The 120,988-nt window shown below is 35.0% G+C and overlaps 6 protein-coding genes and 1 long non-coding RNA gene across 12 annotated transcripts in view; 4 read left to right on the top strand and 3 right to left on the bottom strand.

The window, feature by feature from the left end:
- Positions 1 to 2,811: 2,811 nt before the first annotated feature.
- LOC136815500 (calumenin-A-like) lies at positions 2,812 to 6,375 on the top strand. The gene is made up of 4 exons (XM_067071955.1): positions 2,812 to 3,122; positions 4,020 to 4,220; positions 5,092 to 5,273; positions 5,539 to 6,375. Exons 1-4 carry the CDS (start codon positions 2,898 to 2,900, stop codon positions 5,852 to 5,854), a joined length of 924 nt encoding a protein of 307 aa, XP_066928056.1. The 5' UTR covers positions 2,812 to 2,897; the 3' UTR covers positions 5,855 to 6,375.
- A 184-nt stretch (positions 6,376 to 6,559) lies between these two features.
- LOC136815499 (glutamine--fructose-6-phosphate aminotransferase [isomerizing] 2-like) lies at positions 6,560 to 8,936 on the bottom strand. Its single transcript, XM_067071954.1, has 2 exons — positions 8,693 to 8,936; positions 6,560 to 8,253 (listed from the first exon to the last, which is right to left on the bottom strand). The coding sequence occupies exons 1-2, from the start codon at positions 8,880 to 8,882 to the stop codon at positions 7,136 to 7,138; spliced, it is 1,308 nt and encodes a 435-aa protein (XP_066928055.1). The 5' UTR covers positions 8,883 to 8,936; the 3' UTR covers positions 6,560 to 7,135.
- Positions 8,937 to 21,338: 12,402 nt separating this feature from the next.
- LOC136815495 (probable 3',5'-cyclic phosphodiesterase pde-5) lies at positions 21,339 to 74,914 on the top strand. Of its 5 annotated transcripts, XM_067071948.1 has the most exons (28): positions 21,339 to 21,439; positions 30,322 to 30,434; positions 31,769 to 31,855; positions 32,352 to 32,672; positions 32,899 to 33,066; positions 33,722 to 33,753; positions 55,094 to 55,211; positions 55,618 to 55,667; positions 55,856 to 55,978; positions 57,895 to 57,928; positions 63,067 to 63,185; positions 63,793 to 63,843; positions 64,324 to 64,382; positions 64,919 to 64,970; positions 65,379 to 65,509; positions 66,303 to 66,395; positions 66,527 to 66,595; positions 67,085 to 67,199; positions 67,716 to 67,754; positions 68,280 to 68,380; positions 69,202 to 69,288; positions 70,417 to 70,570; positions 71,111 to 71,266; positions 71,886 to 72,058; positions 73,145 to 73,256; positions 73,623 to 73,703; positions 74,251 to 74,339; positions 74,702 to 74,914. In XM_067071948.1, the coding sequence occupies exons 4-28, from the start codon at positions 32,354 to 32,356 to the stop codon at positions 74,820 to 74,822; spliced, it is 2,646 nt and encodes an 881-aa protein (XP_066928049.1). In that variant the 5' UTR covers positions 21,339 to 21,439; positions 30,322 to 30,434; positions 31,769 to 31,855; positions 32,352 to 32,353; the 3' UTR covers positions 74,823 to 74,914. The 5 variants fall into 5 exon arrangements, with proteins under 5 accessions (XP_066928049.1, XP_066928048.1, XP_066928052.1 ...); XM_067071947.1 differs by lacking the exon at positions 21,339 to 21,439 and having other exon boundaries at positions 32,326 to 32,672; XM_067071951.1 differs by lacking the exons at positions 21,339 to 21,439; positions 30,322 to 30,434; positions 31,769 to 31,855; ... (1 more) ...; positions 32,899 to 33,066; positions 33,722 to 33,753 and adding an exon at positions 35,331 to 35,438.
- On the top strand, positions 27,799 to 28,851 carry LOC136815497 (large ribosomal subunit protein mL55-like). The gene is made up of 3 exons (XM_067071953.1): positions 27,799 to 27,886; positions 28,219 to 28,271; positions 28,492 to 28,851. Exons 1-3 carry the CDS (start codon positions 27,830 to 27,832, stop codon positions 28,754 to 28,756), a joined length of 375 nt encoding a protein of 124 aa, XP_066928054.1. The 5' UTR covers positions 27,799 to 27,829; the 3' UTR covers positions 28,757 to 28,851.
- LOC136815498 (uncharacterized) lies at positions 37,489 to 37,910 on the bottom strand. The gene is made up of 2 exons (XR_010847725.1): positions 37,833 to 37,910; positions 37,489 to 37,545 (listed from the first exon to the last, which is right to left on the bottom strand). It is a non-coding gene; the product is annotated as an uncharacterized lncRNA (long non-coding RNA).
- A 3,520-nt stretch (positions 74,915 to 78,434) lies between the features above and the next one.
- LOC136815494 (protein zer-1 homolog) lies at positions 78,435 to 86,243 on the bottom strand. The gene is made up of 11 exons (XM_067071946.1): positions 85,511 to 86,243; positions 82,882 to 83,105; positions 82,600 to 82,718; positions 81,198 to 81,400; positions 80,814 to 80,985; positions 80,532 to 80,642; positions 80,154 to 80,292; positions 79,666 to 79,852; positions 79,362 to 79,497; positions 78,949 to 79,099; positions 78,435 to 78,625 (listed from the first exon to the last, which is right to left on the bottom strand). Exons 1-11 carry the CDS (start codon positions 86,194 to 86,196, stop codon positions 78,468 to 78,470), a joined length of 2,286 nt encoding a protein of 761 aa, XP_066928047.1. The 5' UTR covers positions 86,197 to 86,243; the 3' UTR covers positions 78,435 to 78,467.
- Positions 86,244 to 114,880: 28,637 nt separating this feature from the next.
- Positions 114,881 to 120,988, top strand: part of LOC136815491 (outer dense fiber protein 2-like) — a 52,192-nt gene continuing 46,084 nt past the window's right edge. For both annotated transcript variants that reach the window (XM_067071936.1, XM_067071937.1), the window contains exon 1: positions 114,881 to 114,970. The gene's annotated coding sequence lies outside the window, so the exon portion shown is untranslated. The remainder of the gene's footprint in view (positions 114,971 to 120,988) is intronic.

Genomic DNA, 120,988 nt, shown 5'->3' with positions numbered 1-120,988 from the left:
AAGAAGAGGAGAGGAAAAGAAATATCATATTTCATGGACTCCCTGAAAAAAATGAAGAAACGAAAGAAAAAGATCAAGAAGAGGACAAAAAGGAAATTGAGGACCTGCTCAAAGATATCGGCATCCGCGACATCAAACCAACGCATCAACATCGTATTGGGTTCGAACATGAAAATGGGCCGATGAAAAAGCGTCCGATAAAGGTGACCTTGCAAAGTGAAGAAGAAAAAGAAAGAATCATGGGCAACCTAAACAAGTTGAAGTGGCTTGGATATCATCTAAAGCATCACCGATGATTTCACCATCAATGAAAGGAGAAAAATAAAAGAGATGTGCGAAAAAGCTAAGAAATGGAACTCCGAATGTGATGGTAATTTCACTTGGCGTGTAAGAGGAAGTCCCAGAACAGATAATCTTCGCTTGATAAAAACAAACAAAAACTTTGCCAAACAAAAGCTGTCAATATCTAGCCTCAGTAGCAGCGACAATGAGCTGCCAACAAAACATTTTTTAATTGCAAAGTAGCGTTGACTTTTATTGGCCTTTGTCGCTACATACCTTTTCGTCAACATATACTTTGATTTCACATCTCATTTTGCTAAAGCAACCTGAAAATGAACCAGATATGTTGACACAATGTGAAAAACAAATCAAAATGGGCGCGAGTCAGAACTATGAAGATACATGTCGTGGGTCGAACCATACGAGTGCCCCCCCCCCCCAGGATAGAAAACTGATTTTGCTGAAAAGATCATCCTTAGATAAATTTGTTCTTAAAAATTTATTTATGTTTTCAAGAAATTTCTTCAACATTTTGAAGTAAAATCCTACTTTTTTGAATTTTGCAATTGTTCGACTTGCTAATGTGAAAAAAACCCAATCCTCAGAGAGATTGTTTTATAACTTTTGTTGTTTTAGGTAACCCTTTGGAGAAACTAAAAAAACGTTTAAGAGTTAAGACTCGCATATATCTAGCACTCATTTTTGCCTAATTACTCCGTCTCATAGGTTTTTGAGTTTTTTTACCTTTATTCTCATGGTGATATTTGTTCCAAAGCAACTTAAGCCACGGGGATACATATAACACCCCCTTCTCACAGACCCAATAGGAACCCTTCCCACTGGAAAAATTGTCCAAAATATCGTCCCCAGTGGGAAATTATCCTCCAATTACTGTCCCCACTGATAGTAATCAAATAAACCAATCCTCACTGTAAAATATTATGCTATTTTCCCATCCCCACTGAATTTCCTGACTTGAAAACAAAAGAATCGAAATCCCCAGCCATAAAAAATAAAGGTATAACAATCCCCATCGAGTTTCAGTCCGTTATTTTCATCCCCTCTGGCTGAAAAAATCCTACCGGGTCTGTTAGAAAGGGGGTACTTATATCTCAACAACACCCAATCATCATCATATGTGCATCCGCCACGTACCCCTAGAACAATCTCTTCTCAGGCGTGATAACTGAAATAAGTCAAAGGAAGAATAAAAAACTACACGGCTTTTTTATAAGAATATACTTTATAAGAATATTTATGATAAAATTGGCCAAAAAATTAAGAACACGGCAAGAATACCACCATTATTGAATTTGGCAACTGAACCTAAGAATACCATTTTTAGAAAATTTCATTAACTTACAAGCGTTCTTCTAAAAGTTCGTGATCCGATCGTGATCCATTAATTTTTTGATAAATCTTCTTCAGCATAAGGTACAATGAATTTGTTGGAATGATACAAGGTTATCTTTTAATTTTTCTTAGTTAACTAAAAAGAAATAGGAAAAAATAAGACGTCTTCAAAATACAAAACTACAACCCTGTCTCAACCTGGCATCCGGAGAGACTTCAATAAAGTTTGCAGTAGGAATGAAACTTTAGGATATTGTTTTCACTAGGGGACGCTTTTCTGGTCGATTATTCCCATGGGTTGGGAGTTTCCTTATGTCTTTAAAATAATAAAAAGTAATCTTTTTTCTTTTTTATAAAATCTGTTACGTTAGGGGTTTTCTTTCACTTGTGTATTTCATTTTGACCTTTGGGAGTCTTATATGCCTTATATCGAAACTTTGAATTTTCCTAGGAAAGAGCGAGAATTTATTCCTTCTGAGCAAATTCCCTCTTATGCATAAGTTTTGACGCTAGGTTAACAATTGCAACGTGGATTTAGGGATGTGTAATTAATGAGTTGGGCTTGAGTTAAAAACAAGAGGGAAAATTCATAATGTGTGATAAAATCACCAGCTGTAAGGTTATGGTATAGATGTGGAAAATATGATGAAATTTTTAATCCGCTTTTTCTAAGAAAATATACTAAATTAAATTTAAAGGCTAAGGTTTGAAACCAAATTTAAGTTACATTTATAAATGGAAGATTCCTAATGGCAAGGAGCATGTATAATAAAGCTTGAATGACACATATGGCGGCAACCACTACTGCTGGCGATCTTTGTTAAAATGGGTGAAGGATTATTTAGAGATTATTTAAGAGTTTCTTAGAAATAAAAGAGAGTATTAGAAAAAAATGAATTTTGTTATTTGCCACAAGATTGTGATACCAACAGTTGTACAAACAAATCGAAATCTTCTATAAAAGTATGTATTGCTTCTTATCAACCAATCACGATTCAAAACGCGGCATATTTATACACTTGTTCAAATCCAAATTCTTTGATACCCTGCACTCCTCCACAACGAATCGGAAGTTTTTAGGCTAGATGATATCTTTATACACTGAAAAATGGAATCTCTGCAAAGGAGAGTTTAAATGATACTTTAGATATAAGTTTTCAGTTTGTATGATTATTTAAAGAACTTTTATATGAATAGCAAACTGCATTGGAAAAGCAGTATAGATATTAGGGGACATAAAAAGGTCTAGAAATAAAGTAAAAATGAATATTCAACTTGTGTATAATTTGATCATTTTGATGGTTCTGAGGAACACCAGAGCTAAAGTAGAAGAACACAAGATTTCAGATGAAGAACATTTTCACAAGGATGGGAAGCATGACACATCATATGACCATGATGCGTTCTTAGGGAAAGGGCATGGACACGACTTTGATGGTCTAGAACCGCAAGAAGCCAAACGAAGATTGAGAGAAATGCTTAAAAAGGTAAGGAGAGTATAGAGATTACATAGATCAGCAAAATTTCATAGTGATAATCCAAAGAAGTGACAAGCTGGCTGACAACGTTCTTTGAACGTCGATTTAACGTTATATAGATGTTATGAATGTTAAATTGCTGAAACTCTACACATGAGTGTATCACACTTAAAACAGGTCTAAAAATCAGTTCTGAAGCAGATTTTAACCTTTCAAATTTAGTGAAATAGTCATCAGGTGTATTACTTTTCTGGCTAAACAAAGCCCTAATGCCAAAACATATTCGACTAACAAAGCATTTACGAACTTTCCAACAGTTACCAAAAAATGATTTTGTCCGTCTTTGAAGTTATTAAAATGCAGGAGAACGACGTCAACAGAGATCGTCTTGACCTTGAAATGAATGAAAATGGCTGAAATCTAACACAAGTTTAACATAAGTTCATTATGGGTCTTAGATTTACCAGAAAAAAGCGCACATAACCACAAAGGGGGGGGGTTTCACGGGGTACCCGATTCCGTAATTCCGCCAATTTTTTCTCCAATTTCCGTCACACCGTCTTAAATTGAACCAAAATCCCGTCACCGAAAATTCCTTTGAAATTCAATATTTTTGTCGAAAATTCCGCAAATTTTGAAAATCTTTTCCCAATTCCGAAATTCCGCAAATTTTTTTTGCTAAATTCCGTTTTTCCGCACTAAAATTTCCTAATTTTCCGTCTCCGTCAGAGAACCCAATTTCCGTAATTCCGTCTAAATTTTCGCCAAATTCCGCCACTCCGTCCGAAAAAAGGGCCGATTCCGCTCCTCCGCCAACCATGAACCCCCCCCCACAAATGATTTTGTTAGAAGTTGATTGAATAAGAGTGGTGAATTGATAAAAAGTTACCATTTCTTATCTGACAGGTTGACACGGACAAAGATGGATTCATTTCATTCGAAGAGCTTCGTGATTGGGTTGATAAACAAAGGATATCATACATGTGGGAGACACTGGACACAAACATTCGACAAAACGATGATGATCATGATGGCTTGATCACGTGGATCGAATATAAACATTCTCAATTTGGGAAATGGGAAGACGCAGAGACGGAGATAGATGCTGTAAGTAACACTGCTGGATCCCAACACTGTTTAGTCTCCCGAAACTTTCTACAGTCCATTCTCTCTAGTTCGAATCTCTATATTTTGAATAAAATCAAATTAGAAAGAATAAACTGTAACTTGAATGTCTTGTCAGCTCAAAACAGGTTGTCTGGTTGCAGGTTATCAGACATCAAATCTCCATAACTTGAAACTCTATTATAAGTCGAATTCCTCTAAGCCCGAAAAATGTTATCTGGACCCTTCAGACATCAAATCTCCATAATTTGAACAAATTCGCGTTTCTTTAGCCAGTGGCGTGGTGGCAGGGGGGGCCAGGCCCCCCCCCCATCGGAGCCCTTTTGAGAAGGGGCGCCAAAAAATAAGGGACGCCAAGAAGGATTTTTCAGGCGCCCATATCGAAAGATTGACAAATGAAAAAACAAAAATGGCGCTCCTCATCACCTCAAAAACTCAAAATTTTCTAGCTCGCTTCGCTCGCACACTCCCTTTTTTGTGTTCATAATGAGCGTATAGAGAGGGGCGCCAAAAACAAAAAATCTTTAAAAAGGGCGCCGTATTTGCCTTGGCCACCCCAGAGAAATTTTCCCACCACGCCACTGTCTTTAGCCGTTCAAACGTATTTAATGATTCTTTTATAAGACGGCTCATGACTGAAACGTGAATGCAACAGAACAGGCCCGTATCTCACTTCAACAAGACAAAAAGATCAGCTTTCAGTCTTTCAAAGAAATTAGAAGAGATCAGTTCATAGTGAAAGAACTTTTTCGATACGGCACAAAAGCACCGACTCTGAGCCTTAGTATCAACGCCAACCAACTAAGTATTGCATTCAACATTTTCACACATTTGTACCATATTTTTTCCATAGAAATTACAAGCACGTATTAACAAATCAGAGAAGAAATTCAAGCTCGCTGATACAAATGGTGACGGCAAATTAAGTCGCGACGAATTCGCATTTTTCCGACATCCTGAAGAGAGTCGAGATGAGAAATTACAAGACATTGCTGTCGATGAGGTCATTGATGATATGGACCAAAATGGTGACCGGTAGGTGGTTTTTAAACATTGTTTTAAGTGCTCTCAGTGTTGCCAAACAGTGATAATGCATACTTTTTGCTTTTGTGCTTCTAATATAATATAATATAATATATAATAAAAATTTTGGCTGTGAATAAGGTCCTATATATGTTTGGCTCAAATTGTCTCGACCATATATCATAAAAGGGGCAGCCAAGGAATTGCTTCATATATAAGAGCGAGAATAGAGCAAGTTGAATGGAGCACAACATTTGACTTTATTTTTATTTTTCAGGAAAATTGATCAAGAAGAATTTTTGGGTCAATACGTGGACGATGCAAATAATCCCCCTGATTGGGTCCTCGAAGATAGAAAACATTTCCGTGACAAGCTAGACAAAAACAAGAACGGAATGTTGGAGCGAGAAGAAATGAAAGCCTGGGTACTACCCAATCGTGATGACACATTGAAAGAAACAAAACATTTGATTGCAGATGCAGATGATAATGAAGATGGTAGACTGAGCTTCGATGAAGTTGTCGATCATTTTCAAACTTTTGTTGGTAGTACAGCTACTGATCATGGACAGGCTTTAAGAGATGAATTATAGAAATTTTAAACATTAAATTCTACCCTAGAAGTATGATATTTGGTTTCAAGCTTACACATGGGAATCATCTAAGTGTATTCAGCTACACGTTTTTTTTTAATATAAGGAATACGTTTATAAGGAACTCGAGGCTGAAAATGGTCCGAAAACTAAGGAATTGTTAAGGAACTGGTCAGGCTGAGAATAAGAAAACAAGTTCAGGAACAGAGAGTTAAATTTGAACTTGTACACATATTGACGAAACAACATTCAATAAACGTCTTTTTCTGTACTGTAGTTACATCCAATATTAGCAATCAAGTCAATAAGGAACTCGATAAAGAACTTTGAAGCTGAAATTCTCTGGAAAAATAAGGAACTCCAGGCTCGGGACCAAGTTAAGGTTCCTTATTAAAAAAACGTGTATTACGAGTCGTGCTATTACAGAAGAAAAGTATCATACTTCTGGGATATAGACGATAGATAGTTATGTAAAAATGTTAAAATTAATTAATCATGTTATAGAATAATTTTACTCAATGAAAACCTCCTGTAAGGATAGGCATATTTTATTTTTCATTTTCCAAAGTCAGTGTATGCATGATTTCAAAAGAAAGGACTTTTTATAAATATAGTCTGAAAAAATAAAAGTGTTTTGTAAATATCACCACCGGCTTATACCTAAAATTCTGGAAAAAGTTCACTAAGGTTATGAGAATAGTACAATTTTGAACATTCACACATTTGCGTGTGTTGTGATTATATCTTACACATTACAAAATAAATAAAGTATTGTCAAAAAAAATTAAATTGTTTGTTGAGCACTAATAAAAAATATAACTGAAAAAATAATTGTTACCTTATATTGTATGAAGTAAAGCACTACGAAGAAAATTGAATAAATTGAATTAAAAAAACCATATTTGCATCATCCTACCTAACCTAACATTCGACAGCAGACTTAGCCACTGTAAATGAAGAATAGTTTCAATTTTGTTTACTTTTATGCGCTTAATGGCGATCTTAGTTCATAGAGAAAAGTCGATATCCCTATTTTCGTAATCAGATATAGTGAACCTCCGATGAGCATATTGACCATAAGGTAGTCTTAAAAACGACGAAATTTCATTCTTTTCTTATAATTAGCTACACGGAAAGGATAGAAAGTTTCCTTCAGGAAAACAATTTGTTGAATGGATTCCTATGGAATATATTGAAAAAACATTACATGAAAAATATCATTTTTCTAAACAGCTAACACTTGAAAAATTATCAAAAATTCACTAAAAACATGAAGCCAAATTAAGCTTCGGTTAAATTCTTATAAACATTATGCTCGATTACAGTTTTTTGTATACCACCTGGTGAATCTACACTTTTGCCGTGTAACAGGGCTAAATGTAAAGATAACAGTTGAAGAGGGATGACAGCCAGGATACCGGATAAACAATCTACAGTTTTGGGGATGGCGATGGTTACACCGGCGAATTTCTTGATATCTTCATCACCTTCTTCACAAATGACCAATGGTTTACCACCACGTGCTCTCACTTGCTGCACTGCATTCATACATTTATCATAGATGCTATCCCTCATCACAATCATAATAATAGGTTGCTCCTCGTCAATTAAAGCTAACGGACCATGTTTCAATTCACCAGAATGGATTCCTTCAGAATGCATGTTAGCAATCTCGATCAACTTCAAGGAACCTTCAAAACTGGTCGCCTGGTGATAACCACGACCTAACAGAATCAATGAACGCTTATTGGTGACATCTTCAGCAAGCTTTTTGATGTCATCATTCAGCTGTAAGACTTTGGAAATCTTCTCCGGTAAAATTTGCATCTCATCGATAATGCTACAGATGCGATCGTGTTTCGAACGCTTGTCACCTGCCATGAAAATAGCGAACATGACGAGCGAGATGAATTGACATGTGTATGTCTTGGTGCTGGTCACTCCAACTTCAACACCAGCATTGATATTGATCCCACAATGTGTTTCCTCGGACAATCGAGAATTCTCTTCATTGGTAATCCCCACAACCAAGGCATCCCGTTGTTTGCAATACATCAATGCAGACAAAACAGAGGAAGTTTCACCAGACTGACTGATAAAAATACAAACATCATCCCTAAAAACGGGGACCTCTCGATCCAGAAAGTCACTAGCCAACTCCACAAAGACTGGAATCTCCAACAACTCTTCCATAGTTTGACGTGTGCCAACAGCTACATGGTAACTGGAAGCAGCACCGACGCAAATGATTCGCCGGCATCTGTTGATTTCATCTCTGTATCGTTCGATTCCACCTAAATTGACTCGGTGATTCTTGAAATCGACACGTCCACTCATGGCTTGTTTGATGGCCACTGGTTGGTCCATGATCTCTTTCTCCATATACGTACTGTATCTCCCTATGGGTATAAAGAGAAATCAATGAAATACCATTTCAATAAAGTTATAGTGAATATCTATTTGTCGTTACTTGATACTAGCCAATATCATCAGTGTTGCAACCGTCTTGGTAAAACTGGATGGAATGTCTAAAACCCGACCAAGGCTAAGCGGAAATCCATGTTAAAAAGACGGGACAGTTGCAAGATTATATGATACACTGCGAGCCTTACACAGGTGAAGGGCATCTTTCCACTTTAGCGAATGGTTCACTCCATCTTCAAAGCAAAAAAAAAGCAGACCGGAATTTCCTGGGTTCGGGGGCATTTCCCAGGGCAATTTTCCTGTCACCCTTCTTGCCATATCAAATAATAATTGCACCAGATAAAACAGGGATGTAAACGATATATATCCATTCTTAACGATGAAATAGAAATGTCATTATAATAAATAAATCACCTTTTCCAGAGCCATCAGTCGAATCAACACTGGATGTTGAAAGCGAGTTCCTCGTTCGATCGTGGAGACGACTTTTGGATTTGGAATGTGTACCAATGACCTCTAATCCATCGTAGATAGGGCTTGTGACGTCTTTCCACGTGTGCGACACTGATCTAAATTTTGGTGATTCGCTACCGTCTTCAGCCATTTTTTATGTGTTTGTTTATATTTATGTTTGTATATATTGACTGAAAAGACATGATTTGAAATGAATAATAGATCACAACCCTTGCCCTGGTTCTTAGCCTTGTCCGTCGTCCCCTATCCTGCATAAAAACACTGTATAAATCATCTACGGACATCAATATCACTCGAGTTTTTTATCTACAGTACTTCAACTGGTAAAATAGAAAACTAGAAAAATGATAGGATATCAATTTGTTATCTACAGTTTGTTCTACACACCTTTAACACACCTATATACCTGGTACGTGGTAGAAATCGCACCAGCTCGCTTATACCTTTGACTATACGTGTGAGAGGGGTTGGTCAAATTAAAAAATAAGCTTAAAAAAACTGAACAAAACCTGTAAACGTTCAGAAGGAATTTATTAAAAAATACTTATTCAAGAAATAACCCCTAAAAATCATAATTTTATACCTTTATTATACGTTATACCTTTTCGATTCAAAACCTAAAAAATACTATCACTTTCAAGTACTAAAGCAATAAAACAAACTCGTTTTCTAGACTTTAGGGTCAAAAGGTTTCTATCAAAAGCTATGGTAAAAACTATATTGGTTTAGCAGATCGTCTTTCTTATACAAATTTGGATCATAACTTTATACTATCACCTATTTATTTATTTAACTTTGACAATCAGCTAAACTCTAATACATCTTTTCGACCGTAGCCGCTAATTGCCACGCGGGCGGGCACTGTTTTGTCTGTTTATCACCCTAAACTCGTAGCAGTCTTTTTTCCCACATAAATGCAAAAAGGTATAAAAAAAATCGGATATAGTTTAGGGGGATATTTAAGTAATCAAATGGCACGCACCTGAAGTGTTCGTGCGACTTTGTTCGAAAAGGTGTTGTATACGATGCACAAAAAACTAATTCAGATAAAGTAGAAATAAAGCAAAATGGAAGGAACAAATTTTAGTTCATACAAACTAAATCCCGTAACAATAATGGTATTATCATATAACGCATATACTACTGATAACACGCATTATAAACGACTAAAGTCTACATAAATGCAAAAAAGTCCGCGCGACTTTGGTCGAAGATGTGTTATATACGATGCACAAAAAAGCAGAACCAAACAACTATCTCACTGCATAAAAATACGTTGTTTACAGGTCATCAGACATTAGACCATCACTTAGATTTCTTACTGGCGGAAACATTACCGTTAAACAATAAACTGTAAATATTATGTGTATGCAATAGGGTGAGGTGATAACCATAACGATGTTTTGATGCGGAAATGAAAGTTGAACCTACTTGAAGTATCGTCAAAGTTTATCTTAAAATATAACAAAATAACTATAATGTATCTCTACAAGTTTTTTAAATAAGAACAAAGTATATAAAAAACAAGGCTTCGAAGCCAAAAACGTTAGAACAATTTTAGGAATGCAGACTCAAGAAGACGTGCAATTTCAATATCAAGATTTTCAGGCTTTAAACTTAAATCCAAAAAGTTAAGAATAACCAATGGCTCAAAAAAACTTCTAAAAAACAAACGATGAAAAATAAACGACGAGAAATAACGACGATGAGTTTGATGAAACTGACTGAAGCACAAACAGTCATATCAAACTAGTTTTTGAAAATTGATAACCACAAGTCCACAAGAGTAACGAGGAAATAAAAGTAAAACCTACTTGAAAAACCTCTTGTTAAAGTACTGTTAATAATATTAAAACAATCACAGCGTATTAAACCTTGCATAATACCGTGATAAGATGTTTAATAAACTAACACATTATCATCGATTTGCTGTTCTTAAAAAATACTATGATAGAAAGCAAATCAGAGAGGCAGATAAAACCAAACAAAAGATGTGACGAGATAATGATTTGTAAAAGTTTCAATTGTATGGTGTTATACGAGCTATAACTTCAATCTGGTACCAGACGGGAAAATTTTAAATGTTAACAATTGACATCCCTTGAATGGTAGGGGTCTTATTAAGGCCCGGGCAAAAGGCACGATCCAAGGCACGAAAAAAATACTATTCGCCGGTCTAAAAGTTTGGTCCGCCACCACAAGTAAATATTCAAAGTGGCAAAGAAATTTTCATTCGCCAGCCTATCAAAAACAAAGCAAAATCCCTGGGTAGCATCAGATATATTCATCACATTTCCCGCATATTAAACGTTGTCTCATTTGTTGATGCGAAGATATTGAGCTAATCAGGTGTTTACTTTATTTTGAATGGAACGTCATAATTACAATGTGCGACAATCTCTCCCTCTGATAATTAATTGGCCTGCTTTTTTGGAATCTAACGAGGGTGGCCGCCAATCCGCCATCGGAAGAGATGTGAGATGGATGAAAACCTATAATCCTACCTATAATCATACCTGGAAAAAACTTCAGATTGCTCAAAACGAAAGAATCATTGGTCTACAAAAAAACAAACAAACAAACTAACAGATATAGCATCTCCACTTCATAAATAAGAATGACAAAATAAGAATGACAAAACAAATCTATCCACTCCTCGAGCGAGAAAATTTAATGTGGACCTAACAAAGTGCAACGACACATAACACGATGCAAAAGAAAGATGGTACCAGAGAAAAAACCTTGTTACAATTTTCTATACCGACCTTTATATACACCACAACAAAAAGGAAACAATTTCCGGTCAATCGTTTTAACAAACAAAACAAAAAAAGTATTTCCTTTCTCCAATATAATCACTATTCCCTTAACTACTTAAAAGACAACAATTTGAGGGACGGAAAACTAAGAAACAGTAGCTAGTCTACTTATTTTAATTCCATAAAAGACACTAAATATCACTACAGAAAATTTTAAATTTGATGTGAATATTATTTGCAATGGGTTACTGCTTGAGCTAATTTTAGCTGCCAAACTACATGTGTTGTCCCAAACGCAGTGTATTTTATAAAACGTATTTTTGTTCCTTTCTAATTAATTGTAGAAGAAATTACAATAATAGAGAGCAATTAGAAACTTTGCTTGTAATACTTGGCCACGTATGAAATTATTTCAATTTACCAAACTATTCCACTGCAATTTAACAAAAGCTTAATTGCCTCTCAATAATTCGATTTCCAAGGGGCTAAGGCTTTTTTTCAAATTTGAGAAAGATTCGAATTACAGAAATATTTGGATGACAGAGTTTTGATTTAGAGAGGGTTGACTGTATATTGCAAAAGTCTACAAAATATTAAGTCAGAATCCCTACCAGGTCGGGCTTCTTTACTTTTATTGTCATTATGGTCATAAAACCCAGCAAAAATTGTGTGAAATCACATAATATATAAGAACTTGTAACTTTTAAACAACTTATCCAAAATATACCTCAAATTTTCATAGGTTTTATTTTGAAAATTAGCAAAATTGATGACGACAACACAAAATTTAGTCGATTTTACTCATCTTCAGCATAAAGTTAAGATTTAAAATTTATAATATGATTAAAACAGACAAAGATTTTTATTACCATTGCGACAAACAAAACAGAATTGAATAATCTTTTCCAGCTCACTTTCAATTAATATATTTTTCTGAAGTGCCGTTTTTCACTGGTTAGCTGAGAGGTGTCATTTTTATTTAAAGAGTTCATAATCATGGTTGGGAACTGTCCTAAATTTAGTACAAAAAGCACTACTTCATTTTTTATTGCTATGGTACAATTACACATTATGCATGTTTTTTGAGATTTGGGAGATTAGAAGGCTTTAAAATTTTACAAAGTGTAGCTCAGCAAATGCTTTGGCAAATGCTTTGGCAATGCTTCAGTTTTTTCAAGATATGAGCCTGGAAAAAGCTTATAAATGGTAAATGGTAAAACAACTCTAAGTTTGGGATACTGCAGAGAGTCTGCAGGTTTGGAATATAACAAAGCTAAAAGTCTCAGCTATACAGGCATAAAACTCTTAATGCTTATTGATGATGATTGATATTCTAATTGGAAGAAAGGTCCCCAAGGTTGTGGTTATAGGAATTCTGAGCAAAGTAATATAGGTATCTTTAGGTCTGAGCGATCCCAGAAATAAGCCCCTAAAGTTTACGCAAAATTAGACTCAAAACAAAAGAATTTTGTCACATTACGCTTATCATACAGATTTTTTGATAACAACAAAAGCAATCCATTAACCGAAACAAAAACCTGTATTCCCATTGTTTTCAAAAAGCTGTTTTTTTATCTCATTTCTGATGATAGGTAAAGAAAGTTATAATTTGAAAAATTATGTTAAATTATTACTTCATCTTCATCATGTAAGACATCATCAATTTTTGGCAATTTTTCTAAAGAGTTGTCTCCAATCTTTCAAGATTTACAAATAGAATCTAATTATCTCTAGGTTCAACTCTATAAATAATATAATTTCGCTACCTTATTTTTAAAGAAGCCTTAGTCATGTGGATTTTTAAGGGGCCAAAGTCCATGTTTTTGTGATTTTGAGAGAATTAAAACTTTTTCTTTCATTTGAAAGGCATTTTTGATTGCTAAGTCTCAAAGTAAATATTTTCTAAAAGCCAAAGCTACAACTTGATAATTCAATAGAAAAATACAAAAGAAATTAGATAATTTTCACCATTTTACAACTCATTTTAATTTACCTTTTTAAAGTTCGTGTTGGTTTTTATCAAACCTTCAAAACTGAGATTTTGAGTCTTTTGACCTCAAAACCTTTGTGTCAGATATCAATGAGCCAGAAACTCAGGAATTTTCATAAAAATGGACTTTAGAATTGGAGGGGATACCTGGGTTTAAAATTAGGTAGTGCTAGTGGTTTTAGCTTTTTTTAATTTCCAAGCAGATTCTGATTACTCCATGCTGACACGTATTCACTCTAAAGGCCATGGCTCAGTAAGAGAGTCTGCCCAGGTTGGCACACCCCTTTGATATTCTTCATCAAGATTTGGCATGAAAATTAAATGATCTCTTAAAGCACAATGATTGGCTAAAGCAAAACAATCACACTAAAATCCTAAGCCAATCACAAACAAAAACTTTACAACCCAGTCACTTCCCCTTTTTCAAGTGGAAAGTAACACGGTTTTGATTATTTTTGCTGAACAACTAGGTTTAGATTGTCACCACATTTGCCATCCCTTTCAAACAGAGTCTGGTATGTCAAGAATGGATGGTCTGCTATATAAAATGCTTTTTATAGCCACGGATCATCAGTGAACAGTATTCAATTATCATTATTCCTTTATTTTATTTTCTGGAACTTGCAAAATAATGGAAAAATAGAATTAAGTTGTATTTTTTTACTGCTCTATTCACATGCTGAATTTGAAAGATCTTCTATGGAGCTCTTTTTTTGCAAACTTCAAAAAACTGAATTTTGTCCTGCATTTGCTGGAACTTTAGCTAAAGTGCTTACATGCAGCATCCGGCACAAAGTCCAAATAGCTATGTGTTTTCTGTAAATTTTGTTTCAATAATCAGACGCTCTTCCAACGTGGACCTTTTGCTAGCCTTGATGCCATTTTGCCATGAATCAATGATAAATTTGCATGGGAAACATTACGTAATGACTCCAAAAACATTACATAATGTTGGCCATGAAATAACCTAATAGCTGATCTTTATCTTTTTTTGAGGGCTTAAAATATTTATCTTTATTGAACTAACTGTTAACATTGTTCTTCTAGTCGAATAATTAAATAAAGAAGTGATCCTGTTGGTTGATGTCCAACTATTGAGTGAGTAACAACCAATTTACATGGTAGCAGCATTCGGTGGTTTTGCAGTAAAGATATTATTGGTTGGTTACTAAAGTGTGATAAAGTTTATGAACTTTGGTTGTTATAAAAGTATAAACTAAAGTGGTTAATTGTTGAAAATGGCAGGTGTTGTTTCGATAGGGCAAAAGTATGGATTGCCCCCGTTCTCCGAAGATGGAGACTTTGAACATTGGTTACATGAAATTGAAATGTGGCAGTTAGTAACCGATTTAGCTAAAACAAAACAAGGACCTGTGTTGTATCTCAGTTTATCCCCGAAGGTTCGCCAAGCATGTGCAACATTAACGAAAGAACAGCTAAACGTCGTAGAGGGTTTAGATGTGCTTATAACCAAATTGAGAGAACTCTAGATCAGGCAATGTTTACTACATACGAACAATTCGAAACGTTTCAAAGCGATACGAGTATGAATATCACAGAATATATCAATCAGTTTGAACAACTCAATCATAAACTGAAAACTTATAAGATTGAGTTACCATCGCCAGTACTAGCTTATCAATTGTTGAAAAGTGCTTATTTACCAAAAAGTAAACGTGATTTAGCCAGAGCATCTATTGCAAAACTGAAGTATGATGACATGAAACGGCAGATTAAAGCTATTTACGATTCGTGTACGACATATGTATAAAGTCACTTCAGATTGTTTCATGTTTGATGATAAAACGACTGAAGATACATCAGATATTTTAGTGGAAAATGAACAAGCATATTATTCTCGTAAAAATTATTCTGCTAATCGAGGACGAAATTTTCGAGTTAATCGATATCGTGGACGTGGAGGAGCTAACTATCGAGGATCCCGTCAAGAGGACATCGCGCTCCTCAAGCACAGTCATCAACTCGTTATAGAAACTGTCCAGATGAAAATGGTAACCATACTCGTTGTAAAATTTGTGGTTCAATCTATCATTACTACCGTGACTGTCCGGATACAGATAAAAAGGACCTATCATTACAACATTTGAAAATCCAGTTACTTACGCAAGAAAGTGGAGTCGAGTTATGTTTTCTTGAGCAGATGGTATCAGAAACATTAAGTTGTGCAGTTATTGATCCAGGGTGCCCTTCAAATGTATGCGGAAAGAATTGGTTAAATTGCCATCTCGATTCGTTACCAAATCGCGAAGACGTAACAGAAACAAAAAGTAAGAAGTCGTATCAATTCAGTCCTAGTCAAGTTTATCAACCATTGAAGAAAGTAAACATTCCTATTAACATCGGTGGAAAACCAGGGCATATCCTTACAGATGTAGTCGACTGTGAGGTACCTCTCTTACTTTCCAAGCATAGTATAAAGGAAGCCGGTGGACAACTTGATTTTGTTAAAGAGACGATAACTCTTTTCGGTACAGAGATAAAACTTCAACACACTTCAAGCGGACATTGTATTCCTATTTCGCCAAAGCAGATTCTTGTCAATCGTAATATCGCACCTGAAGCACCAATTGAGTTATATCTTACAATAAATGATTTAAAAACACAAAGTCGAAAGAGGAGAAAAAGTCTATTGCTGTTAAGCTGCATAAACAGTTTGGACATCCTGTTGATTCCGCAAAACTGAAAACTATTACAAAAGATGCAGAAGTCAAAGATGACGAGTTATTGGGACTTATCGATCAAGTTACAGAGGATTGTGACGTTTGTACCCGTTACCGAAAAGCCAGAGCCAGACCTGTTGTATCGTGATCGCTTTCCAAAGAATTTAATGGTTGCCTTGCAATGGATTTAAAGTTCATCACAATTAACGATAAAAAGTACATTGTTTTTCATATTATCGATTTGTTTACTCGCTACTCTGTGGCGTCCATCATCAAATCTAAACACAAGGAGGTGATAGTTGACGAAATCTTGAAACACTGGGGTGCTATTTTCGGTTCACCACAATCAATCTTTGCTGACAATGATGGAGGAGAGTTTAACAATGAACTGCTTCGTGGCGTAGCAGAACTTTTAGATGTATCGATAGTTTCAACAGCTGCTGAATCACCATGGTCAAATGGGGTAGTCAAAAGACATAATGCCACTCTAGGAAACATGATCCACTGATCCACAAAATTGTTGCTGATACTCAGTGCTCCATACAGAATGCACTTGTTTGGGCTGTAAGTGCGAAAAATGCTTTTACCAACAACTTGGGATACAGTCCTAATCAACTAGTCTTCGGCCGTAACCCAAATCTTCCATCCACGTTAACATCCCAGTTATATACCAGCCCTTCGAACGAAAACGTCAAGTGAATTTGTTGCTGAACATTTGAATGCTCTTCACTCTGCTAGAAGGGCATTTACCCAAGCTGAATCCAGTAAAAGAATCAAGACAGCATTATCACGTCAAACACGAACAATCAACGAGCAAAGAGTTAATAATGGAGATACAGTCTATTACAAACGAAATTCAGACAAGGACTGGCATGGTCCAGGTACCATTATCAGAATTGACGGAAAAGTTGTTGTTGTGCGTCACGGAGGAAGTGTTCTAAGAGTAAGTCCATGCCATTTGACGAAAGCAAATAAGGAAAAGTCGGGATCATTACCAAAGGAGATACTTATCGTACCAGATGAAGATGAACAACCACAAGTACCCATTCCAGAGCTATTAGACATCGATATTGTTAGTAATGAAACAGTTATGATTTTAGTTGAAAACCCGATCGCAGAACCTAAGCTTACTAAACCCGAAAAAAAGATACCAGAGATCCAAACAGTTGAAACGACGCATCCGGTGGGAGATAAGAAAAAGACTGATCGTAGAAATAAAAGTAACACTCAACAAATTCCAATAATGAAGAAAAGTTTATCGCTGTTAATCGTGCTAGAAAAGCTAATGGCAAGAATAAACATTGGTTTAATGTTAAAAATTTAGTGTCGGGTGTTATTAAGTGCGTTGATTTTGAAAATATTCAATGGCAGCCAGTTGAAGAAGAAGTCCTTTACACAACCCTCAAGTATTAGCAGCTAAACAAAAAGAACTAGAGAAATGGACCGAGTACAATGTCTATGAAGAGGTTGACAATGAAGATGGGTTATTACCGAGAAATCTGACAAGGACACCAACACCATGAAAGCAAGGTTAGTCGCTCGTGGTTTTGAGGAAATCAATACTGAAGTTTGTACTGATTCCCCAACTATCTGTAAGGAAAACCTTTGTCTCGTATCAACAATTGCCGTGAGCAATTCGTGGCAAATACATTCTATGGACATTAAAGCTGCTTTTCTGCAAGGGTGTCCAATTAATCGCGAAGTATTCATTCAACCGCCAAGAGAGGCGGATACCTCAAAACTTTGGAAATTGAAACGTACTGTTTACGGTTTAAATGATGCCCCTCGCTCATGGTATCTTAAAGCTGCTGAGGAACTAGTTAAAGCTGGTGCCACAAGAAGCAAATATGACCAAGCGTTATTCTTTTGGAGAAACAAAGGAAAGCTTCAAGGTGTTTTATGTTGTCATGTCGACGATTTCTTCTATGCTGGAACACGCCTATTCCATGAGAAAATTGTATCACATGTACAGAAATCATTTGATTTAAGCAAAGAAACGTTTTCAACTTTCCAGTACCTAGGATTGGATATCAACCAGACAGGAGAACTTGTAGCAATGCATCAAAATGACTACATTAAAGACACTTCAACCTATTGAATTGAAAGATACATCAAAACATAATCTTTCTCAAGAGGAAAAGTTACAACTGAAAGCTTTAATTGGACAAATACAATGAGTGTCAAAACAAACACGCCCTGATTTAGCTTTTGCGTCGTGTGTTTTTAAGTAATCGTGTTAAAGATGGTACAACAGATGTCATACGGTTAGCGAACAAGTATCTTTGAAAGCTTCAAAATTCAACTGCTCAGATCCACTTACCTAATATTGGTGATGTTAAAAAGTCAAGGTTGTATGCTTATAGTGACGCATCAAACGCCAATCTTCCAGGATTTAAGTCTCAAGGAGGTTTCATTATCCTGATTAAAGGTGAAAATGGAAACTCTGCGCCAATTGTCTGGACTTCAAAGAAAGTAAAACGTGTTGTGAAAAGTCCACTTGCTGCCGAGACTCTTGCACTACAGGAGGCAGTAGAACATGCAGCATTAATTAAAGCACTACTCTGTGAGATTTATGATTCAGAAGAATCAACATTTCCGACTGTTTGTATAACAGACAGTAAATCATTGAGAGACACTACTCACACATCTACAGTTGTTGAAGATAAAGGTCTTATGATTGACCTTTGCTGTTTACGAGAAATGATTCAAGGCAAACTCATTACGATTGAATGGGTTCCTGCCTCAAAACAACTGGCAGATTGCTTAACAAAATCTACAGTATCTGCTTCCTTATCGATGAAGGTTTTGGCTGGTGAAGCTGGCCTTCGCAAGTCAATAAGAAGACCCACCAAATGTACTTAGTGTAAATATTGTTGGTATTGAACATTAAACTTCTGTTGACATTATGTTTTTGATAAAGAAACACTTCTGAGATTTCTATTTCTATTTGGTTGAGTTGCAGGAGGCTTTAGAGGCCTATTCTCGCAACTGTCAGCACCTTGAACTGACTACCCAATTCCCCTCACATGGCATGGGTTGACCCGGGCGAAGGAACGTTCACTTGCCAAGTGAACTGCCGTGAGTGGGAATCAGTTGACGTCAAATACAAAACTGGACGGTTGTCGTCTGAAAAATGCACAAAGATGGCGGAAAAAATTCAAGAAAATAATCAAAAATCACCATCAATAAACGACTTTTGCAGCCCGTCAAAGTGCATCATAAATGAAGGAAACGCACTAAAAGATACCCTACAATGCAGGAAGTGCCACCGTTTAGTCCATTATCTTTGTACAGAACTGCCACTTTACCAGATCCAGATATGCTTGTCATACAAATCAAGAAGTTTCCAGTGTCAAAACTGTACCAAAATCGCACCACAGGTAATGGAAAGGTATAATTCAAATGAAACATCAAAAATTGAAGGATTCAAAAACGAAATCAAAGCTTGTGCGAATATAATGAAAAGGCAGGATGAAGAAATAAACCATTTGAAAGCACAAGACGTCAATGTTATGGTCAACAAAATGAAAGAAACTATCGACACCAGAATAACCACGCTTGAAAAGAAGATTGAAAGCATCATCGAAAAGAAAGAAGAGAAAAGACCACCAATGAGCTACGCTAAAATCACATCCAAACACATCGAGAAAAACATTGGAGATGCGATTCGAAAAGAAAAACAGGAGGAGCAGCTGATTCGATCTACAGCATGCAACCTAATTTTTCATGGGATACTGAAGAAGAAACAAAAATCGAGGACGAAGAATTTATCCATGACAAAATTATTGGTCAGCGGCTCCATCTGAGGAATATAAAGATTACTGAGACGCAGCGGATCGGGAAATTTACGAAAGAAAGAGAAGATAAAGCGAGATACCGACCAATTAAAGTCACATTTACGAACGAACGAAGAGGACAAGAACAAAGTGTTGCAAGCAATAACAAAAGAAAAAGGCTTTCCTTACCGAGTGACAGAGGATTTGACCAAAAATGAAAGAAAGATAATTAAAGAATGGTGTAAGGAAGTCATGAAAAAAAATGAATGCTAAAATCAAGGAAGACAACACAAAATGGAAAGTCCGGGGGAGCCCGCGAAAAAAACTCTATTTCAAAAAGATCATTGTAAAAAGTACGAGCAGTTTATAGAGGCCCATGTGTCTTCAGGGTGGCCTGCAAACCTGTAAAGCTTTATTATTAGAACCCTGGCCCCTGCACAGAAGCCAAGGTCGACTACCACTATACCACGGCACGATTGATTTGGTCTCAGATTCAAGACACACACACTTATGTTATGTTGTATATTACGTTATGTTACAACACGATGTAGGGGGGGTTTCAGGGGGTACCCGATTCAACCCCAGACGGTGTCAATCGAACAACTTCGAAAAAAAATTGCAATCGAACCAATCGAACGTAATCGAACGCGATAGAATAATTGCGATTCGATTGTTGAACGTAATTGAATCTCAATCGAACGGCTGATTCCTGGGTAGTATTCGATTGTGTTTGATTGCGTTTGAGTAAGATTAGATTGGTTCAATTAATAGTTGACTACCTATGTTCCATTGCCATTGGTCTCCATTGTTAGTTTTCGATTACGATTATGTTCGATGAGTGAAATCTAAATCAATCGAACGTACTCGAACATAATCGAGTACAATCAAACGTAATTGAAGCAATCGAACTGCTAATTCAGGGTAATATTTGATTGCGTTTGACAATCGAATCGCAATTATTTGATTGTGTTCAATATAGCGTTCAATTTGATTCGGCATTCACATCAATTCGTTCAATTGACACCGTCTGGTCAGCCTGAAAAATCAATCTAAATTTATGAAGACGGCCCAATCTCTAGCTCAAGGTACCAGAAAACAAAAGTGCTTAGAAAAATTTCCAAGCGAAAACGCATCACCTGCATAATTTTCATACAGACGTTGGATTGCACAGACCTTCAGTGTCAGTCTGCAGTCTTTAAAACTCCAGTCCGTCCTCGATAGTCTCGCTTTGAGTAGTTTTGGACAATTATTTCAAGTTTCGCAAGAATACAAATACGATTTAATTTGAATGCGTTCTAAAATGCCAATCAAAATAAATCTTCTTTGGTTTATTTTGGTCGAAATTCTAATAGCTATACACTCAAACCTCATAACAATTTTACACGCGGAAGAAGCATGATCAAATTTTCTTCGAAAGAAGTTTTGTTATTTTGGTTCAAAGCTTTGCTGTCAATCTGCCTGTTAAACGTAATACGTATAAGGTATATATTACAAATTATTACTTTCATAAAGCAATGAGTAACTTGCTGGCTGTAGTACCTAGGATATAGCATGGAAACAAGTCATATATATAGGCGCTATGGTCAGACCTTGGTTGCTTACTACACAGGAAACAATGGGCCATTCCAAAAAAAAAAAATTACCCCCTAATGGATGACATCAATTTTTGAAATAAATTTTGGCACGGAATTTCAGGCAAACTTTAAAGAGAAGGTATCGGAATTCCATGAATTTTACTTAATTTTGCATTACAGTATTGGAATTCCATGATTTTTTTAGGTTACAGTAACGGAATTCCACTGTTTTGATAGGTATAGTCAGGCAGCTGAGGTCACATAAAAAAGTGCAGTAGCTACAAAGTTTGCGAACAAACTTTAAACAGTTGTTTTCAATAGATACGACCTTTCTGAACACAAAATCATCAACCGGACAGTTTGAAAATAATTACCGGACGCGTCCGAAAATATTTTTGTATTTGATGACGTCACAAGCAAAATGAAAATTTTTATGAAAAAAGGCATAGACATATTATATACCAATCGACGCGTTTTTTGACGTAGATTAAGAAAAAGGTCAGTAACTATGTCTGAAAATTTGATAATAAAAAGTTACAAGCTTCCGAAGTTTTGATGACGTCATATTTACACTTTCTTTAGGATCGATTTTCTCGAGTTAGGTTGAGAAATCATATATATCCACTTAAAAGTCTTCTATATCGATTTTTGAGAGCTTTCGAATGGCGGTCTTAGATTTCAATTTTGACAAGTTTGAATTTTTGATTTTTTTTTCGTCTCGGACAGGTAAAATTGACGTTACGGACATAAAGGAAAAGCGTTCTAACTTTTTATAGCAAAATTTTCAGATATGGTTACTGACCATTTTCTTAATCTACGTTAAAAAACGCTTCGATCGGTATATAATATGTCTATGTTGGTTCTCAAAATTTTTTCAGTTAGCCTATGGGCACGCATGACGTCATCAGGTACTAAAATATTACCGGACACGTCCGGTAAGTAATTTCAACAACTCCGGTTGATGGTTTCTAGATATTTAGGTTGTATATTTTCAATTAAAAGTGGTTTGGGATTGTTCGCACCCCGTCCAATTTTTTTGTGACCTCAGCTGCCTGTCTAGTATTTTGTAAATTTGTTACGGAAATTCCGGACTTTCTTGAAAGCAATTTGCTATGGAAATTCCATGTCGTCCGTTGGGGGTAACGAATAAAAACTGGAATGGCCCAATAATTACAAGGTCTCAAAAGAAGGTTGTCTAATGCTCATTCCGACATTTTAAATTTTCCGGGGGTTTTGTTGTTTGGAATTGCTTAGGTCAGGATTGCTAGTAACGGCTTGTCACTAGCTTGTTTCTAGATAATATTTGTGAGAATAGGTTTTGTAACCTCCTGTAAATTATCGAATAGAAACACTGTGCCGGGTGCATACTCGGCGCCTTGGGCCCCGCAGGGTTGCTAGTAACGGCTCGAATTTCAGTCAGGTTAAAAAAGGGGTACTGCTACCCATATTATAATAACATTACCCCCGTCTTTTTTGTCATTCTATAAGTATTTCCAAATTTTGTGTTCTGCTGTCCGAGTGTGGCTCAACGCAACGGATAGCGCACTGGGTTTCTGATCAGAAACTCTTTCATTTGGTGGGTTCGAACCCCGGTCGGGTCGATATTTCAAGGTAAGCTAAAACACTTTAGAATAGTCAGAAAACATAATAAATAAGCTAGAAAAGTATTTAATTAGAAATTACATTCCAAAGCAACATCCTTCATATTCACTTACAATGTCTGAAATTATTGTCCTTCCGTGACACTTTCACCTTGTCGTTCCGTGACGGATTAAAAATATCTTGTTATTTTTAAAAATCTTGGACTTCAATGGGTCTAATCCATTGCAGGAGAGTGTCCTACGAGGTTTAGAACCATTGGGAACCAGCTCAACCCTGTATGGAGCTCAGAATAAGCTTAACTAAGGCTAAAGTACAGCGTTGTAAGCTTACAGCGTAAGCCAAGGCGGCTCTGGAGGCCTAAAAACCGGTTTTCTGGAAAAACTACTGTTCCCAGCCGGTTCTAAACCCTCAAAATCGCTTCAGCACCATGGGAATATGCTAATTAGAGCCTTTGGAAGTAGCTCACTCGCTTGCAAGGTCGCGTTTTTATGTTTTTTGCTTAAAAAATATAATCTTTCCTGTAAAATTTCCTACCATTATGGTTGAACAATAAAAATACAGTTCCAAGGTTTTGAAATGAACTGAATAGTAAAAATGGCTATGATTCATGATATGATGTGTCACTCCACTAGTTTCAGTCAACATTTCTTACGCTACTGCTGATTTTGAAAAATAGGAATTTTTTCCTTCCTTGACGGTGTCCTTTCGTGACACTGACCTTTCTCAGTTGCAAAGGCCTGTAGCCATTGAAATTAATTTTTTTGACTCAGTTCTTTTTTCAATAACAAGCAGATAGACATAAGTTTCTTCTGGTGGTATTTTGGTTTTAAAATTATCTTTAAATTCACAGGAATCTGAATCAGCATACTTTTGTCTTTTTTAATGTCTTTGCTGCGTTCCTTCCGTGACAGAACCTTCAAAGTTCAATTATTCAACGAGGAAAAACTTTTATGAAATTTATTTTGGTTTGGAAGTAGTAGTACTATGAAGGCTTTAATTCAGGACTAATACTATTTTCATTAAGTTTACCATTTTTCAAAAATAGACCAAAAAAGGCTCTGATTTCCTTCCGTGACAGAAAGGGGACTTTTCAATTTGGCCCACTAGAGGGTATAGTACCAAATTTCAGACACACTGAAGGAGACGGCACTGTAAAAGGCGGTGTCTCGTCTTCAACTACAAGCCGTCATGGTCGAAAATGCCAACTAAGAACAATCGAATGAAGTAGCTTTCGCAAATTTATTTGTGAGAGCTTAGCTGTACAAGGTCCAAAACTCTTCAACAATATTCCCTCTGACATACGAAATATCACTGGCTGTTCAAAAGATTCATCTGTGCTCTATACCCGACGCATCTCACACTACGTCGCGACAAACAAGAGATTGGCTGAATCAAATGCTCTTTTCGATCAAATTATGTTCAAATTTACGTGTTGGGCTCAACGAGCTGGACAGATGAATATCATCAAATCAAACTGAAATATAATATAAATATAAATATAATATAAGCATTACACGAAGTTACAGTAGGTATGTTGGCAATGAAAATCTTAAAACGCCGGATTGAAAGTAAAATCTATCGCTATTTAAAAAAATGTATATAGTCCTCCAAAACAAAGGAACCGCTAGATGCAATCCGTTGTAATGATAACAGCATGTTCTTTGCGGGTTTTGGATGGGAAATAAATAGCTTCAATTTCTCTTGCCTGAGGAAGGTTAAAGTTTTGCCTCTAGCCCTTCGGGCTTGAAACTCACAATGGTTATACCATAGTATTGCATAGCTGTCAACTCTCCGAAATTCCCCCTATTTCTTGGATTATCAGGGAAGATTTTTCCAACTTGGAGCTCTCCTGCATTTTTGTGAGGCGAAGCTGACAGCTATGGTATTGTTATGGTATCAATCAGCCATAGAGTGCAGAGGGGTTGAAGCCCCCCCCTGAAGGTTCAGCCCCCCCCAGAGATTTAGCCCCCACCAAAATACGAAATAGACAGCCCCCCTACCAAAATACACAAAAAACAAAAATGTTAGAATGGAAAAAATTTCAAACAATGCAAGGTCTTCATTTTGCATGTCCACACAAGAGAAAGAGATACCAAATGTATAATGTCTTCTTTGAAATTCTAATCAACAAACGTCAATAGTACGACTTCATTATTAAACCGGGGGGGGGGGGGCACTTAAGGTTTAAATGCCTACCAGACGTTCGGCCCTTAAGGGTAGGTTTTTCATAGTTCAGCTAGTGCACTGTAAGGATAGGAAATTACAAAACTGCATTGAACTGCACTGTAAGGGTGGGAAATTGTGATAAAAGGCCGATTTTTTGGTAAAATTGGCACAAAATTGGTCAATTTTAGAGGAAAAATTCCACATTTTCTTGGAAAATTTTGAAAAAGTGCACTGTAAGGGTATCAAAAATAAGAAGTAAGAAAAATTTCTTAGTTCTTGGAAAAGTTGTTAGGTTAGCCCCCAGTCAACAGACCTAAACAAATAGCCCCCCCCCCCTGAGTAAGTAGCCCCCCCCTGATCTTAGGGAAAAAGAGCCCCCAACCAGAACTTTAGGCTCTAGCCCCCCCCTAAGAGCCAGGGGGGTTGCATTCTATGTCAGCTCAAATATTAAGAATTTTCCACAAAATGATGATGACGAACCAGAACCTTGCTCCAAGATGGAATTGAATGAAAGGAGCTGAAAAATTATTTGAATCAAATTGACTGGAATGACAAACTAAGCAGTGATGATCAACAAGATATCCTAGAAATAATATCAACCAAATCTGGCTGGATAAATTAAAAAGCCATATTCCAGCAGAAAAAGTCTAAAGTCTTTTGCAAAAGTCTTTCAATGATTCCAAGTGTTACATTGAAGCTAAAGCGATTAACTCAATAAAGAAAAAGAATGCAATGGCATTTTGCAGTTTTCTTTTACATTCGCAGCAGTCTTTCTAAATATCCTGTCTTAGCGAATCTTTTATAGTCCCTCTTTTCTCAAAAGGATATCTGTAGATTATCTTTAATGAATGAGGAATGAAGCGTGAACCATCCTATTTTCACTTAAAAAAATAAACAGCAAACATGAAACCATTAACAATCTCACAGGATTTTGAATTTGGCAAATAAAAATAGACTGTATAATTATACCCTTATTAAAATCATAAAGGCTGGTGAGTCCAGTCAAAACACAGATTTGATCTGTAGCGTCACGCTTCACCTTTATTGTAAGTTTTTCTCCCCGAACGACACGTTGAGACTCACGGCTCGAAAGCCTATTCGTATTCGCCTAACAAAAAGGGGAAAATTTGACAATAAAGCATGGGAAATTTTGTAATTTCAAAAAACAGATGAAATATTTTGCATACTGTGTATATGTGTATATATTATGTGTATATACAAAATATTGGAAAAAAGGACGAAAAAGATATTATTATTATTTTTTTTTTGAAAAATGCCAAAAAGGAAAAAAAACTTTCAAACCAGGGAAACAATTCCATAATTTCCCACAGAATGCGAAAAATAGAAAAAATCTTATACTGGGAAACATTTTTATAATCTGAAAGATGTTCATTAGATAAAAATTTTGAAGGAAAATCCCATAGATTTCCAATCTTTTGGAAATTTTTTTCCGGTTTCTATAGGCACATGGAAAAATGGAAAATTTTTTTTAGTTTTAACGCCAAAAATTTTCCACACTTTTAAAAACTCACAGAAGAAAGTTTCCAGTTGATGATTAAAAGTCTTTAATGTGGGTTATTTTCAATTGTACACACCTATATTCTATGCGATAAATATTATAGTTATCATTCTTCATAGAGCGAGCTGTCAGCTTAAAGTTGTTTTGATGGAAATTCAAAATAGGCACTGATAGAGGCCTTCTAAGGGGTTTCACTGACCGGTTAAGTCATTGTTATAGGAGAGCAGATGTAAATATACAGGCAAGATTAAAGTTTTTTATTTGTGAAAGTTGACAAAAACGCCCTGTCGGTTTTTCAAGAAATTAGATCTCTCTTTCATCCAAACCAACAAAATGGGAACAAAACATCAGAATCCCGGAACATAATAATAAAAACACTTCATCATCAAAACTCATCAAAGTATAAAACCAAAGACAAAAAAGTAAAAGAGTAGTAGACAAAGACCTAGCAACAGTGCTATTTATTTTTGCAACCATATTGTTTTGACAGTAGAGATCAGTATGGCCTGATTACCAATACACTTCTGATACGGCCGATGCTTTCCTATGGCAAGGAGAATTGAACGATGTACGCGTTATTTCCTCAACATTTTTCCAATAAACAATGTTATTTACCTGGGAAAAGAATGTTCTACTGTTTCCAAAAGGATTACTACATATAAAAAAAACTCAAATTGGGTATGTAAGTTCGTATACATCAAATTAAATCTAACGGAGTTAATTTGTCCTATCATTTCCCGGGATATCTTTCATATATTTATTATCTCCCAAATATTAGCGTCACAGGTTACGGAGGGTTTACTCATTCATGGTTAGCAAGATGGCACATTTTGGGTCAGTGCAATCTTTCTTTAAAAGGTTGGCACTTCTAAGAGGGCTGTGCTGATATATAGGAAATACTGTTTACTTAAACATACTGCAATGATGCAGTTTGTATATAATGTTACACTCTTTTTCTGTTTTTCTTTTTTCCTAGATTCATTTTCTTAAATTTAAAAGTAAATTAAAAGATGATAAATACATTTAGAACCATCGAGAGATTTGCTGGTTTGCAAAATATCAACAAGGTAAGAGCTCTTTCTCACGGCAGCTGGTAACTAGATCTGTCATTATTTGAAATTGCTGTAGCTACAGTAAAAATAATATTTAATTTTATTTATTAATGTTATTGTGGAAAATCTTTTTCAGAATTTCCCTTCTTACTACTTGCGGATACTTTCCATCTGGTCTGCAAAATCTTAAAAAAAACCTACTCAGACTTTGATAACTTTGATTTGTTATCTTCACTTGATGTGTAACTAGAAGTATGAAAAAGTAATTCGAACCAATAAGTTGCTATTTAGTTTTCATAAATTTATCATTTTATTCTTTAATCAGATTTTTTGATATTTTATTTTAGGTCTGCTTGTGTCAGCATTTGCAAACAAGACAGTCCAGCTCAAGTGGTGTAAGGTAAGTTCTCTGAAAGAAAACTATATTCAGAAATAAAGAATCCTCTGTACCATTGTATTTATTCTTTTGAAAATATTCTTGTTTTCAAAATTGTTTCTTGTTCTAAACACCCACAGTGACTCATTGACACATTGTAATCAATTACTGCTAGCGCTGAGAAGAAATAGAAACATAATTTGGTGAATTTTATGTTATTTCTTTTACCGATTATATTTTTTAGCTTGGTGAAACCAAAGAGAGAAAAATATCCTTTACAATACAAAGTACGCGTTATAAACCAAGATGGATCTTCATACTTTACCAGATATCACAAACCTATAGGAGTAATTCAACTACCGCTTGACCCAAAAACTCTAACAGAAGAACAATTGAAAGCACGTCATCGTAAACAACAAAGTGAAAAGAAAATCAAGATTAAAGAATATAAGGAAAATGTCAAATTTGACCGTAGAGCCATGGCTAACATAATGAGGAAGAAAAAATAATACATATTAAACTTGATAAATTTGAATTCTATAAGGATGTTATTTTATTGTCTATATCTAGAGTATTGAATGGAAATATTTTGTTATCTGGAGAATCCATGGCAGTTTTATTTAGCAGGTTGCTGATATCCGTCTAATGAACCCTAATTCCTATCAAGAAGGAATTTTGTTGGAATTTTTTCAGGCAATTTATTAATTTATTTGAACTTCTTTCAATCAAAATTTTTCCAAATTGGGCTAGGATATGATTTCTGAGAAAATTACCAGGACTTTTCAATGTACTTTTTTTGAAACATTTCAAAATTTTAAACCCTCTCCCCTTCCCCCAGGTTTATCTATTTAATGATTTTGAATAAGATGGATGTAATTTGTCAATTCAATGATATACTTTAGGCGTACAAACTTTCGTGAGCAGAAACTTTCGCGAGGACGAAAAATCGCGCAATTCACGACATTTACTTTCGCGAATTTAACGGAAAAATATTTTTTGCGAGCATAAACTTTCGCGAATCAAGACGTAAAATTGAGAATTTTCACATGAAAAATGGCTCAGAGGGACAAATACTTCTTGGATTGGTTGAAACATTTGGCTGTTGTCTTATTAGTCTTTTAGCAGGCTAAAAAGTGCCATAAAAGTTAAGTTTTACAGATTTTCTATTTTGTCAAGAATTTTTCGCGAGCATAAACTTTTGCGAATGGCCCTTCCTAGAATTTTTAAAGACATTTACTTTCGCGAAAAGGGCCAAAATTCGCGAAAATTGCGAAAGTTTCTGCTCGCGAAAGTTTGTACGCGTAAAGTACTGCCTCAGCTAATAATTTGTTGATACTTTTTTTGTTTTCATGACGAGGTAAAGACCCAGTTTAATTTTGGTAGGTCTGTAAAAGGGCAATTTTACAATCTATGGTGGACTGAAAAACACTTCGAAAAATACTTCACTTATACACGTATTCAAGTAATGTTACATTTGTCACGAATGATGACATGTGGCTTTCCCTATCTACTTCGTGCTATACAAAGCGTAACAAGCGACGATTTACACATTTCATACTACACTTCCATGACTATTTGAAACATAACCTCACTTTATTATGAATGCGTGTCATACTATCATACTAAACTTACACATCACCCTCTACCATGATAACACAATACAAAGTGTTTTTCAGTCCACCATAGATTGCAGACTTCCCTGTAAAAGTTCATTAAGTTTTTTAATGTGTGATCTGTATATCTTGTTTTTTTGTGTCTGGATAATCTCTATGGTAGCAAAAGTAAACAGTATCTCAAACCAAAGTTAAAGAATTATTACAAAGGCCTATTAGATACATAATTGAAGAAAAAACAAAAACTTCTTCGTTATATTAATATCAATTTTATCAAATTTACCACCTGCTAGAAAAACTCTTTTGGTCTGGTTTTTGTGTCTATCACTTTTTTCCCCTTTTTTCAGCAATTTAAGATTAGAACTAATATTTCATTCTTTTTTTTCTTTCCTTACAATATATAATTTTCATATTCATTTTTCCCTTCTTTTCTTTTCCTCTCTTCTTTTTTTTCAATTCAGGAGAGATGGATATGGGTCACAAACAGAAAGTTGTACTTCGGTTATTTTCTTCCTGATTTTGGATGCAATGTGAAATTTAGTGATTAAAACAAGTGTTGTTTTTTCATTCAAAAGTAAGTTGTTATCTAGAGTATATTATGTTTATTCTTGGAAAAATATTTCTTAGTTACCATTGATGAGTTCCAGGAATCTGATTTATATAGTACAGTGTGTCCAGAAAAACTTTTATATAAAATAAAATTCTCAAAACTGATTAGCTCACTAGAGTTTAAAAGAATATATGTACTCTCAGGTTCCAAATAAACGGGGGGGACCTAATTGCCAGGGGGTTGGAAATTGTAATTACGAAAACCCCAAAATAAGGTAAATATAGGCTAAAATCAGGCTATTTAGAGCAGAATAAGGGACCTTCTCTTTGAAAATTTTCGAAAAATTAACAAGCGGGGGGCCGTTTATTTGGAACCATGGGTTTTTGAAAAATGATTTGAGAAATTACATCACAAATATCCGGACAAACTGTATAGGTTTCCCAAATTGACTGAATTCTTTTTCTCAATTTGCCAAGTTTGCATGTTTAGGTTGGTCTTCGCCGAAATTGTATGGTCAAAAATAATCTCTATGATAAAAACATTTTTTATATGGGTAAACTATATAACATCATAAGGCCTCCATGGCCAAAATATTAAGAACAAGTAAAGAACGTTTTAAGGCTTTATGGACTCTAGAACACCTAATTTCCCAAGAAATTACACAAAAAGACTCACAAAATTTTGCAATTTTTAAGAACATTTTGATAACAAGTTAAGACAAATTTTTATGAAATATTCTTATAAAAGAAACATGTCCTTTTTTTATAAATCTAAATCATTGGGTTAAAACTATTTTTACTAAATCTGACTAGATTTTAGAATATTCAGAAAATATATGGAGTGTGGTATGGGTTGATCAGCTACACGTTTTTTTATAAGAACATCCAGAATTTTTGAAGCCTTCGAATGTTCTTAATTTTTTGGGCTTTAAGCCTAAAACTGTTCTTAGAATGTTCTTAATTTAAGTTTTAGAGTCTGCAAAGCCTTAAAATGTTCTTTACTTGCTCTTAACATTTTGGTCATTGTTCTTATATAGTTTTTTTCTTATAAAAAAACGTGTATGAGTGGAGTGGAGTGAGACAATTTGACTTGCAGGTTTGTTGTTAAAGCAATCCTGATAGTGTGCTTGAGTGTTTTAAAAAGGAAATTTTTACGTTTTTTATGTAATATTAGATGGACTAAAAAAGGACTGCCCATAATTTTCTCCTTGTTTTACTACCTTCCAATAAAAACATATTGTCTTTGCCTTTTCCTTAATTACTTATCTGTGAATTTTGGCACATTAACTACAGTTATTTCTTGCTTGTGAAACAAATATCATTGTTTCTTTTCTTCATTTTCTCTCTTTTTTCTAAAAGGTCGTGAAAGTTCGGTTCATGTTCAAAGTAGAAGCAAGAAAAATGTGGTTTCATGAAGCGTTTCTTTGAAATTCTCTAACCCCAAAGGTAAGGAATATTTCTTCTTGAACTGTTGTAATAAAAGTGTGAAAGAAACAATTTATTTTTATGTGCTTAAAATCTCTGTTTTTACACAACAGAATGAAATACTTTTGGGGTTTTCACAAAATGTTAAATGCATTTTATCTTTATCAAAGTAAATTGTGAAAGTCTACACAAAATTCTTCAAACTTATACGAACACAATATAGATAATCTGATATGTCGGTAAGCCCCTTAGTCTGTTTTAAAAAAAACACTGCTCTTTTTGCCTATGGTTGTAATTTTTTGCTAGCTTCTTTCCTTGCTAATATTGAACAATAGGTAAAATCGATTTGCTCAGGTTTTGATTCTGTTAGCAAACACACCTCTTGGGATTTTTTTCACTCTTGGGACTGATTTCATGACGCAAGTGTTCATACTAGAAACAATACCAAAAGAAACTAATCATCGACAATACTTTGATCATTTTATTTTTAGGTTTTTTTCTTCCACTGCTCTTTAAGATATGTCAAGCCCTTTAAAACAAGTGGGTAGCCGCCGTTTACCACCCATCAAGGGTGGAAGCAATCCTGGATCCGCCTCTGCATCGCCTCACAATAGTCGGAAGAAAATAAGCAAGTCAGCGGGTGGTGGATCATCACCAATCATATTCAAAGATAATGAAAATCGAAAATCACCAAGAAGTCACCATATTGATATAGAGAGTGCTTTCCAACAAGGTCCTTTTAGATCGCCGTTGCTCGATTTCAAACAAACTTTAACAGCAGGGCTATCACCACCTTTGAAGCAAACTAAATCTACAGACCCAACTATATTTTTACACGGTAAATCTTGATTTTCTAAAGCTTGAGTGTTTTTTTTTCGACATTTTTATTTGGAGAAGGCTGCAATTTTGTTGGGGATTTCTTTGCTCCAGTATGTCAAAATACGTGAGAATGCTTTTTTAATTACAATTTTTGTTTTGTTAGTTTACTGTAATTTCATTATTTATTTTACATGGTTGGTTTTAGATTTACCATTTTCAATCAAATTTTCGTTTTACTTTTTCAGATTTAAGTTTGATAGACCCAGAAATCATTTTTGTGTTTTTGAAAAACCATCCTTCGCTGATTCAGCAATACGTCAGTGATTACGTCACACGAGAAGATATAGAAGAGTGGTTGGACATCAAAACATTGGAAAAATACCATGAACGACTTTCTATCACCAGTTTTGATGGTATAAACTTTTGAATTTGAAGTCCCGAAAGGGTTATGATTAGTTTCCTTTGATGGAAATGGGCTTTCCCAGATTTATTTAAAACTTAGAGAATTCCAGTTATTTTAGACTGATTTTTCTATAGTCTTACGAAATTTACTCCTTACCCCCTCGGAATAAAAATGAATCTCGACAAGGGGGTATGCGTTTTTTTCTAGAAAAGGCCAACAAACAAACCCACTTATTATTTTCTATTCATGACGCAATGCTCGATGAAAAACAATGTATTGTCGTAGCTTTAGTGCGTAATTTAAGGCTTCTTTCTTTTTTTCTTGCTCATGACAGTTTCAAAATTCGAATCTAGCTCTTCCAGGACGTTGTTGTAATTTATGCGCATCATGAATCGTGAATCACTCAAACCCTCAATCATTTAAACTATGAAAGATTGTAGATGCAAAAACTGTCTTAACAACAATTATATTCTCATTGGACTATATAAATCTCTCGAGTTGTGAAGGTCTTCGAGTTATCGGGGTTCGACTTATGATACTCTGAGTCCACATTTCGACCTGTGTGGATGTCTGGGGAGTCCTAGGGATTTCGCAATAAAAGGGATTTCTATATGCCCTTTAACGTAGATTTCTAAATGTTCATTATTTCCATTACTTCTTTTTAGGTTGTGGCATCCCACCTGCTGCCAGCTGGAGGGTGAGTCTTCTGTTATTACTTTATCTTTAAAAAGGGATAATCAGATGTATGAGATATTTGGCCTGTAGAAACCTTCTATTCAAACTCGAACCCAGACCCTTAGCCCGTTTTTTATGATTCTAATAGTCCATCACTAAAGTCAAAAAGTGGTGCAAGGGCTCTGGATACAAGATTGATCCATCGTGTTCCTGAAGTAAAACCTCCAAGTTTTTTGTCTTTAACTATTTTCCAAAACCGAGATAGCACAAATTGAAAATTTCTAAAAATGGGCTCTTACATGGTTCGTAAGTTGAAATTCTATTGTTTTCTTGCTAAAGGTCCAGAATGATAACTTTGCTTATGCAAAAATAGGCAGATTTTGCTCATTATCTAATTACCCTTTCCAATCTTTATCTTCAGTAAGTGTGACCTGAGGACTAAACGAACAACTATTCTCATCGTAATCAATATTGCTGCTCCGTTTTCAAAATCAAATTTTTTTTTTAAATTGTGTTCAGGATTAATTCTTCAAACTAATTATGTTAATGGGCTTTTCCAGGAAAAAAAATCTTTGTAGAGCGTGTTAATGTTTTCCTGAAAAATCTAAGGGGGGGGGGGCAGTAAAACTTCTTGAAAATTCCAGGAGGGCCTCCTAAATGAAAGCAAAAATCTATGTGAGGTTCCTGAAAATTATTCGAAAATTATAAGAAATTATTTTGCCTAAAAATTCAGATCCAGGGGGTTGCCTTTATGAAAATCTCGAGAAAATATACAATAACCGCGAGTTTCAGCCTAAAATTTGCTTGTTTTCATTGAAAAAAGCGTTTTAAAAAACTTAAAATGGCGCAAATGGACGAACAGATTACAAGGGAAAGTTCAATACCACCTGCTGGTCGACTAAAGCGAATGAGAGAGATCTGAAAATAAAAATTGGTACAACTACTTCACTTTTTCATTGCAAAAATGATTCCTTTTTTCCTCTTTCTCAGAGTACTGTAACATTTTAGATCTTCAATGTATTTCTTTTTCTTTTGGGAACCCTTGCTTTTTTTATCCAATATATTGAAACTTTTGATTATTTTTTCTTTATTTTTAATATTTTCTTTTCCTAGATCTTCTTTATTTTAACCGTCTGAACTTTTTTGATCAATTTCATTTTTACTTCTTTATTTCTTTTCATTTTGATATTTTCTTTGCTATTTTTAGTAGTTTAAGGGCCCTTTTGACACCGTGATAAAAGTTACAATATTTTGTAGTAGCTACACTTCTATATATATTTTCTTTGGACGCGGTTTTTTGGTTTTCATTATTTTTTTAGTTAAAGAATACATTAACAAGTAGAAAGACTATTCCAATCTTTGTGTTTTAAATCGATCAAAACGATCAAAAACACCAATATTTATTTTAGTTCCTCTTCAAAAAAAGCTTTAATATTTTACAATATATTATTCCTCATTTTTCTATTTCTTTTTCTCTCATCACTTCTTATGATATTTTTTTTATATAATTCATCACCCAAAAGTATGAAGTACGTGTTGAAATTCCATTGAAGAGATTGATGGAATTTTTTTTGTTTTTTTGGGATCGATTTGTATAGAAGTTTCAAATTTGTGTATTATTTAGCTTAGTAATTATAAATTTCCTTGATCATGACGTCAACTTCGAACTCTGGACACAAACAATATTTTCTACCATTTGATTTCAAGGTGAGAGCTTTTACAGTGCTTTGGATATTCATTTGAAGTTGTTTTTTTTCAATTTCTTAGTTTTCTCTAGGTTAAGTTTGGTTAAGTCAAACGGATATTTCTACTTTCTTAAGAATCAGATTGGGCTAAGGAATTGGTACACGTTTTTTTATAAGAACATCCAAAAATTCTGAAACCTTCGGGTGCTCTTAACTTTTTGAGTTTTAAGCCTGCAAATGTTCTTAACATGTTTTTATTTTCCCCATTTTTTTGAGTATTTTTGTCCATTTTCTTAAAAAATCGGGTGTTTTAGAGTCCGAGAAGCTTTAAAATGTTCTTTTAACATGTTCTTAACATTTTGGCCATCGAAGCCTTATGTTTTTATATAGTTTGTTCTTATAAAAAAAAACGTGTATGCTAAGATTATACATTTCACATGGCTTACATGCTTTATAGTTTGATTGTTACAGAAAATCTGTTATGCCTTATCGGTTGAAGATTCCTCCGTAAAAATTGAAATTCTTTACCAATGATTTTTTTTAAGCTGGCGATTATTTTTTGACCGATGATTAAAATTTTTCCCGACGAATACGTTGTTACTTTGAACATTTTTTGTAGAAAATTTAATATGATATTTTAGCCCAAAGATTTTCAGTTTATGTGTATAATGTGTTTTAAAAGAAGTTCACTCAATCAAATCCTGTTCTTGGTCTCATTGCAACTTATTAAATTCTGCTGTTGCATCATGTTTCAAATTTTTTCCTTAATCTAGCAGCCTTAACCTGTCCACTTTTAGTCAAACGCAAATACATTATGACAAATGAAAAGAATCTGCAATTAAACGAAAGTTGTGTGTAGGAGAGCTAAAAACTAGCCCTTACTACACCCCTGTCTCACAGCTTCGGTGGATTTTTTTCCGTCAGTGGGGACATCGAAATCTCAATGGGGATAGAAATTCCATTGTTCCAAGCTTTAAAAATCGAGTGTGGATGGTTTTGGAATACATTGAATTTTGAATGGGGAAGACATCAAGATCAGTTTCCCACTGGAGACGAAATTGTGGCCAAATTTTCCAGTTAGGCTTATGGGTCCAAGCAGGTCTGTGACACAGGGGCGTGTTACTGTACTAGCAGAACTATCCGCTTTACTGTTAGTTCTAAATGATACATTTTCAATTACAATGACAGGCCTCCCATTTGTCATAAATTCCTAAATTTTTACAAATTTTCACCAATTTGGTAAAAATGTCATAAATTGTCATGAATTTTGAAGATTTGTCATAAATTTCATAAATTTCTTACAAACTTTCCCATCAATCACTCTAGTTTAATTAAGTCATTCTTTAGAAAAGATCAACTTTTTATCGATCTTCAGCCAGCTCTAACCACGATTATAGAATTTTTACATAGATTTCACAACACTTTAACCCATCTATATATTAATAGCCGTAGTCTGTATGTGTGTTTTTTGTGTGTCACTTTCGTTTTCGCAAGCAATGTTTTGTTCTTTTAAAAGATGACTTTTGCTTCTTGCTCCACAAATGTGTTAAATCAGATTCGCGCCGTTTTATAAAGACTTTGATTGAGTTGTTCGATAAGTTTGTTTTGATTGATAGATTAGACTTTTTCTTTTTTTTCTCTCTTTTCTTTTGTTTTATGTTTTCGAATGTAATTTATAACGACCTTATTTGATTTGAGACATTCGAATTCTTTTCAAAACAAAAGAAAATCTTTTAAACAGAATCTGTTAAAGAAAAGAACAAATATAAAATAAAACATAAGAATCATAAGACAAGTTTGTTAGAACAACAGCAACATTAAAAATACATTCAAAAGGCGGTAAAAACTAGAGTTCTTTCTTCGTAAAAAGGGACCTTTAAACATCTATGTCGATAATTATTTTGCTGTAAATCTAAGTAAATCATTGTTGAATTTGAAAAAATATGACGAAGTTATTTTATAAGAACCAACATAAAATTGCGCTATCACGCTATGGCTGCAAGCTGACTTTCGGCCCTGTTGCGGTGTCAGACTACACACAAGTAGGGGATGTTTGTAACTTTGCAAAATGATTTAGATCAGCATGTCAGCTATCTTTCTTTCATTCATGTGATTACAAGAGGTTCAAACTGTAAATAGAAATTAAGACAAACATAAGTAACTAGAAACAAATAAATAAAAAAGAACTAAATTCTAAGACTAGAATGTGAAAAATGGCTAAGTCCAGATCCTGTAAGAAAGGCATCTGGGAAAATGTATAGCTATCAAGATATCAAAATATATTGTAAAGAAAACTAAGAAAAACTTAACCTAACTTAACCTGTGCCTCAACACTGGACTGATGAGCTGATGAGGCAAACAAAACAAAATGTGGCCATGCAAACAGAAAAGCAAAAGGAGTGGCTGAAAAACTTACCAAATTGGCCACATGTGTGAGCTGGTGAAAAGTAAAGCCAATGTGTACACAAACCAACATATAGACAAGTCAGTCAATGTAACAGAAAATGGTGCAAGTGTAAATGTAAACAAATTCTAAGTCTCAAAATTTGTTTCTTCTTCTCATGTTTGACATGTTGACACTTTCATGTCTAACACAAGAGTGTCACAAAAAGTGAAATCAGCTCAATTTATAGTGTGTCAGAAAAAAGGAGAGAAACTAATTAAATGGTAATTAAAAAATATAAACGTTTTTCCTATAAGCATAACACTATGTTAAGAACATCATTTTATAAGAAAAAATGTGCTTATAAATAAAATAAAGTGTTTTGTGTGATTTTTCATAGATTTTCTATAAGAAGTAACTAGGAACAAGTGAAATTTTCTATAAATAAAATTTTAACAAAATAAATTATTTTCTCTTTTTCAAACCAGAAATAGGAGTTAATTTTATCATTAACTCAGTTCATTTTACACTCCCCCCAAAAGGGAAAATCATTTATCTCAAATTTAAATCAATATCTTTAGCCACTTTGCCAAGCCCAGTCATTACATCCGAATCGTCTGCTCGATGGATAATGATTAAGCCACGCACGGCCCGATGTGTCGTCCGAAATACGTTTTCGTTTGGGTTTTGATACCTGATTGTTGCTTTCCTCGGCATACCGTCAGTTGAGTTGTCAAGTTCAACAACTTGACCATACGTGTAAGTTTTGCAGATTACAGAATCTACCTTTTGAAAGATGATGATGTCACCAACGTTGATTGAATCGCTTTTAAACCATTTCGTTTGGTGCATGAGTTTAGGGACATGGACCATAAGCCATGCTTCAAACCATGCTTCGTATATCTTCTCATTTTCCTTCATGACTTTTGAAGGATTTTGAGTTGTGATCATGATGCCATCAGGGTTGCGATCGTTATTCCGTCCAAGCAGCAATCGGTTTGGCGTAATCAAATCCATCACTTCAAAGTCTCCGGTGATATTACCGACTGCCAATGGAAGGTTGTTGATTGTGTTTGCAATTTTTGCTGATAGGGTCTCCCATTGCATAAGTGATAATCTTTCATTGTGGGCGTTCTTTTGGATGGAGATGTCCACTTGTGATCATGATGCCATCAGGGTTGCGATCGTTATTCCGTCCAAGCAGCAATCGGTTTGGCGTAATCAAATCCATCACTTCAAAGTCTCCGGTGATATTACCGACTGCCAATGGAAGGTTGTTGATTGTGTTTGCAATTTTTGCTGATAGGGTCTCCCATTGCATAAGTGATAATCTTTCATTGTGGGCGTTCTTTTGGATGGAGATGTCCACTTCTTTGATTTTGCGTTCCACCTTTCCATGCATGTTGTGGCCTTGTACAGGGCACAATTCAAAGTCAACGTTTCTTTTCTCCTTCAGTTGGAATTTGATGTCACAGAAGTTCAGTTTCATGTCTTTACATCCTTTGACTAGTTGAGTACCCTCGTCACAAAGAAGTTTGGCAGGGAACCCATGGTCGCAAGCAAATCGAGTAAAGGCAAGAATAAACGCTGGTGCTGAATAGTTGTCCATTAGTTTGATTGAGATGGCAGATGTTGAGCAGCAGCATAGAACCAATAACCATACTTTGACTGTTGTACGTTTGTGATGTGGATGATACGCTTGATATGGACCAGACAAGTCAATCTGTGTATGATAGAATGCTGGTGCTATCGTCAGGTTGTAGATGGAGACAGGGCCCATTGCCATGTCAACTGTACGTTTCATGAGGTAACGACACCTCTCACAAGATTCGCGTACTTGCTTCACCAGTTGTCTTCCTTCAATGATGTAGGCTTTCATCATGACAAAGCGATGTGTTGTCTCAATGCCAGAATGTTTTGCTGTGGGGTGATTCCAATGAACATCCATGACGATTGATAATGCAATTGGTGAATTTTTCTCCAAGATGGGAACACAAAACAAAGTTTGACTCAAGTCTTTCATGGCATTTGTGTATTTTCCGACAATCGTCACTTCTTGCTGTGGAAGGATACGACCAGTGTAGATGAGGATGCCATTCTTTTCCTTTGATATCTTGTGATATTTGGGTGCTTTGAGAAACTTCTTGACTTCCAGAGTACCTTTACGAAAGAAGTACTCCTCTGCATCTGTTTCTTTGTGAGTTTTTGATTTCCATATCTTCATGCAGATGAACTTCAGGACAATGTTGAGGACACGGATCACTCTTTGAAAGCTGTGTCTGTTTGGGTCGATGATGTATTTGGAAGATTGGTATCTCTTCTTGAGTTCGGATAACCACTCAGATGTTGTTACGTGAACATCAAACTGGTTGATGGATAGTTCTTTCTTGGCTTCGACTATCTCCTGATTGTCCAATTTTATCTCATTTGCACGTTTTGCTGGAAATTCAGAGATAGGTAGTTGCATCCAAGGTTGACCGTTTATCCATTGCGAGTGTTGATCAACGTCACTGATTGTTGCACCCTTTCTGGTGCCAACATCAGCAATCATCTGTTTCGATCCAACATGGAGCCACTGATTCTTGTGCGTGAAACGATGAATCTCAATGACTCTGCTTCTAACCCATTGTTTCAACATCTTTTGCTCGTTTGAAATCCAATGAAGAGATATCTGGCTATCTGTGAACTTTAAGGATGATTTGAAGAAGGATCGGAATGAGCGGCGAACAATCTCTCCTGTGTGAGCATTGATTAGTGATGCAAGTAGTTCTGCACGTGGAAGAGTCAGATCCTTTGGAACCATCCTTGATTTGGCAAAAACCAATTGAGAAGAGTATGATCCATCTTTACGAAGAAAACGACCATAGATGCAGATGCACATTGTTGTCTTGCTAGCATCACCAAAGTCCAAGGTCTCCACATCGAGTGAAACAGCATCAGCAGGTACAACAAGTCGTTGGAATCTTAACTGGTCGATTTTTGTGATTGTGTCAAAATGAGACAGCCAGATTGGTCTTAGCTCATCTGGTATTGGGTCATCCCAGTCAAGCTGTCTGTCGCACAAGTCTCGTAGATCGATCTTCATGGCGGCCACCAATGGTGCGATTTTACCAAGAATGTCGAAAACTTCGGCAACTTTAGATGAGCAATGTCGTCGAGTTAGCACGTTAGGGATTACATTCGAAGTCTGTGTATTCTTCTTGCCTCTGCGTTTTGGCGCAAAGTTCAAATCTTGAATTGACAATGATAACTCGTCAGTTTTGGAGAACCACTTCATTCCTCCGACACCAACAAAAACACCGTCTTCTGTTAGATGTGATGGTGGATCTTCTCCAGATATGGTGATGCCTTTCAGATTGAAAGCACCTTTTGATGTCACAATTTGTAACTCATCAGCTCGTTTGTGAGCTGCTTCAATGGTGTGATCGCCAGTGATACAATCGTCCACATAAACGTCATGTTGGATGATTTCATTGACTTCTGGATATTCCTCTTTGTTCATCTCAGCAATGCGTCTGAGGGCGAATTCTGATTGATTCCCACTTGATTTGATCCCATAAATCAAAGTCTTGATGACTTTTTCCTTTGGAATCTTGATTGGATCTAATTCTTCCTGCCAAAGGTAACGTTGAAGTGTCCAATGGTCTTGATGCAATTTGACTGTGTTGTACATCTTGCTTACATCACTGTGTATTCCTACTGGACGAATTTGAAATCTGATCATGATCTCTTGAAGCTTGTTGAGGTTGTTACTTCCCTTTGCCAGAATGTCGTTCAGACTCAGTCCTGATGCTGTTGCTTGGGAAGCGTCAAAGACGATGCGGCATGGAGTGCTGATAGAAGAAGGCTTCCAAACGGCTCGCCAAGGTATGAAATTTTGTATGCTACTTGATTGCAGCATTTCCTGTTGGGATGATGGGAGATCTTGAACGTAACCAACGTATCCCAGTGAATGTAGTTTTTTCTCAGATGCAAGTATGTCGAGCTTGTCCTGTTTGTTCTCAGGTTTTCCAAGTTTCCTGAGCTGTTGATTGTAGACTTTCATGGCAATGTCCTTGTTTGGAGCCAGTCTTGATGGATCTTTGATGAGCGGAAGCATGGCAGTTACAGTTTGAGTGTTGGAATCGATTGTAATCGATGAATTGATGAGTTCTTGCTCAGCTTCCTCTTTGATGCTTATCATCTCAATACGTTCTGATTCTTTACATGATTTGCAATTCCTACACTTCATACAACGATAAGTGATTGTGCCTGATGATTCAACTTCGTCAAAGCGTTTGAGTTTGTTGGTGAAGGATAATCTCTTGATGTCTGGATTTGTCTGGATACCCCATCTGTAGAGTTTGAGTTGATCAGTGAAGAAATTGAAGGTTTTTTCCTCAGTGAAGTATGTTTGATGAATTGCAGTGAAGATTTCATGTGGTCCTCCGATCACACCTCTTCCACCGTCAAAGTTGTTGAATACAGATTCGTAAATTCCCAGACCAGATGGTAGTTGGAAGATAAGCTTAGGATGATAGCGAATGAATTTCATACCCACCATCAGGTGTACATCCCCACCAACTGTGGCTGCTGGCTTTGGAAGCATTGATGTAGATCCACTTGCGGTGTATGCCTGCTGGATATCTTTCATGACGTCTGTCAGTGGATATTGTGGGAATGTTTCTGTGATGGATTCCATACAGATTCCTGAGACGAGGGCTTCTTCTCCATTGAACATTGGTAGTCGAACACTGTATTCACCATGTGTCGTCATTGTTGATGTGCAGCCAACTCCTCCAATGCGTTTTGGTTGTGCTGAGAGTTGAGTTGCGTTGCCACCAAGAAGTGGGATTGCTGACTTCTTGACGATAAAGTCAGAACATCCATTGTCGAAGAATAGTGTCAAACGATTGTTGTTGATGTTGATTGATTGAAGAAGATAGATTCCTCTCTCATCCTTGTCTTCTGGAGTTGACTTCGTTGGGAAGGCTGAATAGTAGATGCTGATGTCCTTGGCAAATGTTGGAAGGTTGGCGTTCTTCATGTACCTGTCTTTGAAGCGTTGAAGGACTTCTTGATTTGCTGGTAGGCTTTTGTGTTCCTCACAGACAAGAACATGCTTGCGGATGGGATACTTCGCATGGGATTCATGTGGGCAGATGAACGTATCTTGACATTTCCCATCTCGATGTCGTCCAGTTGAACTGCTGGCACCAGGAAACAAGCATTGATGACAAAATGCCTTCTTTCGGAGGAAGGAATATCGGTTTGCAGGTGTCATCTCAGCAAATTGCTTGCAGGTGAAGTATTGAATGAGTTGCATCTTGTTAGGTCCAATGGTTGCCACGTGATCATTGCTGCCAATGGAACTGTCGCATACAGAACATGTTGGATCTTGAGGTGGGCCATTCTGATAGGTGTTGCCTGATGATGAACCTTTGTTGCCACGGTTACCTTTTTGATCTTGTCGAGGTGGCTGTCGTTTCTTCTCAGGTGCTGAGCTGTAGATAAGAACTTTCTGCTGTTCAAGCTGCAATTCCTTTTCGAGGAATTGGATGAATCGTAACCAGGTGGTCTTTGGTGAAAGCGTGTCGTTGGAGATTGAAGTCAGCCATCTTGTCAATCTAGTGGAGCCAATGGTACGATAGATTTGATTCAGACCATCACCGTAGAAAAGATGTTCTTCGATTTGGTGCTGTTCAGCTAGTGAAATCAATTCCTTTAGTGTATTGATAAGGTTGTTCAGAGTGTCGATTAGATGTTCTGAGTCTTGTCTTCGACCAAGAGATTCATTTTCGATGATCGTTTTCAGCTTCTTTGCAAGTAACAGTTTGGTGTCTCCGTAGGCAGACTTCAGCCGGGCCCAGATGACGTTGATGTCTTCGAGGGTCTTGACAAGAGATAAAGCACCTCCTTTTAGCAGATTGTTCTTTAGCAGATCAGGTAGCATATGATGTGGAGTTGTTCGTTTGTATATCTTCTCGAAGGCTGTCTGAAATGTGTAGATGTCCATTGAACTTTCATACCCCGAGAATTTGTCCAGTTTGATGTTGAGCTTGGATTCATCAAATGTCCGTTGTTTGTAGACGTCTCTGGAAATGATTTCCTTGTCAAGGTCTCCTTGATATTTGGTCTCAGATTCGCAAAGCTTTTTCTGGGCTATGCCGATTTTATCAAGTTCAGTGAGAAGCGTTGGATCAGTGATATCTTGTTGAAGTAAACGTTCATACCTCTCTGAAATAGTGATGACAGTGTTGTTGATAGATGTTGATGCCTCCTTGAGTTGAATGAGATTTGCGTCACTCAAATCCTTGAAGTCAGATATCAGGGATGGCTTGATGTTGTCAATCGTTTGCTTGATTGACCCAATGCTCAGCTTGGCGCGTTTTGCTTTGGCATCATCGGATATCTTTGTTGAATCCTGTTCATTTTGATTGAGTTGTCGTTTGTACGCGTGGGAAGTAGTCACAAACATCTTGATTGAATCGAGGGTTGTTTTGATGAATGATAAGAGTTTGGTTTCCTCTGGAGTGGGCTCTTCAGATGTCATATTGTTGATAACATCCAAACGATGCTGACGCAATAAAGCACGTATCTCTTCCAATCTTTGAAGAATATTGTTCAGTTCTGTTAGCGGACAGCCAACTACTTCTACTTCATCGACAATGTCGCCTACTTCTTCTGACATGAGGATAACTTTGTTCATGACAGATGCCATTGTGAATAAGGGATTTGACGTTTCCGCTCTGATAGAGTCGATTGAAGAAATCAATTGTTCAAGTGATGAAGAATGAGTGTCGAGTGATTGTAAAGTAGTTTCAAGCGTAAGTTTATTTACCTCAATTGATTTGATAATGGGTCGTAGAGTGATGTCGTCAAAGTTTAAGTCAGACGGCAAGTTATTTGAGTCAGTATATTGTTGATGAGATGAATCAAATACAGATTGTTGATGTGGGGGTTGATCGACTACGGATCGGAGTTGTGAAGATTGATCAGCTACGGATCGGAGTTGTGAAGATTGATCAGCTACGGATCGGAGTTGTGAAGATTGATCGGCTACGGATCGGAGTTGTGAAGATTGATCGGCTACGGATCGGTTTTGTGAAGGTTGATCGGCTACGGATCTGTGTTGTGGAGATTGATCGGCTACGGATCGGTCTTGTGAAGGTTGATCGGCTACGGATCGGTTTTGTGAAGGTTGATCAGCTAGGGATCGTTGGTGTTTGGGAGGAACCTTCTTCCCAGTAGTACCATAAACTGCAAAGTCGTATGGTTCGATGTGTCGGCGTGGTCTACCAGACATACAGGTTGCACTTTGTTTGAATGTTGCGGTGTCAGACTACACACAAGTAGGGGATGTTTGTAACTTTGCAAAATGATTTAGATCAGCATGTCAGCTATCTTTCTTTCATTCATGTGATTACAAGAGGTTCAAACTGTAAATAGAAATTAAGACAAACATAAGTAACTAGAAACAAATAAATAAAAAAGAACTAAATTCTAAGACTAGAATGTGAAAAATGACTAAGTCTAGAACATGACAAAATGGCTAAGTCCAGATCCTGTAAGAAAGGCATCTGGGAAAATGTATAGCTATCAAGATATCAAAATATATTGTAAAGAAAACTAAGAAAAACTTAACCTAACTTAACCTGTGCCTCAACACTGGACTGATGAGCTGATGAGGCAAACAAAACAAAATGTGGCCATGCAAACAGAAAAGCAAAAGGAGTGGCTGAAAAACTTACCAAATTGGCCACATGTGTGAGCTGGTGAAAAGTAAAGCCAATGTGTACACAAACCAACATATAGACAAGTCAGTCAATGTAATAGAAAGTGGTGCAAGTGTAAATGTAAACAAATTCTAAGTCTCAAAATTTGTTTCTTCTTCTCATGCTTGACATGTTGACACTTTCATGTCTAACACAAGAGTGTCACAAAAAGAGAAATCAGCTCAATTTATAGTGTGTCAGAAAAAAGGAGAGAAACTAATTAAATGGTAATTAAAAAATATAAACGTTTTTCCTATAAGCATAACACTATGTTAAGAACATCATTTTATAAGAAAAAATGTGCTTATAAATAAAATAAAGTGTTTTGTGTGATTTTTCATAGATTTTCTATAAGAAGTAACTAGGAACAAGTGAAATTTTCTATAAATTAAATTCTAACAAAATAAATTATTTTCTCTTTTTCAAACCAGAAATAGGAGTTAATTTTATCATTAACTCAGTTCATTTTACAGGCCCTGCCCCTCGGACCCTTAGCAGAATAAAGAGGAGAAGAAACAAGGGAAATTGTGTGAATTTTAATTCACTTTTTGGGACTAATTTGACCAAATTTCTATCTTTCTGGGGGCAAACAGTTGAAATTTTCCTACTTTTCCGATACTTAGTGCGACTGAAGTTTGACTTTCCGATTTTTCAAACTGCCATGTTTCAAAGAAGGCACCCTTAAGGCCGGCACATACCCATAGCCTTCTCTTGCCTAAGTACCCCCCCCCGGGCTGCCTTTTTTCGACGAATCTCGTGTCGTGGTTATTATTTCACTCCGCTTATCTTGGCATCAAAGTTTTCCTAAACATCAAGAACTACGGCAAATGTAACGCGAGCGAAGCGAGAAAAAAGATCTAATTGCAGAGCCGTCTCGGACGTCGCTGGTCGCCGGTATGGTGTAATTTGGGAATGACGCCCTTTCTGGCATTTTTGCCAGAAAAATCTTTTTCAAAATATGGTTAAAAGATACGTCACCCGGGAGGAATAGAGTCAAACTTTGAAGAGAATTCTTCCCTTTAATTTTGATTTCATCGTGTTTAAGCCATCTTCCCAACATCCAAAGGACTTTAAATGCGTCCAACAAACAGCTCGGGTACCAGCTAGTATCTTTATATTGTAACTTTTGGTCAACCAACATGATGTTAGATTTGTTGTTAATCCTGGAAAGCGGCTGAGGCTGAGAATGCTAGACTGAAAAAAAGTTGTTGTTGTTTAAAGTTTAAAGGCTGAAGTGTTTGTGTTTTTCTGAACCAGAGGATGTCAGTGGAACCATCGAACAGTCGAACCATCGAACAATCGAACTAATCGAACTAAACGAACAATAGCTGTTCGATTACCGAACCTCATCAAACAGTTATTGAACCGAGAAATCCTCATAAAGTTCAATTGTGTTCGATAACTGTTCGATGTGTTCGTTTTCAATTCCATAGACATCAACCTCTCGTTCTCAGGGGCTGCCATAAATGCACCATCAGGATGGGGCAGAAGTAGTTGGCGCCCACCCCGTAAAACAAACAGCATTATTTAAGATCTACAAACTAATAGAACTCTATTTAAACTCTAAACGAACTTAAACAAACAATATATTATTATCGAACTATAATCGACAGTAATTTCAGGTAAAGTTCGATTACTGTTCGAATTGGTTTGGTAATCGAACAGTTATCGTTCAATTAGTTTGATGAAATTCGATTGTTCGATTACAAAAATTGGTTCGATAACGTTCAGTTGACATCGTCTGGTCTGAACCCAAGTTTTGCATTTTATGCTTCCTTTTATGTTATTGTTCATTAAGTTATTTTGATTAAACAGATAATGAATACAGTGTCACAATCTGCTTTTACTGGACTTGAATTCATAGGGCTTAAAACCTGTTAAACAATAATTTGAAAGAGGGCAAGAATTTTTTGTCATAAAAATGTCCTAACTTTTGTTGAATAAATAAATAAATTTTACACCCAAAAATGTCATAAAATGTCCTAAAAAAGCATTAAAAACTGTCATAAATTCATAAAAAAATTAGCTAAATCAAAAGTGGGAGACCTGCAATGAAATTCCACGTTTTTTTATAAGAACAACCAAAATTTTTGAAGCCTTTGGATGTTCTTAACTTTTCGAGTTTTTAAGCCTAAATGTTCTTAACATGTTCTTATTTTCACCTTTTTTTATCATTTTTACCTATTTTCCTAAGAAATCGGGTGTTTTTGAGTCCGCAAATCGTTTAAATGTTCTTAACTTCTTCTTAGCATTTCAGCGATCGAAGCCTTATGTTCTTATATAGTTTGTTCTTATAAAAAGTTTCGTGTTTCAAAGAGAAACATCTTTTCACAAAATGTGTCGTGAGAGGAAAATCGATTAGCACTTGATCGAATTGCCATTTTTTTAGACCCTGTATATTATAAGAACTTGCCCTTTTAGTCTCTCTCCTTCTATTCATTCTAACTTTCTAACTAGACGATGCTATCGTCCGTATAATATATTATTATGATATAACATAGTTTGTATATTGTAAAACGTAATATGTTTCGCGGCGGATAGAGTCTGTGTTTAAGACAACAGACTACCCCCGAAAAAAATCCTGTCTTCATGTTTGTTCCTCTTTGATGAAACTCGTCTTAGACTATAGCATAGTCTACTTTCTAACTCGATACAGTAATGCCAAAATGTTTCAATAATCTAATCTTCGTTCTCCTCCTGGGTATTTTGAAATATATTTCCCAACGATGTTTCACTGCATGTCTTTACAGTTTGGCAAAATTTATCTTATGTAATTGGTATTTTTGTCTCGATACTCCGTCCAATACACGTTTTTTTAAGAAACTAGTTTTACCAAGCAGCCTCAATGTTTTTTAAGATATCGGCCTTTTTAGCCTTATATGTTTCTTACATGTTTCTAAATTTTTCTGACATAATCAGCCTCATGGAAAGCTCGATTGGAAGGTTCTTAAAAGAAACCGAATTTAAAAAATGTTATTTTCTCATTCTCAGCCTCAGCATGTTTCTTAGATATTTCTTAGTTTTTAGGCATTCTGAGCCTCATGCATGTATCTTAAAAGTGTGTTTCTTAAAAAAAAAACGTGTATATCTTATGTAATTGATACACGCAACAGTTAAATTCAATTCACACTTTCTTACTCCATCCATCTCAAAACACTTTAAAGGCTTGCAACAATTTTCTGTGATATTACTTAAAATTAATGTAGTGGTTACAGAGGATTTCATTTTTGGCTTAAATTTTATGTTCATATTTAGCCTGCTAAAAAGCTATTGCAATTAATGCTACATTATGGTCTTTGTGACGTTAAGTTTTTTTCTCACTACACTATGAGATGCGTTGGTATAAAACTAGCTCTTTACGATTTTTATTTATTGATGGTTTTGCGTGGGTTTTGTTTTTTATCAGAATTAAAGTGATTTAGATAAGTTAATCAGATAGTTTTTGTTGATTTGGCTCACAATATCTACTTTGATTCTACGAAAAAACCTCCAAATTCATTTAATCAATTCTTTGCCAAAGTTGAGATATGTGACTGAAAAATTTTCAACTTGAAATTAATTTGAAAGTAAATAAAAATTCAAAGCAAAGATTGTGTGCAGATAATGTTTGCAGATATGTTTTTAGAAATTTCAACATCAAGTGTCTTAACTCAAAATTTGACCATGAAAAAGCTACTTGTGGCCTAAATAGCAAAAACTATCTAACTGTCCCTTTATCAAATCGTGAAGAATTTTATAGATTTTTGAACTTGCACGAATATTTTCTTTGATACATGTCAAAATTATGTGGTTGAACGATAATCTATATTTCAAGCGTCCAAAGACCAATAGTTTCTCCTATACCTTGGTGATTTTCAATAATAATTTACTTATTTTTTAACTGTAATTCATTCCCTTTTTCAACCCTTTCCGTACCGATGTCGGCATATGCCATCAAGAACCCTTTTCATTTATTTGCCAATGACGGTATTTGCCGACATGACCACTTTCCATTTATTTGCCAATGACGGTATTTGCCGACATGACAACTTTGCACTTATTTGCTGTGGCTTTTTTAGAAGTTTGTTGAAAGTTCGATTTTGAACTAGATTTCATTAAATGACTCACTTGAATAATTAGAATATATTTGAAAGATGTTTTTCATAATTATACAATTTCAATTCATATGTTGACAGCAAACAGGTCAAACCTTCTTTTTTTTCCGTGGCAAATTGCTTGAGCACATTCAACCTGAAATTTTGAGTAGAAATTAGCTATCTACTAAGCTTACTTCCAAACTGAAGTAAGAACTGGTAATGAGAATCCAAAATATTTAAGGATTGGCTCATTATTTTTTTCTGATTTTTTGCACAATGATGCAAAATCGCAATGCCGAAAATGTGACGGAGCCCGATATTTGTTGGGCAAATTTGGGCCAAAAACTGCCTAAAAATAGGTTTTTTTGGACTGCAATGTTGCTTCATTGGTTTTCTCTGATTTTTGGCAGAAAGATAGAGGGCAAGGTTCTATAAAAGATGGCAAAAGTGATTTTTCCCGGAAAATGTTTGTTTGCCGTAAAATACGGATTTTCGTATTTGGGGAAATTCCCTTTTACCATTTGCAAGGAAATTAAGCTTTCTCGGGATCAGCTGATTAGTTTTTTCTGATTTTTGGCACATTTATGCAAAATGACAATACCTGAAATGTGACGGAGCCTGATTTTCAAAAAAAAAAAATTATTTTCGCTCGAAAATGCCGGAATATGCCGGAAAAACTGGTTTTCTGACATTTTCTCGAATTTTCATCCTAGTCTTTTCTGATTTTTTTTGCAGAAAGATGCGTCTTCGCAATGCTCAAAACATGGCCGAGTTCGATTTTTGAGAAAAAAAATTTTCCGGTTGAAAATATGTTTTTCAAACAAAAACATTATTAATAACAATGCTCACCGTCAAGCATGATTCAATTGTCAATAAAACTGATTTTTGCGACCAGAACTTTCTATTTATTTTTTCCCTGCAGCCCTTCCCTCTCCCCCATCAATAATCAATGATGAATTTATTGCGTGATTTATACATTTTCGCTAAACGCTATATTTTCTGACAGATTTTTTTCATTTTTCTCCTCGCATTGCTTTATCTAACTTTCATCATCAGGTAGGTCCATTCAGCATCTAGCTTTTTGGTTTTTAAAATCTTTCAGCGAACTGACTCATTATTTCAATTCTCTGGACTCATTAAATGTTATAAGAAGTTTTGTTATAAGCAAATTTTGAATAAGATGTAGATTTAAGTAGTATAGTTATTATGTATATAAAGAAGTTTTCTTCTTGAATTTTTTGTAATTTTAAGAATAATCGATTATACTAATAGTCTGGTAAGAATTTCAATTTTCCCCTCGGGTCGTAGAACCACCAGAAACAAAACGCAATATGGATTGTTCCTGCAGTTTGATTACAAATTTCAAAACTACTCTAATGCCTCTTAAAAAAACTTATACTTAACTTATAAATCAGTGTCAGGCATGAATTTTCTCTTTAATTGAAGCCCTCAAGAATACTTGCTCCCTGTAATTTAATGTATTTAGTTCCTTACGTATCACTTAGGACAAGGGATTCCGAAAAAATACCTTCTTAAGAACTGGATTTTGGACCCACCCTGAAAGTGGTTGAAACGATCAAAAGTCTACATTAATATAATACTGTATCACTTCCTTCCTTTAACCTCCTCTTCCTAAAGGAAGAATTTTCAATAAACGCTCCCTCAAATATAAACGCTCCCTTTGAATAAACGCCTCACCTTCATGAGGGGCGTTTATTTGAAATTAGTGGCTGTACGGGAAAATCATACAGAGGAAAACTGAAATATCTGTTAATAATTTGTTTCCTTTCATTATTCTAATTTTGACCCATTTTTACATCCCTAACATGACATATTTGAACTGAAAGAAAACGGAAGGCAAAAAAAGGTTCCTATTCACTTTATTAAATAGAACTTGGTTAAAGACAACTTTGGACTTCTAATATCCCAAAATTTTAATAAACGCCCGGGGCGTTTATTCGAAGTAATACAGTATGAAATTCTAAAATTTAACGAATTTTCGATCCTTTCAGTTATTTTCGGAGCTCAAAAAAGGGACCTTGACGAACGGTAAGTCCTTAGGTTGTTTGTACCACAAATAACTCGCAAGTGTTATATTATTATAGTCGTAGCTTATAAGGCTCTACATCATTCTATGATCCTACAGTTTGATTGACATGCAATATTCTCGTATTTTGTTGGTACAATGTTAGACTATGCTATAGTCTAAGACGAGTTTCATCTAAGAGGAAAAAACGTGAAGACGGGAGTTCTTTTCGGGGGTAGCTGTTGTCGTAAACACAGACTCTATCCGCCGCACAACATATTACGTTTTATAATATACAAACTATGTTATATCAGAATAATATATTATACGGACGATAGCATAGTCTAGTACAATGTCAGTGTTACATCTAATGAGTTGGTTTTTCAGTGTAAACGTTTGATTTTTATCATTGTGTGTTTGGTGTAAAAAATAATAATAGAACAAAAAGATGGAGTGCCAAAAAACGCAGCTGATTTTTCTCTTTGTTCAAAAACACTATATTTTTCTGAAAAAAAACTGCGGTTTCTCGAATCCTTTCTTCCATAGTTCCCACTAAACAATCAGATACAATCTTCTAACTTTCCTCAAACCTGTATAGTTTATATCCAACGTATTGCCACCCTCTCCCCTTTCCCTTCTTCTTGTAACTTTTCTTCGTTTTCTTCTTTATTATTTTGACTGTCAAATTTTCGTTAAAATCTTTTAAAATATCTTCCAGGAGTATACTCTTATCTTTTTATCTCTCTATCTTTCGCCATCCTTTCCCCCTGATTTTTCTCTCTTCTCTCACTTTAGTAATAAATATTTCAGGATTTTTTGTAACGAAAAAGAGAAGATTGAGCGTAGTAGAGGGGTAAAGATAATTTGGATTTCAAAGAAAAAGTTTAAACACGGCGAATTTTTCGAGCTTTTTTGGTATTTTTCAAAGGATGGCTTTGTATAATTGTTTATTTGTGAATGTTCCAAGTTTTCAAGTAAAAAGTAAATCGGTTAGTGCATTATTTTAACGGCTTTTTAGTAGGTTTATCCGGGTGTCTGAAATAGGTACTTTTTTTGCATTCCAAAGCTAAATACAGGAAGCTAAGATTATACCTAGGAGTCAATGTTGCGAGTTTAGTTTCGCTTTGGGTATCATTTATAAAACAGTGAACCTCAAGGTTTTGTTTTGAGCTAAGTTAATATCGTTTGTTTATTCGTCAATTTTAATTTACAAGCTTAAGCGTACAAGCTTTTCACATTGAATTGACGCAGATGTGAAGCAATCAATTGTTACAATTGGTTAGAAAAAAGGAAAACTTTTTTTTGTTTAGTCAGCACAAAATCGAACACAATATAACAATAGGAAACACCGGCCCGACACAAAACATGTGTCTGATATAAAACGGGTTTTGTTTTTAAACTAGCCATAGCTTTCACTAAATGCCCACGCAGAAGATCATGTCATGCACTTATAAAGCTTTTAATGCTTTAAAGATTAAAGCATTAAAAAAATCAGGAATAATTGATTGATTTAATTATTGAATGATTGATTAATTGATTGAGGCATATGCTTGAAAAAAAAAAATATTCCATTAACACAATACTTGAAGAATTCGTGCAGCTTGATAATTTGATAAAATTTAAGGAAAAGCTTCAAAAATATATTTAAAAAATTATGGTACATCAGCTCACTGGTTTTCACATCTCCTGTTTGTTTTTTTCTCCCAGTTTCTTTCTTACAACAATATTTGTCATTATTCACAATAGACCTTTTCTGATAATGCCGCAGACATCTTAGATTGTAGGCAAAATATATAGCGGTGAATAAATCAAGAAGGCAACCAATCAGAAATAGCTTGCTTTTTTCATTGGCTGCTATATTTCAACAATTCTCTATTGCTACTTTGCCTAATAAACAATAGTCAAGAAAATACTACGTATAAAATTTATCAAAAAGTTCTGCGCCATCTTAAATTGGGTGAAATGAAACCAATCCTAGTTAAGGCCCGACGGGCTCCTCTTGTGTGCGCTGTGATTGCACTTCTCAAGCTAAATTTTCTATGTTGTTGGTCAAAAGAAAAATAAAGGAATGCCATTGTGGTCTATTCAGACTTACAGTCGAGAAAAGTTGAAATGCGCTTTAATTTTTTTTCAAGTGCATAGTACTTTTTCATGATGCAATCTTTTCTCCAAGCTGAAAGGATCGAAGCCATTAAGATGATCGCAGTGCAGACAATGAAGAGACATGCCTCCAGGAAGCTAGACTTTTTAAGTTTATAGCTATATACTTTCACTTTATTGTGTTTCCGTATGAATGTCTGTGTATCTAGTCTAACCACCGTTAATTTCCTTCGAGAAGGTCCCTCCTAACTTGGAAAGCCAGAATTGGAGCTATTTCACCAAACCACTGGAGCATAAGTTATTTAGAAAAATAGGAATATGCGCATGTAAAGTTAAACGAATGTTAAAACAGTGAATACACTCTAAGTGAGGTAAATCTATTTTGAAGACCAAAAGAAAGTTTGTTTACATTGATTGACATTCAACATTCATTCAACCACTTTATTTACATATGGCCATATTTGCATACATTCAACATTTTTGAGCTTTGTCGGTACTGTATCTTGTTTTACCAAGTTAAGAAGGACTTTCCCAAAGATAAATTACAGTTTGAACAAAAATATCAAATGTACGTACATTAAAAACTTGAGCAAATTTCTTTAAAGATTCCAGAAAAAGAATTGAAATCATTGCTGAAATTAACTTCTGACTAAATTACAGTTTTTAGTATTCAGTTTCAAAGACAAGAAACAAAATTTGACATACAAAAACACTTTTTCCAGTCAATGAATCAGCTCATCATCATAACCAGTCTGCCATTTTGTTTGTTTTGATTTGCACAAGTAATATTGTAATTCGTGTTATATCATACACTGTTATAATTTGCATTTATAACACTCGCTTCAGCTTTTCAAAGCTAAATCAAAACTAATAAATTGTAATACGTAATAATGGTAATAGCATATAACGTAATATGAAAATACGCATACTACTGTGTCCCGGAAAAAAAACCGAGCATTTATACGGAAGCGACTAACTACGGGGATGCTTGCGCGACAAAACACAAAAAAACAACAAAATTTCGAGATTCCAGTCCAATATCTATGCGTGAAACTATGAGTGCCTCCTCGTCGCTGCGCTCCTGCGGGGGCAATAAGAGTGATATCATTTGCTTACTCATCAATTTTGATTTAAAAGCTTTTTCACATGAGATTGACCCGTGTCAAGATTGTGAAGAAAGATTGGTCAGAAAAAGGAAAAGAAAAACATTTTTTGCTTATATCAGCATAATATAACAATAGGCAGACACTGAGTTTATTCTCGTATAGAGAAACGAGATTATTTATGTAAAACTATAAAAACTTTAATATGAATTTTTTTCCAATTTCTCTCCTTCAGAACACGTCATGTTTGGAACGACAGCAGTTCATGGAGAAATTCATTGCAGAAGTACAACAAGTGCATGGAGATGTCCGTGGTGGAATACTCAACCAACTGGTTGATTGTTGTGCTTCAGGTATAAGAACATCAAAAAATTTTGAAGCCTTCAGATGTTCTTAATTTTTAAGTTTCAAGCCTAAAAATGTTCTTAACATGTTCTTATTTTCCCCATTTTTTATGTATTTTTGTCCATTTTCCTAAGAAATTGGCTGTTTTGTTATGTTCTCATATAGTTTGTTCTTATATATAAAAAACCTTGTATGTTCTCAAATTATTTCTCTCTGTTTGTTATGATTAGTTTACCGCCTGAGAACAAGCTGGTCAGGGTAAATTTTTCAAGCTCCAAAATCTTCTTCAGGTTGGATTTACTTTAGAAATTTTCCTGGAATTTTGGGACCTAGAAAAGAGACAATTTTTGAGACAAAGTTTAGTAAAAATCTTTAATTAAATTTAAAGCTTTTTCCAATTCCATATATTTTCAGGTGTGAATGCAACAGGACACAATCTCTACTTGGCTGATGGCGAGGGAAAGGTTTGTTTGCTGTTCACCATAACTTTCTTGAGATGCTATCAAGGCTGAATCATAGTCGATCATCTTCCTTATGGAGAGACAGGCTTTGAAAAAGTTAAACTTTGTTGTACTTTTTTATAGACGAACTAGCAAATCAATCGGATATCGTCTGGGCACAAATTACAATAATTTTTCATTATAAATTTTAGCGTATTTGGAAATTTCTTCCTGAATCAACGAAACCGGTCAACCTACAAATTGTACGCGAAGGATCCACCATAGCATGTTATGTAGCTGCCACCAAAGAAACTATATGTACTTCTGACATCAAGGTATAGCGATGCGGTGTTTGACACTACAAAATTTTTGATGAAATCGCTCATTAAATCAGGCCAAGCAGATCCTTCAATGCTTCATGCTTGTTATATTCCTTCTTATTTCTTTACGAAAATGCTTTTCTTTCGGCAAGATTTGATTACCGTATACCGTATATATACCGTATTACTTCGAATAAACGCCCCGGACGTTTATTAAATTTTTAGAATTTTAGGAGGGGTTTTCATTCGAGGGGGCGTTTAAAAGAAGGGGGTGTTTATTGAATAATCTTCAACTAAGGTGCACTTTAAGAAAATTATTGGGAACCTTTTTTTGCCTTTTCCTTTTCTTTCAGTTTCAAATATGTCATTTTAGAGAAAATATGAGTCAAAAATTAGCTTGAATACTGAAAGACTACAATTACTAACATATTTTCCTCCTATTTGATTCTCCCTTGCAGTTACCTGTTTCAAATAAACGCCCCTCCTAGAGGAGAGGCGTTTATTCGAAGGGGTATCTATTTCAGGGGGGCGTTCATTAAAACTTTTTCTTTAGGGAGTGGCGTTTATTCGAGGGGTGGTTTCAAAGAAAGGGGCGTTTATTCGAAGTAATACGGTATCGTTTCATATTCTTTTACTTTCTGTTCGCTCATTTTTTAATATGAATGTGGAAACCACATCAGTGAAATAAGACTTATTCCCAAGAGAGTGGTTTTCACCCTTAACCTTTACCACGCCTTCTCTTTGGGAACTTCACCTCGTGCACGCCTTGAAAAATGACAGTTTTACGCTTTCCGTCATAACTTTTGATCTACTAAACCGATTCAAAAAAATAAGCCTATTCTGGAAAGCCCAACTATCCTGCTTTCTAAAAATGTTAAAATAAAGGATTTTCCTCTATCAATGGTGACACAGTAGTCTTCTGCCTTAGAGTTGAAAAAAATTCAAAACGCAATTTGTCATATTTTTCAAAATTTTAAGTTCCGGTTAAAAAAAAAGTGGGGAGAACATTTGCGATACCATAATTTTCTGGCTCATTGTTTCCACCATTATAACTACAACTTCTAGCCAAAAAATCACAATCATACCTTTACTAGAAAAGGCAGAGTTCATTTTTAGAAAACCTTGGTTTTCGAGAAAATTTCCACGTAAATCAGAGGCACGTAAGGCAGAGGCCCCTTGAGGTAATTTTTATGGGAAATATCACTAAAAACAGCTAAAAATGACTTTCCTATCATCAACCAGCATGAAAGCAATAGAAATAACATAGTATATACACTTTGAAACTCTTTGCAGCCTTATCAGAAGCCCTAACTTGGGTTTCGGTGACGGTCGATGACGGCCGACAAGCCTCCAGTCCTCACCCTTAATGTACCGTCATACTAAAGAATAAGGAGGCAGAAACTTACCTCAAACACTGACTAAACTACAAACAAGCAATACATAACATTTTGAACCAATAAAACAAACCATTTTCCACTAAATAAACATAAAAAGTTAGTTACAGCAGTCAATGAGCTCATAATTTCCAAAAGAATATTTTGCCTGATTTTCCAGTTTGTTTTGACAGTTAAAATCGAAAGTAGGTGGTTTCAAACTATTGAAAATAGTTTGTTTACATTTTCTCTCCGTCATATAAGACATTTCCCGGGATTTAAAGGCGTCTTTAAGGCGGTAGGGCGGCTTTTCTTAACACCCCATGAAAAACGTATATTTACGGCCTCGGCTATATATTAGAACGTAAATTTACGGCCTCGGCGTGGTAAAGGTTAACAAGCGAATATGGCTTTTAAAATTTTTCTAAAGTTGAAGAATCTGCACGCTAAATTGTTTTGCCATTGGTTATTTTCCCCTTTAAATTCCGCCAAACATTATCGAATTTTTCACTTGTCAGCATTACCAACCAACCAATTAATCAATCAATTTTCTTTCAGGACGAACGTTATCCAGAAGGTGTCGGTGTCAAAGGTGTGTTATCTTTTAACTTGACCGTCTGGTTTCCAAAATCATAGTAGCTATACGAGGGGGTTTATCTAAAAAATCCTGCCTAATACTAAAAATAAACAAAAATAACAACAAATTTCATAAAGAACAACATATTTCACCGTGCACAACCTGACCGAAAATGACTGTACCACCCCTACGTATTCATTCCTCTTTGTTTATCACGGGAATTAACTGCATATGGTTTAAAAGAATGATAAATTACGCATGCGTGTTACAATGCAGGATTCTCGAGAGGAACAGACTGGACCAACCAAATCCAACCAAGGTTCTAAACTGCTTACGATTTTTCTTCAACAGTACTCAACAGTACTGTAAGTACATCAAAAATTATTTAATAGACCTTTTTAATAAAGACCAAGGATGGTATGTCGAATACCTGAATACCCAACATCAAAACAACTAGTCTGAATCGCAGACCTCTATAGATATCTTACTATACTAAATGAGTTTATGAAAAATGTCTGTAACGCTAGCCCAGTAACATATGTTAAGGTTTCTAAAATTTGAACGCCGCGGCTGGAAAACCTATCCACCTTTGATACAAAAAGTCTCGCGCTAAGTTTGACAAGCGTAGAAAACTCGGATTAGAGAAAACTGGAAGACCGTGGAAGGAGGATCGTTCACACCGCTGGTCTTCACCTGTTTCGGAGGAATGAGTCGTGAATGCGATCGTTTCTTTTCACACGCGGCGACCCGAATCTCGGAGAAGCGCAACATTCCAAAGTCTATGGTAATAAACTCCATACGCGCAAAGTTAAACTTCTCCTTATTACGATCCTGCTTGCTTTGCATACGAGGAACACGAAGGAATCAACACTCCATCGAGATGGCTGATGTTGATTTCGCCGAAATGGCAAATAACTTAAACCAGAACATTTAATGCAAATCAAATTTCTAAAATTTTTTATACTTTTTATCATTTATCGCATGAGTATTCCGTGTGTTTTCTTTCAGCCCGGCGTGACCGCAAGGTTATGCTAAAGTCTCTGGGTCGTTTTCTTTGTATGGTTTTGTTTTGTTTTGTTTTTCCTGTCTTACCTGTCATTCCTTTTTTGCAGTCACTTTATAGTTTATTGCATATTTGTTTTATTCTTCATTTTAATCAATGAGTTATATATATAATTTCATTATGATGAGCAGATATACTATTATAAATATTAAAAAAAAAAAAAAAAAAAAAAATTAGAGAAGACTCTACACTGCTATTTGTAAACGAAAAAAGTTCTGACGTCAATTTCATGAAAAAGTACTGCGACGTCACAAAGTTTCAAATAAAAAGGTGTGGCATTTTTGTTGCACGATTTCGAATTATTTTATATCAACACACGCAACAAAATCCAACATTGTTGTTTGATGATTAAACTTCGTCTAACATTATTTAAAAAGGTTTCAATGTTGGTTGCATTGCATATGCGCCGGTCTTAAGCTGTCCGCATGCGAAGCAAACAAACGGGAAAACCTTCAGTGCTCAATCGCAAAGCGCGAGCCTCTCCTTCACAACTAAGGCTTTTTCTTTCCTAGAAGCAACCCTCTCACCACCTCAGACACCTTTGGGCGTCTGCAACGACGGGTACCCTCGATAATTTTGACAGGGTCACTATGGCATTTCATTGAACACAAACTTCCGTTATCTTAAAAAGACATACCATCGAGGCTTACAGAAACAAAATTTTGACTAATGTAGAAAGTTTAGAAGTATATTTTTTATTATGTATTTGGCATTTTAAGCCAAAACGATGTCAGGAATTAACCCACGTTATAGTATTTTTTGATGCGCAAGCAAAACCGTTAACCGGCGTTTACGACGACGGGAACCGTCTAGTACTTCCTATATAGGTTTACTTAATAGTGTACGGCGTGCCTTCCTGCTATGGTGGCTCTTATGGTGGCCGATTTTACCTTTTCTGGCGAGTTACGAAGTTCTCGTAACCGACAAAAAATATGAGAAATATTTCAAAACAAACATAAAATCTTAATTTGAATCATTATTTCATACAACTGAGACACAACTTTTCCTTGATGCATTCCATAGATACAACTTAACATAAATTACATATATAAAGGTTTTGGACCTACCCCGGTGGGGTGGAGGTCCTATAAATTCACCTCTGTCCGTCCGTCCGTTCGTTACCAGCTTTTCTCGAGATTGAATCATAGGAATCATTTGATTTTTGGTACAAAGGTGCAAAATGGTGGTGGCCAAAATGTGACGGAGCCCAATTTTCGAAAAAAAAAATTGGGGGGCAAATTTGGGCCAAAAAACGGCTAAAATACGGGTTTTTTGGACTTTATGAAAAATTGGATCATTAATTTTTTTCTGATTTTTTGCATGAAAGTAGGGTACCATCATGTTAATGTTAATGTTAATGTGTATATTCTTTAAAGTCGAAAAAAGTGTACAAATATGTACTAGCTTTAAAGCTAATAGAGTTCGACTGCCTATTTACAAAATGATTCATTCATCATCATCTGTAGACGAATAGTCTACATCATCTGTTGATGCCCAATCGCTGACGATTTCTTCTGTAGTGTATTTTTGTTCATTATAATTTGAAGATATATTTGTTTGATTTTGTAATTTTTTAACGATTCGTAGTTTTGTTCTTGGGCTCCCTCTAACGCGCCAGTTGAAGTCTTTATTCTTATTGTCTTTGTTAAGTTTCTTTGCTTGTTCGTGCATCTCCTTTATCTTTTTCCGTTCGTTAATTGTGAAATCTTCCGTGATACTTACCTGAAAGAAACAAGTTTCTTTCAGCATGTGTAAATTCTTCATGATAAGATCTTTGTCATGCTGACTTTGTAGGGTGACTTTAAGGGGACGGCCGTTTTTTGTTTTTCTGTTTCCTAATCTGTGGTGAGTAACATTTATTTCTGGAACATTGATGTCCTCCAGGAGTTCTCGGAACCGAAATATGTCATATTTTTCCCCGTTTTCTTCTTTTTCCTTATCTGGGCCTGAATATTCGAGAAACCCGTGAACGATGATATTCAGTTTTCTAGAGTCTATGTCTTTCTTTTCACTTTCTTCCTTCCGTTTTTTGTTGTTCGGCAGATCTTAAGTCTTCTTTGTGCTTCTTAGTAATTTCGGCGTATGTTTTCTTTGATGTCTCCGTCATTATTTCTGTTGTGTGCTTGATTTCTTCCTTTATCATGTTTCTTGTCTTTTCTTCCATTTCTTGTAGTTTTCCTGCCAGAAAAATTTTGAGATCATTTTTGATGGAATCACGGGTTTTGGTGTTTGTGTTGACCTCGTTGTTCAGTTTTTGTATGACGTCGTCTTTCTTTTTAAGTTCATTTTGCATCATATGTTGAGTGTTTTTTCCCACTTTATTTCTTAGGTTCTTCGTTATTCGGACGCAGTTTGAACATAAGTAATGATCGTTATAGGATGTCACGAATATTTGTAGTTGATACAAAGGTAGCTGTGTGCACTCATAATGAACTGATCTTTTACATTTTTTGCATTCCAAGCGATCCAGGTCTTCATCATTGGTACATCTTGACGGCGTGCAAGCTTGAGGTGGTGAGGCTGCTTCGAAAGGCTGATCTTTATCCATTTTGATGTTATTTTCATGAATTTTGATGTTTTTGTTTGTTTTCAGCCATGTTTCCGAAGAGCGTTGCAAAAGCGTCTTGATCATAGGTAAAAGATGGCTCAAGCAGATTTTTGCAAAAAAATTTATGTAGCTTAAAAAACGCATGTTTATCTATAAGAATCACTATTATTAAGCATACATCAATGTTCTTAGTCAAATTTATACTCAATTTATTTATGAGATAGAAGTTTTTTTTTTCTCATGAGGGCTTACTTTTGAAGAATATGTGTGTTTAGACATGAAATTTTGGTTGCTTGGCGTGTTTTTATAGAAAAACTGGCCAAATTTAATATTTTTTTTATAAGCACATTATCAATTACTTAGGTATTAGCTTTTCTCGAGATTGGCTCTTTCATTCTTTAAGACTTTTTGCACAAAGATGCATAACTATAAACCCTCGAATGTGACTGAGCCTGATTTTCGAAAAAAAAATGTTTTTGGGCAAATTTGGGCCAAAAAACGGCTAAAAAAAGTTGTTTTTTTCTGATTTTTTGCATGAAAGTAGGTAAAAATGGGTCAAGCAGATTTTTGTAAAAAAATTTTCAGCTCAAAAAACGCATCTTTATCTACAAGAATCACTATTAATATGCATACATCAATGTTCTTAGCCAAATTACTCAATTTTTTGATGAGATTGATGTCTTTTTATGCTCACGAAGTCTTGAGTATGAAAGAATATTTCAAGAGCATGAAATTTTGGTTTCTAAACGTTTTTTTATAAGAAACAAACGACTAATTTTAATAAATCGTCACTATTTGTGTTCTGAATGATTGTTTAACGTTCATGCTCACGTAGATGTAAATTATATATGTGTTAAATGCATAACCAGGTGGGTCCATAAAAGTATCACTTGTTAACTCTGAAATTATAACTTCCATAAACCAAAATAAACTCCAAAAAAGAGAAAATCTCTTCTTCGCTTCGGCAGCCATATTGGATTCAAAATATGAACGATTAAGCTAGCCTGTATCAAACTAATACGTGACTTTTTAATTTCGGTAAAATAATGAAAATATTTGTTATTAGTTTGTTACAGGCTATGAAAAATCTAAATCATAACGGGGAGAGTTCCTTCAGAAATTAATCATCATAAGCTGAAGCACTCGCCAGAGTATTAAAGCAGCCTCTATAAGAAACTTTTTTTCGCTAGAGGATGAGCAGAAGCGTACAAAGCAACTGGCACATACTGCATAATTAGTAGAAAGGTGTTTGTTCTTGTAATTGTTTTTATGCCTGAGGTATGTAGTTTTTCAACATGGCGTTGTCTTTGGCGAACCGTAGTGTAAATATAGAACAATTGGTTGCGAAACATATGTTCCATGGGTTTAATCCAATGGGTCATACCAATGAATCCAAAATCTTACTTGATTCCTCTCTACCCAATGCTCCGTTATGATAAAGATTAGGGTCTGGAGCTATCGAGTTAGGGAGCTATCGAGTAAAGAGTCTCCAGATCACCTCTAACTTCCATTGCAAGACTTGTCTCTTTATCTTCGTTTTAGACTTTCAATCTGGCTCAGTGCTATGTCAACCAATTATTTCACCGAACGGAGATTTGATGGGAGTAATGGAGTTGACAAGACTTGCTTCCATGACATCCTTTAGTGATACTGATAACCAGGTAGGAAATCATTTTGAAATTCTTTCATTTTTTGACAGATACAGCCTCTTTAACTCAAACCTCGAACAAATTTTCTCATCCCTTTAGTTGATAATGCCTTAAAAACTTTACTACATAACTCAAACTGATTTTTGTTCCCCGTACGTGTTTGAGTTATAGAGACTCAACTGTAACAGATCACTCAAAGAGACAAAGATAGGTGGTGAATTCCGGTTTTTGGAGATGTGTCATATGCATTGATTATAATGAAGATTATTTTATGCTATTCTTTGTAAACGTAGCGGTCATTTCGGAAACTAATCTAAAGTTAAAGGTTTTATTTTTTACACAAGTGTCCCCGTTTCATATTAGACAGGTATTTCATACCAGGACAGTGTCTACCTATTGTTATATTGTTCTGATATAGGCAAAAAAAAAATTTTCTTTTTCTGACTAATCTTGCTCCACATCCGTGTCAATCTAATTCTTATTTAAAAACTAAATCTTTCAGCTTCCAAATGACGACAAAATAACGACTTGCTTTTCCAGAAATTATAACCGCAGATATTCAGGCACTTTGGTATTCCTTTCAAAACATTACTTCGTTAATTCTCTTCTTTTTTTTTAGATTGTAAATGGTTATTTAACGTGGGGAAGTATCGTTTTATATTATGCAGAGGTGAGAATTGCTACATAGTTTAAAGGAAGAAAATTCGACGGATATATCCAAAATTCGCCAAATTAATTATCTGCCAAAACTCTTCTCCATCCATGCCTTTTTTATTTTATTTCCTTTATCTTTCGAATACGTGCTATAATCCAGGCTTCAAATCGGGTTTTTCGCTCATTTAATAATGATTTTCGGTGATGTGTCCAAGTCTGTCGAAATCGAAAGTATATAGAACTTGGTTAAAGCCGATCTCATTTTGGGCACTCAGTGTCCACAAATGCACGCTTGTTTTATAAGAACAATTTTATAAGAAGACAAGGCTGAAAATTTGCCGAAACCTTAGAACAAATTAAGAATAATCTGAGCCTCAGATTTCAAAATTACTAAGAAAGTACTGATTTGAACAGATTTTAACGGATTTCAAACCCTTTTAAGAACATCGTGAGTTGGTGTTCTCTTTCGCAAAGAACAAAACTTGTTTCTTTTTAGATGTATCATTCCATGCACAAACAAAGACGTTTGAACGAATTCTTACTTAATGTTACTAAGTATGTATTTATTATTCAAACATTCACCAAACTAACCTGATAACAGCTGGTCATAATTTTCTTACGGGCACGGTAAACCTCTGAAGGCCCTTGAAAATTAACTATCTGAGGAAAATAGTCCTCCCGCGGAAAATTCTACAACAAGATTTCTTTGTGCGCCGGAAAGTCGAAAACTAAATTTTCCTGATACGACGCCTTATTTCAACTTTGTCTCGCTACTTTGTTCTTGTTCCCAGCCCAATTTGGCGAGGCATGGAACTCAATAAGTTTTCACTGTTGAAGTTTTTTGACACTACAATGAATTCAAAATTTCAAGGATTGTGCAAGCTAAATTGTGATGTCACTTCATTCAAGATGGCTCAAAGGATGCTTTATATAGGGATGGATTAGCTCTATCTAGTGTTTGATATAAGATATCTGTGTTCAGGACCCTTAAATGAAAGGCGTAAAAGCCGAATGCTAGAAAAAATCTTCAGCCAAAAACAAAACATTTTTTGAGGGGAGGTTTTATATTCTTGTGATATTTTCTTCTTCAGATCAATTTTCCAAGATATTGTTAGCATGGATACTGTCATCATGAAAATTATGGTCAGTTTTCATTTTATATTCGTTGTCTTTTATATTTTGACACAACTCTTCTATTCATAAGCCACCTTGTACTCTATTGGGATATTTCAGAAAGAACCAACAGGGAACCAACCTCCTATGTTAAGGAGGTCATTTTTATGATTCCCTGGTTCATTGGCTAATCTTTTAAGATTCTGGCTCCCTTGGATTTTTATCTTAATTTTAGTGAGCTCCTTTGGACTAAATAGAAAATACTACCTCAAAAAAAACAGATGGTTGATTAAATATGTTTCTGAAATACAACTTATCCCTCCTATAAGTAATTAAATTATGCATCTAAAAATTAATAACAAGACCAATTAATCGATGAGTGATAAAAGTGCCACAAATGGCTTTCATTGATTTAACTTTCTATCATTTTTTCATCAGAATTTTGCACAAACACTGGTAGATGCAGATCGTACTTCACTTTTCCTTTTGGACAATAAAACAGACGAGTTATACGCTCGTATATTTGACATTGGCACTGGACTCGAGACAAAACTGCAAGAAGAAATCAGGTTTGTCCAACATTTGTTTTGACATTTTTAGACGATAATTTTTGGATTAACTGAAAAAGTCAGTTTTTAATGGGCTCTTCCAGAAAAAATTTGAATATAGGGGGGGGGGAGGATATAACGGGAATATACCCCCGGACATTATGACTTTTGAACCCCGGACAGCAGTTGACCCCCCCCCCTTGGACATTCAAAATTACCCTTAAACAGAGCAAAGTTACCCAAAAAGAGAGCAAGTTTACTCCTGGACAGGGAAAATGTTGTAGATTTTTCACTATCCCGGACACTATATCCTCCACCCCCATGTACGGACATTTTCTGCAATCTTATACTAAATTATCTATTCTTCGCACACCAAGCTCTGCTTTAAAGAAATATAAGGAATGTTATGATATGACCTGATTGTTCTCACTTCCTTGCCATGACCTTTAGAGTGAATGCGTGCCATGTGTGGAGTAGTCAGAATCTGTTATGAGATTACTTTTTCATAAGAAAATATCTATTACGAATGGTTAAATTTAGTGACTGTTGACCGGAAAATTAGTTTGAAACCAAAACATGAATATTGCCGTATCTATTTACATTTGACTCTCTCCGATTCGGTCTTCAAGTGATTAGGGATTTTCTTCAATAAGAGAATCATTCGAATTACAGAGAGGATTTCATATTGCTTTCTAGCTAAGGGGTCCAATGCATTTTAGTTCGAATTATAGAAATATCCGAATAATAGTGGTTCGAATTAGAGAGAGTTGACTTTACTTTACATAAATAATCGCTGTTCCCTTTTTTACGATAGGTTTCCGAAATCGAAAGGAGTAGCAGGACATGTTGCAACAACAGGTGAAACACTGAACATCAAGAATGCGTACGACGATCCACGATTTAACAGGTCGGTTGAAAGGAGCCATGATTGTGGTCCCAAACTCGAATCCAGGCCCTTTGTTCGCTTTTTTATGATCTTCTTGCTCCGAATTTCTTTCCTACACCGTTGTTTTCAAATTTTTCTTCTTCATTTTTAAGAGATATTGATGTACAGACTGGGTACAAAACACACACGTTACTATGCATGCCTATCTTCATACGTGGAAAGTAAGTATTCTTCCTTTGTTTCCATTATTTCTTTCAGCTGGAGTTTCTTATACTTGATATGCGTGAGTTACGATTACGTCATTGTTTCTATCGGGTAAATTCGGAAAAGCCGAATGCCCTGTTTATTACTTGGACCCTTGAAACTCTTTGTTTCCGATAGGAAAAATATACATACCTTACCATGCATGACGGCTATTTCAGACAGAGTAGAAAATAAGAAAAATATAATGAGAGAGATAAAGAAAGGACAAATACAAACTTGTATTAACCCACAACAATCATCGTATTAAATTGATTGATCCTCCTGAATGTTCAATGTTATTTGCTTGAACTTTACGTTGAAAAATCATCGTACTATTATATAACACCCATATTACTGTATTACACAGATTATGAACGTCTTCAGTCTAGTAAAATAAGCCAATCTTAACTTAATCTTTCCCTCCAGGGTATGCGGTATATTTAACACCAATCTTTTCTTCTATTTAGTTTAATAGGCGTGGTTCAAATGGTGAACAAAAAACAAGGTGTTTTTACAACTGCCGATGAAAAAGCTTTCCAAACGTTCGCTGTTTATTGTGGTTTAGCTCTTCATCATGCTAAGGTTTGTTATATTCACTGGAGTATACTTTTGTTGATTGGTTGAACATCACAAAATGATCGCGATAATAAATCACACGAAAATTAGATTATTTTTGAAAAAACAATTTGTATTCGCGACATCTGATCGCGAAAATTTAACCTCTGAAGGTACATAGATCCCGAGTGATATAAGCTTCAAGAAGAACTATTCGCTTGTAAATGGCCTTGGTCAATGGCTGGTACTAATCTGAGTAGTAGACATTTATGCTAAACTACAAAAAGAAATTTTTCGTTGAATTTGAACCGAAACACCTTTGTGTCACAGACCCGGTCTGACCCCCGCCCCACTGGAAAATAGAGATTTTTCGAGCTTGGAACAATAGAATTTCTATTCCCATTGGGATTTCGATAAAAGATTTTGGGAAAAAGTTCGACCGAGGCTGTGAGACAGGGATGTACAGAAGCATACGTTGAGACGATTATCAATCCTCGAAACACAACAAAGCAATGTACAGAAAACCTTACTTTTATTTTGCAGCTCTATGACAAAATACGAAGATCTGAACAGAAGTATAAGGTAATTCTTTATCCATTTTTCACGCCAATTCGATGTTGCAATAATTTTTTTGCTTGTTCGGACTCCTCATCATTTACTCTGCACTTCTATGTCTTAAAGGGACACCATTTGCTTGAACAGAGTTTTTAAACAAAAATAACAACTTTCTTCGTAGTCTAGCTAGCTAGGCGACTAATTCAGACATAGTAGAAATATAAAGCAAAAAGTAATAGAGGAAACAAGTTTTATACAAACTAAATCCCGTAACAATAATCGTACTATCATATAACGCCTATACTACTGTATTACACGCATTATAAACGACTCCAGTCTACTTTCTTCGATTCTCGCGCTACACAAAATTAATAAATTCTTGAGAAATTATATTCTTTTTTTCCAAAAATACCTTGGAACAATTGCTCAAAATTGTCATAGACAAGCAAATATATTATAAAACGATACTAGTCTACGGAATGACAACTTCACGATCCAAAATATAGTGTCATAGATAATAACGCATTCTTTATACCACATGCATGATTCCAGGTGGCTTTGGAAGTGTTATCATATCACAGTATGTGCACTGAGTATGAAGTAGATACTGTCAAAAACCATGACCTCGTCAACACTAAGGAACAAGTCGGAGCGTAAGCATCTTATCTTTATTCCAGTCTGCAATGTTCTTCAGCCTCATACGAATTTCCGTCTTAGCGTAATATACCTTATCGGGGAAAACTTCGTCGGGGAAAAGTGACGAAATTTTGGACAAGTGACGAATTTTTTCCCCGACGAAAATTTTCCCCGGCCTTAATGCGTTTGCCAACTACCAGCAAGTGACGAATTTTTCCCCGACGAAAATTTTCACCGACGAAAATTTTCCCCGACGAAGTTTTCCCCGATAAGGAGGCTTTTCAGTCTGGAAATTCAGGAAAGATTAGGTTAATTTTAATCACAGGAAAAAGTATGGAAATCACATGCTTGGTAAAACTCATTTCTGTGCATGTGATTCTGAAAAAAATCACAAGCGTGTGAAAATGCAATTCACAAGCCATCTTTTCTCGACTTAAATGGAGTGTTTGACTAGATCTAAAATCACAAATAGGATTGTTTGTCTTTCTTAGAGAGAGAGGTTTAATACCCTAAAAGTAACTCACTTCTATTCTATTTAACAAGTGGATTGTGAATTACATTTTCACACGCATGTGATTTTTTGCAGGATCACATGCTCGGAAATTGGTTTTCACACGCATGTGATTCGCGGATTTTTTCTTGTGAATGTGTTAATAAAGTTCTTCTCTCATCTGAGATGAAAGGCTGTGACACTCTCAAATGTCTATTATCGATGTAAAAAAAAACTGTTGATCATATGAAGCCTTCAATTGCTACAGTTAACAAGACTGCTTTCGTCTTAAATTAATTCACCTCTCAGATAGTCAAGCATTGGATTTTATGCTCTTTTCATCATCAGGTTCGAGTTGAATATATTGGATTTAGAAACTATAGAAATGTCAAGAATCGCTATTGATCTCTTCACCGAACTGTTCCAAACTGATAGGTTAGTATCGCGAATTCTAAAAGATTTGTGAAGACTCGAATGTAAGTTCTGCGTTTTTGGACCTACCTCCGGGTGCCCCGGTGGAGGTTCTATAAATTAACCCATGTCCGTTCGTCCGTTCGTCCGTTCGTTCGTTCGTTCGTCCGTCCGTCTGTTACCAGCTTTTCTCAGGATTGGCTCATTAGTTTTTTCTGATTTTTTGCACAATGATGCAAAATGGCAATGCCCAGAACGTGACGGAGCCGGATTTTTGAGAAAAAATTTATTTGGGCAAATTTGGGCCAAAAACTACCTAAAAATAGGGTTTTTTGGACTTTGTGCAAAATCCTGTTATTACTTTTTTCTGATTTTTTGTACAAGGATGGGGTGCAAGATTCTCTAAAGAATGACTGAAGTGGTTTTTCCCGGGAAATTCTTATTTGCCTTAAAAGACGGATTTTCGTATTTTGGGGAAATTCCCTTTAACCAAATAAGAAAATATAGCTTTTCTCAATGTTGACTCATATTTTTTTTCTGATTTTTTGCACAATAATGCAAAATGGCAATGGCCAAAATGTGACGGAGCCAGATTTTTAAGGAAAATTATTTTGGGCAAATTTGGGCCAAAAACAGCTTAAAAGGTTTTTTGAGCCTGAATGGTTTAAGTGATTTTCGTATTTGGGGAAATTCCTTTTTACCATTTTACATTATTCAACACACAAGCTTTATTTTTCCATTCTGAATTTTTGTACAATTATCGTCACTTTTTTCTTATTTTCATCTGATGTTAATCATTAGGTAGGTCCATTCAGCATGTTGCTTGTTTTTTTTCGATTTAAGGATTTCAATAAAGGGTGCATGCAGTGTTTCCCTTAGAGTTTTGCAAATGACTTTAGCAGAGCAATGATTATTAGATTTTCCATTATTTTACCACAAAATTTTGCTGACTTGCCCACCTTTCATTGCACTTTTGAAAACCTGATATTTTCCCTTGAGAGCATCTCAGTTCCTTCTAGTACTAATTTACCTTAAATGTCCTTTTGGGTATAGTATATGTGATATAGATACTCTGACAGTTTCAAAAGAAGTCTACTAGAGGTCTGTTTTTGACCATAATAAAATCATAAGATTAATGCTTTACATTTCCAGTCGTTTTGATCCCGAAGAATTAACACGTTTCACGTTAACGGTACGGCGAAATTACCGACGTGTTCCGTATCATAATTGGTCACATGCTTTTACGGTGGCCCATTGCATGTATTGTGTGGTGGCGAACTCTAAAGGGCTACTCACTGGACTTGAGGTAAGTCATGTTTTGTTTATTACTTATATTCATGATATGCACCATTGCAAAGTCTTCTACCGACCTAACAGCTGATTTGTTGCAAGTGACGTATTGACTGATTTAACTTCACTTACAAACAATCAGTTATTGGGTCCGTGATGTGATGTCAGAAGACATTGCAATGGTGCATATCATGAATAGACTTCCTTCCACTGGTCTGATGAATGCTTTATCAACATCCCAGAAGACGATTACCCCCAATGTTGCAGAGGCTCAATTTTCTGTCAGATAAAGTCCTAGCTCATTTTGTACGCTTCAAATCGATATTTATGTTTATCGATTACCTAGTTTTCCCTTTCTGTAACATAATCATCCTAGAAAAGTGTTACTTCGTCAAACTCTTGTTAATTCGAACTTCTATTATTCGAATCTTTTACTAATTCAAACTAATTCTCAATTCCTGTCATGGGGAAAGCCTTGTAAAATACTATATAATTTGAATCTTTAAGATCGAATTAGATAGATTCAATTGTATATACTCCATCTTTCATTCTCCAGGCTGTAGCGTTGTACGTGTCCTGTTTATGTCATGACTTGGATCATCGTGGTAAGAACAATGAATGGATGAAGACAGAGAGTACGCCTCTAGCAGCCGTGTATACAACCTCTACACTAGAGCATCACCATTTCAATCAAACCATCACTATCTTACAGGTTAATTTCCCTATTTTCTCATAAAAGGGGCTACCTCTTCCTACCTAGGTGCGAGAGTCTTGACTCTCTAAAAGCAATTTGATTATTTTCATTAAATTGAACTTGTCCTATACTGCCAATATTTCTCCTAACAGAATGTGTTACTTTAAAATATTTGTTGATGGTTTCTTGGTATGGCTTGTAGTTTACATTATGCCAGGGAGTCATTAGCGTGGTGGATTGACTAAAATTCGGGCAAACTGGGGAGGCAAATTTAGAAGATTTTGATTTTGGCGCCCCCTATGAAAAGTAAATATTTTTGGCCGAAAACTACCGTATGTAAGGTGTAAAAGAGCAAAAGGGTGCCGAAATTAGTAATTAGAGGCGTCTTTTTGCACCCTTTGTATTTCGGTGCCCCTTCGAAAAACGCTGCCGTTGGGGCATTTGCTCCTTGTCACCACGCTACTTTTAATCCAATATCTCAATAAATAAAAATAAATATAAAAATAACTAAATTAACAAATACTAAAGTCCTCTGTACCATTTATTTTACGTTTTTTGCCTCTCGTTAACTCGAAGTCACCCCCTTGTGGTGAAGGAGTGAATAGATGTTTTCTTAACAAGCAAACTTCCATTTTAGCACGAAGGGCACAACATCTTCTCACACTTGAATTCGTCAGAATATAAACAGATCTTGGGAATTATCAAAGAATGTATCCTAGCAACCGACCTTGCTCAATTCTTCGGAAACAAAGCTAAACTAAATGATATCGTTAATAAAGGGAAATTTAGTTGGGAAAATTCTGAACATAGGTGAGTGAAGAGATCACCCATAACATTTTCAAATACGCTAAACCCCTTGTCATTAGATGCAGATTTGTGAATTTCAATTTTTTTTTCCTGAAATAAAACTTTCGTCGTCTTTTTTCTGATCAAGATAATGATGGTGAAACTTTTCGGATTATCTTTTATATTTTTTTACTTCAAATTGACAGCTGCTCATGGTTCCCTTGTCATGCTCATATGAAATCATATGTTTTCTTTTACGAAAAGTCAAAAACTTGAAAATGCTAAGTTTAGTAACTACAATCGACTCTCTCTAATTCGAATATCTTCTATTCGAATCTTTCTATAATTCGAACTAAAATATAGGTCCCCTCAGCCAGAAATTAGTATAAAATAATACCTGTAATTTATTCCTAAAAGATTCCTAAATCTTTTTCTAATTCGAAGAAAATTATTGGTCCCTTGAAGATCAAATTGGATGTTTATGTTTCTTTTCTTTAAAGGGGCCCCCCAGCGGTTTCCGTGAATGCGTGAATGGGCATTTTCGGTTGCGTGAATGCGTGAAAATTGGAAAAAAAATGCGTGAATGCGTGAATTGAAAAAACTTGCGTGAACGTGAAAATTCACTTTTTGGTTGCGTGAATGCGTGAATCATGGCTATTTTGTGCGTGAATACGTGAATTTTCCCTTTTTTGCAGAAATAATGTGCAGTTTTCCCGATTTTCTAATGTTTCCCCGATTTTTCCCGAAAATTTTCCGATTTCCTGAAAAATCGGGTTATTTTCGAACAATAAGGGAACGTATTTGAATAGTAAAGCGTTGTTTATGAGAGTTTCTTGTTGACAGTGACTCTTTAATATCACCGAGAATAATAGAGATTATCGAATATAAGAACGTCGAATTAGGGAGTGTCAACTGTAGTTCAAAATGAACTCTGCAGTTCAAAATAAACTTAGCTCGAATCTAATCAACATCAACTAAATAGTTAGGTAAAAAGATTTGGAGGTTTCTCCCTGGACCGTTGAAGGAATTTACAGGCCAAAGTACAAACCATCTAACTAGAACCATTAAAGACTAAATTTAAATATTTCAAGATTTGTTTTTCTTTTAAAGGAGGATGTTCCGTGCACTGTCAATGACAGCTTGTGATTTATCAGCCTGTGCAAAACCATGGAAAATACAATATGAAACAGTCAAAGTTATTTTCCAAGAATTCTATGCTCAGGTAATGCTTCAATGTCGACTCTGTTCTAAATATTTAAGTAACTTTTACATTTTTACATTTCCGTCGATAAAAGAAATATATTTCAAGTAAAACATTCGCACCAAATATGGGTTTATTAGAGAATGTCCATAACTTTAGAATCTGCCAAATTTTCGAGAAAAGTTTGGAAATGAAATGTGCAGTACTCACAAAAAATTCAAGAATTCAACTCGATCGGAAATTGTACGTCAGAGATCGTATAATAGGGACATTTTTTCAAGCACACCCGGTATACTCAGTTTCTTGGTATGGAAAAAGCTTATGGAGTGCTATATCTAGAGAATCTTCTAATTACTTTATCTTTTTCATCTTGTTCTCCATGACCAGGGAGACGAAGAGAAAGCATTAGGGCGAACACCTGTTCCAATGATGGATCGAGATACTGCTGATAAACTCCCAAATCACCAGGTTTGTGTAGCAAACATACTTTTCTCATCAGTACCCTGTGGGAATATTATGTATTTAAAAGTCAATGGGGGATATTCAAATTTTTTGTTTGATGCTCAAAAATCAAATTTGAAATCTCTATTTTTATTTTTATTACCGGTGTTGATGAGGGTTCACTTTATTTTGGCTAATGGGACCCTAAGCTAAACCCTTAATGTTTGGTACCGTTGGAAATCTCTTTCAAAGCTCTATCTTTTCAGCGTGTTAGATTTTTGAATAAGGTCCTCGATCAAAACTACCGGCAGTCGATAGTATTGTTCCTGAGAGAACAAAATTTCGCTGGTAGGACGTCAAGGAGTTAAACATAATAGAATTAATCACCGGGTGGTTTTTTCGGCTGGTTTATCGAATAGGTAGCATGGTCTACTGTATATGTCACAATATTTCACGGTGAAGGCAAATACAAAAGCCGATTTCTTACGCATTTGTAATTGGCTCTTGTCACAATTCCCTTCTCTTCTCTCGATTCTTTGTTTGAGCAACTACAATCACCTTTCCATTTCTTTAGGTTGGATTCTTGGTGGGAATTTGTATCCCTGGTTATGAATTACTTTGCAAGCTTGTCCCTGGTACCAAGCCACTTTTAGACGGAGCTAAGTAAGATTGCTTAAACTCATTCGTGAATTGAAAAATTTCGTTGATTTCCTTTCTTACTATAAGGGACTAACTCTTAGGATCCGCGGCATCTTTCATGATACGTAATCGCATGTGGTTTGTTCGAAAGTAGTTGGATTTGAAGACTTTTTTGCCTTAAGGCTTACGAATTCGAGTTATCAAAACAAATATTTAAAGCCCGAAGAGCTAAATCAAGGAGACTAGTTTTCGTGGTTTCGTCTAACTATAAAAGTCTTATCAAACGAATTGACTTAACCTTAACCGAAGACCTTGAATAAATCTCTTGCTATTGACTAAGCTCACGATTCCTCAATATCTAACCGGCGTTTAATTTTTTTTTTCAGGAAAAATTTTGCTGTGTGGAGTGAAATGGTAAAGAAGCAAAACGAAGAAAAAGAGAAAGAAAAAGAAAGAGAAAAGATGAAACAACTTGAAGAAGCAAAGAAGGAGAATAGAGACGAATAAAAGATTAGTTGAGGTACAAGGTTTATCTTCCTGGATACCGTAGTGTTAGAAAAAGCTTTTTTCTTCTGACTTTTGGTGAACATTTTCTACTAATGAGGATCAAGTTTGTTTTTTCTTGGTTGGATGGCAAAATTGGCGATATATTGGCGACAATCAAATTGTAACCAGTCTTGGTTGAATAATGCAACTTATGGGAGCATGGCATCGTTTCAAATTTACTCTACGCTTAGCTTATGAGTGGCTGCCTTTTATTGCAAAGTACCAGAACTACTATTTTCGCGACTTTTTCTTGAAAAACGGCAACCTTCATCAGTGTACCATAATTTTCATCACCCCTTTTTGTTTTTGATACATAAAGTATTGGGTTTGCAAGGTGAGGTGACAGGTATATATATCCGATTCTGAAATCATTTCAGGCAATTTTCACCAAACTTTTGGTAAAACCTAATCTAATAGAAAACAATTTTGATGACCTTGATAATGATGTATTCAGAGAGAATTTATCGTTTTTGAGAGATTTCGAGTTGTGAAACCTTTGTGTTCGCACGTGGTCGATGCCCATTTTTTCCTGCGCCTCCAAGAATCTCCCTGAAATTAACATACAGGGTGGGCAAAAAAAAAGTGGTCAAAAATTGTTTCTGCTTGCAGAGCAATTAGTGCCATAGAAATTCTAAAACTTTGATAAATTCTCTTTATATTTTTTGATATGTTCCTGGAGACAATCTATCAACTTTCTGACAATGCATTCCTTAACAATATTTCTTTGTTGATGAATGTTACAAATCCTTTGTTTTAGATGTCATATATAAAAAAATGAAGTTGTCTCTTATCAAGCCAGATATCTGAATAATTTTTGTGGAATGCTTTATGTATCTAACATGAGAGGGAGCATTTATGACGAAGCTTCCAGCGAAACTGACAAAAGATAATTTTTTTGCCCACCCTGTAGGCCCTGTAGTATTAGTATTTTCAAACCACCATGAAGGTTTTAGTTCTTTGTTCCCACAATTATGGGTCATCAGTTTTTAATATTTTTTACTGTGGTGTAAATAAATTGAAATGAAATGAAAATGTATAATCTCTTGGTAGGATGAAAATACAAACTGATTGGATTATTAAACTGTCCTTGATCTTCATTTCTTTGCTGCTCAAATATTGTATAGGCCTGATTGGTGTAATTATTGTTTTGTTCCAATTTTGCACGTTTTTGATGTTTTTTGTTACGAACCGGGCCTACTATTATTGATATTAGTCAAAGTGTCTTTCGAATAAAATGTTGATACATTGCTCTTGAAGGAAAAAGGAGCATAGGTAAGGAGGGAGTAAGAGAATAACAGGTTTAGTTTGAGTGAATGAATTTAGGGGTTTAAATAAATAAAAAAAAACTCTTTTTGAACCAAAAGTTATGAATTTAGACTTTTTAAAAATTTGCACTTTCAAAAGTCTTTTGAAGACTCTAAACTGCTCAAAATGTTGATTAAAATTGCTAATTACCTCGAAATAGTTCCGGGTTCAGAATGTTCACATCTTTTTTGGATTTCCAAGTTATTTTATAAAATCTATTTCAAAGAGGGCCTGGAATTTCCGAGTCATTTTTTTCCTGAATTGTTTTTCCGAGTTATTTTGCATGTGACGCCATAATTTTATTTTTGTGACGTCATCATGACGTCATCACAAAAATGATAACTCTAGTATTTTCGAGCTTTTAATTTTTCGAGTTATTTGACAAATTTTAACTCGGGTTTTCTTCGTGCCTTTAACTTTTCGAGTTTTGATAGCTTTTTGATCATATCTTTCAGCTCCAAGTAGTTCTATTGTTATTTGGATTTTTAACATTTTCTCTCAAAATGGCGACCTCGCCAAACGCTTCTAGTCTACTTCACTGGACTCAGCGTCCAGGCCAATCTCGCACTTATTTCTACCATATGTGTAGATATGTAAACATCCGTAAATCTACCATATGTGTAGATATTAGAATCCGTAAATCTACCATATGCGTAGATATCGTAAATCTACCATATGTGTAGATATGTAAAAATCCATAAATCTACCATATTGGTAGTTACGGTAAATACTATCCAGACAATCTAAAAAGAACGACAAATAACTATTAAAAAGCGACAAAAAGAACGACAAACCTTAACCCTAATTATCAAAGAACGACATATTTCAAACCCTAAACCTAACTATCAAAGAACGAAACAAAAAGAACGATGACAAACCTTAACCCTAACTATCCAAAGAACGAAATATTTCAAACCCTAACCCTAACTATCAAAGAACGAAACGACATATTTTGCCCTCCACAACCCCGACCAAAAAGTGACTGTACCACCCCTAGCGATTCATTCCTTTTTGTTCATCACGCTATTTAAAGGGACATTACAGTAGTAAAATGTAAACATTGCGCAAACCACGTGTCATTAAAGAGAACAATTAAAATCACGTGTCCAAAACAAACTTGTAAAACAATTGAACAATCAAAATTAGCCATATTTGGTTTGATTTTTTATTTTGCCATGTGACATTTGTTTTGATTTTGTATCTGCTGCATACAGTTTGTTTACAAATTTCGCAAGTACTGTTATGTCCCTTTAACTACATGTGGTGTTAACATTACGCATGCGCATAAGTCTTTATGTTAAGCATTTACCGTATCTACACATATGGTAGATTTACGATATCTACACATATGGTAGATTTACGGATTCTAATATCTACACATATGGTAGAAATAAGTGTGAGAATGTGTTGCAGCGTCATAAAAAATTATCAAAAAGCAAAGTTCAGCCAAAAGTAGACTCTAGTCATACAGACGAAGGTGGAAGAGGAACTTGTTTAGGATAATTCCGATAATTCAAAAAATTGAATGCAACGAAATCAAATTTACTTTAAATACTTTCATTCTATATTTTTGTGTGATTTGTTTTTGTAAATTGAAACATAAAATCGTCGAGTCATCATAAATTGTAAATTGATAATAATATTAAATGTAATATAAACATGAATTATTTACAAATGAAAATTATATACAGAAAAATATACAAAACAAAAATTAGCAAGTTGACTACCTGATTAACATACATGCATGGTTGTTGTTTTTCAGTTTCTGGCAGGATGAAAATAAGGCCATCCAGGATTTTCGTAAGAGAAGAGGAGGAAAAAAAAGTCAATGTCATAAAAAGTAAAAATTCTCTATGATAAAACTCCAACGAACACAAAATTATCCAAATTAGTTTTAAAACAGGAAAAAAATTAAATACTTTCTTTTTCTAAAAATTTATACATTTACATATTGTTCTTTTTTTCTCGATAATTTTAATACTTGCAATGTTTAAATTTGCGAAGTAAATTGATTAAGCAGAGATTTATGAATCCGATATTTTTAAATTTTTAAATCTTCAACCACCTTAAGAATCAGTGAACAGAGATAATATCAAAAATACTGATCAGAAGACCTTACTCAATAAGTACCCTTTAATCTATTAATATCTCTAGTGCTATTCTAAAAAATATTAATTTAAATAAATTAACCCAACATCTAAATTATATCTGACAAACAGAGTTTGGTCAGAAGTTCTTAGAGCTTCACCTATTATTTTAATTTACCGGTCAAAAATGGACCAAATCAAGCCTCACAAATCATTACACAATATTCGAATCGTATTTAGAAGCGTTGGCACAATTCTCGAGAACAGATTGACCAAGCCACCTGGTTCGAACATAAACGTCTCCATTTTGAAGAATTTGATTGATTAACTCTAAACCACCTTCTTGTTCGATCAACTTGCAATATTTGTGTGCTAAAAATGAAAAGAGAAAACTGTTTAGTTTTTCCATTCAACAATATAAATTGAAAGACGTTTTTTTATTCATAAGAACAATTTTTTAAGAACACCAGCCTCATCAGAACAATCGAAATTTTATAAAAAAGCGTGTACTTCACTTGAGTCGATTGACTAAACTAAAAAAGGAAGGACTGCAACAACAACGTAAGGAGAGGAGAGGGAATAAATGTTTGGAGTCCTCTTAATTTGACGTAATCAAAAGAATTCAAAGAATTCAAAATTAAAGGTCTCGATCGACGTCAAATTTAAAAATTATCATGGTACTGTAATGAACTTACGATAGACTTTAGTCAAATTAGCGAGCGCCCAAACAGCCCAATGTTGAGCAGCCGGCGCATGCACACAAGCTAAAAGACGTAAGATGGGTTTGAATGATCGATAATTGATGTTTCGTTGAGCTGCCAAGTTCCAGCGGTCAATACATTCAATCTGAAAGAGAAATAGAAATGTCATTTTATATCAAAACTATGTTAAAAATATTCTAGCAGATTGCTAACGAAAGGAATGAACGTTTTTAAAATCACGATCTCCAATATCAAAGTAAATATGATGGTCCAACAAAGAAGTTAGCATAAACCGTAGCTAAATTTATTAAAAAGGGACAAAAAACACTGCACCTCAAAAAATTGTAGCTTATCAGTACCCTTCATTAGCATTTCCAAGTAATTTCAAAATGATAAATATTGCTTACGATTTTGAGCATGCATTCATCTCTGGTAATGGAAGTGATGGTCCAAGCTTCTTCACCGTCACTTAAGATGTGACTCAACAATCCACAAGAATTGTAACTCACTTCTAAACGGTTCGTATCATCGCTCAGTAAACCACTATACGAAAAAAGGATAAAAAAATGTTGAATAGGGGTTTTGAATAGTAAAAAGTTTGATATTTAAGACCCTTATATATCTTTGAGTAACGTGTTGAAAAAATCTGACTGAAATGTAGTGGTAAAAAAACTCGGAGGAGCAGAAAATTTTGACCGAAAGTAAACTTACATGAAAATATTGATATATTCATCTGTCATCAGGCGAGATCTCAATTCTTTGACTTCACCAACATTTCCCATGAGACCCATGATGTTCCGATGGAGTTCCAATGCGTTCGGGTAAAGCTCTAACGATTTGACAAACATCCTTCGGCCACCAAAGTCAAGAAAATCTCTACAGTTCTCTGGCGTTTCATCTATAACAAAAAAACAATATATCAGTTAGGAGTCGTATAGTATAGTAGATTCAAGAGAACAAGGACCCAAATTTTCGATTTAAATGTCACTTTAGTTAGACTGGAGTCGTCCATAACCCGTGTGAAACAGTAATATGGGTGTCATATATGATAATACCATAATTGTAACGGGATAATATCAGTTTGTATAAACTACTACGTCTCTTTTCCATATTTCGGCTGCAATTTCTACTTTGTCTGAATTGACACTTTTGTTTGAAATATTTTTGTAGTGTTTTGATAGATGATTGAACCAATGTACCTGTCATATTCCACAAGGAGCTCCAACAGGTTTCCAAGAGTTGATCAGATTCTCGAGTTTCCAATTTCTCTTGGATGATATTGAGGATGGTTTTGACAGCACCAAGGTAACCAATCTCTCGTTTTTGATTTTCAAAATTCTGAAGAAAAGAGATAAAATATTTTGAATGTTCGCTTTTTTCTGATTCTGATCTGATAGCGCTCACGAAGAAAGGTTGCCTTTCATAGGAAAAAATCAAAAAGACTTATCGAAAGATTCATAAGCTTTTAACCTTGAATTCATACAATTTCAATTTCCTTTGTTTATCATAGAAGTGAAATTGTGTAAAAGTGTAAAAACACAGCTTCCCGCCCGACGTACGCAGCCTTCTCTTCTTACCTGACAAACGATCGTGTTGAACAGCATGATAGCAATCCGCCGCAGGTAATCGTCTTTATGATTACGTAATGCTTCTAACAGAAGATCAGCCACTCGAAATAATACGAACTCCTGAAAAAGGCAAGAAAGAAATTCATATAGATTATGGTTCGAAGGAAAGGAATCAAAATATCGGCTCAAATAAATTAGAAAACTTATAAAAAAATCAAGACAAGACTAAAAGGGCGAATAATTATATTAACAAGATTTAGAATTTTCCAAGAAACCGTTTTAGCAACCTACCAATTCAACTGGTATCTTGAAGTTGCAAAGGGTGAGACAACAATTCTTCTGTAACTGTAAAACATTTTTGAGATTTGACATGCTGTCTAAGACAACTTCAACAATCTTCTTCCGTAGTTCTTTATCACTATTGGCAACGTGTTGTTCCCGGGAAAGATGGTAGATGGAAGCACTGAAAAAGAAAGGATAAAAAATAAACAAACTCGGTAAAAAATTTACCAAGAGGGTTAAAAACTTTGATATAAAGTATGCCTTTTCATTTGCTTGACAATTGCATAGTGGTTGATAATTTCGCGATTTCAATGATAGTTTGTGCCTGAGTGCTTGAAACACCTGGCAGTAAAACTAGACCAAAATGAACAAATATTTAAATTCAATTCTTACGTTGCTGCAATGTTGATACTGTCACTTCGAGGATAAATCTGCATCGAGTTGACAATCAATTCTAAACATCTTCGCACGTTATCACACGATTGAAGGCGCGCCAAAGTAAACAATTTTCGTAGAGCAATAGAAACATAGCGTTGTCGATTCTTGTAGATTTCTAACGAGTTTAATAGTTGTTCTTCATTTGCTTCTCCAGTGACCTGTGAATAGAAAAAAGTTTCGAAGGTGTCAGGAGAAACGCAAGTAGTGAAAATGTAATTCCTTCAATTGTTAAGGGTCTCAGATAACGATTAAGGATTTGTTGATATCAGGCTAAACTGGGCTAAATCGTTATTTCCTTACACCAAGCGATTGAATTTCAACTTATTAGGAAGGTCAGGAGTTTAATTAGGAGTTATCAGACCCACCCAAACAAAATTAGCATGTTAGACATCATTAGTTTGGATTTTGATAAACAAGCTCATTAGTTGCTTAGATGAAAATGTCTCTCTGATTACAGACAGAGGATTAGAGCATAATAAGACTTGGATTCATTTTGAAGGTCATTTATTCCTTTGATTTGTTTACTGTAATTGGGATAATATCCAATGGACATCACTCAATCGAAGACGTAGCTCTCAAGCTACTATTATAGGCTAGGTGAAAAAAAACAATGTTTAAAAAAACGGGATGATGAAACCGCGATAACATATTGGACTATAAAGGTCAGAAAAACATTAGTAGACCAAGCAGTAGGATGAGGTTATCTAACACCATTTTCCGTTTTTTCTTTACTTCCGAACCGAAAGGGTGGTTCAAGGTTTAAGGTGGGCTCCTTAGTAATAACATATTAACAACATAAACATTTGGGATTCAAAAATAACATTTTTTTGTTTGTTTTTCCTTTTGGTTGTTAACATGACGACAAAAAATTTCTTAAAAGATTGACTCATTTCTTAAAAGAAATTTCGTCATCGCAGATTCCTTGAGAAAAAACAATATTTTCCGACTAAACAAAACCACGCACTGAATTTCTTATAATAAATCTAGAATATCTGAAACAAGGCATAGCAACGCAACTCTGACATTGGCCTTAGTAGAAAAAATCTCTCAAAAGGAAACGAAAGCAATTAAACCCTCACTACTCCTCTCACCAAAATTAAAGTACATCCGTTTTCGAAGGTTGTGCAAGAATGTTAATACAATTCTACTGTTAGCTTTGGTTTTTATAGAAACCCACAAAATATGATCTCCCTTGAAATTGAAATTAATTTCGGGAGGAAAAAAGGCTGGTCAAAAAGGTCAAACGTCTTGCTCATGAATCGGAAATTTGCGGGTTTGAGTGCCGCCTAAGAACACAACTTCATTACCACATGTCAAGTGACAAAACTAAAAATACATATCATGTAATTTCATTTACCTTTTCGGCGGGCAGATTTCTGTGGAAGCTCAACCCAGTGGATGAGAGTCCGAGAAACTTCAATTTCTCACTTCTTTGCAAGAAAGGTAATAAATCATCTTCGGTCAGACCAGTTGATCCTAGAAGAAAACAATATATTTGTTGAAAGCCTGAAATTATCAGAATTTGAAAAAAAATCACTAAAATTCACTTCTTAGATTCTTCTCAGTTCCAAGATAGGTTACTTATAATCGATAACTGAAAGAGAGCAATATATAAGACACTAAAAGACTAAACGCATACCTGATATATCGAGTGAAAGGAGTTTAGGAAGGCCAGCCAATATTTTCAGTACATCAGTGGTAACAATACGGTTATTTTTCTCATTCTGTATAGTGTTATTATCGGAGACGGGTTTCTTGGAAAGATCAAGATGTACCAAAGATGTCAATTGCGGTAACAACTGTAGTAGATTTTCTTCATCAGTTACAAACTCACAATTATACAAAGATAACCAGGTCAAGGAACTGGGAAAAGAAGAAAACAAATTTCGTTATAGTTAAATGGAGAGATAAATAAAGAGTGAAAGCGCACCGAATTGGATAAATGAAATTTCAGTTACTTAATCAATCTATAGCATTTGAACTTAGTTGGGAGGGGGTGTTGGAAAGGTGTTCTAGGAGGTAATCAAATAATATGCATTCGATTTTATGAAGGGTTAAGATGAAAGTAATTTTTAGAAAGTTTTGAATTGGCAATCCTTGAATGATAAATTCTAAGCCAGATTTTTCGAAACAAGTGGTAAAAGTTGAAGTTGAGATGACGTAAAAATAATGGGAAAAAAAGAAAGAAAGCGTGATTGATATTCATCTTAAAGTTTCCTTAGAAACATTGACGACGTCGAAAGCTTTGATGTTAATAATGATGTTAGATTGTTGTGATTGGCTAAGAGATTCTTTTCATTGCATTTGAAGAGACGTACGTAAGGAAGTGCTATAAAAAGTGATTCAAGCTCTGTCAAGACATCGATCACACCCAGTAACGGCTTCATAGAAAATCATTGTTTTTCATTCATTTATAAGATCATTGAATGACGAGATTAGAGTTAAGAATACCCAGCTGGCACACAGCGTTGCTTCAACGTTTGAATAACGTTCACAACGTCCATATAACGTTAAATGAACGTTGAAACAACATTGTGTGCGAGCTGGGTAAGGAAATTTGATCAGTAAGAATTGCGAAAGTGCTAGTCTAGGAAAATAATATGTTTTTATGTTCTTATAATGTTAGTTTAGTTATTCATTCACTCCTCGATACACTTGTTGCTATGTTCACATCATATGTAAAAGTTTGTTTTGACAAAACCTGTATTGAAGATTAAGGGCCAACGCCAAAAGACAACATCATATCTCAAATACAAAAGAATGGCTCAGTCTCTGTTTTTATTGAAACTTTAAGAAAATGGAAAATTTTTATCATTTGAATCATTTGAATTATTTCAATCTCATACATAAACATTCAAAAGATTGGTCGAAATTCGAACATTTAGCCTTAGAAAGCGGTTTCGCAATATTTACTTTAGGTTACCAAGGCTAAAAGCAAGGCTTAATCCTAATGTACTATATCCTATGTTGATTTTTCTTTTGACATAGCTTATTATAAAGACAAAGGATGAAAAACCAATTATACAAAATCGAAGTGGTACGAGCTGACTTCAGCATTTCAAAGGCTTAAATTTTTTTATTTTGGGACTATTTTTTCTTCTTTTTTTCTCTCTTTTATTTCCGACAAAATATATTTCCATGAATCATGTTAGAGACATTTGAATTAAATACCTTCCTTTTAGAATTCAAACAGCCTTTAATACACCCCCATCCGGCGTTGAATTTTTAACTAGTTTCCCCGGTTTCTTGAGGTGTGGTCAAGGAAAAACTGTCAAATAGTAAACGCCCTTATAAGGCTAAAGACCACACCCTAGATGTCATGATTAAAAGAGGCCATTATAGCATATAACTGCTGTGAAACTCAAAAAATAGAAACTAAGAAGGATTGAATAATTGGAAATCAAAGTAGTCAAAGTTAAGGAAGCCACAACCCTTTGCCACCTTCCTCCCCCATTTAAGCTCAGTTTAGGATACACGGGTGTAAAACAAGCAATGAAGTGGTATCCCCCTTCCTTCTTGTGAAATTTTCTTCACTTTTTAATTATCATTTTTTCATACGTGGGTAAGCAGATACAATAGATTGATCGACTGATCAATCAACCTGCACGCTCGCTAATTGTTTTTGATTGCTGTTTAAAATATAATTGTAATCATCACAAATTCTTTCATCATTAGTGGGAAATAACCATTTTGTATCTCTGTAATTAATTGTCAAGCCTTGAGGAAACTTAATGACCATCCACACCTAACAGCGCCTGGCTTAGTTACTTTTCATTTATTGAAAATTGATTTACGTGCACACGTGTTTTCTTATCAGCTTTTCCACCTCCAGTTTTTCCTATTTTCGTCACGTGCCAGATAAAAAATAGTTGGCTATCGTCCAAACGCAATTATATCCCCCGATCTTTTTTTCGCTTAAATTTCCTCTTTTACAACATAATTTTTAATGTTTAGAAATCCCCCATGAAAGTCCAAAGTTCAAATTAATCGCGATTTTCCCATTCCTACGAAGAGCAATAAATAAACGAGCTTAAGCAAGAAAATGATGCAACGTAAAATGTAAATGTATCAGTCTGTATATAAAAATCTGTGTACATAATGGTTATTTACAGGCTGATACAGTCACCGTTTGACGTCATAAATATCCTCTTGTTTAATCCTTCGCATTTTATTGATATATTCGACTGTGATTTCATCCCGGGGATCGATTTTCACCGATTTCCCGATTCCCCGATATCCCGATAATAAAGTAGAAAAGCTTTACAAACCTGCTAAGCGGCAATAATTCAACCAATCCTTCATTATTGATACAAGTGCATGATAAATCTAACCATTTTAAATTCTTTAAATTACCGATTTCTTTCATATGTTCATGTAAATAACCAATATCTGTATTTTGTAAATTCAAACGCCATAATTGTTTCAAATTCTGTAGAATTAAACACCATCGTACACCAGTAACTGATGATAAGTCCAATATTTGTAAGGTAGATGCACATTTTTGTAAAGAGTTCAAAGACGGTGACAGGGTCTTACAACCGCTCAAATTAATCTCTTTCAAAGGGTGATCAAATAATTTTGAAATCAAGTCCGAATCTTGTAAAGGATATTTAGTTTCTGAAGTTGATAAATCTATACTTGTTAAACGACACTTTGAAGTATCTACGAATAGGTTAATATATTGTTCTGGGTATTGTTTAATGATTTGTTGAAAAATTCCTTCACATATATTATCAGGTATAAAAATATTTCTTTTTAGTTCTAAATTATGATAACAACCATCTGATTGTACGGCATTATCCATATCTATGTCCATTGAGCTTTCTTCAGCCTCGTTCTGGTGACACCTGTCGGTCGGTTTGCCTTGTAGACATTCTACCGGGTGTTTGACGCATACGTTTATACATTGACATTGTAATTTTTTCGGTTGAAAACATATTTCTATATCTTCCATTATTAATTCAATAATTTCTATAATTAGCTCTCTGAGTAAAGAACTATATTCCTAAAAAAGAATGAAAAGTTGTTATTTATTAGAAACATAAAGTAAGTATTCATACACGAATATTTTAGAAAGATCCGAATCGACTTTTTTTCAAATACTCGTTCACTGAATCTAAATACAAGCTGTGTAAAAATAACCAAACAAAGTACATTATGCTTATGATAATATTGACCAGTACAAATTCTCTCGTCCCTTTCTTTTTCTCATGTGTAGAAATCTTTGACATATCCTCTGACAAGAAAAACGATCGATCGATCGATAAGAGAATACACATCTTACTAATACAACAACCAGATGATCGGTTCACAAAAAGACAGATTTAAAGATAACTTGGTAATCAAGATTGAAACTCTCAATCAGAAAAATAAAATCAAAAGTCTTGTCTGTAATGGTTATAGCCAATATAATAAACTTCTAAAAGCCATAGCTTCACAACTGATCATCATATCATCTAAACAACAACGCATCATGATCTACATCAAACAACAGTATGTCAGGAAAACATATCTCAAAGCTAAAATGATAACACTTTTAAACCAATACACCATCAGAATAAGGTTACCATAGCTTTATAGTAACCCATAGTAACCATACATGTCATTTCAATTATTATAATGACATAATGTTATATTCCTATTGTCATAAATTATAACAATGTAATACCTTCCATCATTAAATAATGACGTAATGTTGTGATACCACCATATTACATTTGACAATGAATAGTATTTTTAAACCAAGGGTCTTCTCGCAATGTAACGTACATAGTTAATGACTTTAGTATTATGAGAGAAGAGAGAGTTGAGTAGTTGTCTTATATAGACCGTTGTGAAAAACCACATACGACTGAAAGACCTCATAAATCATTACGTCATTTTTCTTCTCTATTATGACATCACGTCAAGTTTGATAAGAAAATAGAATTATGTATATCCCTTTAGCCTCTCTGTTTAAAAGAGAACTTATTTACAGCAGTCTAAATCACTGATAGATAAGAAATCTTTTTGTTGACATCGTTTATCGTATTTCGAACACACATCCTACAACGTCCAAATTCCCTCTCTCTCTTTTTTTACGTTTTAGACTCTAGGCATTTAATTGCAATGTGACGTGAAAATAAAGTCAATAGTTAGAAAGAGAAAGAACTTATCCAAATATGGGTTTGAAGTCAATACCCCCTTTTTCGTGTGTTCTCTTCTATCCATACATCCATCTTTTTATATAAGAATAATTTATATAAAGTACAACTTTAGAAAAAAGTTTAAGTTTAAGACAAATAAATGATGAAAATTTTAAATTTTGGGTATTTATAAAGCCTGAAATACCTTAGTTTGGCCTTACAATAAGAACAGAACAAGAAATAAGAACAACTTGAGGCCAAAATGGCTAAAACATAAAAACAGCCGAGTTTGAAAAATCAAAAATTATTGGTTCTTATAAAAAAAGTGTGTAATGCGTTGAAACGACTATCGAAAACGACGTTGACCATTTAAGGTACACAAGTCTTAAAGTAGATTAGCCGATAGGTCCAAAAGACAATCAATCGAAAATGAGCTTTAGCAAAGAATATGACATACCAATCTATAATGCTGTATGATGAAAAATAAGAAATAGCTTAAAGACATTGTGCAATTCACTCTTTTATAATGGTCCTTATCAAAAACGGAAAAAAGAAATTTTCACAAAAGTGATTAGTTAAGCTTCTTTCCTTATTCTCTTCTATACTTCCAATTGGTTGCATGGCTTCGTATAAATGCCTAGATACAGTCTACCCGTAACCACTAACTGAGAAAATCTTTTGGATCTGTTTGGATGCCCACGTTTATAGAGATGGAATAATTCAGACTTACGACATGAATTTTTACCTCCCTCTAAAAGAATGTTTGTTATCTACTAGTGCGAGGGTTTCGCACGGCGTGTAGCTTCCTTTAAAATGATCTGCTGTGTAAAGTCTTCAAAAGATTCCTTCTGTATCACCCACTCTAGCTTAAAACCTCACACGAACACTTGAAAGCACGTACTTTGACAAAATGTGTAGATCCAGAATAGCTTCATTTCGACTATTTATACGTTTTCTCACATCCTTTTGTTTCCTTTGTGTATCAATAGATTGAACAAAAAGTTCAAATTGGACTTCCTTGAAACACAATACACAGATCATTAGGTGGTAACATCGTCTAGCAGCTAGGCGTGGTGTTCAAATATTTATTTTCTTTATAAGAACAGTTTAAAAAACAGGATTACAAAAACTTACAAAAACTTATGATTACGAATTAGGGGATTTTAAAAACGAATCCCTATTGCTTCCAGCTGAGAAGGATAGAGGCATATTCATTTTAAAAAGAAGATTAAAGTCCTATTGTTTGCTTTATACATTATATCTTTTGTCTAAAATTCACAGGGCTACTAAAAATACTTGACAGTAAAAGATCTTTATCTATAACTCTGTGGGAACAGCTTCTGTCTTGAATTTCAAACATTCCAGACAAGAGATATCATGACAATAAAACAAATCCCTCATTATTTCTTATAAAAAACGTTTTATTGGCAAGACGACCACACCCTTTGGTGTTTCTATAGTCGACAAGGATAATAAAAGAAAATAATTGACTAACACAAGAGATCTTAAACATTCTTAAGATGACAATGACAGAAAGAGGACACAGTTACTAAGAAACTGAGATGTGATTTTGTAGCAAAGTAACTGAATATCTCTCTCTCTCTCTCTTTCTTTCAAACCTATTAAAAGATATTTGATGAAGCAAATTAAACATTACCATGTGAGCTAATCTCTATCTCTCTCAAAATCAAAAGGAAAATGAAAACAAGCAATTACCTGATTTTATAAATAATATATAAGAAACAGTAAAAAGTTAATTAAAGCAGATATTGTTTGCTAGAAATAATGTGATTTCCTTAGCTTCGTTGAAGCCTCCACCCTTACCCAGCCCTTCCCGCCCCACCCAGGCGTTTCTCAATATTTTAAAACATGTCCATCCATGTTATAATAGGGTCATTCATTAATGTTAAGTCCTTTAACAAAGAGGTTATTACACGTTTTTTTATAAGAACAAACTATATAAGAACATAAGGCTTCGATGACCAAAATATTAGGAACAACTTAAAAACATTTTATGGCTTTGTAGACTCCAAAACGCCCTAATCCTTAGGAAAATACACAAAAACACTCAAAAAATGGCGAAAATGAGAACATGTTCAGACCATTTTTAGGCTTAAAACTCAAAAAGTTAAGAGCACCTCAAGGCTTCCGATCGGTAACCACCCGGTAAGCACCTCAAGGCTTCAAAAACTTTGGATGTTCTAATAAAAAAACGTGTACACGATGTAAGAACAATAAGCTCATTAATTTAAGTTAACAAGTCATGTCGTACAGAGTGGAGGAAATGAAAAGATAAAAGCTGCTTAGGGAATATAATAAAGCTTTATTCATGTAAAATCTTAGGAAATACAAAGAATTTGAAAGCTGATGTAAACCTTTTCTTTGAAAGCATAGAAAAACCCATTACCACACCCTTGACGATCGGATTGGTCTAAAAACAGTTTTCAATAAATTGGTGTAAAACCACAAAAGCGCTGCCGGCCTTGGAAACAAATTAAAAAGTCATTTAGGAATTAACTAAGGATGCCATGCTGGTGTATTGACAGAAAACTTTGAGGCTTAGATTATTAAACCCCTCCTACGGTCTTTGAAACGTGTACTACCATATCATGAAAGCCGTGAGTGATCGCAGAAACAAAAAAAAACCTTAAGTCATTGAATTTTTCAAATAAAGGGATTTGTTACAATGCTTTTTAGTTCAATGCAATTCAAAAATGGATTTCTCGGCTTTATTTTACTGCTTCTGTTAATCTGAAAGCCAAATGTGTCAAAATACAGATTTTTTTGGAGATATCCAGGGAAACGAAGTGTCAGCCTCCCTTACGTCCGGGTAAACAGTTAGAGAAAAGGGAGCCTTTGGGTAGCCCCCGACGGCGGTCGCAAACTAACTTTAAAGTATACAAAATCACACTGGACAAAATATTAGCAATATTATGTTAATTACAATTGATCTTAAATCGAAAAGCTTGTAGTTCTCCAACTCAGGCTTAGTCAAAAATCCTTTCTTAATGAGTTTCTTAAAAGCTGAGTTTTTAAGTATCAAAATATGGAAAAGATCGGAAAATAAACCTTTGAGAAAGAAATATTTCGTATATCGCTATGATGGGTTACTAAGGGTCAGTCTTACTTTACAGAAAAGCCGCTTCAAAATTCAAATCTATATACAAACAAAGTCGTTAGAATTTGATCTTTTCCTTAGCAATATGATAACAAGGAAAGTAAATTGAAACTTATGCCAACTTTCAAACGTGACAGCAAACTAGCAGGTGGCATAACACCCAACAATACTGAACGGAGTATAAACTATTTCGTTTCTAGGCTTTTCCCTCTTTCAAGGTATCTTCTAGCAACAAAATGGATAGTTACAGTAGATTTAAGGAGATTAAGATTTCCTGCAAAAACCATCAATATTTTTTACTTCAATCATTGATCGTACCGTTAAGTGTGTTTATGGTACAAAGTATAGTTTTTTTTAAGATCTGCACTTTAGTGTAAAATGAAGATTTAAAACGAAAGCATTTTTTCCATAATGAATAAATAAATAAATAGCTGAGTAATAAATAAATGAAAACTAATCTTCCATGTACTCCAGCTAACATTTCATTATTTCGTTAGTCCTAAAAATTCCCCTTTAAAGATCGGTAACTGTATTAAATTGTTCTTATAAAAATCTAAAGTACCCAAAAAACCAATAAAGTGTCATCAAAACTTATGCGGTTAAAGAAATGTCAATATCTTGTCCCAAAACATCAATTATGTCTTGCAGAAACTAGCTGCCGTTGGTAGGTGTATGCAACAAAAAAGAGAGATGAAATGTTTTCAATTCAAACAGAGGAAAATCAATTAAAAGGTTGTTTCCCAGGAACAGTACTTCACTGCTAAGTGATAAGATGAGTTGGTAAAAAAAGTAAAGATCCAGTGGCAGAGGCTAAAAATATGACGGAGGGTGTTTTAGTTTTATCTATATTCTATATAAGGAAATCAACACCCTCCCTCATATAATTGCACCCCCAGAATCGCCACTCCCGAGAGCTATTTCTTTCATTTAATCAGTCATGTAAAAAGCCATCATATAACGACCATAACGATGATCGCGTGAGCTCTGGCCAATAGTGCAGCTCAAAGTCCATAGTTTGGAAGGTGATCACTAGACCTTCTTTAAAATGATTAGAGTAAACCTTTTTCAAGTTGATAGAATAAAACATATTCTATATTGATCAAGCAACACACAAAACATTTCTACATGGGCTAAATTATAACTTGGTAACAAATTGGATAAATAGAAAGATTTCCTTTGCCCTGAACAACTGTATAATCATGTGTGTTATAGGTTCACGGTCATTGAGAGACCAAAACCTCATTGAATTAGATGACATTGAAATTGCTGAAGCAATTTCTAAAATCAATTTTTAAATTATTTTTCTTTTTCTTTTTTTAATCAAGCTTCTCAAATTAGGGATTTTATAAAAGAAGTATATTATTAGAACTGTTTCATAGCATACCGGGAACGCCTCCGGGTTTCATCATTGTACAACTGTAAGGTGAATTTAAAATCATATATATATAACATATCGAAGATACCTCTTCAAAACTCTTCATAAAGCAAGTTGTTAAGCATTTTTTTTCTTGAAAAGCTCACCTATTTATGTAAAGCTGAAAACTAAAAGCCATTACAAAAAGTCAGAGTCATTTCGTTTTGCAGACGGTCGGTAGACGAACTAATTATACATTACTTCAGGGGTTAGATAATTGGTTTTCTGATTTTCCTCAAAGTATGTTTATGTAAAATATAGAGGCTTCCAGTCAGATTAATTACCTATTTTAGTGGAAATATAATACAATAAGAACGAAAGTTCAATTTTCCGCAATAACAATAATGTGAACTATTGACCTGATTTCCGTAAAAATATTCAGGGACAATCAAAAATCAAAGATAAAGTTCGTTTTACATCAAACCAAGCTGAAGCAGGAAAACTAAAATTATAGTTATAATACACCTTTTTTAAGAACAAATTATACATAAAGGCTTCAATGACCAAAATATTAAGAACAAGTTAGAACAATTTAAGCCTTCACGGACTCGAAAACACCCAATTTCTAAAGAAAACAGACAAAGATACTCAAAAAAATGGAGAAAAATTTTAGGCTTGAAACTAAAAAAGTTAAGAATATTCGAGGGCTTAAAAATCATACGTTATTATTAAAAAAGGTGTTTTTCAATTCAACAAAAACGCTATTTTTTTCTTTTGAGCCTGATCCTTTCAGAATTTCAAGCACTTAGTATATAGCAACAGAAAGGAAATAAATTGTGCTAATTCAAAATTTTATTGACGATTGCTTCTACAAGGAGAGAGATTGCTTCTACAAGAAATAGAGCTTTGGTAGAATTTGAAACCTAGTTAGATAAAAGCAGAGATATGAAGTTCAATTTATGATATTAGTTGATAGTTTGAAACTTCCTTCATAGACTGTCTTGACAATAATTCTGCTAATCAATACAGGATGCAACATACTAATCTTAAGTGAACACACCCAACTATGTAAATTTGCATAAGTTTATAAATTAAATCTTTCTTAAATGTTGTTAGGATGTAACTAAATTGAGTCCTGCGATTTCGAAGAAGAAGAAAAAAGATTTAGATTTCACAACACACATTTAATTAGCGTTCATTTGATTGTACAACAAATTGAATGCAATACTTAAATGACTTTTATTAAACTAGAGCTGATTGTGTAATCAATCAACCAACCTAAGTCTAGTCCATAAAAAATGGGCAGTTTGTACAGTTTGTACATTTTGATACATTGCTCTTGAAATAGAAAAGATATAATTTGTACTAGTAATCGTATGGTTTGGAGTGCAATTAACGATTAATCACGAGTAACAAAGGAGAAAATAGTAATTTGCACGAGTCCGAAGGACGAGTGCAAATTACGGTATTTTCTCCTTTGTTACGAGTGATTAATCCTTAATTGCACGACAAAACATACGATTCCGAGGTAATCGTCAGTAAATAATCATTAGTAAATCATAGTTTTTTTAGAAAAAGGGAAAATAGCTTTCATATTTTTATAAACATTCGAAAACCTCCTTTTTTTCTTTTGTTTAAAAAGAAAACATTGCAGTGTAATTTTTCTTTGTAACGTAAAATTTCTTTGTTCTTTTTTATATTATATTGAAGAAAAAAAATGTCTTTGTTTTTTATTATATAGTAAAAAAAAGTCTCTGACACAGGACTTGGGAGAGAAAAGAATAAGGGGACAAAAGTGTCCCCCCGCCGAAGAGTGCAAAAAGTGGTAATAGTGCAATTACCGATTAATCGCACTCCTCTAAACCAATCAGATTCGAGTAATTTTGCACGGCTGACGATTAATAAAAGTAATAGTGGGTCCATTTTAATACTTTGCCCATACTTTGGAGGGCTGTGACTTTCGATCCAGGAAAGATATGAAATACCTGAAAATATATTTGAAATCAGCTTCATCTTTATTTTCGAAATTTTTGAAATATTTAAAGTCTTAAAATCAGCTGCTTAAGATTATCTTTTCAACGAGGTATTACCTTTAACCCTTTATTCGTAATAATCTTAAACCTTAAATTTTTGCAGGGAAAAAGCACATAACGCTCAACCATTTTGAGATTTTTGAGTCTCTACACTCAGGCGCCTAATAAGTGTCACCTCACTACTTCACCTTTCGAAATTTCCCACATTGATCTGGGACTCAATGGACTTTTTGATAAGGCAAGTACTTTTTTATTTTCTGGTTCACGGGATTTTTTTTGACCCACATCCCGCGCGATCGTATTTAATCGCCTCGCATGTACACTGTCTCTACTTTCTAATTTCATAGGTACTGCCAGGGTTTACAGATCGTTTGAAGTTCAGGGGGGTTACTAAGTTTGTAAGCTGATGGGGGTGTGCCCCCCCCCGACTTTCGAACCTCGGTCCCTTAGCGGGACTACAAAGAAGGAAAAGGAAAATTTTACGACCCTTATTGGGACTGAAATTTGATTTTATGATTTCTCCAACCCTTGGTGGGACTTTTTAAGTCCAAAAAAGGTACCCTAAAGGGCGGCGCATACCCGTACCCTCCAATTGATACAGGGCAAAATTATACAGGTCAAATAAAGGAATAAATGGCTAATCATTTCCTCAAGCCATTTCAAAGTCGACGTGGCCGAGTGGTGAAGAAATGAGTTGCAGATGTTGACCAATTTCGAATCCTTTATGGTGCGGTCAAACGTCAATTTGTGTTATCTTTTCAATGTTGACCAACTTTTTCTGATTTTATGAGCCCTTATTGATATTATAAATTTCGCCTAGCGAAAGTATTACGATAGCCTTTCGCGGCGGCGGCGGCGGCGGCGGTGTAATAAAAAAATTAGAAAACGAAAGTACTCGATACGGTGGACAAACTCACTAAATTCAATTTACAAATTACACGCTCGTATACCACGGACGATTTTCGCGCGTTTTCTCTGGATTACGTCATATATCTTTGTGTCTTTAGCTTCACAGTTTGGATTTTTTCTTTATTTTCTTATAAGCATATACTTTATAAGAATCACGGTGATATACCCTTCGGTAATTAGTTCTTACAAAGTAAACAAGGGATGGCGCACAATATGAGCATATTTGTTTTTCTTATAAGCATATACTTTATAAGAATCAAATCGATAACTCTTGATAGACAGTGATATACCGTTCAGTAATTAGTTCTTGCAAATTAAACAAGGGATGGCGGGCAATATGAGCATATTTATTTTTGTTATAAGCATATACTTTATAGGAATCAAATCAATAACTCTTGATAGACGGTGATATAGCCTTCGGTAAATAGTTCTTACAAAGTAAACAAGAGATGGCGGGCAATATGAGCATATTTATTTTTCTTATAAGCATATATTTTATAAGAATCAAATCAATAACTCTTGATAGAAGGTGATATAGCCTTCGGTAATTAGTTCTTACAAAGTAAACATGGGATGGCGCGAAATATAAGCATATTTATTTTTCTTATAAGCATATACTTTATAAGAATCAAATCAATAACTCTTGATATACGGTGATATACCCTTCGGTAATTAGTTCTTACAAAGTAAACATGGGATGGCGCGCAATATAAGCATATTTATTTTTCTTATAAGCATATACTCGTGATATGCCTCTCAGTTATTAGTTCTTAAGAATTAAACAACCATTGTTCGTAAATTGATCTTATCTTTTTAGCGATTTTGAGCCTTGTTGTTCATATAAAATTGTTTCATCAAGGCTCGATGTAAAGTAGACTTCAGATTAGCTTCCATCTCTACTTCTTGTTTTTTCCCATGCAGTTTAAACTATAGGCGAAATTTTCGACTTCAAGTCGTCTTGTTGAAAATTTTAAGAAACCAAGATTTTCTAAGTAGTTTCACTCCAGTGCAGTTTGACTCAAGTATTTAAAAATGGACAGTAAAGACTCAGCGGACAGTAAGGACTCTCGATTTTCCCGACTCATCATTTTTTGTTATCTTACAAACTCACTTTTGAGAACCACAAGTGAAAAGAAAAGCAAAACTGACTGAATAACCTGCTTAAAAAATGACAGGTGCGGGTTTGCTCGTGCAGGTCAGAATTCCTGTAATCAATCTGGGTATTTATCAGGATGTCTCAATGATACCTTTAGGTTTTTCCCTTAATGAATTTTCTTCATTTAGAAAGTTTTCATTAGACTTTAATAATTACTTGAAAACTATGAAAAATTCTGTCTATTGTTGAGTATGAATGCTCTGGAGCATATCTTTAACTTTTTGTTTAAAAATATTACATGGGTTTTGTAATCAACACTTAGCTGCAAAAATGTGCAGAATATTTTTTAAGAGAGGAACTCCCTGCAAAAATTTAAACACCACAAAGGGGTTTTCTAAGTACTTTAAGTTACATCTAGAACGTAGAGTTTTAATTCTGAGTTTTTAACATGAGACTTCGGACTCTAAAACCTCTAAATTGTTTCAATAAGGCTTGGAATCAGCTGATTTTTTTGGTTCAGAGATGCTGGCTGAATCAGTCTGGCCAGCCAAGGTGCAGTGTGCATATGCAGTGTGCTGACGAGTCCCAAAAAGGACAAACTGCATGTACCTGCTCTGCCTCTAAAATCTCCTGAGCGAATAGAGTTGGACAGAAATTCTTATTTTTCAAATTTCACATACATATAGGCTAGAAGCCACTGAATCCCTCCAAAATCAAATATAAGAAAAATTCGAACCACCCTCCCTCTTGTATGTTCTTGTAAGTTTTGACTAGTACCCCACCAGCAAAAATTGACAGACCTAGGTTTGTGCTGAAACTTCTTTTAAATATCAAATAGAAAACGAGACTTGAGTATAAACTAAGTTTTAATTTTTCATGTGGGAGTACTAGAACATCGCAATTTCTCACTTGAACTTCAATCTCTAAAAAGATTGTGTTTTGAACTTCATTATGGTATCTGCCAAATCTGTGCAATAACAATTGCTTTCAAACAGAAGTCAAGCATACTGTTTTGAGGACAGAATTAAGACTCAGTATCAGTTGTTCTGTTATTTCTAATTCCTTTTTATAGGTTTAAAAAAAGAGAATCCCCCAGTTCATGCATTGATTTTCATTGAAAACCCCTTTTCAAAGTATGTCCTGTTCCAAATCAATCCTCAGCTTGCACAGAATCCTCCAATCCACAGCCTTAAACGGCTTTTTATCATGAGTATACATTCCTACACTAACCCACCCTTGAATCACAGAATCTTGGATAAGGAACAAACACCAATCAATACAATATTCAGATAATTTTATGTGCTTTTTTAGGGTTTAGCCTACAGATGCTTAGGCTTTTAGGGGCGGTTCAAAACTAGGGGGGGGGGCTTTTCCTGTATCACCCCTTATTAACTTTTGATCTACAATCAGTGCCATAATATATTGTTGGCACTTTTGGCTAATTTAGCATTTTTCGAAAATTGATGTTCGAGCGAGAATGTCGTATTGTCAATGTCAGGCCTTCAACTTGATTTTATCGATTATTTCGATCTGGGAGGGATTTATTGGTTTCTGGGCTATATTTCAAGGACTACTAGACCATTTTTGAACTTTTGGATCCTCAGATCCTAAGGCTCTAAGTCTTAAGTCTAGCGTTATAGCTCAGAGTTAAAACTCTACCCTTCGAACCTACTTTAGAGCACTTACAAATCGATTGTGGTTTCAAAACACCCCGGTGAATTTTCCTTTTGTGCCAAGATTTTTGTCACTGATTGTAGTTGGTCTTTTTGGATAAAATTTGGCACACAAGATCCTTGTCACATAAGGTTACTTTGACAAAAAATTTTTTTGATGACGTCATCACTCATCATGCCCAAAGTGAACAAAAACAGAAAATTTCCTTTGTTCTTATAAATAGCTATTGTATTTTAACAAAGGCTTAAGCAACAAGTTGCCTGAGTCTAAAATGCTTATTTTATCCTAAATATTCAATAAATTACGGTTTAAACGATATATTTGACATAAGAAATAAATTTGTATTGGATCAGTCTGGAACAGTGTCAACTTTTGTGACACCTTACTGACGTTCTGATGAATAACGCGATTGCTCACAAGAATTTTTAACCCGCGTGAGCAAACCCGCACCTGTCAATCATTTTTTAGACCTGTCAATCATTTTTCAGCTGCTTTTCTTTTCACTTGTGGTTCTGAATAAAAGTGATAATAAACCAGCTGCGCTGGAAGGTCAGCCTAAATTGCTTAATATGATTAGAAAGATATGTTGTTAAAAATTGATATGATTTACTAAAACGAGAGTAAAAAAATCATCAAATTTACGTTTGTACACAATATAATTAGGATAGATATTTAGATAATAAAAATTAGATATACAGATGAACAGCAACAAAAGGCTACATCAAAAACAGATTCATGAAAATCCTTGCAAGGAAGTTAAAAGCAAGGCATACTGTACTTATCAAAAATCACAAACAATTTATACACTTTTCATTTTTTACTAAGCTTACACTTATAATTATATTCAAGCTCAAGCTGGACAAAAAATCAAAAAAGTTTCAAAAACAAAGATGCTGTAAATCAGTAAAAGTTAAAATGGTGTCAGTCTTATTCATCTTAACTGCAGAGAAATAGTTTAGCTTAAAACTACATATTTTTATAATAAGCAATGAAAAATTCAAAATAAGGTTTACACTGACATCTAAAATTTATTCAAATTTAAAGTTTTATGTTTAGCATACCCGGTGTCGACCCAGAAAGACTGTAATTATTGTACTGTATTTTCCCTAACCTGAGCCTAAATATGCTTAAAAGTGCAATATTTATCTATTAAAAAATATTTAATCCATTTATATACATTTATTATTTATCATTATTAGTCCAGAATGTATAAGTGTCCGCCATCAAATCACAGTGAAAAAATGCAAGTCTAGAAAAACATAATTTTTGTCAATAATTTGATGAAGAATACTTCAGCCTTTCTGAAATTTACATAGGAGCTGCACTTTAAATATATATACTTGATTAATTTCCATTTACGCTTGATCATAATTATCTCCAAGTCAAAAAGAACAAATGCAAGTGTCTGTTTTCAAATTGCAGTGAAAACTTAAGTCTAGAAAAAATCATTTTTACGTCAATAATTTGATGAAGAACTTCGGTCTTTCTCAAATTCACATAGGAGCGGTACTTTAATATACTTGATCAATTTCCATTTACGCTTTATCATAATTATCTCCAAGTCGGTCCAAAAAAACAAACGTAACTGCCAGTGAAAAACGCAAAGTCTAGAAAAAAATCATTTTTGCGTCAATATAATTTGATGAAGAACTTTCTTCCTTCTTAAATTTACATAAGAGTTGTACTTTAATATACTTGATCAATTTCCATTTACGCTTTATAATAATTATCTCCAAGTCGGTCCAAAAAAACAAACGTAACTGCCAGTGAAAAACGCAAGTCTAGGAAAAAATCATTTTTGCATCAATAATTTGATGAAGGAACTTTGGTCTTTCTCAAATTCACATAGGAGCTGTACTTTAATATACTTGATCAATTTCCATTTACTCTTTATCATAATTATCTCCAAGTCGGCCCAAAAAAAACAAACATATATAACTGCCAGTGAAAAACGTAAGTCTAGAAAAAAATCATTTTTGCGTCAATATAATTTGATAAAGGACTTCGTTCCTTCTCAAATTTACATAGGAGCTGTACTTTAATATACTTGATCAATTTCCATTTACTCTTTATCATAATTATCTCCAAGTCGGTCCAAAAAAACAAACGTAGCTATAACTGCCAGTGAAAAACGCAAGTCTAGAAAAAAACCATTTTTGCATTATCAATAATTTGATAAAGAAACTTTGGTCTTTCTCAAATTCACATAGGAGCAGTACTTTAAATACTTGAACAATTTCCATTTACGCTTTATCAGAAGAACAAGCCTAGCATATAAAATGTCTATATATATCAAATCAAAAAAAAAACACTCAAGTTCGAGAAAACATTATTTTTGTGAATAATCAGATAATTAAGCTGTGAACTGTAATATATATATATACACTCCATCAAATTCCAGTAATTGTTGGTGGTTATTCTATATTCAAGTCCAAAATGAAAAAATATGTTTTCATGCTACAAAACAATGAGGTCTAGCAGGTAAAAAAATAACTCACAATTCAGGAAAAAACTTGAGCAAATAAGTTAAAATCTTCATACTTTAAAGAAAAGAACATCCTAATAATCAAACTCCAGTGTTGTATCTTCCTTAGTTATAAGTTTAAAAGCCACTTCAACAAAATATAATGATTGTATAAATAAAAGCTGGCAAGAGAAAACAACGAACGAACGAAAAAGCACCGCCTTGGCAGCCATATTGAATTGATTCTGTCACATATCGGGAAACCAAACTGAGCCCGATTGGATGAATTGAAAGCGTATCCCAACCGGAACGTTGCCCTAAAAAAGCTGGAGAGTAAATACACAGATCGGGAGACCAAACTTATCCCGATCGGATAATAACTTTAGAAATCGGAATAAAAAAACCAAACTCTTAAGTTGCGGCGGCTGGAAAAAAGGGATTTGAAGGGTCATCGGGGCTGACCAATAATAAAAAAAGACGAAAGTCGATTTTTATGCATTTTTTTTAGTTGAAAGTTTTGGGATACTGGATTTTCAAGAGAAGGGGAAGTCACGACTCTTGACTCTTGACTCTCCACCCGCTAAACCAACCTGATCTATTTTGAAATACTGTACTTGAGTCAAACTGCACTGAGGTGACACCACTTAGAAAATTTTTGTTTCTTAAAAAAATAACGGGAATTTTCAAAAATATCAATAAGAGCTCATTAAACCAGAAAAAGTTTGGTCAATACTGACAAAATAACACAAACTCCAACGCACCGTATAGGATTCGAACTCTCGAAAATGACTATTACAAGCTTACCAGCTCACCCGCCTTATCCACTCGGCCACTCAGGATGCAATAGAAGTGAACAATGATAGAAAAATACCATATCTTTATTTGCCTTCCCTGTCAAGGTATTAACTTCTTAAACAAATGATTTTAGATCATTTCCAACATGCGGGAGCCGATCGCCGATTCTCAGGGGATTTACAGGACTCCAGAGGACTCTTTAATGGGACTGCTGCAAACGGGCTGTAAACCCTGCTAGTGCCTGTAAAATTAGAATTTCCATCCGGCGGGTTAGGACACTCTCCAATCTCCTTAAAGTCTCAAAAGACTGAGGAGAGGAGCTTTTTCTTGCATAGAGTACCCACCATATACAGCCAGAATTCACAGAGCGTACACGCGCGGGCGATTAATCACAATCGCGCGGAATGCGGGTCAAAAAATTCCCGTGAGCAATCTCGTCATTTATCAAAAAGTGTTCAGAGATGTCATCATGCTCAAGGTGTGAAAATTTGTAGGTTTCAATTTTTTTTTATATTGAAGCTAAATAAAAGTTAAGGAATTTACAGAAAATGTCATGGCAAAAGCTCTATTATTTTAGGAGCTTTACTATTGATTTGACCTCCGAACAGAAAAAGCCCCCTCCCCCTAGTATGAATAGGGTTAATAACTGATAATCGGTTATTTCCTTAATATAAATAATATGAAAAATTCTTCCATGATTGATGCTTTTTATATTTCTTCATGTTCAAGTTTGCCAACCCGGGGAGTCTTCATATACCATGGGAAAGCTCGTGAAACTGCCAACTTAATTTTGAGTTTGGCAAATCCCCAAGATTGGCGAAAAATCATTTTTTTCCCACTTATGGCTTTTCTCTTTGAACTTTTATAAACCAATAAAACTTTTGTTGATTTCTTGCATCAATGAGCGTGTCACACGTTTTATGAAGGAAAACAAGGGTAACAAGAAAAAATGTTTTGGGGTTTTCCCCTAAAAATTGGAATTTCGGAAACTTTGCGATTAGGAAAAAGGCCATAGAAATTGATGGAAAAAGTTTGAACGTTAAAAACTGATGGTTGCTAAGACAGAATGACTAAAATTTGTGAAAATGAAAAAAAAACTCACTCAAAAATGTCAAAAAAAAGTATCTTTTGATGTCCAAAATCCTTAGATATTTAAAATACATAGGTTCCTGTATATGGATTTCGTCCGGCTTGAGCTCCCAAATTTCACCAGATATCACGGCTAGCTTTTTGCCATGCAGGACTTATTAAAAAAATGAAAATGGTACCTGGGCAATTTCAAGAATTTCAAGTGTGCACTGAATTTTAGGTTTTTGATTCTGAAACCTTGTTATAACTTTTTTCATGAGTTTTGACATGAATACCTAATAATGCAGAATAATGTCTATGTTCAGGAATATATATGGTTTCAACTGATTCCATTTAGCTTAGGCAAATCGAGATAATTTGAGATTTTTGTCAACATTTGACCCTTAAAAAATGCATACATCGGCACATTCTGGAGAAAATTCATTAAATTTTCGAGTTAGTCAACATGCATTTTGTGCAGCTCTTCAGAAATGGTTGAAATTTAGCAAAATCAAAAACATGAACAAAAATATAGACAAAAAGCAACAAAACCCAACATGCACTCTCACCTCCTGCTCAGATGACAATGACCAAAACCGTCTAAAATGCCGAAACTGCCACCGCATGGTACACTACGAGTGCACACAATTACCAGCTGCAAAGTTTTGCCTATATCTATGTCGGAATTGCGTGCGGATAACACAATCTCTAATGAGTAAAATCGGTGAGAACTCGTATCATATGATGTAGAGGGAGAAGAAGAAGGACGACGTCATTAAAAAGCTCAAAAACCAGCTAGCCAAGAACCGCAGCCCTAAGAAAGATATCGAAAGCATCCTAACCAATAAGATGGCTGAAACACAAGGATAATTTCAAATCAGCAGTGAGAGAACACCAACAAGAAAATAAGAATGAAGAAAGAGACATCGAATCAAGAAAACACAACATTATTATACATGGAATGGTGGAATTAGAGGTAGATACGAAAGAGGAACAACAGGAACAAGACAAAATAGATATTGAAGGTTATATTAAGTAACATTGGCATCCAAGATATCAAACCGTCCCACCATCGCATTGGACAAAACAGAAAAGGGCTACAATAGCATCCAATCAAGTTGATCTTATTAAAAAGTATGGAGGAAAAAGAACGGATAATGCAAAATCTGCATTAGCTGAAACGATTCAACGAATTTGGCCTTAGCATTACAGAAGACGAAAGAAAATTATTAAAGATATGTGCCAAAAGGCGAAGAAAATGAATTTAGAAAATGGTGATTTCGTAAGAGGAAGCCCTAGAACAAACCTTCGCCTAGTTCGAAAACCTAGGACAAAGACCAAAACAAACGTCTTCTCCGTCCATATCTTCTGACGACTGGACGACAGATGAAGATTAGACAATATTCTATAAATCTAAAATTATTTTGTAGAGGTCGATAGACCTGTGAAATATAATTCTATGAATAAATTTTTTCAATTTTTTCATCAAGAACCAGCTACTTTTGGATGGAATAGTCTTTAAAAAGTCTTAAGCTTTGCAAATCAAGTCAAAAAACTGCTTTTGGCTCCAAATTTGGGTAATTACTTACTGGCCTTTTTTGCTCTGTAGATCTTTGTCAGTGGGAATATTGAGAAATACCATTTTTCCAAATTCTTTTGATGCTCAATAAAGACAAAAATTCTGAAAACGACCTAAATTTAAGCCTAATGTCTTGGAAATCTTATGTAGAATCTGAAAAAAATAGTTTTTGGGAAGTTCCTGGACATGGGTTTTGTTAACGTTCATATTCTTCTTATTGTTATAGGCTAGTGTATATTAAGAGCCATTTTTTTTAAGAGTCTTCAGGGTGTGATACCTCACCCTCTTGGATTTTGCTGAAATTTAGACCAAATGATCTATCACACAAGAAAATAAGACCCTGAAAATTTTACCTTGATATCTCAAGTAGTTTTGAAGATACAGTGTCTCAAAGATAGGCTACTAAGCCAAAATTGACCCCTAAAAATCATGAACTCTGGTGGGGAGCAGATTTTGAAAGCCAATGAATTTTTATTCAAGTACATTAGAAAGCTGATTTACAGTGGATTTCAAGAACTTTTTGTAGGGAATCAGAAAAAATCAAATTGAGTCTCCAAAATTTTCCCCGAAAATCTCTAGCACCTCCTGTAGAGGGCTTCAAACTTTGCGTAATCTGGGTTTGGAAGCACTTTTAGCTGGCTGCTGATGGTCCTTGGGACTTTTTTGAAGTAAACTTTTGACCTGGAGTGGTTTACTGGTGGGTTTTGGCCACAAAAATAACATTTTCAGGATTTCCATCTTTGCGTAACCGTCAAAAATGGCCGAAAAAATTGCTATTTTGGCAGACCTGGAGCAAAATTCAAGATGGCGTATCTTTTTAAGGCAACACCAAATTTTTTTGAAATTTTCAGCAAGGCTTCCTTAGTAGGTCTAGTTTATAGCCTCAAAAAAATCTCAATGGGCTTTTGAAGTCTCTTAAAGATATGATCGATTGAAAATTTGCTTAACTTCGTTGTTTTCTCCCTCGTAAAATGCTAAATCAGGCCCACTTAAGGGCTCTAACAGGATAATTTTTGTCAAAATATTGGTTGATCTTCTCTAGCCAACTAATCATTGGCATTAGGGGAACAACTGAAAAAGATTTCAGGTCATTTCCATCAACAGATGACATTTTATGACTGTTTCTTTATTTTTAAGTACAGAATATGTAAAAAAATGAGACTGGCATCTGGCCTTTCCTACCATTCCAGAGCCCATATTTCCAGGAAACGCCTCAACCTTTCACAGTTTGGTGAATAATAATCTTAAATATAAGCAGGCTACTTCAACTAAATGGGTTTAACAGTACTTAATTCCTATTCAAAAACTTTTTAGACTCATTCAGAAATCCTACTTTGACAATAATTTGCGCTTTACCGCAAAATTTCTAAGTCCAAGTGTTTTGATTAGCTTTAGACTGTCCAATATTTCTTGTCCAGAAGATTTAAACAGCATTGTTTGCAGTATCTCATAAATTATCACCCTAGTAATGTTGCCTAGTTATTTAAGAATCAACAAGTAAGACTGTTAGTGTACACTATTATAGAGATATTGGACAGTCTAAAAGCTAATCACGACACTTGGACTTAGATATTTTGCGGTAAAGCGCAAATTATTGTCAAAGTAGGATTTCTGAATGAGTCTAAAAAGTTTTTGAATAGGAATTAAGTACTGTTAAACCCATTTAGTTGAAGTAGCCTGCTTATATTTAAGATTATTATTCACCAAACTGTGAAAGGTTGAGGCGTTTCCTGGAAATATGGGCTCTGGAATGGTAGGAAAGGCCAGATGCCAGTCTCATTTTTTTACATATTCTGTACTTAAAAATAAAGAAACAGTCATAAAATGTCATCTGTTGATGGAAATGACCTGAAATCTTTTTCAGTTGTTCCCCTAATGCCAATGATTAGTTGGCTAGAGAAGATCAACCAATATTTTGACAAAAATTATCCTGTTAGAGCCCTTAAGTGGGCCTGATTTAGCATTTTACGAGGGAGAAAACAACGAAGTTAAGCAAATTTTCAATCGATCATATCTTTAAGAGACTTCAAAAGCCCATTGAGATTTTTTTGAGGCTATAAACTAGACCTACTAAGGAAGCCTTGCTGAAAATTTCAAAAAAATTTGGTGTTGCCTTAAAAAGATACGCCATCTTGAATTTTGCTCCAGGTCTGCCAAAATAGCAATTTTTTCGGCCATTTTTGACGGTTACGCAAAGATGGAAATCCTGAAAATGTTATTTTTGTGGCCAAAACCCACCAGTAAACTACTCCAGGTCAAAAGTTTACTTCAAAAAAGTCCCAAGGACCATCAGCAGCCAGCTAAAAGTGCTTCCAAACCCAGATTACGCAAAGTTTGAAGCCCTCTACAGGAGGTGCTAGAGATTTTCGGGGAAAATTTTGGAGACTCAATTTGATTTTTTCTGATTCCCTACAAAAAGTTCTTGAAATCCACTGTAAATCAGCTTTCTAATGTACTTGAATAAAAATTCATTGGCTTTCAAAATCTGCTCCCCACCAGAGTTCATGATTTTTAGGGGTCAATTTTCGCTTAGTAGCCCATCTTTGAGACGTTGTATCTTCAAAACTACTTGAGATATCAAGGTGAAATTTTCAGAGTCTTATTTTCTTGTGTGATAGATCATTTGGTCAAAATTTCATCAAAATCTAAGAGGGTGAGGTATCAGACTTTCTTTATTCTGAAGGTTTTTAAAAAAAATGGCTCAATATTAGCATTTGTTGGTGTGGCTGTGGGGCTTTTATATTATTCAGCGTAATTGACTTTCAGGTTTCCCCCTATTTCCACCTGCCTGCCCCACAGTGCGTCATTTCTTGAAAATGGAAACACACTGTATTTCCAAAGCTGACTGGGTCTGTGTACAGACAATAACATGCATTGATTAGATCTATTATACATCAATCAGATTGATTACACATCCATTACTCATTAATTAGAAACTGATAGGGTCAAGGTATTGATTATAAAAAACTGATAACTTTAAATGATGATTCAATTGAGTGCCAAAAATTGTGAGTTTCGATTAGGCGACCATCGAAAAATTGTTCTGTTCGCGTCGCAACAGGTGTTAAAGATGAATGCGGGCGGACGGGCGGTTGGAAAAATTCCTGTTTTTTTTTAAGTCAGGGGTAGGTAATTTTCTGATGGCCGCCAGAGTGATCAAGAAAAAAGCTATACCTCAAAAGAACAATTTGCTTTTTCCGGAATTTTTCCCGCATCTCCACACCAGAAAATCAGGGGAAAATATGATGCGGGCGGGTGATGCGAATAGAACAATTTTTCAATGGCCGCCTTAGCTATTGATTATTATCATCGTTTTTAGTCTATATATATTTAATCAATCTGTTAACTTTTCAACTATTCAAAATCCTCGTCTGAAATCTGAATTTTTTTGGAAATGCAGGAAATGCGGAGGAAAATCCTGAAAATGCGGGAGATTTAACTGAATTTTTTTCCCACGGGAGAAAATGTTGGTATGCCAGAGTCTCCCACCCAATGCGGGAAAGTTGACAGCTATGCCATATATCCCATGCCCCCTACACAAGCCGATGGCGTGGGCCCTGTACACAAAGTACATTCCTTTCCAAAGACAAGGGAGCCATCATCAGGCCCGTATGAAGCAGTTTCTTTCATACAGGCTAGCTCTAAAGCTCTAAAACAGTATCTAATAACATGAAAACCAGAATATGATTCTTCGATGGGAATCAGAACTATAAAGTGCACTTACAAAGATCAATTTGTCAGATCTAACAAAATTAATAATGGCACTGTCATCATTGAAAATAAAACAGGGATTTTCTGTCAAGAGCCTTGTAAACATTCCAACAACTTCAATCGAAATGATCTGTCACAACTAAGTCTACCATTTTGTGCGCAGTTTGAGGATTGAGCCGAAAACGCTCGCAGAACACCCGCCGCGCAGGTTAAAAATTTAATCTGTCAATCATTTTCCCAAGCAAAGAGTATGCGAAGTGATTCTAGGTTTACAATAGTGCGGCGGATCATTAGGGGACCCGTCCATATTCATTTGACAACGCATAACGTTAAATTGACATTATCCTCTGACAATATAGACTTAAACTTGTATATCAAGATTACGGGATTTCGGGTACAGGCCGATTTTACTTTTGTTTTGAGTGGTTTCATTTTCGATTTCAAGCAAACATCTTAGCAACGGGGTGCTTGTCCATAGTTACAGGGGTTTGTGCAAAAAAATAAACATAGAAAATTTTCCAAATTCCCCATTTTGATTGAAGCAACGAAAAATTAAACTTTTCCATGTTTCACTTTTTGCACCTATTCTTCAAAATGAAAATATTCAAGATTTTAAGTTCTTTTTTTATTCTATGATTTTTTACAGCACTTTGTTGACAATCTAACTCTCGCGTCAAATTCCCACTTTCTTCAGTAAAGCGAAGATGAGAAAAAACCTAACCCACGGATCACTTATTGACAGAAATATATGAAGGGTGAGATTTTACAGCCGCCCGTCGTGCAAGGCACTGAGAGGCCACGGGTGCCAAAAAGAAGGGCCGTTTGAAATGCGGCAACCTCATTGGTTGAAATTTGATAAACAGCTGCGAAGGAGCGCTGGGAAGCAACCAGTAGAAGAGACCACTTTCGTTTTTGTTACAGATTTTGATATAAACTTCTCTCAGGGATTACTTGTGCTTGTCAATGAACATGTACACATGTCTTGTGTCAACTTGTCAGCATTGTATTGTTGTAAAGGAAAAGATAAAAGAGGTAAGGCTAGCCTAGTTTCTAATCCTGATATAGGAGTTTAAGTTTAGACTGTCTGAAAGTTGTCGCCATTTTTTCATCACAGTTTTCTCGTTGCAAAGTCCGTACTTTGTTGTACCCGTGCATGATACTTACTTTTTGAAGGCTTCTTTGTTCGTCTCAACAATCATTCAATTTGAGAAATCCGATGATGGACCATGACTTTGATGCTATTTGAATCAGCTCTCCTAAGAGGAAAGTAATTCGACAGCAGTGGCTCGTCCGGTAGTGAATTGAGAAAATGGTCCAATTGATGTTTAAAATTAGTTTTGGAGCAGTTTTTGAGGTTACGGATGGATTGTGGGAGGGCATTAAATAGTCTGGGACCTTCTTCTGACAGGGAGTCTCTCCATATGTTTTTTTGCCTTATGTTCACCTCTTTTAGATAACATTTTCTACCCAGTCTCTGGTTATCGTAACTGAAGATGCCATCTTTGTTTTCAGCATAGTTAAAATTTGGTACAAGCTGTTCTAGGATGCTCCAGGTGTAGATAATCCTGTATCTTTCTCTGCGCCGCTCCAGGCTGTATAGTTTAAGTTCTTTGAGCTTCTCCCAATAGTGGAGATGTTGAAGTGTAGGGATTCCATTCAGGTAAGATTTTTGAAGTGATTCCAGTTGTTGGATCGGATATCTTTTTGAAGGTGACCTCAGCTGGGAGCAATAGTCAATGTGTGGTAGTACCAGTGACTTCCAAAGAGTTAGCATTACTTGACAATCTCTTGTTTTGAACGTTCGATGGATCCAAGCAATGATACTTTTGACTTTCTCGATCTGGTTTGTGATGTGTTTGCTGTATGTCATTTTAACATCCAGAGTACTCCTAAATCCTTCACGTCCATCTTAGTTTCGATAGGAGAGCCAGTGTCTGAGAGGTAACTTGAGTGTTCTTTCAGTTCTTCATTTTTTCCGTATTTAAGATGTTCAAACTTCAAGCCATTGAGCTGCATGTTGTTTAATGATGTCCATTGATACACCACATCAAGGTCGTTTTGTAGAAATTGAACATCAGTGTTATTAGAGATCTCCTTCATTAAACGTGTATCGTCGGCAAATGAAGATAGAAATGAATGTAGGATGTTAGTGTCAATATCTTGGATCATTATCAGGAAGAGAAGTGGACCAAGAACTGATCCTTGGGGGACGCCAGAAATAACTTCTGCTTTTTTGGAGAGGATGTAGTCAACAGATACTTGTTGGGTCCTACCGGTAAGGAAGGATCTGATCCATTGCAGTAATTTGCTAGTTATACCATTTCTCTCGATTTTATGGAGTAAGTCCTTTTTCAATGTGATGGATGAGTTGTTCTGTGTGCGAAAGAAGTTGGCTAAGACATGATCTTCCAGACTTGAATCCATGTTGATTATCGTTAAAGAGGTCGTTTTCTTCTAGATGATTTTGTAGCCGTTTTCTGACAATCTTCTCAAAGATCTTTGTTACATGCGAAGTTAATGCTACAGGTCGATAGTTTTCAGGTAGGCCTTGGTTGCCTTTTTTAAAGATGGGTGTGATGAAACTGGTTTTCAAAAGTTGAGGTGTGTAGCCTTTGTCAAGTATATTTCTCCAGATTAGAGAGAGAGGGGCTGCAATCTGTGACTTGACTTGTTTTAAGAAAATTGCAGGGAAGCCGTCTGGTCCTGCTGCAGCATTGGAGGATAAAGTGTCGATCTCTTCTGTAATATTTTGTTCTGAGAAGTTGATATCACTAAGATTTGGTTGATTTTCGGTGATTTCTGGCAAGTTATAGTTGGGTAGTGGTTCCATAAAAACAGAGGTATATTGATCTTGTAGAATGTTTGCCATTTTTTGACTGTCATTTGTCAGTTGATTGGTTTTTGGATCCTTCAATGGTACAACATTTGGTTTGTGTTTTGTAAAGCGTTTTGCGTACGAATAAAAATATTTTGGATTGGATTTCATTTTCGAAGTAGCATTTGTTTCTTGGTTCTTTCTTTCATTGGAATATGATTCTTGAAGTTTAAGTTCAATATCGATAAGTTTTTGGTGAATCTTTTGAGTTGATTTCCTTTTCTTTTTAGGCGTTTTTGCATTAGCACTCTTCTATCTCTGGGTATAATGGCTTTTGTTGATTTCTTTGACATTCTTGAAGGGACTTGATTTTCAGTGATAACGTTTATGCATTTATCAAGAAAAGTATCATATTGTTCGTCTTGGTCTGAAATGGGGTTTAAAATAGCATGCCAGTCAATATTTAGTAAATCTTTTTTAATATTTTCCCAATTAATTTTGTGACTGTGAAAATTAAAATTGTCAAATTTGTTGTGTGAGGTTTTCATGGTAAAATTTTTACAAGTTTTGTCGAAAGTCATATGGGTTGCAACTTGGACCATATGGTGATCTGAATGAATGGTAGGAGTGACTTGGTAGTCGAAAACCATATCTGGATTGTTTGTTAGTAAAAAGTCTAAAATATTTCCGTCTTTATGTAATGGTTTATGAATTGTCTGATTTAAGTTTAGGTGCATCATAAAATCTGTTAAAATATATATAAGCTGATTGTCACAGCTTTTTCTTTGTGTGTATGTATCGTTGATCAATGTGTGTGGAATATTGAAGTCTCCACAAATATAAATGTCTGGTGCATGTGTTCTTTTAACTAATGACCTTTATTTAAAAAGAAATTAAAAGCTCCACTTGGCGCTAGGTCCGTGCCGTGCTTTAAGCGTACACCTTCTTTGCCCACTTGTGCAATGTGGTTCGCTTGATCGTGCAAACAATGAAAATATGATGTAATGATATCATAGCGCGAACCAATGGGATTATGCGAGCAAATTTTCATGTAACACGAATATATTTTCGACAGCTTACAGGCTTTGTCATTTGAAAATTCCAGGCGTGTGGTCAATCGCACTCCTAAAAAGTACTTTAGGCGTGTGATAAGGAGTGCTATGCATAACTTTAAGTAGTAAAATCCAAATTTATGGCGTGTGATTAATCACTCTCCTCAAAGATTTTAGGTGTGTGTGGAGGTGTGCGCGTGCTATCACACGCCTCAAACGATGCAGCCTGCTTAAAAAGTATAGTGTGGTTGGTGGTTTGACATTTTGCGTTGTCAAATGAAGATGGACAGCTCCCCTTAGTGGATAGTATTCAATTATCACTGTCCCTTTATTTTCATTCTGAGAACTTTTGCAAATAGAAGAAAAAATAGAAAAGTTGTATTTTTTTCTGCTCTATTCATATACTAAATTTGAAAGATCTTCTATATGGCGGCATTATTTTGCAAACTTCAAAAAACTGCTTTTTGTCCCGCTTTTGCGGGACTTTGGCTTAGTGCTTGCATGCAGCGCAGCATAGGGTACAAAGTCCAAATGTGTTTCCCATAATTTTTGTATGAAGAATTAAGTCTACATTGCCAGACGATCTCAATCGAACGGAATCGACGATCGAACCAATCTAACCAAATCGAACGCAGTCGACCAATTGAAATTCGATTGTTGAACGCAATCGAATCTCAATCGAACGTCAAAATTCTGGGTAATATTCGATTGGTTGGATTGTTGTTTGACTGGTTCGATCATTGATTCTGTTCGATTGAGATCGTGTGGCTTTATTCTTGCAGCTTCCCAACATCCAAGCTCTCAAACATCACAAGTAGAATGAAATTACTTTCGATTTCCCGTAGAAATTATGCGATGAACAATCCGGGGGTCAATGAATCGACGATCGAACGCAATCGAACATCAATCGAACGCAATCGAATATCAATCGAATCTGAAAATTGCGGTAATATTCGATTGAGATTCGATTGCGTTCGACAATCGAATTTCAATTGGTCGATTGCGTTCGATTTGGTTCGACTGGTTCGATCGTTGATTCCGTTCGATTGAGATCGTCTGGACATTGAGATTATTAAGTCTATACTGTCATATATTAAGAAGGCAAATGAGATATCGAGTAAGATAATCTGCCCGAGAAGGAAAATTTTGAAATCTAAGCAGTCCAAATTGCTGGATTAAAAGTTGCTTGATTCTTCTTATTGCACTTGCACATGATATCATACTCCTTGAATAGACCTTTTTTTAAAGAGGCAGCCATGTTGAATAATTATGTACTCCAGCATAAAAACAATGATACAGTCATGCATAATTTTTAAAATATGCACGATACAGTAATTATGCAAGGCTGTATCATTGTTTTTATGCTGGAGTACATAATTATTCAACATGGCTGCCTCTTTAAAAAAAGTCTATTTTGTCTTTGTGTGTACCCAGGGTTGAATTATTGGGAGAAGCTCAAACACCTCAATATGTACAGTCTCGAGAGAAGACACGAAAGATACCAAATTATATATACATGGTGTATAATCGAACAACTGGTGCCAAATTTTAACTATGGTGAAGGGGAAGGCGGTATTTATTCATATACAAACCAACGTCTGGGAAGAAAATGCCACCTCAAACCAGTGAATACAACGAAACAAGAACATTTGGAAGAGCTGCCTTTCAGACACCGGTCCAAGACTATTCAATGTGTTACCAAGAAAAATACGTGACATGACCAAATGTTCCAAAAATTCCTTCAAAAAACAACTTGATCAATTTCTGCAAGATGTTCCCGACCAGCCACTGCTCCCTGCCTATCTTCCTTACAGGATGGCTGACTCGAATTCAATTGTTGAAATGGTCAAACATCGGACCCCACGGGGTTGAGTGAGCAGAGAATTTGCTGAAACACATCAAAGGTATAATCAAACAGTGTAGACCTAAAGCTCTAAAACAGCATCTAATAACATGAAAACCAGAATACGATTCTTCAATGGGAATCAAAACTATAAAGTGCACTTTTTACAAACATCAATTTGTCAGATCTAACAAAATTAATAACCGCACTGTCATCATTGACAATAAAACAAACGATGTCAAGAGCCTTGTAAACATTCCAACAACTTCCATCGAAATGATCTATCACAGCTCAGTCTACCATTTTTAGCACGGTCCGAGGATTGAGCCGAGAACGCTCCGCGAACTCATGCGCGGGTGAAAAACTTCAATCTGTCAATCATTTTCTCAAGTGAAGAGTACGCGAAGCGATTCTAGCTTTACGATAGTGCCGCAGGTCATCAATGGATAGTATTCAATTATCATTATCCCTTTATTTTCATTCCTAGAACTTTTGCAAAAAAAAGGAAAAATAGAAAAGTTGTATTTTTTACTGCTCTATTCATACGACCCACGGCATGGCCCGAACATGTTCGGGCCTCTTGATTAATACTTTTTAAAAATGGCCCGCGCGTGGCCCGCGCAGTTTCAGACCATGTTCGGGCCAGATTTTCGAAAACTTGCTACGATCGCGCGTGTAATTTCAGGACCCAATATTTATATTTTAAATTCCTTATTTTAGCAAACAAATTTAAAAATCTTCATCTTTATTCAAATATATTGTTCAAATATAAAAGTTAATCATCTATTTTCCAATTAAGTTAGGAAAATTATTAAAAAGAATGATTTGAATCTTACATAATATGGTCTTCTTTTTATTCTTTATCCCGTTCCTTTTTCTCGTGGTCTTCTTCTATTCGAAGCAGAATTTTTCTGGATCGTTTTTTGTACTGTTATACAACTTTGTGAATCAAACTGGTATTTGGAACTTTGAATTTGTCTAATGTGTACTGTAATGAAAATATTTAACAATGGATGATGATAAACCAGGAAAGGTAAATAAAATCTGTATCAATTGTAAATACATGGCCCGAACATGGTCCGAACAAAATGTTCGGGCCGATTCAATAATACTTTTTTGTGGCCCGAGCATGGTCCGAACAGGCCCGAACATGTTCGGGCCATGCCGTGGGTCGTATTCATTCACATACTGAATTTGAAAGATCTTCTATGTGGCGTTTTTTTGCAAACTTCAAAAAACTGATTTTTGTCCCGCCTTTGCGGGACTTTGGCTTAAGTGCTCGAGTGCAGCATAGGGTACAAAGTCCAAACATGCGTTTCCCGTAATTTTTGTGTGAAGAGTTAGGTCTATATACTGTCAAAGGTAAAGGTAAACTGGCTGCACCTGGCACTTGGCGAAGGGACTTTTGCACTTGCACTTGACTTTTGACGAGTGCTGCTATCCAGATCTCCAGCAAACGTCGGAAACGTGCCATAATTTATGGCACTTTATGGCCGTCATGGCCCATAAAGTGCAAACTGGTTTCCCTCCTCCTCACCCTCTCCCTGTCAAAAAATAAATTGTATAGATAGAAAAATAAACACTTTAACAACCTCTTACCTGAACCAACACAATGAATTATCTTGGTAACTGGTATTGTCTGGTTCAGTTGTAAAGCTTTTACAGTATAAACAAGGAAAAAAAAACACTTTGCAGTTGGACTTGCACACAGTCGGGTACAGCTGCAGATTGCTGTCGATATTGGTAGATTGGTAGATTAAAATTGGTTCCGACTGCATTTAAAAAAAAATTGTTTTGAATGTTCTCCGCCACGGTGAATTAGAACTCAAAAAACCTAAACGGGGAAGATTTCGAATGTTTTTATTATGTTTTGTCTTGATGTTTCAAGATCATTATTCTAAGAGAATGGTTAAGTTGACAAGTAGGCGAGACAAACGTCGTTTTAAAATGGCGGGCAAAATTTGATTTGTAAATCCTGTAATGGTGGTTCCAGAGCTGACAAAGTGTCAAGAAGGAGTAATCAGATACATATTCAGATTTATTTTTGCAAGGTTTGGAGGATTTTAAGGAAAACAGAATGATCGTCCTAGAAGTATGTATGATTAGACTAGATATTAACCTGGCTAGCAACAGACACAACAGTCAGTGTTTTTTCAAAAACTGTATGGAGTCTTTGTTAGCAACTCCAAAAGATTTTTCAAATTTTATATATTTTTTTCAAAACCTATCCTATCTTGTAGAGCTTTGAAAAAGAAAGAAAATGAGGGGTCATAGGCCTCCAGAAGATAATTGGTTGTAAAGATATTCAAATTTTAGTGTCAAAAATTTGAGTAAAAATGTAAAAAAAAACGGCAAGTACAAAACGCCTACTACCTACTACTTACTACTTACTACCTACTCAGTTTGTATACTTTACAGACCAGAACTCTCCTTCACTTGTTCGAAATCTCTATTCTAAAAAAATTGGTTTTGTAATATCTGAATGCTAACACACAAGTCTTTGCTTTATATTTACTTGAAAAAGTGTTATCTAAAAGAATATTTAGCATATTTACGTAGTGAGTAAATATTCTCTTCGCCTCATATAAGTATACTAAAGTATAAAACAAAAGGCCATTATCTTGATTTTTTCTTTTTCCTAAACCTACTCTCTCTTATGACTCTTATTATAAGAACTTTCCTTTTTCCTAAACATACTCCCTCTTATGACTCTCATTATAAGACGATAAGAATACACGTAAATGTCTAAAAAAGGCTCTGTAATATAAATAGGGGGTCAATCTATCTCTATCCTATTGTATGATCTGCATCATAACAAATGGTGCCAAAATATTTCTTGGAATTGGTGTGCGAAGCTTTTAATATTCAATAACTGTGTCAATATTTTTATCAAAAATTTCATTTCGTCAATACTTTGACATGGTCAAATTGACACCACTAAAACAGCTCTTTGTAATATTTTCCTACTGAAAATTTCTACCTTGCGATATTGAAAGCATCTTATTGAGCACAATAAGAATTTTTGCTACATAAAATGAAGTCTACAAAGGTCATATTTTACGACCCTGTCAATAGTTTGGTTCAAAAGGGTCATTTTGTCAATAAATGTCAAAGACATGTCAAAGGATTTTCAGCAAGTACCCAGTGAAACATAGGGATCTACTTACATGTTTTTTTTTTATAAGCATAACGCTTATAAGTATATGAAGGCTCAGATTTGCAGATTTCCTAAGCATAACATAAGCATATACGCTAGCCTGAAATATTTTTCAAGTAGTCAATCTCTTTCTATTCAAAAAGGTTTGCAAGTGGTCAAGTAAAAAAAGACATTTCACGGCTAGCCACATTCCACTGCTCAAAAATTTAAATGCTTTTTGAATCGAATATCAACAAAATTTTAAAGATTTTATTAAAAAATTTGGTTGGGTGAATCAAAAGCATAATAATTCTTAAGCATATAAAAAGCATATTCTGGATGCTTTGAAAGCTTAAGCATACTCGAGCCTGACCAAGGCACCAAGGGGCATACACTTGCTTATAAAAAAAACATGTACTTAAAGTATTTTAACTTTTTAGATTGATCGATTCTTATAAATAAAACTGACATGAATAAGTAAGTGTGCGAAGGAAATATTTTTTTCTTCTACGAAGAAGTGCGTCTGTAAACTTTATAGAAAAAGCGCGGGAAAAAGTCATAAACAAAATAAAAGAGAGAAAATATTTTGAAGTCTTCAAAGTACGATAAAAGAAGAAGTTTTAACTTTTTTACCACCAAAGTTTCAGATTTTGCTAATTTTAACATGCTGAATATTTTAAAAGTAATTTCGAGCCGTTTTGAGCTATTTTACAGTAGGTAGTAAGTAGTAGGTAGTAAGTATTAAGTAGTAGGTAGTAGGCGTTTTGTACTTGCCGTAAAAAAAAAGGTTAGGAAAATAGCTTGGAAAAGTTCGAAAAATGTGTCAAAAAAGAAAAAAAAGAAATTTTCCATTCATGCTTCTTCAATTTTGCATGTTTCTTTTTCTAGTGTAGCTAGAGACCTGAAATTTGGAGAGAGAATTCTTTGATGGTGTTAGAATATTATTATATAAAAATATTTGTAAAATATTTAGTATATTTATCAAAATAATGAAAGATATATCTTTTTTTGAAAAAAGAAGACATTGCATTGCTTTATTTCAGTTAGGAACATTTGGCGAGTTCCTGTACGCAACCGCGATCTAAAAAATCATAACAGCACTCATTAAATAATGACGTTCGTGTCTTTTCGCACTTTTTTTAGCCTAGACGATGTAGCAAACATAGTAAATATAAGCACACTGTGCTTTTAATTGGCTGAAATTTCTTTTTGCGTCGGAAAAACTTTTTCAAACTTTCAGCTATGATTGACCAAACTGTTACAATGAAAATTATCCAGCGCATTTTTTATCTTCTTACAGTTACATCAAAATCCCCCGAAAATGTCAATATGAAAATTGCGTAATCAGAGAATGTATGTCTCGCTCATTATAAAAAGGCCGAGACAAACTTTCAATAATTGGATTGTAACATCGAGTTAAGTCTCTTTTGTTAAGTCACCAGGGGGTAAATAAAACAGACCTTGATACATTTATCGTTCGTTTCAACTTGACGATTCGTTTAAAACTTAGCCTCCTAAATATTTGGGGTAGTTAAAATATGTACAAAGAAATTCATACTTTTCTAACCCGGCAAATCTTTAAAAAAGAAGCGAACAATAAAATATAATTACCCTTTCCAAATAAACCTCTTCGGTGGCGAGCGTAGTCTACTCTGACGTAATTGTAAAATTTATGTGATATGAGTTTGACATAGTAATGTAATGTTCTTTGGGGAATTATGAAGTTCTCTGGAATTTCGATTGCATTTATTCAGGCTGATTTTTTATGACTTCTAATGGTACTTTTTCTAATGAGTTTGATTACTCTGTTCTCACACTTATGTCTTTTTTTTCGCGTCCTTTTCCGTGATTACTTTTATTTATATTTTTAAAGACAGGTAAGAAGGCATATTGATGTAACTGTCTTATCTTCTTAATCTTCAATGAAGAACTCAAAGTTTACTGAATTTAAGCACATAAGATATTCTTATAATTATTGATATTCACTGAAACACCATTCGTTGTGTTCTGCGGTGGAGTGTATGACGTAACTCGCACGGTAAATAACTCGCCTTTTGTTGGAAGATCGTATTGCGCTTTTTGGCGTTACCACTCTCGAAGCTAGCGGGCGCCCCTGTCTTTCCGCAACTCTTTCCACCATTTTAGATGGCCATAACAATAGATCTAAAAGGGCACCATAATCTTGGAAGATAATTTGTTTTGGTCTCCAGCTTTGGGAAGTAGCAATGTTTTTGGTTGTTTTTGATGGAAAATAGTAAGAAACTTAAGTTTACAAGTGGCATTTAGTTTTTTCTGGCTTATAGAATGGCAGGATCCTGGATGGTTTCCCTAACTGTATTTTTGTTTTTGAAGAAAATTAGCTTGGAAAAGGTTGAAATGAGTCAAAAAAGGTGGTAGGACCCATTTTCAAGGGGCCTCTGGAAATGGAGGAACAAAAACTTATGAATAAAGAATAAGTTTTTCTGAAAGGAGAAACCCCAAATGAAAAGAAAATCCATTTCCGCAGAAATAAAAACTTTTTTTTGGGACGTTCCCATGCAAAAGAAGCAAAAAAGTGAAAAAAACTACATGAAAATGAAAGAACTAAAATTAGCGAATGTGATTTTTGAATTCCTCACCCTTTTTCTGATAAACATACTAAGTTACAACCTTCAAATACATTTTCCTCCGTTTCCAGAAACATTTGTTCAGCGATAGTTGCACATTTTTTTTCTCCCGTCGGCAAACAATTTTCAAAATGTTGCAAAACGTTCGGCATTTTACCAATTTGCCGTCTAGCCCGTGTCCACAGTGTTATATCAACGGATTAGAATAGGTGGATTAACTTCTCTCGTTGCTCCCAAGAGAGATCCATTGTCTTCTCATTGTTACAAGAAAAATCTGTAAATGACTCTGCGCACTCCTCGTTTAGTTTTTTCATTGTTTTTATAAGAACAATTTTCCAATTTATACAGTTTCGAAAAACGAATTTGTCCTATGATTCGATCAATTTTGATGATTTTGCAAATATTTTAAATCCTACACTTAAGTTTTAGCATCAACAAAACGCTAGACCAGTTTTAATGTAAATTTTTAATCTTTTGTCAATGGCAATCTTCAGATAAGTGAAAATTAACGTATGGTCTATAACTAAGAAACTATCGATGGGTCACGAATGGGTTGCATACTGGTGAAAGAAGACTGTATTTAGAATTAGGAAAATAAATTTCAAATTATTTGGCTAATTTCTGCATTGGATAGAAAGGGCTAAAAAAGTGCATTTTCTTATTTAAAATGTACCACGTGATACGTAATGACCAATGAAAATGTTGAAAGTAATGATTTTTTACAACTTTTTTACAACTTATCAAGTTTTAATTGCTAGCAAACTCGTAAAAAAGTTTGATAACCTAACGAGGAGTGTTTTCTATGAGTTCTTAATCCACCTATTCTAATCCGTTGGTTATATACCACTGGAAAGCTAAGATCACAGGCTTTCATTTAGTAAAAACCGGAACGCGTTAGCATATATAGAACCAGACAATCTCAATCGAACGAAATCGACGATTGAACCAGTCGAACCAAATCGAACGCAATCGACCGATTGAAATTCGATTGTCGATTTGGATAGAAAAAAAAATCGAAGGGTTCAAAGTTCACGGAAAAATTAAACATTTGGTTTGACGTCAACGAAAGTTGCATGACTTCTGGAGTCGCTATCTTTGTCTGTTTGTGGGAGAGTTAATGCTGATCTCAGAGTTTTAGTCAGCTGGCTTAATGCCAACAAAATTTCCTTGAATGCTAGCAAAACTAAGTTTGTTATTTTTCGTTCCCCTTGGAGACAGATGGACTGTATTCCAAGAATCAAGCTTTGCGGGGAAATTCTACCACCAAGTAGCGACTCCAGAAGTCATGCAACTTTCATTGACTTCAAGCCAAATGTTTCATTTTTCTGTGAACTTTGAACCCTTCGAACTTTTTTTCTATGTATGCTAAAGCGTTCCGGTTTTTATTAAATGGAAGCCTGTGATCTTAGCTTTCCAGCGGTATATAACACTGTGGACACAGGCTAGACGGCAAATTGGTAAAATGCCGAACGCTTTGCAACATTTTGAAAATTGTTTGCCGACGGGAGAAAAAAAATGTGCAACTATCGATGAACAAATGTTTCTGGGAATGGAGGAAAATGTATTTGAAGGCTGAAACTATGTATGTTTATCAGAAAAAGGGTGAGGAATCCAAAAATCACATTCGCTAATTTTAGTTCTTTCATTTTCATGTAGTTTTTTTCACTTTTTTGCTTCTTTTGCATGGGAATGTCCCCAAAAAAGTTTTTATTTCTGCCGAAATGGATTATCTTTTCATTTGGGGTTTCTCCTTTCAGAAAAACTTATTCTTTATTCATAAGTTTTTGTTCCTCCATTTCCAGAGGCCCCTTGAAAATGGGTCCTACCACCTTTTTTGACTCATTTCAGGGCCAAATTGAAAAGTCCTGTTTCTGTCACGGAAGGAAATCAGAGCCTTTTTTGGTCTATTTTTGAAAAATGGTAAAATGAATGAAAATAGTATTATGTCCTGAATTAAAGCCTTCATAGTACTACTACTTCCAAAGCAAAATAAATTTCACAAAAGTTTTTCCTCGTTGAGTAATTGAACTTTGAAGGTTCTGTCACGGAAGGAACGCAGCAAAGACATTAAAAAAGACAAAAGTATGCTGATTCAGATTCCTGTGAATTTAAAGAGAATTTTAAAACCAAAATACCACCAGAAGAAACTTATGTATGTCTATCTGCTTGTCATTGAAAAAAGAACTGAGTCAAAAAAATTAATTTCAATCGCTACAGTGATTTTTGTTTGTAAGATTTTTGATTTTGTGTTTTGGTTAACCATTTTTCAATTTGGCCCTTCAACCTTTTCCAAGCTAATTTTCTTAAAAAACAAAAATAAAACAATGCAATGTCTTCTTTTTTCAAAAAAAGATATATCTTTCGTTAT

This window comes from Clytia hemisphaerica, unplaced genomic scaffold, assembly GCF_902728285.1.
Source record: "Clytia hemisphaerica strain Z4C2 unplaced genomic scaffold, Clytia hemisphaerica genome assembly, whole genome shotgun sequence".
Classification (NCBI taxonomy): domain Eukaryota; kingdom Metazoa; phylum Cnidaria; class Hydrozoa; order Leptothecata; family Clytiidae; genus Clytia; species Clytia hemisphaerica.
This window is presented reverse-complemented; position numbering and strand designations above follow the sequence as displayed.

Coding starts and splice junctions, on each gene's coding strand:
- LOC136815494 (XM_067071946.1), bottom strand. CDS start 86,196: ATGGAAGATATAGAAATATGTTTTCAACCGAAAAAATTACAATGTCAA. Junction 79,498..79,665: donor GAATATATCAATATTTTCAT/GTAAGTTTACTT, acceptor TTTTTCGTATAG/TGGTTTACTGAGCGATGATA. Junction 78,626..78,948: donor TAATTTGACTAAAGTCTATC/GTAAGTTCATTA, acceptor TTTCATTTTTAG/CACACAAATATTGCAAGTTG.
- LOC136815497 (XM_067071953.1), top strand. CDS start 27,830: ATGATAAATACATTTAGAACCATCGAGAGATTTGCTGGTTTGCAAAAT. Junction 27,887..28,218: donor GTTTGCAAAATATCAACAAG/GTAAGAGCTCTT, acceptor ATTTTATTTTAG/GTCTGCTTGTGTCAGCATTT. Junction 28,272..28,491: donor TCCAGCTCAAGTGGTGTAAG/GTAAGTTCTCTG, acceptor TATATTTTTTAG/CTTGGTGAAACCAAAGAGAG.
- LOC136815495 (XM_067071948.1), top strand. CDS start 32,354: ATGTCAAGCCCTTTAAAACAAGTGGGTAGCCGCCGTTTACCACCCATC. Junction 57,929..63,066: donor AGAAGGTGTCGGTGTCAAAG/GTGTGTTATCTT, acceptor TCTTCGTTTTAG/ACTTTCAATCTGGCTCAGTG. Junction 66,596..67,084: donor CCTATCTTCATACGTGGAAA/GTAAGTATTCTT, acceptor TCTTCTATTTAG/TTTAATAGGCGTGGTTCAAA.
- LOC136815499 (XM_067071954.1), bottom strand. CDS start 8,882: ATGGCTGAAGACGGTAGCGAATCACCAAAATTTAGATCAGTGTCGCAC. Junction 8,254..8,692: donor GACTGATGGCTCTGGAAAAG/GTGATTTATTTA, acceptor TTATACCCATAG/GGAGATACAGTACGTATATG.
- LOC136815500 (XM_067071955.1), top strand. CDS start 2,898: ATGAATATTCAACTTGTGTATAATTTGATCATTTTGATGGTTCTGAGG. Junction 4,221..5,091: donor CAGAGACGGAGATAGATGCT/GTAAGTAACACT, acceptor TTTTTTCCATAG/AAATTACAAGCACGTATTAA. Junction 5,274..5,538: donor ATGGACCAAAATGGTGACCG/GTAGGTGGTTTT, acceptor TTTATTTTTCAG/GAAAATTGATCAAGAAGAAT.